This window comes from Brachyhypopomus gauderio, chromosome 12 (assembly GCF_052324685.1).
Source record: "Brachyhypopomus gauderio isolate BG-103 chromosome 12, BGAUD_0.2, whole genome shotgun sequence".
Classification (NCBI taxonomy): Eukaryota; Metazoa; Chordata; class Actinopteri; order Gymnotiformes; family Hypopomidae; genus Brachyhypopomus; species Brachyhypopomus gauderio.
This window is the reverse complement of record NC_135222.1, coordinates 20,290,099-20,434,277: the sequence shown is the minus strand read 5'-3', so window position 1 is coordinate 20,434,277 and position 144,179 is coordinate 20,290,099. Positions and strand designations below refer to the sequence as shown.

At 45.1% G+C, this 144,179-nt stretch overlaps 4 protein-coding genes and 2 long non-coding RNA genes across 13 annotated transcripts in view; 1 reads left to right on the top strand and 5 right to left on the bottom strand.

Annotated features, from left to right (window-relative positions):
* Nucleotides 1-7,611: 7,611 nt before the first annotated feature.
* On the bottom strand, nucleotides 7,612-9,818 carry LOC143528364 (uncharacterized). Its single transcript, XR_013134441.1, has 3 exons — nucleotides 9,747-9,818; nucleotides 9,373-9,536; nucleotides 7,612-7,877 (listed from the first exon to the last, which is right to left on the bottom strand). It is a non-coding gene; the product is annotated as an uncharacterized LOC143528364 (long non-coding RNA).
* Nucleotides 9,819-28,521: 18,703 nt separating this feature from the next.
* LOC143528459 (uncharacterized) lies at nucleotides 28,522-35,095 on the bottom strand. 3 transcript variants are annotated; one of them, XR_013134460.1, is made up of 3 exons: nucleotides 34,780-35,095; nucleotides 29,361-30,576; nucleotides 28,522-29,280 (listed from the first exon to the last, which is right to left on the bottom strand). It is a non-coding gene; the product is annotated as an uncharacterized LOC143528459 (long non-coding RNA). The 3 variants fall into 3 exon arrangements; XR_013134459.1 differs by having other exon boundaries at nucleotides 29,376-30,576; XR_013134458.1 differs by having other exon boundaries at nucleotides 28,522-30,353; nucleotides 30,483-30,576.
* A 22,392-nt stretch (nucleotides 35,096-57,487) lies between these two features.
* On the bottom strand, nucleotides 57,488-81,116 carry tpcn2 (two pore segment channel 2). Its single transcript, XM_077023701.1, has 25 exons — nucleotides 80,663-81,116; nucleotides 76,826-76,881; nucleotides 76,651-76,727; nucleotides 76,072-76,249; nucleotides 75,818-75,934; nucleotides 75,155-75,261; nucleotides 74,832-74,904; nucleotides 74,465-74,564; nucleotides 74,084-74,149; nucleotides 73,921-73,985; nucleotides 73,726-73,832; nucleotides 72,291-72,372; nucleotides 72,073-72,159; nucleotides 71,792-71,911; nucleotides 71,242-71,301; nucleotides 70,985-71,113; nucleotides 70,816-70,865; nucleotides 70,585-70,684; nucleotides 70,295-70,366; nucleotides 70,119-70,192; nucleotides 69,765-69,852; nucleotides 69,232-69,314; nucleotides 67,162-67,243; nucleotides 66,895-66,986; nucleotides 57,488-59,236 (listed from the first exon to the last, which is right to left on the bottom strand). The coding sequence occupies exons 1-25, from the start codon at nucleotides 80,802-80,804 to the stop codon at nucleotides 59,158-59,160; spliced, it is 2,286 nt and encodes a 761-aa protein (XP_076879816.1). The 5' UTR covers nucleotides 80,805-81,116; the 3' UTR covers nucleotides 57,488-59,157.
* Nucleotides 81,117-81,820: 704 nt separating this feature from the next.
* nadsyn1 (NAD synthetase 1) lies at nucleotides 81,821-89,249 on the bottom strand. Of its 4 annotated transcripts, XM_077023697.1 has the most exons (21): nucleotides 89,071-89,249; nucleotides 88,838-88,898; nucleotides 88,304-88,420; nucleotides 88,134-88,187; nucleotides 87,894-87,983; nucleotides 87,705-87,756; nucleotides 87,336-87,424; nucleotides 86,714-86,831; nucleotides 86,404-86,535; nucleotides 86,024-86,095; nucleotides 85,803-85,927; nucleotides 85,257-85,305; nucleotides 85,068-85,170; nucleotides 84,762-84,930; nucleotides 84,335-84,470; nucleotides 83,362-83,468; nucleotides 83,138-83,269; nucleotides 82,931-83,000; nucleotides 82,598-82,726; nucleotides 82,234-82,410; nucleotides 81,821-82,115 (listed from the first exon to the last, which is right to left on the bottom strand). In XM_077023697.1, the coding sequence occupies exons 1-21, from the start codon at nucleotides 89,153-89,155 to the stop codon at nucleotides 82,077-82,079; spliced, it is 2,106 nt and encodes a 701-aa protein (XP_076879812.1). In that variant the 5' UTR covers nucleotides 89,156-89,249; the 3' UTR covers nucleotides 81,821-82,076. The 4 variants fall into 4 exon arrangements, with proteins under 4 accessions (XP_076879812.1, XP_076879813.1, XP_076879814.1 ...); XM_077023698.1 differs by lacking the exons at nucleotides 88,838-88,898; nucleotides 89,071-89,249 and having other exon boundaries at nucleotides 87,705-87,799; nucleotides 88,304-88,389; XM_077023699.1 differs by lacking the exons at nucleotides 88,838-88,898; nucleotides 89,071-89,249 and having other exon boundaries at nucleotides 87,705-87,799; nucleotides 88,123-88,187; nucleotides 88,304-88,378.
* A 542-nt stretch (nucleotides 89,250-89,791) lies between these two features.
* On the top strand, nucleotides 89,792-93,772 carry dhcr7 (7-dehydrocholesterol reductase). 2 transcript variants are annotated; one of them, XM_077023695.1, is made up of 8 exons: nucleotides 89,792-89,868; nucleotides 90,693-90,805; nucleotides 91,066-91,288; nucleotides 91,386-91,476; nucleotides 91,736-91,949; nucleotides 92,044-92,248; nucleotides 92,431-92,562; nucleotides 92,662-93,772. In XM_077023695.1, the coding sequence occupies exons 2-8, from the start codon at nucleotides 90,699-90,701 to the stop codon at nucleotides 93,124-93,126; spliced, it is 1,437 nt and encodes a 478-aa protein (XP_076879810.1). In that variant the 5' UTR covers nucleotides 89,792-89,868; nucleotides 90,693-90,698; the 3' UTR covers nucleotides 93,127-93,772. The 2 variants fall into 2 exon arrangements, with proteins under 2 accessions (XP_076879810.1, XP_076879811.1); XM_077023696.1 differs by having other exon boundaries at nucleotides 89,850-89,868; nucleotides 91,163-91,288.
* Nucleotides 93,773-125,894: 32,122 nt separating this feature from the next.
* mmp15b (matrix metallopeptidase 15b) overlaps nucleotides 125,895-144,179 on the bottom strand; it is a 19,441-nt gene continuing 1,156 nt past the window's right edge. For both annotated transcript variants that reach the window (XM_077023694.1, XM_077023693.1), the window contains 9 exons: nucleotides 137,712-137,860; nucleotides 137,246-137,368; nucleotides 136,847-137,154; nucleotides 134,152-134,313; nucleotides 133,130-133,332; nucleotides 130,946-131,084; nucleotides 129,322-129,472; nucleotides 129,057-129,175; nucleotides 125,895-128,575 (listed from right to left, as the gene is read on the bottom strand). In XM_077023694.1, coding sequence (XP_076879809.1) covers nucleotides 128,103-128,575; nucleotides 129,057-129,175; nucleotides 129,322-129,472; nucleotides 130,946-131,084; nucleotides 133,130-133,332; nucleotides 134,152-134,313; nucleotides 136,847-137,154; nucleotides 137,246-137,368; nucleotides 137,712-137,860 — 1,827 coding nt within the window. In that variant the 3' untranslated portion in view covers nucleotides 125,895-128,102. The remainder of the gene's footprint in view (nucleotides 128,576-129,056; nucleotides 129,176-129,321; nucleotides 129,473-130,945; nucleotides 131,085-133,129; nucleotides 133,333-134,151; nucleotides 134,314-136,846; nucleotides 137,155-137,245; nucleotides 137,369-137,711; nucleotides 137,861-144,179) is intronic.

Below are 144,179 nucleotides of genomic sequence, written 5' to 3'. Positions count from 1 at the left end.
GGTGGACCTTCTGCAGTCGGTGCTGGATGATCCAGAGCTGACGTAGGAGCAGGGCTCGGGCCAGCGTGCTGCCCAGGGCCGTTTGTGTGGAGCTCAGCAGCTGGGCCCCATGTTCTTGGGGTTTCATTCCCTCACTGCTGCAGACGGTCACAGAGAGAAGGAACTCGCTGTCCAGTTGGCTTATGCGCCCAGGACACCCAGCGTCGCACCGATGAGCTGATGCGCACCCTGACACGCTCCCGTTCTTCATCTCGTCATCGTCATCATTTCCGTCCAACCGTCACACCGCCCAACGACTTTACAGGTTGCTTTTTAATGCAGTGTAGCTTCTTTCTTCTTAAATCCTCAAAGCACATGCTGGTGCGTTCGTCTCCTCGTTCCGACATGATTCGGGAACTTTTTCATTCATTTGTCAATTTGTGTGTGTCAGTTTGTCTTTGGCTACAGCGATCTTTCATGCTCTGTCAGTTGGTTCTCCTGCTAACCACACCAGGGTGTTCTTGTCTTCATGTTTTGTGCTTGACGATCATTTTCTGACATTTGAGTCTTATTACAGCCTTCTCCGTTCTTTACATTGAAAGACAATACATCCAGATGCATATGCCCCTTGCATATGCATATGTACAATCAACTACTGAGATTTGCTAGCTCTGTTATGCATTAGCTAATGATGCTTTAAGACACAACCATTCAAGAACTGAATGAGCAGCCAACTGTTACTGAGCAGTCCTGTTACTTATAACTTACTCCTAGTCTCCCTGAAACAGGGGCACTATAGATAAAAAGGCTTGTGATTCCAATATGGTCAACCCAATATAATTGTAAATACTCTTGAATTATTACAGTCATAGTTTAGTTTCAAACACTACTGAACAGATTCAAAACAAGAAAGTTGTATGTCGCTGCCTGATAACTTAAGCACTGCACTATTAATGATGGCTGAACAGTAAGGCACAATAGTGTATGGTTTGTTTGTCTTAGGATCGACTGCAGTGTTTAGCTTCTCAAAGTGAGACTACTTAAAACACCATTCATCCGTCATGTTTGAAAGGCACGCAGAGGGTGCATTATCAGATGTACGGTCTGATAATGACCTCTGACACACCTTGTGGAAACATGCACTTCCTTCCCTTTCTCTCCCCATGGCAATGTTTAAAAAATCAACAAAGCAAAATATGTATTTTGACCAAATATGGTCTTCCTGGAGCTGAGTATGTGGAATACTGAAGCTGTGTGTGAAACGTTGATGAGTAACAGGGTTGCTTTAATAAACCCAGATCCTAGTGTGTCAGACAGGGAGGGGAAAATGTACAAACTGGGAAATCTTCATGCTTTAACTTTCACTTTTGGAGCATGCTGCTTTGAGATCTAGCAGATCAGATTATGACAACAATACGTACAAGATAAATCAGTTACATATTTGCCCGATTTATATATGAGGCCATTGGAAGAACAGGTGTAAAATCTCTTGATATGATAAGATAATTTTTTTTTCATTGTTAGATCAATATCCCAAACAGCCACACCGTAGCTGCTCTGTTCTCCACCTTCAGTCTAGCATTTAGGCGTGGGCCGTTTTGGACAGCTCGGAACGCGAGCGCGGTGGCGTGCGTACATCGAGATCGGCCCTTGCACCGTTTACCCAATCAGTGCGAGCTAGGCCGTAATGGCCTCCAGATGCAGAAGCCACCCACAGGGTGGTGGCGTCCTCTGAACCGCAGGCCCGCCGACTTCTCATGAGCCGCTGGGCTCGACGCTCCTGCGAACCCCGCACAGGGCATTGTGGGACATGTGGTTCTCTTTCCTCTCCTGTCACGTGACCAGTCAGGCAGTTAAGCATCTGAAAAGCCCCAGTTAATGTAATCAATACCCAGAGTGGAAGTGCGTCCCAAAATTGGCTGGTACGATGCGGGAGAGGCTCAGAACACGTGAATAAAGGAATCGGACCCTCAGCTCACAAGAAAGCTGTAACAGACTGCAAAACGTACAGACGTTATCTACTTCACGTAATGTTGCCATTAGGATCCCAGTGACATGGTGCGGGTCCATGTTGAATGACACCAACTCAGTCACAGGGCCGGCACCGACACCCTTGCTGCGACACAAGAAAGGCAAGCTAGTGTTATGTGGAGAATGTCAGAATCAAATAAGTACAGGAGTGGTTCTGTGGGTCTTGTGGTTCTGCTGGTATCTCCTGCACATTTGCACTGGGAGCTCAGCACATTCATCCCGAAGGAATGTCACCAAAAACTGAAAACACACTGAGTCAGTTTCCTTTAGGAGAGCGTTTTGGTGCCACTGTACTGGATGTAGCTGCAGACCGACTCTGGACGCCGCCCGTTTTGGGTCGAGGAAGAGATGAATACTAAGGAAGTAATGCTATCTCAGACGTGCTTCTAGCTTAGTCACAGGGGGAGTTTTGTCTTTCCTGTGTGTCTCTAAACAGAAGCATGATTCAATCAATCAGAGCGCCATCGGGGGGTCATGGCACGGTTGCTCGGAGGGCACTGTGGTCCAAGGAACTGAGCTGATGAGCGCAGAGGTAGGCAAACGCGAGTGCTCAAAAAAGAGGCCAACCCCCCCCCCCCCCCCCCCCCCCCCCAATCCGCGGAGGGCTCCTTCGAGAAGAAAGCGGGCCCCAGCCGAGGGTGAGATCCCAGCCTGGCTTGCCGTGTTTGTTTCTGGGCTTTGTCTGCAGAGGCCCCGGAGCGAGCGGTGTTGCGTAAGAGGCCCGTGTGGTCTGCTCTGGCATGCGGGCGACTGAATTACCGCGGCAGATGGTAGAGGCGCTTCTGCGGGGGCCCACCGTGTCGTGCCAATGTTCCGGGTCGGGTGCCCCCTTTCCACACCCCCCCCCCCCCCCCACGTCACCCCCACGAACCCAGGCCTCCCCCGACTCCCTTTCCTCTCCTGCTCCCCTGGCCTTGCAGGCGCACAAAGGCCCCAGGAAGTGGGGATGAATGCGCGGCCGGCACGGCGTGCCGAGGCGCGGGCCACAATTGGAGCTTTCAATCAGTGAGCGCTCGTTAAAGAGGAGCTGAGCTACTGCCCCTGCCTGCCTGCCTGTGTGTGCCAGGCCCACATGGCCCTCGCACCCATTCCCCCTTTGTCCCGGAGAGCGCCAAAGTGTGGGGCCCGGATCGCCCGATTATTTAGAAACCAGTGTTGGCTGGCGGTGTTGTGCCCGTGTTGCTTTGAATTGGTCATTGTGTAGTCAAGGATCAAGCTCGTTTGCTGGTTAAGGATCCCTCTCCTTTTTATAGTGCTTGCTGCTTTGTGTGCATGTGTGCGTGTGTCCGTGTGTGTGTGTGTGTGTGTGTGAATGTGTGTGTTGGAAGCTAGAAAGCTGCTTTTACTGATCACAAGTTAAGATGTTTTTTGGCCGACAAATTAGGTGTCTGTCCAAGTCTGTGTAAAAGCTGAACATTCGCTGTTCTTGCCTCTGTAGTTCAGGCCAGAAACATGATAGCAATGAAAGGTGAATCTGGCTTCCCTGATCCTAAGGGATGTGCCCAATAAATTCTTTTTGGATGACGTGTAAACTTTCGAAACACTCTAAATTATGCTCGCAAGCTTCCAAATCTCAATTTTTCCATGTTTTCCGTAATCCAGACTCCAGCTGCATTCTGCCTTTGTTTGCGTTTCGTCATCTGGTAGCCTGTCTTTGCAAGCGAGGTATTCAACGTGGCTTGTGCTAGCAAGACACCAACACCAGTGTATCGGAATGGCATACCAAGTATTGCAAGCATCCGAACGGGGAGTTCTCAGGGCTTCCCCAGAAGGGAAAGACGGTGCCACAGCAAGTCCAAAGACGCCGAACCTCCTCTGCCCTCTGCTGCATCACCGACACCACGTGTGCACGGGCAGGAGAGGCCAGTGCGAACGGACCATCATTTTTATCGTGATGTTATAATGCTGTTAACTACGTTTATGGATGACAAACAGATGTTTTTACTGGGACCTACCAAGGGGCCCGAAATGGCCTCCAGACAAACACGAGGCAGCACAACTTAAAGTGCAGTATAATGGGTCTGATTTGATATGACTGGCTTTTTTAAACAGTCATAATCCCTTTTGCAGGCACAGGAGTCGCCCCACTAAAAAGCCCCATTGTGGCGGTGCAGAGCTGGTGGGGGTGATTTACATAGCCAAAGGAAGGTAATCAACTAGCTCAAGCCACGGCTGAAGGCTTCAAAGAGGGGCCTGATTGAAGCCCCATCGAGGGGGGGGGGGGGCTAACTGGATTGACAGTGGGGCCACCCCAATCAGACTCCCACACCGGCTCTGCGCAGAGCGTGGGGTCAGGGGTCATATTTTAAAAGGGGAAAGGGGAAACGGGCCCAGGTTAGCAAACTGTGTCCGCTTTGTGTGTCTAGCGTCGGCATGCTGGCCGTGTGTGCACGGAACAATGTGAGCTATAATCTAAGAACGCTTGCAGGCGTGCGCATCCTAACCAGGGCTGAGCGATAAACTGGTATTAAAGTGAATAGGCTACCGGTAGCCTCGCGATATATTTTGCCATACCGTGGATTCAGTAATAAATCTAACAAAATTATTAGTATTTTTTAACCTCAGTCATACGTTACATTTTACTACGTGAGTGGTAAAATCAGCGCGCGCCCTTTGCTAAATCATTTGATCATTTGCTGTGCTGCAAAACTGCGCTCGTCAGTCATTTTTACGAACTGCATGATGTTTACATACTTTTTAAAAACCGGTAAAAAAAATCACCCTAGGTCGTTTTAATCCGGAACAAATTGCCATGCGACTTTATATTCCTCATATCCTGCGGGCTGCAGCAAATGAATTTACATGCGTTAGATACTTTGGCATTTACTTACCGAAGGCCTGCTCAGAGGAGCTACATTTCCGCCATCGATAGGTACATTTTACATGTCTGTAGCCCGCAGATGTTCAGACACAAATAATTACGACAAGCGTTTTATATAATATCAGCAGGCAGTTCTCATTTTGGTGATGGTTCATAATAGCAAGAGACAAGTCGTTTTTAATGTTTAATGCAGAGATTTATTATCCATGCTGATTTCTTTATGGATATCTATACATATAAATTTTCCAAGTGCTTGAATTTCTTTAACATATTTGGCTAATTTAAATATATAAATATTTGCTAAACATCCATTTGCACAAAAATTAAAGCAAAATGTTTCTACTGCAATTCACTCACTCAAGTTTTGGCTTTATATTTTTGATTTATGAGTTATTATTTCTGAATGGCATATAATGCATATTACAGCGCCCTGCCTACTTCTCAGCATAAGTTTTACACAGCCATGCACAAGTATTAATTAATTTATCAACATGAAATCTGTTAAGTTGAATATAATGGTTATGCATGAGTTTAATATGTGTGAAAGTGATAAAGATTCTCTGACTCATTCAAAGAGTCAAAGAGCTGCTAACAGCATTTCAGACACATAACCAACTGAAACTACTTGCAAATTGAGCACTCAAACACCAAACATGAACCAGACACATTGCACACGCTCAGATTGTTGTTTGCCTTTTAATTAATTTTATTTACAGAGCGATGCGGAAAGAAAAAAAAAATGAACCAGCCTTAACCAGGCCATTCCTGGTATGGCTGCTTTGACCACAGACCAATCAGCCGTCTGAGTGTCTGTCATTCCATTCATTGTTTTCACTTACAGGGAGGATCATGGCTTTTATGATAGCAGTTGGTGGAGGGCTGGGTGTTTTACCGTTTTACAGCTCCTGCTTTATGACGAATTTCCTCACTCCCATCATAACCATGAGTCACTCATTGCAGTGAGGGGAGAGATAGAGGCACTTCAGATAAATGATCCACACATCAAAGCCAAACGCTGCCACCCCCCACCTCGCCGGAGTATATATCATTACAACCTGCACCTCTAATCTAGCTGTGATAGGCAGGACGGTTCTGATCTGCTCGAATCAGAAGCCGTCCGGCTGGATCTCTTTGAGTTTAACGCTGGGACAGGAAGTACCACAGAGGGATGGATCAGCAGGTCAAGCTGGGCGATCAGTCTACCAGCGCTCCACTAATGGAGCACTCCGACTCCAAAGGTCGTTCTGGCAGGAGCGTCCCTTCACTGGGCTCCTCTCAGGAGGGAGAGCCGTGGTTGGAGGTGCTGTGTCGTCTAATGACAGATGCACACCTGTACGTCTTCTGCGGTGCGAGTCCTGTGCTGCTTATACTGAGATTTATGCACAGCACACACATGTACACATCAAGCAGACACACACAAAAGACACACACTCGTGCTGACAAAGGAACTCAGCATGACATAATGCCCTTGTGTGTGTGTTTTTTTTTTTCTTTTTCTTTTCTGGACAAGCATGGACAGATACATGTGCACACCTCCCAGACACACGCACACACACACACACACACACACACACACACACACACACACACACGCACGCACACACACACAGAGTCTCTATGCAGCTGTCGGACTTCACAAAGCCCAGCCTGTTAGGCTAGGAACAGCCAGCTGGACACAGCACACCCACTATTCCCTTTCCAAAACAAAACTGCACCCCCTCACAGTGCCCTCTACCACCCTTACACTAATTACTGCATGCCAAGGCATTTGCCAAGCGGGCAGCTGTCGGCATGGGTGGCAGAGAGTGGATGAGAGAGGGACCGAGAAGCGAGGCACACAGAACGACCGAGACACAGAAAGATGGAGAGAAAAACAGAGAGGCAGACAGCAAAGAAAGAAAGAAGATTGAGAGAGAGAGAAGAGAGAGAGTAAGGGAGGGAGTTACTGCTCTATGGTGAAACTGTTGAGGAAAGTGCCTGAATGAGTGAGACAAGCGGAAAAAGGAAGAGAAAAAGAGATTGAGAGAGGGAGAGAAAGAGAGAGAGAGAGGCCACCACTTCCCAGCCTCTCCTCGTTTTCTTTCCTGCAGCGTGGGCAGGATACACTAATCGGCACAGCGCCATCATAATTGCAGACTTGATGAGCACGTCTGAGGGGCCCTGCCACACAGCGTGCCCCCTGCGGCCAGTGCCCTCCTCGCCCGCGGCCGCCTCATGGCTGGGCGCCCGTCCTCTGGGGGCTATTAGCCCACATTAGGTGTAATTGGGAGCGGTGACTGAGGTCCTTCAAAAGGCCCCGTGGTGGGCTGCACTCTGCTCCACTGTCTAGATGGCACTTAAATGACCAATGGAAAATATGAAAACCTTTTTTTCCCTGCTCATAATTAATGGCAGGGAAGCTTATCTGTCCAACTCTTGACCTCAGTGTTAGGTTGTAGTACCTGTAACCGTCATTGCATTACAGTGGAAACTATATCTGCAGGTTGGAAAAGACACCGTCACCCGGTCATGTCGGCACTCTCCCCGCCATTACGCTGCCTTATCTTTCATTCTCCAGGCAAATTCTCCCACCCACCCTTGTCACGTTCCTCTGCTCCCCTCAGCCCAGGGTGCTATCGGGCGGCCGAGAGGGACGTTATCAGATGTTGGAGGCTAAGGGTGGATCCAGCTGCTCCTTAGTGTGTGTGTGTGTGTGTGTGTATGTGTATTTGTGTGTCTGTGTAAACCCAACTGTTTGCCAGCACTGATAGATTCTCTGGTATCCCTATATCTGTGTTGCAAAATCCTGCTGTGTGTGTGTGTGTGTGTGTGTTGTGAGATGGGGTGTGTGGAGGAGGTACTTCATGCTGCACTGCTGCATGGCATGAGGGCTCCAGTACGTGATCAGGGGTGGCCCGGTTTGATTAAGGGGTGGAGCTGTATCAGAGTCAGAGCTGTCTCCACTCACGTGTGGCAGGTAAAGGCCACCACTGGCCTATGGCCTGTCTCATCTGTGGAGGGCAAAGTGTATGCAGCCCTCAGAAAACAATTAGCAGCTCCTTCATCGCTGTAGGAGACAAAACAACACAATCAGTCATAACACACGTCAGTGAAATCACAGTTCTCCTGCTGTCCAATAAATCAAAAACACAATAAATAGGGAAAAATGTCTGCCATTTGAAGATTTCAACCGCTCTCCCCAAGTAAATGACTTCAAATGAGTCCTCTATGATTTATTATATTCACTGCTCTCAAATTTGTCCAGATAAAAAAAAAAAAAAACAAGGACTTAATTTACAATTGTGGCTGGATATCCACCTTTGTGAATGGAATGTAAATACCTTCTGCCTCGAGCCTTTTCATGTCCCTTCACGTTCCCTCATCCCACCCTCAACCACTCCTGCCTCAAACATGTGTAGCAGGGGGCGGTCAGCTGGAAACAGCTGATTCAGGCACAGTGCTCATGTCTGGTGGGGGGCCGGCTCTGGCTGGGGAGCAGTGTGGGTCATGTGACCACAGCGTTCAAAGCAAGAGGTGGCACGGAGGGTTTTCGATGGCCCGCAAAACTGTTGCCTAAATATTTAGACAGCGGCCCCTGTAATCGGCCAAACCAGGACGGGGACGAGGGCTCGGCAAATTAGAAAGCAAAGAAGCCTCCCGCAAGACTGTGCATACGCATGTGTTTGCATGTGCGCACATGTGTCTACATCAATATGCACATTAGTGGGGGAGGCGGAGTCAAGCCCACCAAAGCTGCACTTTGGGGGGCACTGACAATTCATCCAGACTGGGAGACGCAGGCGCTGTGTGGTGACGTTTGGTAATCGGGACACCATCTCTGATTTATAGTGAGCCAAATATATTGTAACCAGCGAGCTGGGTCACATTCCATCTCTGGCCATGCTGTAGGAGACAGGGCTATGGCCCTCACCACAGTTCTATATACGTACCGGGTTGTAAAAGGTAATTAGCTGTGATTACTACAAACTCATCCTGCCGTACGTCTCCCAGCACACATTCTGAAAGGGATCTCTCTAACTCTCTCCTTCTCTCCCTATCTCTGTCTTCCTTTCTTTACTCTCTTTATTTCTCTCTCTCTCTCTCTCTCTCTCTTTCTCTCTCTCTCTCTCTCTCTCTCTCTCTCTCTCTCTCTCTCTCTCTCTCTCTCTCTCTCTCTGTGTCTAGACTAAAGCCTCTAAGATTTTCGAGCAATCTGTAAAACAGACCAAAAAAACCTGTTTGATGCTGAAACTTCAGAGCGAGAGTATTTCCGCAGCAGAGCGTCAGACACGCGGGACATCCTCTGGTCCCGTGGTCAGTGCCAGCGTGCCCTGCAGGACGCGGCGAAAGCCTAAATAACAGCCACCGCTCCGCCCTTCCGCCAGTGAAAATAGCTCCCCCCTTTTCCCTCTCTGACCATTAGGACACAGAAACAACAGAACAAAGACGGAGACCGAGAGGGGATGTTCCTCCCCAGGGGCCAGAGGTTCGACGATCTGCAGAATGCGATGGAGGAGATAGCTGACCTCTAAGGCCATGATTAAAGCACGCGCTGTACTGACCTAGCGCATGCCCTGGTCAAAGCCGGAGTTTGAAAACGATGTTTTCACGCCACGCTTCCTGCTTCCTGTCATGCTGTGCTGGTAAGCTGGGATGGAGTCAGCACCTTCCTTTGAGGCTGTATGTCACCACGCAGGATATTTCTTAACGTTTGTGGTGCAAAAGCCTGCACAGAACGATCACACAGTTATGTGTAATGCTTTATCCGAACTCATGTATTACCCTAATTTAGTTCTTATAACAAACATAACAATTGTAACAATGAATGTTTTCAAGCATAAATAGTATTCTAGTTGAACTCATGAAATAGAGTCCTTTAGAAAGAGCTGAAAAGACCCTCTTTTAAAGCATAGCCTTAAGGGTTTGTTATAAATACCATTAGTACAGCAGATGTTCAGACAACCATTCAGGTTAATGCTCAGTCAAGTAGATGGCAACTGTCATTGCCGGACAGGTCGACCTCCCACACTGGTTTGCAAAACACCGGAAATACAGCCAGCCAACCACAATGCTCACCTCATTCTGGCCATGAAACATAGCTGGCATTGTGGAATGTGATTTTCATAGATTTGCATGTTTTGCATAAAGTTTGAATGCACTCCTTTACTTCGCTAGCTGTTGTGTAACTTTTGCCGACAGGCGAAGACGGCATTCAGTTACGCACCTCTGCAAGCGCCTCATTTAACTGTCTACAAACAAAGGTCTCAAGATGAGAGGATCAGGTGGGTTGACAGGACCACAGGACCACCTTTCTGGGATCTGTGCGTTCCCCACAGGTGCTAAACACACCGAGTTCACTCTTGTCTGAGCGAGTCCACCAGACTAGACCTCCATAGAGAAGCTCTGGCAGGAGAGAAAGGTTACAGAGTCCTTTGAAAGCACAGTTCCCCTTTAAAAGGCGTTGGAGCAAACAGAGCATCTATCACGGGCTTTCCACGGCCATTTTCCACTGACTCACCTTCAGCTCAGTTTGGGGCAGGGGCATTTATAAACAAAGCAACTTTTCACACATTAACAAGATGCTTTAAAGATCTCTCGAGGATTTGGCACACGCACACTTCTGACTGGCAGAGCTCTGAGTGCCAGCTACTCTCAGACAGCCCCTGCAAATGAGTACAGTATATACATTAAAGCATCTTTCCTTGTAAAGTGTCATGCACTGACGGACACCAGTGCTCCTAAAATCCTGGAGGGAGAGTTTGAGTAAACAGTGGACTCTCACCTCTCCATCAGGTTCTCTGGTATTAAAGCCGGCGATGACTTTGGGAAATGGCCACCAAGTGTTAAATGGGTGTCTGCATTGAACTTGCACATAAATATTTAGTAACTGGGGAGGGAAGCATGGGGAAGTAAAGGGAAATCTTTAAAATCCCACACACAAAAGTAATTTTTGACGTGTCCTCAAACAGTGGCCTAGACGTAGCTGGTCTCTAGCCTTTGTCAAAATGCTGCTTTCTTCCTGGAAGAAGCAGGTGTTCCCTGGCCTGCGATCACGACTTCAGATAGACAGGACAGCTTTATGGACTACGGAAAGAAATAGACAGAAATAATAGTATAGACCTGAAATGGTGATTCACAAGTCATTGCGCAATAGGTGAGCATAAATTATTAACAAAACTTGAACTTTTGGTTTCAGTATGACTGAAATGATGCGATTAAAGTGAGTGAAGCCATGGCCACATCAGTGAGAGGTCATTCTGCTCTGGGTCTCCCCTCTGCAGGGTCACATTCTGTCACGTGTGCTGCGGTGACTATACCTGTTTGTCGTCTGTTTCAGAAGTAGTATGTATGGTTTGTGCAACATTTCTTTTGCTGTGATCCAGTGATCGTGTTTTCTATTTGTTTGGGTGGTATAATGAATCCTTTAGCAAATTAACAGCCGGAAGTCTGTTCTGCTGAGGTAGAATTTAAGAGTTCACGACTTCTGCCTAGACCTGTGGGGTCTGTTCCACTCCCAAGAACTAACATGAACATTTTTCTCGATGTATCTGTGCTCTGGCCACACGTGTGCATTTGAAGAAGACTAGTTTGGTGATTGTGACTAACTTGCCCCTAACATTTTCTTAGGGGGTCAGGGAGAGGGCATTGGGCCTGGCTGCGTTATAGCACAACCTGCAGCTGCAGAAAAAAAAAAAAACAGCAAGTTCTGGGAGAAAAGCACTTTTTTGGCACCAAATCTGATTTAGGCTAATGAATACACGGGTGACACTTTTTAGCAGCATGTAACTATTTCAGGAATGTGGTCCACAGTGTAGTTCTTTGAACTGAAATAAGTACCCCCCCCCTCCCCCGCTTCAAATGGTACAGTCCGATCCACAGCATCACAGCCTGGTCCAGGAGATGAAAGACTGCATTGCGACTCTTATTAAAGAAACACTGTAAATTGACATGCCGATTCCCCATATCGTGCATAACATGGTCACGGGGTGCCTTGCCTCCGAGTAGACTTGCGAAGGAGAGTGAATGTGTGTATTGTCTGGGAGTTCCAAAGCACAAAACAAAATTGCTAATAAGGATTACAAAGAAACCAAGCACTGCTAATAGGCAAATCGCAATAAAGAGACACCAGCTACGGCTGGCCGAGTTAGTGGAATTCACTCCTTAAAGCGCTCAGCCAGGGCGCTGTGGCACAGGGCTAACGGAGTGTTGATGGGTGTGAAGCAGGAGACAAGCTTGGACACAGATGAAGTGACTTCCTGCCTCGGGTGGATGAGCAGCAGGTCACACATGAGATATCTTGGAGATGGGAACCACGGGCCTGGAGACGGGCGACGGGTAGGGGTGGGATCGAGCAGAGTGGGCGGGCTGGGAGCTTGTCGTGTCAGTGTTGGCTGCTTCTCTCTGTGCTCTCGGTTACATATTTCCTAAGGGGTTTGCAGGGTGTGCTTTGATTTGCCTTTAGGGATGACTGCCTGCCTGCCCAAACATAGGAAATAATCTCCGCTGTGTTTTTCGCCACTCGAGCGGCTTCTGATGCCTTGGACTGGGGTCAAAGTGTCAGAGGCCGAACGGGGGCAGCGCCACCTCTGGGCCGGAGGAGGCAGGACCGGCGCGTCAGAGGGACTCGTCACTGAGCGCATGTTGTTCGACCTGCTTCAGGGCCCCTCGGGACCCGAGACAGTGCCAAAAGCCTGTGTGTGGAGTCCTGCTTGGGCAAGATGCGTTCGCCTGCCGCGATTTCACACAGCGCGGGTCTGACAGTGCCTGGGAGCTTAGCGACCGGCTCGGTTTAATTACAGGCCTGTGCGCAGAGTGGAGTCTGGCTGTCATGCTCAGAAAAGGGAGAGATTTACTGTCAGAAACAAGTGCTCAAGGTCTTTTGTTTTAAATTACCTGAGATATCCGGTCTGAAAGGCTGCGGCTCATCCTCTCTTATTTCACTCCTCTGTTCTTTCACAAGCGTCTCTGCTGCGGAGATCACATGCTGTGTGTGCTGGAGATCTAGGTTACATTGTTGTCCTACTCACACTTGTTCTGACACTCACTGTGCGCTCCATTGTAGACTATGCCTCTGATAAATCACTCTACACTACCGCCATTGTCGTGAGTCCATTGAAGCTAGCAAGGTAGCTAACTCGCTCCAGATGCCTAATGGTCAATATTGTGTTAATGCAGCTCAATGCTTAATACCATCTACTGCTTTCCTTCTCTTATGTCTCCAGGCTCCCTGGAGCTATTCAGTTTCCTCGCCGCACAAACGATCAGCCTCTAATGCTACCACGTTCATATAACTGTGCATACCTCCACGCGATTAGCCCACTCTTTCTAATGCCTATTGTAGTTAAACAACACCATATCCCAAACGCTATTATTGAGCCCCGAACCTGCCCTATACCAGCATTTTCTGCCGTAAATCAACCATTTAAACATGAAAAACCGGCAGCATAAAATTACAAAGGCCACAGGGTTTCCTTGAGAAAGCGGCCCAGTCTCAGTAACCGAGGGGAGGCATCCTCTAAACTCCAAAACAGGATTTAAGATAAGACACAGAAACCCTAAATGACCTAATCCTTTCATGAGCAAAGGAGGGCAGCTTTCATTCACAAAACCGGATGGTGAGAAGCCAGTCACGGCGGCTTTCTGTCCAACACCGCCACCCCAACCCCGGGGTGACCCTCCCCCCTCCGCAGGTTCATCTTGTCAGCATGTCTGTCATTGGTTCCCATTTAAGCTTTCATGTGATTTCCTATCAAGTCCTAACGACATTTGGCTATTTTTGTCAATGGCTGCTTGCCTATTGTCCGTTCTAACCTCAAGTTTCTGGCTCCGTAGCAGAATGAAACACAGCACGGTAGTTTAGCTGTAGAGGCAGAAGTTAAACCCGTCAGCTGACATGAGGTGCCATAATGAATGTGCGTTAATGAAGAGCGCTGCTCTCTAAAAAGAGAAGTGCAAAACTGGATTTGCATTTGCAAAGGACCCATAGAGACGGACAAGTGCAAAAGCTGATACACATTTTCTTAACTCAGTCAGACAAATATATTTTAAGTCACTGACTTGCATCCTAATCTAGCAACACAGGATCTGATCTTGTTAAACTTCCTGTTAGCAAATCCAGTTAAAATCACCAGCACTACCACCTGCTCAAGCCCCGACAGGCCGCGTCTGACTCTTCCAGAATATTTTTCCCACCATCTTTCTGATCCTTGTGTTTGCCTGTCTAAAAACTAATATAACTTTGTCTTTTTTTTCTCTTGTCTTTTCTTTTTTGACACAGCAAGCCAAACGAGTTCTATTTGGAAACAAGCTTTCAAGGCTTCCCTGGGAGTGGCAAAGCCCAGTGGCAAAACAACCATGTTCCAACTTGTCACTCTACTGTCACAGAGTAAATGTAAACTGTTCACAGCTATGATTGAATCCCAGAGAGAAGGGCTGTGCCTTCCGCAGAGCAGCAGAGTGATTGAGAGTGCTATTTGCTGTTTGAGTCATGCGTGGCTTCTTTCAGTGCCTCTGGAAGATACTCCAGGCTGACTGGTATCGTATCTAAGAGCATTTTCGCACAGGTTGACTGTCTCTGGGTCAACCCAAGATTAAGTTACAGTCATTAGTATATTGTGTCTGCTTAGGTTATACATCTAATACTTATTGGTCAAAACGCTACAAGAGGATATCTTGATGCTTTTGCCATGGTAACCATAATGCATCAATTAAGTACATTAACAGTGATTATTATTATTATTATTTAATTGTAGGAATAGAGTGATCCACACATCAAACTGTTACTGAATACATTCTCATAAATATTAATGCATTTTATCAAGATGATGAGCACTGCTTATGGATTCATTAAGGTGTATGATATTATATGTGAGTCATTTCTTAAAACAGCGAAGGCACACACTGGTTGCTTGAGTGCCTGTAGTCTGTACCAGGGAGTGTGCAAGATGTAGTGATCCCTTCAGAACGTCAGTCCATGTGAGTCGAACAAACGCTGTGAGGAAAGGATGTGAATGTGCAAGAAAAACTGCAAAGTAAGGATGCGTTAAGGTCACTAGAAACCTGCGTCCAGTACCTGCACGTCCTTCAGCCTTAAACCATTAAACAGCAGCACTCGCGCCATAAAGGACAAAAGGAAACGGCTGATGGCAAGCAGCGACGATGAACAAAAATGATAAGACCAGATTAAACAAACACAAACAAAAGATGGCATTCCTGGAGGTAAGAGCAGGGGCTGGTGGAGCAACCACTCCCCCCAGGTCATCGTCTTTCACAGGGATGTGCCGCATTGCAGGGGCCTCAGCTGGAAATCAGATCCAATCAGATGTTCCCAAGGCTTTGAGAGGGCCGGTAGAAGAGTCCCCCATTTGATATTTGATCAGATTGGCCAGCCTCTCTAACCCCCAGCCCCTCTCGCCGGCTCCCTCTCCCCTGCCTAATGGGGAGTAGAAGATCAGAAAGCCTTGTGGAATTCAGGACTCCTGTTACATGTACATGTGCTTGCCGTCTGGACAGGGGCCTGTTTGCTCTCTCTCTCTCTCTCTCTCTCTCTCTCTCTCTCTCTCTCTCTCTCTCTCTCTCTCTTCCTCTCCCCCCTCCTCTTGTCTGCTCTCCCTTGCCCGTTTTTCCTCATCTATACATCGACACACTCAGACCAAATGTCATTCCACGTTCCACAAAATGCACGTCTCGAGAAAACTCGGTTCCTCTTTGTAGCAGCCATGTCTGCCTTTGGCAAGATGTCGCAGCTTCAAGTGCCCACGAGAACGTGACCCTAGCTCGCAGAAGGTCCGTGTGTCATGGCCTAAGTATCTTTCTGAAAAAGATTACATACCAAAGGAGTTTTCCTCCACATCATCATCTGTGCCAAGACAGAAAAAGGACAGGTCTTTCCCATTATACAGGTCAGCTTAACATCAACAGAAGGCTCCAACGTCTCTCAGCTAGGGTCATTATAAAGCTGCCCAAGTAAACATTGCATAATTTTTATACAGAGGATGATCGCACATTGTATCAAACGCTCAAGTTCAATACAGTGCATTCATCAGCTGTGTTTACAGAGAGGCCCGCAGCCCGGAAAAGTTTTGATTTTCCGTGAATGGCACAAAGACACTTCTAATATGGTAACGAATCTTTTCCGTAGGCCAGCAAATGAGAATTCCCAGCTGTTTGTGAAATGCTGTGGCCTTTTTTTTCTCAAAACGATAGCATGGAACAGAATGCAGGAAGACAGGGACAGCCGACATGAGGCTTTGTGGCGGCTCCAGGAACATCAGGACAAAGTTCTCGAACGACGGCTGAGGAAAAGCGCCCCCTCCCCCGCTGCCGTCGTATCGTGGACGTGCAGCTGATCTGGATCTTGCAGAGCAGCGCCGTGTGGGCCAGACTGTTAGACACAGCCCTGCTGCAGGCCCTCGTCTTCCCTCTGCATGTGTCGCCGATTAGCGAGGCCTTTCCACAGAAGAGCCGCTTGTGCTCCTCCAGCATCTCCACCCTTTTTACGGCCGAGGACAACGTGGAGTTCATGTGGCCTGGCGCTGACGGACGCATGACGTCAAATCCAGCCCTGGCGAGCCACGTGTAATGTGGAGCTTGAGTTTCCTTTAGGCCCGTGGCCATTGATAGGACCTGTGGTCATGTGAGGTATCTTTCATGGAGTCACATGCTCACCGACAGGTCACCGAATCAGTGGGATCACTGGTCTGAGGTGACCCCTGCGTCCTCCAAACTGAGGAATTAATCATACTGTAACCCAAATTGCTCTAACCATCATGCAAAAAAAAAATGCATGTGTGGGGAGGCAAGAAAGGGTTTTAGCCACAGATACTTTGATGAACGGCCCAAGAAGAAACCCATCCACAAACCCCAAACAGCAAGCTTCTCCCTGTGAGGCCATCCCTAGCAGCCTGTGGGCATGAAGCATATTATAGTGCAGACACACACACACACACACACACACACACACACTCGTGCTTCTTCCTACAGCACTGTTCCACTCATTTGCAGTCACTCGACTGTTTCACTGAGGCATGCCTGGAGTGAACCCCTCACCGCACAATCTGAATAACGTCCAGTCACTTCAACACGGAGCCTAAGGCCCAGAGGTGAAGGGTCACGGTAACCTAGGCTCCTTGAAAACGGCACCAGCACACTTCACAAGGGCAAACTCTTGACAAGCTGATCACCACGCAAACCAACCAACTGTACAGGTGTGTGCAAACATTTATGCAACGCATCAGCGTAAAACATGACAAGATACACTTGTTGGGTATCACACCCGAGACAACATTTCTAATATCCACTGAGACATTATTAGTGCACATGTGTGCGCTGGAAGGTTATACTGTGCTGGTAAACTAAAATTTGGAAACAACACATACACGTATGCACTCTTGTGTTGCAGATTTCGGTTTTAATGACAGAGCAGAAAACCCAGAATACCTTAGGAGGTCAATAGGAAACGCTTGATCATGAAATTCCCCAAGAGCTGTATGGGGGATTGCTTGTCTAGCGATTCTTGTCACGGCTGCCTTGACACATTAGTGGGGAGTGAAGAGTAGAGGGTTGTGCTTGAAGTGTTGCATGAGAAAGTCTGGACCAGCAAAGATCCTGATTCATAAACCCAAAGGACAGAGGAAGGAAGCACAACCACCACGGCTAAGCACACTTCCCTTTTCTCTCCTCTCACTGCTAGAAACTCACAGTGGAAGTGGAAAATAACCATAGAGTTCCCTTGGTTTACTGACAGGAGAATGTTTTTGCTTTGTGGTTTTGAACCAATGTCTGGCCCAGTGACAGATACAGTAAAATAATCTTGCTCTTTCACACACTCCCTCTCTCTCTTTCTCTCTCTCTCTCTCTCTCTCTCTCTCTCTCTCTCTCTCTCTAACACACACACACACACACACACACACACACACATGCACAAACACACAGAGACATAGCAACACTGTTAGGGCAGGGACTTCTGTCATTGAGCCAATGAAAGAACAGAACAAGCAGCTTGGTTACATCACTTCCTCTCATCCACCAATCGCTGCGATGTCACCCCCCACACCATTCACAAAAAGCTCCGGGCACCTTTCTTATGACTCAGTTGTTCTTCACTGAAACTATTGTGCAATCTTTTTAAGGGAATCAGAAATCAGGAACCGAGAGAAGCTAAAATTGTGCATGCGCCCTAGAATGATTTTATACTAATTTAACCAATTAAAATAAGTCAACTGTCTGCTCAACAACTGCGTTCTTTCTCTTTAGGCCACAGTTTAAAATATCAAATATTGACTTTATTTCTGTCAATATGCAGAGGAAGTTGTCTTTGCACAGCACAATAACTTTGCACTTAGCATAGGGTGCATCATCTTTACTTTAGATTAGCTTGGTGATTTATTATTATTTATATTATACATATTATTAGACGTTATTCTGGGGACATTGCATTAGAATGCATTGCATTAGCATTCCATAGTATGTTTAATGCTGAGTTGCAAAAACTTTGCAGAAAGTGCATTTAATTTTATTTGTTTCCAGAGGAAAGCCTTTCTAAAAATAAAAATAAAAAAAAACATTCAACATCAGAATGCAATGAATAAAGCATGTTTCTGGGCCTCTCTGAGCAGCGGGTGGAAATTCACGTGGTCTTTACAGGATCCGATCTCTTTGCTGGGTTTCAATCAAAATGGGAAGCCTCTCCCATAGCTCTGTCTGGCCTGCTTATGCAACACATCCTCCCCCTTAAAATGGGCGGGGTGTAACCAGCAGGGCAGCACGGAGAGTCCGGAATCCATAGGCCCGACGTGGGCTGAGGCTCGAAAAACCAGAACAGCCTTGGTGGGGTCTGATCTTCACACACTTGGCCACTCTGGAGGCAACGTGTGCAGACACACACTCGAAAACAGACAGATTGACTGATAATCGTTCCACTGAGTGAAAACTGATGGTCTTATAGCATCACTGCTGCGCAGTGCTGTGGAACACAGAAATATTATATCTCCTCCAATCAGTATGTAAACCTCCAGTAAGGAAGAAGACATGGAGGAGGCAAAGAAAATATACGGGCAAAAAAAAAATAGATTAACAAAAACAAGCTGCAAAACGTTGGTGTTGTTAGGAGCTCTGGGTGCAGCGCTCAAGGGTGCTCCAGCCATCCGCTTCCATCTCCTATCAGTGTGTCTTTATTCTCTGCATTTCAGAAGGCAACCACCCCAATCAAGAATGCTCTCCACCTAACTTATCTGGAATTCACTGGAATGTGTGCAACTTTGAATCAGTCTGGAACTGTGTGGGAGTTTTGGAATGATCGCGGCGAGAGGGAAAGTGTGTTTGACTCACGGGAAAAGCTCCGGCACCTCTCCACTAGCGCTCGGGCGCGCGGAAGTGGCCGAAGATGCGAGCTACAGGTCGCAGTGCGCCGAGCTGGGCCTAGGAGCACATGGCTCGAGGGAGAGCTTACGTGGGAGCCTTACCCTGCCTAGTGTGTGGGCTGGGAAGCCTTTGTTGTAGATTACCGTCCCATGAGAACTCAGAGCCACAAGCAGGCGGGGTGAGTAGACTGCATGAGGGAGGGCTGTATGGTGACACACATGCATCAGTCAAGGTATGCATGCCGCCCCCAATACACACACACACACACACACACACACACACACATCCACACCCACAAACACAAACACACACAAACACACACACACCCATACCCACAAACACAAACACACACAAACACACACACACCCATACCCACAAACACAAACACACACACACACACACACACATACACACACACACACACACACACACAAACACAAACACACACACACAAACACACACACATACACACAAGCACGAACACACAAACACACACACACCCATACCCACAAACACACACACACACACATACACAAACACACACCCCCATACCCACAAACACAAACACACACACACAACCACATGCACATACACACAAAAAAAAACCAAGATGTGCAGAGATACACACAAACACCCACACACACACCACAGCCAGAGTACTCCAGTACTGTACAGTAAACAATACTGATGAGAGAATAACATCAGACGATGCCTCTGGTGTGAACAAAGGCAGCGGTGGGTCGTGTGTGAGAGGGACTACAGGACAGGTAGGCAGCCGGGGCAGCAGGATAATTGTACAGTTCTTGCCTGATGAAAGATCAATGCTTGAAATTCCACCGGATTTGGACCTGCTTAAGGTAGAGTGTGGGGTTGGGCTGTGGGGAGGGTGAGTGTGGGGTTGGATTGTGTGGAGGGTGAGTGTGGGGTTGGGCTGTGGGGAGGGTGAGTGTGGGGTTGGGCTGTGGGGAGGGTGAGTGTGGGGTTGGGCTGTGGGGAGGGTGAGTGTGGGGTTGGGTTGTGGAGAGGGTGAGTGTGGGGTTGGGCTGTGGGGAGGGTGAGTGTGGGGTTGGGTTGTGGGGAGGGTGAGTGTGGGGTTGGGCTGTGGGGAGGGTGAGTGTGGGGTTGGGTTGTGGAGAGGGTGAGTGTGGGGTTGGGCTGTGGGGAGGGTGAGTGTGGGGTTGGGCTGTGGGGAGGGTGAGTGTGGGGTTGGGTTGTGGAGAGGGTGAGTGTGGGGTTGGGCTGTGGGGAGGGTGAGTGTGGGGTTGGGCTGTGGGGAGGGTGAGCGTGTGGTTGTCTATTAGTGTATTTATGTGAAGAGAGACAACACGCCTGTTCGGAGCTCACCGTGTTCACTTACTAATGTTTGCATGTTTGCACTGCAGGAAAATAGCCTCGTTCTTCTGCTCATTATAATGCATACCAGGCATCAAACGTTGGTTCGAGTTCCCCCCCCCCCCCCCCCCCCCCCCCAAAAAAAAGCCGCTCTGGAGGGTTCATGGGGCGCTACAAGCTCAGTCCCACTGAGGCCAAACAGAAGCTCTTGACCTCCCCTGAATGCCCTTGCCACCACTATTGCATGTTGGACACGCCAGCATGTCGTGTGTGGATCAAGCGCAGGGCCTTGTTGCATCCGATGACTCATAAAAGCCTCTTACATACAGTGCTGCATTATTAACAACCATGTAAAACTGTGCCTGCATGTTGAATCTTGATTGCCCGAGTGCTACACAATACGAACCTGCTCACTGTAATGCTAATGCTAGCAATAGGAAGCTAACCTAGAGACAGGAGGAGAGGAGCTGTCATTTAGGTCTGGAAAGAGTCCCATCTCCTACGAATTCACTCAGCATAACCACCCTCCCCCTCTGCTTCACTAGTGCCACTGGAATACAAGCACCACCTTGAGGAACTTTGCTGAACTGCAAGTCTTTAGTGATTGATTTAGGACACTACAGTCCAAGTTCATTCAATTAAACAGCTTGATTTTTATTTTATTCTTTTGTGGGTGCTGTGAGATGTTACATGCAATATTAAGGGTTGCCCCCCTCCTTCAGAAATAGGTCCCCTAAACAGTCGCAAGATGTTAAAAGGAGTAAAGTAAACTAGCTTAAAGTGTGCTCCTTAATATTTCCTATAGATCTCAAATCATCTGGGGTTCCTTCTCGTGAATTGCCTTTTCAGGCATCGGTGATGTGGCAGATTGTTATCACTTTACACAGAAAACAACTGAAATCCTCTTAATGCATGATTTTGAACCAAGCACATACAATGAATACCAAGAAAGTTATGATGAAATATTCATATTGAAATTAGATCTAAGAAAGTCACAATAAACGTACAAAAAATGTGAATAGAAGATAAAATGTGTAAAATATCAGAAAAAAATATGGCATACTGGACAGCATCATGTCGATGTATTCCCAAGTCAGTCCTCTGCTTGCAGCGAAGTTCTCCATCTGTTAACACTACCAGTGTAGTCTACGTTTACTAGCAACATGCCATGAGGAGAAATACTTATTTTTTACTCATACCAAAGATTTTTCTTTTTGTGGGAATCGCAGGTTTGATTGCACTCAGAGCTTTCTTCATTATCATGGTTTCCAAGTTGTCAAATCAAATTTCCATCAGAGCTGATTGAAAGTGACATGACCGAGGCTGTGGACTCATGGGCCTTTGTGGGGGGAGACGGACGGGTAGACAAGAACACCGTGGTCCCCCCACATACTGCATAGCCCAAAAGATTTTAAGGAACTTCTTGATAAACGCTGCTGATGGTATTGCTGTGCCTGATGGAATGTTCATTTATTTAGTCAGGTGTCATTAACAACATTCCTCCATTTTGTACAGAATAAAATACATTCCCAATTGTGTAACAGAATCTACATTTCTGAAAATGTACAGTTTGATAGTCTGTTCCAATTTCAGCAAAGAAATACTAAACCCCCAAATTGATAAGACTTACAGTAATACTTGCAGGTGGTGAACAGCTAGCATAAGCGTATTTGAATTATGCTATCTGTTCCCTGCTAGTTTGTATTCATTATTAGCCACATTAGCACTTCTGGGTAAAAAAAATTCCTTTGACTCAAAAGACTCCTTTCACAAAAAAAAAATGCCCACCATTTTAAACTGTAACATCTGTTAACCTTGTAGCGCCCTATAGGGAGAGGTCTAAGAGGTGGTTGTTTTAGGGTCAGCTGTTAAAGGTGAGACACGAGAAACATCTCACTGACCTTGAAGAGACGTGTGGGAGCAAGGAAGCAGTATAGGTGGGTCAGGGTATGGGGCGGAGGGGGGTGGGGTGGCCATGGTCACCACGCTCGATTTGCCCCACCTCGGGGCCGTGTCCTAGGGGCCTGTGAACAGGCAGTGTGTGTGTGTGTGTGGGGGGGGGGGGGGGGGGTGTGCGAGAAGCTTTAAGAATCCCCACCAGCAAACCAGGTGCTATCAGTCAAGCAGGAGGCCACGAAGGACAACCTGGGTTGGGGCCCTTGTTTGCTTTAGCACGAAACCGGACTCATTTGTCAAAGGGCCATGGCCGGAGCCTACAAAGCCGCCGGTTCTGTTTAGGCTGGCCTTGTCCTCCGTTTACGTGTAGCTGCGTTAACCGTCCAGACGATCGCTCAGCCTCCGAGAGAATAAAAGAAGGTGAAGTGAACCGGAGGTGATGAGAGACAGCTCCATCATTACCGAGGTGCGTAAATATGACAGGCCTTTTCTTTTCTCGCAAGAACAACTCGTTTCTGGCTCCCATGCGTTAATAAAAGGTGTGGACACGCCCCGAAGTAAAACACTCTTCAACAGACACAGAGAAGAGAGCTTTGTTCTCAATAAACAGGCATTCAACTTCATAAAATAGATGCCTCCCTTTGATAGTTTTTCTTAACTACATTTTATGACTCTGATATAATGCAATCGAACGATAAGTACTATCGACAATTAACATTCTGCTGAATACTGAGAATTCCTTTTTGATCTCCAACACTAAAGCAGCTTAAAAAAATTAACCACCTAACACGGTGTAAGTCAGTCTACAGCAGAGCTATGCTGCATGCAACACCAGAGAGCTTCTCGCGAATATCCTGCCAGGCAGCGCATGGAGACACTGAACTGTTTACATATATTCCATTGCACTTCTCAGACACCTTCAGAGGTAAACACTGATAACAGCTCTATGGCTAAAGGGTTATGTTCTGTGATCTTGGCATCCACCTCTGTTTGAACAGTGTAGGTCAGATGACTAACGGCATAAAGAAGTTGTGAATGAAGGAGTTCGCTTCTGAGACGAAGAGGGCACCATTCATGCATTCCAGCCCCTTAGGGTAACATGAGCTGAGGATTGGGGTGGGGGGGCTCTTAAGTTCCTTCTGCATGGCCCATGAAGAATGATCCTGTCAGTCATTCTGGGTAATCTAAAGATTCTGTGGGCAAAGGAAGGCCAGACAAATGAACAAACGAATGAATGAATGAATGAATGAATGAATGAATGAATGAATGAACGAACGAACAGCCAAACAAAAAATCAATGAACAAATGAATGAATGAATGAATGAATGAATGAATGAATGAATGAGTGAATGGACGAACAAACGAACAAATGAATGAACCAATAAACGAACAAATGAATGAATGAATGAACAAATGAACAAACAAACAAATGAATGAACCAATAAATGAACAAATGAATGAATGAATGAATGAACAAATGAACAAACAAATAAATGAATGAACGAATTAGTGAATTAATGAATGAATGGATGACTGGACAAACGATTGAACGAATGAATGAATGAACGAACAAACCAATGAATGAATGAATGGGAGGATAAATAAGCATGGACAAATGAACAGAGGGAGCACAACACCACAATAATATTACCTTGTTGCTAGAAGTCACATGGCATTACAGTTTGGAGAGATGCCCTCAGAACGCTGAGTTCACTCAGTGTTGTCATAAATAAACATTTTATGTTCCTGCAGTCCAAGACTGAAGAATAACTCTGTTTATGACACGAACATCTGTTTGCATATGGTTGACAGCGCTGCCTATTGTACAGTGTGAAGGAGGTAACCCAATTCCAAAGCCAGCTGTTACCCAATGGGTGTTCTAAGGCTTGGAGAACGTTACTCTTCTCTCGGGCCCCTTCTGTGAGCAGTTCTGAGGGACAGTTTATAAAAACTGAGGCACCGTTTCTACAAACCAGCTCATTCCAGCACTCCTGCCTGACCTCCCCAAATTTAACCTTTGACCCGGAAGGCCAATATTAACTCTCGGCCAATTGTCTGGGGGCTCCCGACTTCCCCTGCGCAGTCCGTGAGAACATTCCAGAAGTGGTTGCCAGGCAAGGCTGGGTGTTAGAGCGTTGACCTCCAATATGTCCTGGGTTACCCTTGATCTCCTCTTGCCTCCCCCGGCCCACTGCGGCCCCCCCGCGGCCCCCCGCGGCCCCCTGTGGCCCTTGGGCCCATGTACCCGTTCTGCTCGGAGGGGCCACCACTCATTCTCAGACACAACACTTCCAGTCCTCTCAGCCTTGCACCCCGCTCATCCAATTACCACTACACACCTGTGGCCATTTAGGCCTTCAGCATGCACACACACACACACACACACACACACACACACACACATGCAAATGTAGAAAGATGTACACTAGATTTGATTTTCTGCATCAAAAATTGCAATCCTAATGCCTAAGGGAAGGTTTCTGGTGCCCAACAAGTGCCTCGTGTTGAACTCTAGGTCTGCTACATCTTAGGTGATCTCTTAAACCCGTTGTTAGTTAACACACACAATAACAGATAACACAGGGGTGGCTGATGCACTGCAGTCATCTCATATTCACTGAGATGGAGGTAAAATGTTCTTTTCTGTGTGTGTGTGTGTGTGTGTGTGTGTGTGTGTGTGTGTGTGTGCGCATGTGTGTGTGTGTGTGTGTGCGCATGTGTGTGTGTGTGTGTGTGTGTGTGTGTGTGTGTGTGTGTGTGTGTGTGTGTGGAGCGTTTCTGTCGAGTCACTCACAACGCCTGGGACTGGGAACGACCTCGGAGAACAAAGGGCACCGGCGGTGTATCGCCGCGTGGGCAGATGAAAGACCCGTCGCTATCAGGGCTGAGCTAAGGGCAGCTGCGGCGGGCCAGCCCTGCCAGAGCAGAGAATGCTGGGACGAGAGGAGCAGGGTGACATGGCGTGAGCACCCTGGCCCCCAGCCAGGGGTCAGAGGGCACAGATCTGCACACAGGGCCAAAGGAGCACGGCCCGCCCTCCGTAGGACGGCAGGTTGCGCTCGAGGTGACAGGCCTGCTAACAAACGATCAGGGACGCATTTACACCCAGCCACTAATCAGGTTTCCCTCGCCCAAGCAGGGTGGCTGGTATCAGAGGTAAACAATGCAGCATTGATAAATTAAGGACACTAAATAATCGTTAGTCAGGCAGTTAATCAATGATGTCAGGGTAAAGATTAATGGTGGGAAGGCAACGGAAGGCATGGTTCCGCTCTGGATTCAACCAGGCAGGTGAAGGTGTAAGGACCCATTCTCTCTCTCTCCCATTTGCAAGTTAAAATGATGCAAACCAGAAGTGTTTGCTTTAGGACAACAACAAAACGCTGAGGACAAATCAGGAGTCTGATCAGCCTCCAACCTGAAAATACTAATTTTATTTCTCCTGTCAGCAGTCAGGTGTATATATTTTTTTACTGATTTACTGAATTACTTCTCAGAGGTCATATCAATATTTCAAAAGTTGCTATTTAAAATGCAATACAATAAGTAGATGATACTGAATGAAACCATAAATGAGTCCTTTTGTGACTGGTGAAGTCTTCATGAAGCACATTTATCTGGAGAGGGCTCAATACTACTGAAGCAGGACTGACTGAAGCAGGACTGACTGAGGCAGGACTGACTAAATGAGTACTGACTGAAGCAGGACTGACTGAATGAGTATTGACTGAAGCAGGACTGACTAAATGAGTACTTACTGAAGCAGGACTGACTGAAGCAGGACTGACTGAATGAGTACTGACTGAAGCAGGACTGACTAAATGAGTACTTACTGAAGCAGGACTGACTAAATGAGTACTGACTGAAGCAGGACTGACTGAAGCAGGACTGACTAAATGAGTACTGACTGAAGCATGACTGACTAAATGAGTACTGACTGAAGCAGGACTGACTGAAGCAGGACTGACTAAATGAGTACTGACTGAAGCAGGACTGACTGAGGCAGGACTGACTGAAGCAGGACTGACTGAGGCAGGACTGACTAAATGAGTACTGACTGAAGCAGGACTGACTAAATGAGTACTGACTGAAGCAGGACTGACTGAGGCAGGACTGACTGAATGAGTACTGACTGAAGCAGGACTGACTGAGTGAGTACTGACTGAAGTGGGACTGACTAAACGAGTACTGACTGAGTGAGTACTGACTGAAGCAGGACTGACTAAACGAGTACTGACTGAATGAGTACTGACTGAAGCAGGACTGACTAAACGAGTACTGACTGAAGCAGGACTGACTAAAGCAGGACTGACTGAAGCAGAAATGACTGAAGCAAGACTGACTACAGCAGGAATGACTAAAGCAGAACTGACTGAACGAGGACTGACTGAACGAGGACTAACCGAAGCTGGACTGACTGAATGAGTACTGACTGAAGCAGGACTGACTGAAGCAGGACTGACTAAATGAGTACTGACTGAAGCAGGACTGACTGAACGAGGACTAACCGAAGCTGGACTGACTGAATAAGTACTGACTGAAGCAGGACTGACTGAAGCAGGACTGACTAAATGAGTACTGACTGAAGCAGAGCTGACTGAGGCAGGACTGACTGAACGAGGACTAACCGAAGCTGGACTGACTGAATGAGTACTGACTGAAGCAGGACTGACTGAAGCAGGACTGACTAAATGAGTACTGACTGAAGCAGGACTGACTGAGGCAGGACTGACTGAAGCAGGACTGACTGAGGCAGGACTGACTAAATGAGTACTGACTGAAGAAGGACTGACTGAATGAGTACTGACTGAAGCAGGACTGACTGAAGCAGGACTGACTAAATGAGTACTGACTGAAGCAGGACTGACTGAAGCAGGACTGACTAAATGAGTACTGACTGAAGCAGGACTGACTAAATGAGTACTGACTGAAGCAGGACTGACTGAGGCAGGACTGACTGAATGAGTACTGACTGAAGCAGGACTGACTAAACGAGTACTGACTGAAGCGGGACTGACTAAACGAGTACTGACTGAGTGAGTACTGACTGAAGCAGGACTGACTAAACGAGTACTGACTGAATGAGTACTGACTGAAGCAGGACTGACTAAACGAGTACTGACTGAAGCAGGACTGACTAAAGCAGGACTGACTGAAGCAGAAATGACTGAAGCAAGACTGACTACAGCAGGAATGACTAAAGCAGAACTGACTGAACGAGGACTGACTGAACGAGGACTGACTGAACGAGGACTAACCGAAGCTGGACTGACTGAATGAGTACTGACTGAAGCAGGACTACAGCAGGACTGACTGAAGCAGGAATGACTACAGCAGGACTGACTACAGCAGGACGCAGTACTGACTGAAGCCATGGCCACGAGGTTTGAACCTGATGACTGGTCAATAAATGACTTTCTTCCCACGGCGGTACGCAGGCAGCGCGTGGTGTGTTGGGCTGCGACCTCTGCTGCTGTACGCTGTGAAAGCACTCGGACACTTTTGCAGGGGTTAGTTAATGATCAGTGGTAGGGGGCACAGGGGGAAAAAGCCCTGGATCTCACTCTCACGGCTTAACCCGCATCTCGGGTGCAAAGTATGCCACGTGAAATAGCGAAACTAAAAACATAATGTGACCAGTGCAGCTTGCATAACAGCATATTCACTGATCTGCTGATAGAGTACATAGAAAAGATCCCAGAATTACATTAGAGCGCAGTTCAATTTACCCCATAGTCAAAAACTTGTCTGCATTGTTGTGAGACTGTTCTATTGTACACGATACATAAGTTCACAGTGGGAGAATAAAGCGATATAAATAAGTTTGCATTGAAATCCTACAAATAGAACAACTTCTGAGTCATGGATCAGAACTTTCTGTACCCAAATACAACCCTTGTGAACAACTCCCTGTTACAAAACATTACTGAGTAACCTTGGTGGTCTCTTTGAAAGAATCAAAGGTATGACTCATGTTTCGCTCCTTAATAGCAAAACTCAAACTCCCTCGTTCACACTTTCCTTTATGAGTCACACAGGAATTCCAACAATGGAACAGACGGGTTCCACAAAACAATGCCTCAAAAACATCAGCTCAGATTATTTCATAAAGCTTTTTATTTGGTCTGGTCATAGAAAAGTCCCCCCGTGCACTCCGGTGATATAGCCTGCTATTTTTGATGGCTGAGGGTCACTTAGGCAAGCCGGAGTGCTGAGATCATGAGGGGCCCTCCACCCCGCACCACGCCTGGTGGTCCCAGCGATCCGCTCCCCACCGGGGAGGGCTGTGTTGGCTTCTCAAGGCTCTCCGGTCAGCGCCGCTCGATGACAGGGGGACGGCCGGCAGGCTGTGAGAAGCTGCAGCACCTCTGACTGACTGCGTTATGAGGAGAACGCTGAGGTAGCACATTTGGTGCCGGAGGGCCACGTGAGTCGTCACTGTCACTGTCACAGAGAGCGGAGCTCCGATCCCTGAGGCAGAAGGCGGAAGGGTAGGCGTGGTCTCGGCAGGGGCGGGGCATAGGTGTGGTGTCAGTAGGAGCCGGTGGTCTGGGCCTCTGGCGAACGTCTGTTCGTCTGATGTCTGAGCAGGTGAGACAGCGTTTTCAGATCGCCATGTCAACAAGGCCACAGCATGGCCGATCACGTTTCAGGAAAGCATTTTTAAAGCATACTGTATACTCTATTTTGTAGTGTCATTTTTTCACTACATACATATTTAGTGCAGATCATGGCGTTGTAGTGGCACGGCAGGTTTTATTTTTCTGAAAGCAATCTGGATATTCAGCTGTATGACTACATGCAGGTTTGTGCGCAGACACCAAGCAGGCAAACAGCAAATTCTCAAACAGACCCAGCTTGTACAAATTTGTCTTCCTGTCCTGTAAACATAATGGGACAGAAATAGAGTGAGTGAGGGAGTAAGGAGAAATACAGAAGCGGGCGTTTAAAGAGCAAACACCTCCGTTGGCCGTACGGGAGAGAGAAGGTCCCTCGTTGTTCCTCGGCCCAGGAATTCGCTGGCCAGGTGAGAGAAGGAGAGCGTGAGGAAGCTCTGAGAGGACTCGGGCAGCTTGGACATTCCTGTGGGTGAATGATTGAAAGAAGGATCAGACACTGCGGTTTCACGGCCTTTCACGCGACTTCGGCCCGTCGCCATGGCTTCAGAGTGCCCTTAGCCAAACCTGTGACATTCATTCCCCCTCTGACTCTGTTCCCTCACTCAGATGGTTAATGTACACAGGCCACTTTAATCAGATTTTATAGATACAGTTGTAACCTGATTTTCCGAGCTTGAAAATTAACCTGTGAATGACTGGGCAAGGCACCTGACTGACGGATGGGCAAAGTCAAGTTTTGTTTTGAAGGGGAGGCGCATCTTGGCACTGGCTCGTTAACACTCCACTAGACTGACCAACTCCACAGGGATACACACAGCCTCACAAGACACAGCCTCCAAATTCAGAACCTATCTGGGGCAGCATTAACTCCACCGGGGCAAGAGCCAAGGTATCTCTGGAGGTCAAAGCTTGGGCGATCTCTCTTTTAAGTTTTTAAAAGATAGATAAAGCATGACAGACAGACATCCATGGGAACCCTTTAAAACACTTGACTTACTTGTTTGGTGTATTGTATTAACTAATACCTCCCCATTTCTATGTTATATCCTTCCCATTGCCCAATCATAAAGGCAGGGCAACTTGAAAAGGGAGTAATTGAGAGGGTGGTAATATTCCACCCCTCTCATGTTCGGAGAAGCAGGTTACAGATGGCCAGCTGTTAGTGTGTAGAACCTGATAATCAAGGGCCTCCTCCTCGATCGCCTTGGCCAGGGCTGGGGGAGAGTTATCAGAGATGAACTCCCTGTGGGCTCACACCACGGGTGGAGGTGGAGGCCCTCATACCTCACAATGTGCCTCGGTGATAACAGCCTTATCAGCCAACCACATCAGCACTCCACAGGGTGAAGAGGATATCCAGCAAGCAGACAAAAGGGCAGTGAGATCAAAACGTTACTTTACAAATAATAACACCAATACCAATATTACCATAATGAGAGAGCAGAACAGAACAGCAGCTGCACCTTGGAGAGCCGGGAGCCCGTGGTCAAGTGTCCGTCTGCCTTTCAGTCCGGAGCAGGTGCAAGGACTGGCTGCCAGGAGTATCACGAGGAAGTTCTGTGGAGAAGGCAGAAAGGAGAAACATTCTCACTGTCCATACATTCACGGTTCTCCCTGAATCAACTCGAGCGCCGGTCACAGACGCCCTGCCTGATGGACTCAAGACAGGTTACAGAACCAGAGCTGAAGACACAGCAGTTTGGTCTGGGAGGTTCTTCTCCCCCTCACGCAGACGACCCGTCTGAAACAGCCAACGCTGATCTCGGTTCATTATATCCCCAGTCTTTCATTTCTAGATCACTTCTTCCCTCGGTGATTCAGCATGCTGACTAATGTCTCCTACACGAGTGACAAAAGTTGTGAATTGCTTGTCTACTGTAAATTTGCCTGGACATGAAGTAGATGTCTTAGTTATGCTTCCTTGAAACCCCCGAGGGCTGGTGTGTCCACCACCTGGCCTTGCAGACAGAGGCCGTGTAATGGCTGTCTCTTTAGGAGCTCGTAGTGCCAGCTGGTCACGTGATCATGAATAGGGAAGAACAGAATAACCTCTACATTCTACAAGGCCACACAACAGAGCGTAAAGCACACCGTCTGCTCCTAGCACCCTCAAAGATACGCCGCATGACCAGTGGTGTGATACAGTCCGAATAATACACATCGTTAACATATTAGGCAAAAGAGCACAAACAGTTATAGCACCTTAAGATGTCTGCCACTAAGACGTGTCATGTCACTAAGCTGTAACTCGGTGATGAGTAAGCAAAGATTAGATCTAAATGTCCTCTCGTCCTAGCAAAGACAGAAATGCATCAGTAAATCAAAGAAATGTGTGTCAGCATCTGAGCAAAGATTATCACAGGGACTAGTGACCCTGAGAAGGCAAGGTTTAGGTCAGAGGTCATGACCTAAGCTCACTCCCAGTATACAGGTAAAGCCAGGCAGAGCCAATATCATTGTTATATCCAGGTATTCATGATCTCCAAGATGTCACTGCAGCATTGACAGACAGACAGACAGACACACACACACACACACACACACACACACACACACACACACACACACACACTCACGCAAACACACACACACATACTTATATATTCTGTGTGTTGAAGTTACTTCTAAACACTTCATGAATCCTGGCCAAGAAGGCTTATCCATTTTCATACAGTTTTGTTTTCCAAATACCTTTTATATAGTGCCACTCTAAAATGTAACTGCAAATCCTTTTGACTGTTTAAATGGCATATCTACCTGCAAACCTTTATTTGCTTAACAAATTCTCAAAACTTCCCCTGACCGCGGTACACCCAAAGGGACAGGTGGTGAGTGCCGGAGGAGAATGAAATAGTAGATAGTAGAAACATATTGACATTTACAACGTAAACTCTTCCTTTATGGATGGCGGTGGGGGCTACCTGGGCACACACCTGCACATCCATTCACAAGCTGTGGGTTACTCTTTGTGTGTGTGAGGCTATGAGGAAGTTTACCACCATGAGAGGATGTTACATCACAGCTGAGTCAATATGTCTCTACACATCACAGGAAATTTCTGAGCTCCTTTAAACATGGAGATTTGGGGACAAAAAAAGGTATTAATAAAACCTTTAGAATTGTTTCATTTGTTAACTGCAGCTTCAGTATCATGCAAGAAATAAAATTGAATGGTGTAATAAAACTGAACAGCATTAGGTGAGTAGATGATCATTTTAAAGCCAGAAATATCTAGAATTACCAGTGGTAATCTAGTGTTTAAAGCCTGGAAATGCCTTTCGTGTGTTAAGGAATAATGTTTAGTTTTCTGCATGGTCAATGCAATAACTGTTACATCCATTTACACTTTTGAGAAATTATACAGTTACAGAATGACATATTACAGATTTTATAAATATGGCATTCATACAAATGTGAAAAGGTTTAATCATTGAATGGACACCTTTTCTAGGGCAAACTACTCATTCCATCCTTTTGTTTGGCTGGCATCTATGTAAACATGATTAAAAGAGTCCCTGCATATTAATTCTTATTAACACGTCCTGGCTTTCAGTCTAAGCCTAGGCCATACACTTCACCCAGCAGTCATGCCCCCCTTTCAGTGATACTGCTAACAGCTCATTTGATGAGTTTTAATCCTGTTATATAAACGACAGTAGACGGTCCTGCAATCGCGGCTTCAATATGTCCAGGCCTCCCCGCCACCCCCTGCGAGAGACAGAAGAGGACAGTCCAAGTGGCAAAGCTTCCCGCTTTCTCGTCCACAATCCAAACTGTCATTCTGATTCCCAGAGCCACGCGATAGCGGATTACTTCTAGTCCAGTAGCTCCAGTCAAAGTGGGTCCTAGCTCACGGGTGGTTCTCCTCACCCCCCCCCCCCCCCCCCCCCCCCCCACCACCGACCAAGAGGACGGTCCCTGCTTGCTCACACACGCACGCACACACATATGTGATGTCAGAGAGGGACGTGCGCTCCCTCCCACCGAGGGCGCCTTTTCTGGGCAGCTGTCCCCGTGCTGGGCTCGTGAGTGTGTGTTTGTATATGTGGCTGGATTCTGCAATTGGGAGCCGCATGCCACTCACATGTCAGGGGACAATGTGCCGGCCAGGGCAGATATTGGCAAACAATGGTCATCTGTCTACTCGCCCAGAGCCAATGCAGCAATAATAAGAAGCTGTCAAAATGATTCAAACTGGCCCCGTGGTCAGACGAGTCTTTGTTTCTGTGAATGGACAAGGTTGAAAAGAAAGAAATGTTGCCCTCATTTCCAAAATTAAATGAGGACCATGGCACAGTCGTACATTTACAGTTTGCAAGTCAGTCTTTGGTGCAGGTGCAACATGTCAGGACACATTTTGTTTTTTAACCACATCTTGAATGACACAAACCCTAACCACAGTCTGATCACAAACCCTAACCACAGTCTGATCACAAGTCTGAGTGTTCTGCTCAAAGAACAACATATGGGTTGGGTATAAGTCAAAACAAATAAAATACATAATGCATTTGCATACTTTCAAATATAAAACGTCTCAAATCCAGAGGAACCAAAAAAGACACTCATCCCAGCATGCTTTGCACAGTAGGCCTTTGTTAATGAATACGATGACACGAGCATTGATATTACAGTATGAAGTAGTATCTCTACCACTAAGAACAGTAGCCAGTACGTCTGGGCTTTTTTCACTGAGTTTGGTCACAATATTTTATTTTGACTACTGACGTAGAGAAGAAGGCCAGTGGAACTTTACAGACTGACCTTTTGACATGCAACAGGAATGGAGGATATGGCTTTCTGCAAAAGACATGAACACTTTGTCCATTGTTCACCACAAATATGTTTTATCTAAGGGAGAGAAGATACTGCAAAGGGAGAGAAGGTTCCCCCGATTGTGCAATATTCACAAGCCACAGACAAGTGGATACTATCGGCTGATGATCCCTGCCACTGTCTGCCACTGTGGCAGTGGGGCTGTGGTGGGAATCATTCCTCACCTGGGAACCTGATCCCTGAGGAATGTTTGCTTCCACGACCGGATGCATCCGTGGCCTCTGAACCTGGGGAAGCAGTCAAGTGAAGCTGCCGGATTGAATTTAGCCCTGATTCGCAACACAGATCCCTCTATTGTCCAAACATCTCTACTTCTGGAGAGCAGTCATGAGGAAAGGAGCTGGGAAGATTGCAAGTATCTCAGATTTGAAAACCTAGCATGGGATAAATGTTTACTATGCCTGTTTTCAATTGCCCTAAACATCTATGTGTTCAATCACGCAGCACAATCAAGCAAACTGAATAATGTTAGCGAAAGCAAATGATAAACAGGTGATAAGAGTCTCCACCCAGCTAATCAAGCTTGTTATTTGGTCAAAAGAGATTTTATACCCCATTTCCATCCAGTGCATCCATCATTACAAAGTCCAGAGTCCAGCATTATGGACAAATCTGGTCCAATTAGGGCTAAATCTGGGGTGCCATTGAGTGGACAGAAGGACCTTACTTCCAACTAATTGAACACCTACAAAGTTCCCTGATGTTGTTGTCTGAACGTTCCCGGACATGAAGTGAGGCCAGCGTGTGCCTGTCATTAATTCTGCAGATCCTACCAAGCATCTGCTCAACTGCCACCAGCCAAGCCATGCCTCTTTTCAGGGCCTCTTCCACGCAATCGTCACGACGCGTACACCATGCGTACGGAAAAGCGTTTGGCCACTGACCACACCGTACCCGTGTCCCTCCCCTGGTCCAACCTGGCCTTACCCTCCGTGCCCTTCCGCCGACGAGAGGTGCTTGGCGGGCCTGGTGTCTGTGGCACCAGCCTCTCATCTTCCATCTGCTTCTGGCTGCGGCCACGCTCTCCAGCAGCCGGCCGACCGTGCCAGGACCTTGCGACCATTCATGCACACCAGCTTTGATTCCCTTTGTCGCTGCTAACTGTACTGAGGAGTCCACATTTGTTCGGGAATAAAGGAGGTCCTTGTATCTTTGCTCAAGGGTGGGGCCAGGCCGCCACAGAGGAAGGGAGATTCAGGATGGGCGTTTGCTTTATGTGTGTTTACCCACACTTCAGTGTAGTGTGCATCCCCCACCCCTTGTTTCCTGACACTCACAGACAATGTCTTCACGGTGTTCATGCAATGGCCTCCTCGCCAAAGATGCACTTCATCAATTATGCTATTCAAGGGTGGTTCAAAGGTTGCCACCGCGGTAAACAAGGCTGTCGGACACGATGACTAGATATCATGCGTTTCATCCCTTTATTGCTGACTGTAATGGCCATTAGCACACAAAGGGCAGTCCAGGGCATATCTCTGTATGGCCTGGTGGTTGTCTGCATGCCCAAACAAACACTGGGCACGAAGCTCATTAGCATATAGAATGAGCTGCTAAGTGCATGTGGGAACGCTAACCTTAGCATGTGGGAGACCTAAACATAAACAGAGACTATGGAGTTGCCAGCGCTGAACCCACTCTCAAGGTATCCTGGCCCTCATCATGAAATGCAGAAACTGCTGATGACAACGACAACACTGTCAGACAGGCATCTGTCCAAATTGCCAGACTCCTTTAGGAACGCTGTCTATAACATACATGCTTAATAGACCAACCCAGACGCGATTTAGGAATAATTGAAGTATTTATCACAGCCAGATAAAATAAAAGATTACTGTGATCCAGTAGCTTTCATCTTTACAATATTCCCAGAGTCTCAGAAGGGCACATGCAGAATGACTACATGTGGTCCAAATTGTCTCCAATGTGCTCCAACATATGAGGCCCACAAAAAGCTGGTACCAAAGTCCAACTGTACCACCCTCTGACAATGGCTGTCAGATGCTACACCCACACCCCAACCCAGATCTTCTAGGAGGTAAACATGAGCTCTGACCGCAAGACCAAAGAACAAGCTCTCTAGGACAGCAGACAGAACACACGTTCACCTTCAGCATCAGAATACTGTGTCTTGCAGGGGGTTACGATCACACTGTTACCCTATAAGGGAACGTTCTCCTGCACATACCTTCCATATGTGCCTCATTCATCCACTCCATCCCCTCACAACGGGGGGTCAGGGTGGTGTCCCTTAATCATGGGGCCACTATCCACTATCCACTTCATGATTCCACTTCTAACACCATTTTGGCAAAGGCTGAGGCCAGTGACCACACCCAGTCTCATAACCAGGTCTTCCAGGTGACACTTCCAGGTGACCACCAAACCAAAGGAGCCAGCACCTTGGAATAGCAGTCACAGCAAGCATTCGATTTCTTCACTGTCTATGTCACACTAACCTTTCCTTCATGGTGCTTCCTGAGTGATACAAATCCCCCCCACCCCCACTTCCCCCATCCCAACCTCCATCCAAAAAAAAAAAGAAGATCCAAATGTCATTTGCTTTCCCCCTTCTCCATCTCCCCATGAAACGAAGCATTTCATTTTTGTATAGCTGTGGACCCAGGGATGGTGTGGGCACCTGGAATCTGGACTAACGAGAGCTTACAATGATAAGGGAGAAACCAGGGGAATGAGGTCAGCATGAGGTCCCCCCCAACATTAGCAAGCAATGACCGGCCACCATCTTGATCAAACACACTCCATAACCCCCAACTGGGCTCTGTCGCATCTGCTGAAGAGAAAACTTGTCATCTGTCATACTGGGGCTGAGAAAGTGGAGTTGGGTTATAAAGTGGATAAAAGAGGGTCAGTGTGGGTGACTTCCCCAGAGATTGAAAGACAGAGAAATATGATGATGATGATGATGATGATGATGATGATGATGATGATGATGATATTAATGTTTTATTTTTTGTAAATATATTATATTAGTGTTTATAGATTATGAACTGAAAAGTACCATATCAAAATCCATCAGTATCAGAATAACCCAGTCCCCATCACATATGTGAACGACATGAGGGTAAGATCCTGTGGCATTAGCGGTCAGTCAGTAATGCATTCAGTCTATGTGTTTCCCAATAAGATTAATTCCCTCTGTTAAATTTATATATGACCTCTTAACTTCTCTTGCCCGGTTTGCCTAAAGCTTCTGATAGCTATGTTAGTGAGTTCGCTAACAAGGTCTGGGCCATTGTCTGCAAACATTGCCCACAAGACAAAGAGACACCTGCCAGATTAGTTTCCCGATGGTCCATCAGCAAGAGGCAGTGCTGCCCCCGCGCCGGCCGGCCATGCGCCGGACACAAGGCCCTCATTGTTAGTCCAGCAGCTCAGCTCCTCACTTCAACACAAGTCCCCATGGGACTCGGCACAGTATGACACGCCTCGGGGTCAACTTGGCGGGGCAGTACAGTACGCTTCACGTTGGCTTTATGTTGGCGTTCCTGCACCTGGAAGGCGAACGCCTCGGGCGGCGCTGACCCGCTGGGGTTTGTGGAACACGTGTAGCCATCCCTCCACAGCAGGCAATAAAGGGTCGCATTATGAGAGCGTCCAGCTACTGTAAAAGAGGCCAAGCTGTCCAGGCACTGCCTTGCACTGTGTCCAGGCACAGGACCGCCATGTGCAGGTGTCATTCTCTCGGGTCGGTGCCAGGAATGACGGCATGGGCAGAGGGACATGTGGTGCAGGATTTGGGAAAGCCCGCCTAAAGGAAGCTGTGTGAGCCACTTGTTGCACATCTGTCTTCTAGAGCAGAGCTCCATTCTGCTGAAATGCTTCACTTTCAAAGGGTCTCTCTCATTGCAAGTGCTGCACTCACTCACCCTGGGTGACATGTTAATCATCAGAACCGTAAAAAGCCAAAGTCTCTGTGCACAATCCGCCCATACCTTCCAGTAATATGTGCGGTAGATTTAAGGTTTGCCATGTAATGTTTCAAAAGACTGCAAATCGTTAAAAATTGCCACCGTAAAAGTGAGCCCAAATCCTCCGGATGTGTATGGGGGCGAATGCATAAATCAGACTGCACATCTGTGGGGAACGTAAATGCATAACCATAACTTTTCTCTTTCGCTTGTGAAAAATCAAAAGCACAACCATTTTCAACTGGTCTTTAATAGGCTGAAACCATACCTTACATTGCCTGAATGCCTCTTTCATCCCCTGCAGGAGGGCTGGAGCATTCCAGCCTAATCTGATTGTGATGTGCTCGTGGTGGCGATTAGCAGGGAGAGGTAGCAGGCACTCATAAACAGAAACAAAGCTTTCAAACAAAAAGCAACCTAGGCATCGCTGTCATCCAGAGAAAGGGGCCTAAATCATGTTCAAACAGAGATACCTCCTCTGCCCAAAGCTTCTTCCTCCAAAAGAACCTGCCTTTGTAAAAGACCACCGTGGCACAGCAGGCCGAGGCAGGAGAAGCACGCGGGTGCTTGGCTAGGTGCAGCGGGCCTTCGTGGCCTGCTGATAAGGCTCATGGGAACAGAGTGGGGTCAGGGTGGGGTCAGAGCGGGGTCAGGGTGCGCTGCAACTGACTCAGGTATATGTGCCATGGCTGGATTTCCTGGTTTCTGCCGCCCACGCTGCGATCACAGGTTAGAGGGTGCAGTCAGCGTGGAGCCTCCTCAGCAGACTGCTTGTTTGTTTTGGAGAGTAAACAGAGACCAATTACACCAAGCGGCAACTTTGATCAGCCCTCTGCGTTGTTTGGGGTAACAGAGACAAGAGTTACCATGTTCTACAGCCTTAGCTTGATACCTTATAGAGTTGCGGTCGAACTCCCAAAAATATTCTATAAAGATAATTCATAGAACATTAAGCAGAACTTCATAGGTGACTGGTCTTTATCTTTGGCTTTGTCCTCCATAAATCTCTTATATTTTAGAATACTTAATAGTGTAGTGTTTGGGCAAATATATACATTAGCTGAAAAGAAAAACACACTTACACTCTCAGTAATTTATACAAAAAACTGAATAGTCACATTCAAAGGTTTTTTCACAGTAGTCCGGGACAGCGGGATAAGCCTGCAACACAGACAAACCTTGAAAAACTCTAAAACACAAAACCATATGCTGCAGGTTTCCACAACCACCGCCGGCCATGTTCCTCTATCACAGAGCGCCACCCATTGGCCGCCAGTGTCTTAGCCCGAATTTTCGCAAATGAAGTGGGAGGCATCAGAGCTGGGCTGTGTACACCATGGCCAGCAGCATCCTTACACAAAGCTGCCTTCACTTGGAGGCGTGTTTAAAAGAAATAGAGGTCTCATCAGGACCTGAATGGAAGGAACAGCGCACAACACAAACGTGCTTTCATGCCACAGGGTTTGTGAACGCGCAAATCCTCCATGCTCTCTTTGATAGAGCCTGAATTCAGAGGCCGATCATGTAAAAACAACAAGCATGGGTAACCTCCGCTCCCCCTCTACCTCACCAAAAACACAAGACCACGCGATGGGCTTCAGACCGACCCAAAAAGAGTGCCGTCTTGAGATGCCCACACAATCGAATTACTCTAATGCAAGTGGACAGCCAATCTCCATACTATAGTCAGCGGGCACAATGCACTGTAATTACGTATTCACAAAATGCAAGCATTTAAAATGTGTAAGGTGTAAGAGAACTATAGGCTTGGAAAACAGAAAATAGGCCACAACTGACGTGCAAGTAAGCGATCTATCCTCAGAGCCCTCAAAGCATACTGGGCCTGGTGCCCTTCGTGAATAGCTGAGAGTTAGGCACGATACAAGGTTCAAATAAATAAACTGATTTGAAGTCTCTTACACCAAAAGGTCAGGCGTGCGAATTGAAAGAGGCCTAGAAGTTTACCATAGGCTGTGTAATGCGGTTGGTTGGACATTGTTGTGCTTTAGAAAGAGAAGTGCCCTGCTTTCAGTACTGGAGAGGGAAAGAAGGCAGAGGAAGTGAAGAGATAAGCAGGATTTCCGAGTAAGCAAAATGCCTACACACGCACATATATACATATATGTATATATATACATATACATATCTATATAGAATATATATATGGAGTATATATCTGAAATCTGAATATATATATATATATATATATATATATATATATATATATATATATATATATATATATATATATATATATATACACAAAGAGAGAGAGAGAGAGAGAGAGAAAATCTATATATATATATATGAATATATATAGAATATATATGTATATATATTCTATATATATTCATTATCCACTTTACTACAAATTTGTTTATCTTACTCTATATATAGAGAGGCAATAAAACATTCCAGAGGTATTTATGTACCAACACCTTTACATTTGGACATTTAGAAGGTACTGCTCTGGTTAGCTTTCAGCCACACTCAGAAAGCACCATGCCATTTAGAAGATCAGATTCCAGACGTTTTCCCTGAGTTGTTTAAACAAAGGACTCCAGACATCACCAGAGAACAATATGGAGGCAGAAGAGAGTTTCTTAGAGCTCCTTCTGCTCTTTCTCCCGGCCTCCTCCCAGAACTGAAGATTGAGAGCTGCAGAGGGTCTATATTTTCTTAACAGATGGGTGCTCTGCGATGCTAAGCTGTAAGGGTGTAGCCCGTGTGGTGCATACGTTCAGAGATGCAAATGGAGGCTGGCGGCAGATGTGGCTTTAAATAGCCTCACACAGAGAATGCCACTGCTGGAGCTCACAGGGCTCGGGCCCAGGCAGCACTAGGTGGGGGCTCGGGCCCAGGCAGCACTAGGTGGGGGCTCGGGCCCAGGCAGCACTAGGTGGGGGCGCCTCCCCCACATGGAAATAAATGGATCTTTGGGTTAAAGCTAGTTTTAAAGTGTTAAGGCCTCTCAGGCAAAGACAGAGGGCTCAGTGGAGAGGAAGGGAAGAGTGAAAATGTGCATTTAACCCCACTGACAGGTTCAGGGTGGTATGGTGAGGTGGGGGGAGACAGATGCTTCCATAAGAAATAAAAAAAGCCAAAAAGCAAGACAGATAAAAAATATGTGGAGTTGAGAAACTTTTCGAGCTTTGCTATTGGCTAACTAAGTCTGTTTCCAGATTAAACCAAGCAGGAAACGTGATGCCTTGTGACAGTCCTAAAAGGGTTTTGCAGAGTGTTCATCAGATGTGTTGATGTCATTTAAGCTAATTTGGAAAAAACTGGAAGAAAATTAAACATTTAGGGTTGACCAAAAGCACAAGCCTGACACTGCTCTTAGGTAAATGTATAGCCGCAGGAGGAAGTGGTGAAAGTTAAATAAACACTTCTCTCCCTCGCAGTGGTCAAACAGAGGCCTCCCAGATGCAGCTTCAATGGGCCGGAAGAGTTTTTTCTTGCCCTTCTGGAAGGAATTCCCATTCACAAAAAGATGAAGTGTTTTAAAAACACGGCTAACTCCCCCACGCTTCAGAGAGTGATGAGGCAACAGCTCACTGAAAGATCAAGCCATACATCATTAAATAATAGGTAAGCCATAAATAAATGACATGTGACAAAGCAATTTATCACATTATGCTGTTAAACTGTCTGGAGTCCTCATCTGTGTCTCTATGTCCCTACTGTAATAAACTCATTTGTTTGTAAACATTATGCAAACATCCTCACTTTTTTTTCTTACAATGCCAGGGTCAAAGGGTCAGAGATTGCTTGGGTAAGCTGAGACTCAAGAAGCCCCATTTTGCAGCCCTGAAACAAACAAACAATACAAAGATAAATAAATAAACAAAGGTAGTTTCTTATTTGAAAAGCTACAACTAGTCAGCTAGGAGCCAATTTAGGGAAGAAAATGTCTACTTTATCTGAATGAATCAATGAATTAGCATTCAACACGAGTTCAATTACTTTATATTGATTTGAAAAGGAGCATTGATCATCTGAAGGAATCTGAATCTGAATCACTCTGAATGACCAGGGTCTTCTGGGTCTTGAATAAGTGCCTAGTGAAGTGAAAAATCTGAATGTTTGAAGTGTTCTGAGGATCCCTGAATGACCCTCCCTCATGCATGCACAAATGACCAACCATCTCTCATGGTTGTCCGTTGAATGCAAAACCTGATAAATAATGCTCTCCTTAGCGTCAACTTCTTTTCAAATGATCATGGCCAAACCGTTAGGTCATCTGGGTTTGAGGACTGACAAGGTGACTAGGGTTAGGGTTAGGGTTAGGGTTAGGGTTAGAATGCTTCACGCTCAGGCAAAGTCACAGAGACTCCGTTCCACGTGTCATATTCTAATGAGGATCACCTGGATGAGGTGGTTTTACACTGGTCCCACTGAGCCAGGCCATCAAATTTAAAAGCTAAACAAAACAACTAATGAATAGTAGCCTATGCCATTGAAATGTGAGGCCACTGGAGGCCCTGAATTTGGGGAAAATGCCAGAGGTGTTTTTCAAATGGTAAGTGGAGGAGCTTAAATATGCAGTAAAGGTAAGAGGCCTCTTGGAGAGGTGTGAATCCTCGCTTCCCTGAAAAAAGAGCACAGTGCTCCATTTATAAACTCATTTCATTCACATAGGCATTGTTAGGATGGGTTAGGTGTTCCTGCTGTTACAGAAAAGAGGAAGTGCTGGGCACGTTTATATGCTAACTTTGCCACCGGCAACGGTCGTCTCTGGTGGTCCCATTAGGGGCTATTAGTTTTACTGACATTTTTTAAAGGGCTGGACATCCAGTTTGACCCAGAGCCTAACTCCAGGTCTGGACACGGCCGTCAGCGGGGCGTCCTATAAACACGTCTGTGAAGACATTCCGCTGGGTGAGGACACAACTCTGCTCCATCAAAGCACTGGGGAGTGTCCCCTCCGACACGGCTTGGGTCTGGCATCCCAGGAATCCTTTTTAGACATTTATTACCGGCTGAGGTGACAAAGACATCAAAAAAGCATTTGCGGAAGTGAGAGTGACCAGATGGTAGACGGTAAAAACATTTACCGTAGGTCAGCAGATTGCTGGTGGTGAAACCCATCCTAATGTTTTATCAGTTAGATATTTTAATCTGTAAAACACTGGGAAGGGCCTAGAAGCTTATGTAGAACATACAAATCTATAATAGGTTTATCTAATGACTAAAGGTTTTAAAGCCATAAACTATGGCTATACCCCCAGTCATGCCAGTATAAGACAAATTGTGTGTTGTGTTGGTCTTATCTATTCACTGAATCAATCTGAAGTCTATTAGTCATGTCTTTCTGCTAGGAACATTTTGGATGTCTTTATTTCACCATTTCAAGAAGATGAAGGAGAAGAACAGACATTAACAAGCTCCATCTACTTTCCTAACTAGGGTTACTCTCTAGGGTCACTCTGTTGGGTCACTCTCTAGGATCACTCTCTAGGACCCTGCCCTTTGCTCTCAACCAGGAGACATGGTGCTCTGTAACCAGCATGTACCACTTTGATGAGGGTGTATTTTTCCAAAGGCTGTGTGTGTGCTCTGAGTAGGAAAGTTTTCATTATGTCCAACATAGGGCGGCATGGTGGTGTGGTGGTTAGCACTGTCGCCTCACAGCAAGGTGGTCTGGGTTCGATTCTCGGTCTGGGCTGCTCTGTGTGGAGTTTGCATGTTCTCCCTGTGCCTGCGTCGGTTTCCTCCCACAGTCCAAAGACATGTGTGTTAGGTTGATTGATCATGCTAAATTGCTCGTAGGTGTGAGTGCGTGCGTGCGTGTGTGTTGGCCATGCGGTGGACTGGCGACCTGCCCATGGTGTACCCTGCCTTCGCCCGGAGATACTGGGATTGGCTCCAGCCCCCCCGTGACCCCGACTAGCGAGATTAAGCGGTTCAGATAATGGATGGATGGATGGATGTCCAACATAACACTACCTTATATATATCAGAGGAAGATATTTTTGTCATTTTTGTCTTTGATAACATAATAATAGGGGTTTTTCCTGGCTGAAAAACATTCATCCATCCATTCATCCATTCATCCATCCATCTGCAGGTCTCCACAAGTACAATATTTGAAGCTTTGGGTGGTGAGACACAAAACAGATCCTTGACTTTGGGGGTCCAATAAAACAATAAAAGAACCCTAAATCCTACCAACAAGAATCCGTTTGAGGGTTACAGTCACACTACGCATGTCGCAAAGACAGGCGCCTCCGTGTTGAGCATTGTTGGACAGTTGAGGAGCAGCGTCACCATATAAAAATAAGAAAGCAAAAAAGGCGGCCATAAACAGCAGCCTCACAATGCCCCTATTCTCAGCTCAAATGAGATATAAACGCTCCAAAAAGCCATTTGAAGGAGAGGAACTTTCCCATAAAAAATAAACACATTCTTGCCTCGCCATTGCCTCGTAAATGTGCTGGCTGCCTTTGTGTGACTTATAGTACCTCAACCCCCGGTCCATCAAGTTCAGCTCCTGCCTCATGGTGTGTGAACAATCGGCAAGTTCCATCGTCAAGAAATGAGGAGCATTTTTATGTGTTAGTGCCACAAATACTTAAAGAGCACATGTAAGTTACAACACAACTTTTTGTTAATGTGCTTTTGTGGAATAAATAGAAACACCATAGTGCTTCAATTTTCCCTCTATAAGGGACTAGTAGACCATGGATTCAACACCAATCAATCAGCGAGACCAGTCAGAGTCAAAGTGAAAAGAGAATTCTTCAGCTCTCTCCCATGACAGAACCAACAATCCATTAAAAGTTAATAGAAACATCTATATTACTCCTGAGAAAAGAACACCTTTTTAACATCACGTTTCATGGGGCAATACTTTTATTGTGCCTTTTGAAAACATGCTGATATGTCCACTGGGCTTAAATAACCCAACAAGGCTGATAAACAGAACGGAGCAGGATAGCTCTGTTCCATAGTCAATTAAGGCAAATATTCACTGTACTCAGATTACTCAGTGACAGATTTCATTAATCCCATTACACACAGGTAAATTTAGCTGTTGTAAAATGTTAATCCACAAGACATACTAACATTGAAAGATGAATCCAGTATACAGATTGAATTGAAATATCTTAGCAGTTTAATAGTCATGCTGAAGCAATCTGTTCAATTCTATTTGAACTCTCACTTTGTCTCTTGATTCTGGGCTTTTCCCTGAGCAACTTGGCACCAATGAAAATACAGACAACATCCCATATGACCCGGCGGAACAGCAGAAGTAGAACCAGAGAAACCATAAGAACACCAGAGAACATTTTGGAACGAGAGTATAAGGTGATGATGCTAATGATGTTTTAAAGTGCCAACGGTCCTTTTTCAACGGCCACCAGCGTACGCGGAACAGAGAAGTACGGAGAAGTACTGATTCCAGAGGAGGAAGTGTGCACCGTGCAGCGTGCACCTCAGGCAGTGCGATCGTAGCTGCGTGCCATCTTCACGAGCAGACAGCTCGCAGGGCAAAGTTGGTTGTCAGGATGTGTTGGCGGAGGGGTGGGGGGGGGGGGGGGGCACAGTAGCAGTGGTGAGTTGGTGGGGGTGTGGGGGGGGAGGTATTCGGTCCTGCAGCACTATTCAGCCTTGGCTTTACCCACTTCAACCTGCTAACAATGACAGCTCTGTCCAGCCCCCCCAACACACACACACACACACACACACACGCACACACACACACACACACACACACACACACACACACACACACACACCAAGAGGCCTGATTTGTGGAGTGTGCCCCACTCCCTGCTCCCTGCTCTCTCTTTTCTGTCCTTCGTTGGCTCTTTTCTTCATGCGGCACTGATGTAATCCAAAAACTTCCACGGGAGCAGCTGCACAGCGAAAACGTTCCTCTCACTCCCTTGCTCGCTCTCTCTTTCTCTCAGACCGCTTTCTTTCCTTTCTTTCTCCAGTGGCCTGCGAGGCTGTTTCTGGGAGGGAGAGGTGGGGAGCCCAGACAATTGGGACCTTTCTCTGCGCTAAAATGGGCTATCGCTTCAAATCTCCTTTGCCATCTACCTCTGTATCCTGTTTGAAGAGCCTTCGGCGTCTGGGTCGAAGAAGAAGAAGGGGGGAAAAAAAGAAAAAGAAATCCCCCACAGTTTGGAGATGTGCCTTTAGACAACAGAGGTTCAGACACGACCACAAAAATAACAGCAGTGGAATCTGGAAAGTTCTGCTGGCAGTTAAACCTTGAAATGCTGTAATGCTGTATCACGTGAAATGCTCACTTCATGTTCAGCTGCTAAGAACTGACAGTCACGGACTCCGACAGAGCCCATAACTGCTGGACTCTGATTACGTCACAGGCTAGACCCTTATCATAGCCACAAAGCAAACTTCACGTGTATGGTCTTAAGATCTTAATGCGACGTTTTCTGATACAGAAACAGCAGTACTCAAGCTTTGACTGATAAGGCATTATTTTGTGATAGTGATACGTTTGGCAACCTTCAAATCACCTTAAAACAGGTGTCAACGAGCTATGAATCTCTGAAGGTGAACTAGTGGGACTCTGGTTGCACTAGTAGTGAGGCTTTGCCATACTGCTGCATGCTTTGGTTGTGGCCCTGAGAACTGTTATCTGTGGGATACCTTGATCTGTATCATCTCCTCAATGCAATAAAGATGGAAGAGCAGAGAGCAGTCTTCTAAAGTACAAGGTAGCCCATGCAGAAGGCCTGCATAAAAAGCACTCCAAAAACAACAATCAGGCACTATATAAACATATGATGCAATATATATATATATATATATATATATATATATATATATATATATATATATATATATATATATATATATATATATATATATATATATGTGTGTGTGTGCTCAGTGGTCTGGAAACAGGCAACAACAAACATGCAAAACTGACTCCACTTAGCGTCCATGATATCACCATCCAGATCTGAGAAATACCTTGAGCTCTGACATTCTGCTTGACCCCTTCTGGCCTCTCAGAAATGTGATGTGGGGCAAATGTGTGCAGAGCTTCTCAGCAAACCACCGGTAATGGCAGCCAGAAGGGCCGTGGCTGTGAAGCCGTGAACAGGGGAGCAGGTTAGGCCGCTCGGGGCAGGAGCGGGGGGTCAGAAACAGGACTCTGTGTAGCCGCGGGCCAGGAAGTAGTCTGTTTGAGCCAAGCAGGAGGGCACACGGATGGTAAATAAACAGTGCTGAATACACTCAATGCGGCCTTCGTTCAGCCTGGAACATCTCTGGGGGGCGGAAGCAGGAGGTAGAACAGACAGGGGAAATGATTGATTGGGACACACTTCAAGTGTAAAACATCAGTCATTACTGTTCTTGACATGACCAAACTCCACAATGTTTAAAACCTGACTAATATTCAAAGGCACATTAGACTATACACTAAGATGTCTGTTCTATATAACTATATAAAATGAGATTTGTGCTAACTGATAACTGCAGAAAAAGGTCCATTTTCTGCATTTAAAATCACCTTAGCCCAAATCTCAGTACAAGAAAAAACTGATCATGCATTCAGTCACAGAACATTTAGCTAGCAAAACAACAGTTAGGTAGTTTTACCTTCTTAATATTGTAAGCAGCTACATTAATAAAGCTATATAAATATATAAACATATAAATAATTATAATTGTACTGTGTATGGAGCCCTGGATTCCTGGAGTAGGTACCTTGTAGCAATACATTCAGAAGAGGCCTGGGTCATCTTGCCTGCACTTGTTCACCTATTGTTGACTGATCTTCACATGCCCCCTTTCATTTCTAGAGTTCCTCGATCCATCCATGATGTACTTGTAAATGGCCACCTGAATGTTTCACACGTGCCAGTAGTATTTAAATGAACTGTAACAGATGTCCAAGCAATTAAATCATATTCAAATCACTGTACAAAGGGGCGGGGCTGTGGTGGAGGGGGTGTGGCCTAATACAGGAGGAACTGTGGAGGAACAGAACTTTCTCAGAGAGGAGAAGTGGACCAAACAGAGGAGGAAGTATCACACAAAACCCTGAGTTCAACTGGCAGGACTTGACAGGCTAAAGGGGCACTGCATTGGAGGCGACAGCCATTTTGGTTCTCATCCAAGCCACATCGAGTGCCAAATGACGAGGACCCAGGACCCAGGATGTGGGCAGACTGCAGTGTGGGTGGGCTGACCCCACCTCTCTGTGTGCCTGGGCCCCCGTTGATAAAATGGGCATGAAGGAAGTGCCTCTTCTATCCCCATTTAACCTACATTGTGAGCTGTCGCTAGTTAAATGGGCGTCAATTGAATTGTTTCCATCACTTTATGCCAAGGTTCATGCCTTATTACTTTTACCGCATACAAGCAAATTGGTTAAGTGTGCATCTCAAGGGCCATAAAGACAGAGAACTAATGTATGCGATTCTGTGTTGTGATGTCATAATATAGGTGTTTTCATGGCATTACAAGAACAGAGAACCTTCCACAATACTTTCCACAAAGTAACAAAAACCACATTTAACTGGTAAAAAATGAGCAAATTCCAAAAAGTGTGTCACACGTTGCTGTCCTAGTGGCATTGAACAGCATGCTGTGTACTCACAGAGACGCGTATGCTAGCAGACACCAGTGTCACAGTCTGACTAAAAGCAGCAAGGTTAAAAACAGAGAGTAAAGAAGGCCAGACTACGAACACTAATGCTCAGCTCAGTTCACCTGGACCTTTATTTTATGACCAAGAAATTCACACATTCTGAATTACCTCCTTAGTTTCAGTTTGTCCACTCAGGCAAAAGAAACATGTCAGCAAGATATAAAAACCACAAATGGAAAACTACAGTTTAAATCTAAAGCACATCATGATTGAAAAAAAAAACAAGGATTTTGGCATCGAACAAAACTGACAGGAAAATATCACTGGACACATGACTTGGCATCACTACAGTGCACTTACAACAAAGTGAACTTGATGTGAAGTTTAACGGCAGCATTATTTCCTGTATAGAGCAAGCTGACAGTTCGGATTTCCCCCATTTTGTGCAGATACAGGAATGCAAGCTTATCACCAGTCATCAGCTGCCGTTGCTTCATGCAAATGATTCATTTGTCTGTAAGTTTACAGTAAACTTCTATTACCACTGTCTCCCAGTCTGCTATCCTGGCAGGCATAAGAAAGGAACAGATGCCTTCCCTGTGACTGACTATTAAAATGCCCCCCCTCCAAAAAAATAGCATGTATTGTGAGGTCCCAGCTAGCTCTGAGATTGGAACAATATGCTAAAAAGGGCTAAAATCCCATAGCCATATTGCAGTGGCCAATGGTCAATGCAAGAATCACCAGGATCATGCTTTTTTTCTTAGAAAGGTGACCACAAACAACCTTTCTAGCATTTTTTTGTGTTTTTTCGAATCTTGATTACTAAGTTAAAAGTATATATATGAATTAATGTTGCACGGTACAGAATATTTGTCAGTCAACAATATGAATATAAAATACAAACCCATAGTGTCACGAACGTACTAGCAAACCCAGTTAGAGCCTTCATGAGTATCGTTCCTGCAGAAAAACAACAGCCTTTCCCAACCCTCACCCCAAACCTTAATGTGGTTTCATACACTCTTGATAACATTCATCAGGCCTTGTGTGGTTATGTATTTGGATCAGGTAAACTGTACTGTATTTTGTCAATACTTCTGTGAAAGTGGTGGCCTGACACAGAAGAGTGGGGGGGGGGGGGCTGGAGAGAAAGCAGGTTTGAGCTGGGGGCGGGGAGCGGTGTTCCAGGAAAGCAAGGAAGCGAGGGTTATCGACGGGCAGGGCGCAACGAATGCCTGGCGCCACAGCAGCTCCACAAGCCTGGAGAAGATTTAGCACCAAAGAGAGTGGAGTGTTGGAGCGAGGGCGTGTGTGTTTGGGAGTGTGTGTGAGAGGGTCAGCCTCTGAATGCCGAGCTGTTCAGGGCAGATTTCACGGCTGGCTGATCACAGGCGTCCGTGGCCCGACCCTCGCGACAGCTGCAAGGCCCTGCCGGCATGCCCGCTCCCCCCGCTGCCCCGCACGCCTCCTCCTCCTCCTCCTCCTTCTCCTCCTCCTCCTCCTCCTCCCTGCCCCGGCACAAAGGGGGCCCAGCCTGGCCCGGCACAGGCCAGCCCAACGTCGCAGCGCCTGACAGGCCGCAGTCGCCGCTAACGATGGCAACTGTGTGAGGTATGCATGAAAGGGAGAGTGGGGTAGGTGGGGGTGGGAAGAGGGGGGGGCATCATGCTAATGGAGGGGGAGACAGACCCTGCAGTCCTGCAGCTCAGTGAGGGGCTCCCGTCTCTGTGAGATTATTTCTTTCTTCTCTGTTTGCTTTGCCCCATTTGTTTCACTAGTGTAATTTTTTCCCCCGCCTTCTCGTGCCTTTTATTAGAGACTTTATGCCCATCTGCATCGCACCGATCTCGGCCCGAGTGGCGGGCCGCTCCCTGCGCACAATGCAACGACGCCGTGGCCTTCGCGCGGGAGGCCAAAGTGGGTCAAAGTTCAGCAGAGACAGACTGGCATCGCGTGCGGCCGGGCCTCGCTGTGCCCGATGGACGACACCCACCGCAAACGCGTGACAGGATGATAATGACGGGCATGAATGGCTGAGAACGCTGACAAATAATCAATGATGAATCAATGCTAGGATGAACAAAAAATATGCTGACCACAAATTTTGAGTTACTCCCTAAGCATTATTCCTAAAAATGACTTCCTATACCTTTTTATAAAAGTCATGTCGCAATAAGGTTTGGGAATAAATAAGTCCTAGGCTGACTAAACTATTTAAGACATGAAATTACATTGGTGATATAGATTTGTGTTACATCGAAGCATCAACTGTAATGCAGGTTAAAACAGCAAAAAATTAATCATGATATTTACTTTAATCAGTAGTGAATACCTCTGCCAAATGGCCACAGTTCAAACCACATAAAGGTAGCATTTCATTTGGAGAAGGTTCTACCAGAACAGAAATATCGCAGTCAAAAAAGAACATCATTCAGAGTAGTTAGCAATGTCATGCGCCAATTAGCCAACAAGCTAATGACCCGGAGCTGAGTTAGAATCAAGGGATAATAGTGTGGATCACAGGGACTTAAACACACCCGCCACTACATAAACTGTTTGAAAACGTGTAGGCCATTCAGTAGAAATTCTCCAACACCTCTATGAACTACCATGGCTGGAAATAACCTTACAATCACCATATACCAGAATATCAAACATGACAACATATATTCCCACCACCTTAGTCTCATACACAACCTCAGAATGGATGGGAACTTGTGTCTAAAGGTTTATCTGTGCATCTACATAAAGGTCAGTATCACGTATCATGTCATGTGTCAGTTAGACATCGTGTTCTACATTTGTGGTTATATTCCAGGATCTTTCCTTGACCACCCATACACCCCCCATGAGATTTCCATCTTGCTCTGAGTATAAAGATCATATTCCAGGTTCCATCATGTTCCTCTTGAACTCCACTGCCATCTCCGTGGCTGGATGGTGAGGTTCTCCGACACATGGTCTCCCCAGTATGGCAGGAGGCCTGGTCATCCTCTAATGCCCCACATTCATCACTGCTGCGAGGTCTTGCCCTCGCCCAATCACGATGACCCCCCGACCCCACAGGGTCACCTCGGTTGACCACCGGCTGCCACTATGAGCCCCAAACCACTGGAATGAGCTTAGACAGGCCGGATGACCACTGGGAGAGTTTATTTGAGTGCAACAAAACCACGAACAGCCTTAAATCTGTGATGACACGGACTTAACATGCAATAATCGTTTTTCTTAGCAGGACGGACTCTGACGTTCTCCCAAGACACGTACGCCCAACACGGTTCGTGGAGAGACGTAGAGAATGTCACAGATAATTATTTTAGTACTTGCTAAGTTGCTCGGTCCACGTGAGGTGAACCACATAAAAAATTCAGTTTAGTACAGGGGATGACATCATTCCTCAGAAATAAATACAAATGCCTTTAACGGGAACAGAATTCAACAGAAATTACCTCAGAATTCGATACGTTTCCAACTGAATATTCTGGATGGCCATTCTGTTTAGAGAAACCACCGAGTGTTATAACTGAGAGAAGGACAACAAATAAAGTTGAGATTCCAGTCCTTCACCACTGGTTTGGCTGGCACAGACACACACAATGAAAATTTGACTCAAAGGTTTCACGCACCTCCTGTGACAGTGAGAACAGTTGAGTGCCTGCTGGCCGTGAGCTGATGTATGCATTCCACGCTGGGATCGGCCCGGCGGAGAAAGCCAGAGCAGGTAGCAGCGTTTCACTGTCCAATACTGGCCTCATTGTCCTGTCCCTGTGGGAAACTCGCAATACTTCCTTCACGAGCAATTACCAGGAAACTTAAGATTCTGTATCAATGACCCTTCTCACGTTTGTGGCGAGAACACACGTATGTCTCTCATATCTCCCAAAATGCAAGCGTGCACCCCCCCCCCCCCCCCCCCCCCCCCCACACACACACACACACACACAAACACACACGGAGGGTCCCTGTCCTTTACTGCCTCACCACTTGAACCTGCTGTGGGTTCTGCTGTGGGTGACCTGCCAGGGGGTCAAGGTGTGAAGGTTTAATCCAATCCCTCAGCGTAGTTTACACACATCCTCGGCAGAGAGGAAGATAAGCTTGTTCTGATCAGGTGATAGAGGGAGCCCCCGGAAGCATGTGGTCTGTATTATCATGACTAGGCAGTGGGAGATAACCAAGACCTGCATCTTTATCAACCAAACAAGCTCACAACTCCAGGATGGCGCGATTAAACACTGGATCTGGCTCGTGAAAACCCGAACTAAGAACAAAGCAAGTTGACCGAGAGCACCGCTGGGCACACACATATGAAACACCGGGAGTGTTCGGAAATGGTTTGGAGACTTTTTTGGGGAGGAGAAGTCAAGGAGTTCTTCCAAGGTCTTTGGACATGTAAACCTTGCTCAATTAACCAGTTGTACACACTAAGGCCTTCTGTTTCTCTGCAACAAAAAGACCATGAGAAGCTATCGCGCTGGTCGCCTCTAGAATGGCCCCTAGCGACATCTAGTGGCAGCCCGAGTCATAGCTCTGCCATGCATCTGGGAGACTCACCAAGAGTGGTGATGACAAGGACTAATGGCTCCTTTTCGCAGCTAATGATGGAGCAATGTGGACAGCTGCTGGCCTCTCCCATCAAATGCCAACACTGACCCTGGGCTTCAAGGAAGACAGTGAACGCAGGGTGGGTGGTGGTGTTTGGGGGGTTCACTTTACCTCCCCAACTCTCCATTCCTTCAACTAGAAAGTATCCCTCTTTTGCCATTCAAAGCGCATCACCCCAGTCCCTCTCTTCTTTCTATAGGCCTGGTTCTTTTGGGGTTTTTTTTTCCTCTGTCTCACCTGTATGCAAATGGCCAGGCATTCTGGTTCATTAATGTGGGAGAGGTATGGTGAGGCAGAGGCAGATTGCTTCCGCTACGGCTGCGTGTTCGACGCACTTTGGCCACAAGTTAATTTATTACTGGAGGGTTTGGAGGGCCAGACGCACAGGGGATGTTTGTTAAAGATCCTTTTCAGTGCATTCACTTGGCCGGAGTACGGCGCTTTGAAACCCAGCTATTTTCCCCCGCAAAGAGTGGCCATTCACAGAGAATACAGGCAACCTGCGGGTAGAAGTGGAGGGGCAATTCTAGAAAGGGGGGGATAAGCAAGGGAGACTAAGAATGGGTGTGTGTGTGTGTGTGTGTGTGTGTGTGTGTGTGTGTGTGTGGGTTTGTCAGACGAAAAAGAGACAGACAGAGACAGACAAAATTAATGTCTTTATGTGATTAGAGCATTTCTGTTAGAGATAAAGACCTTTTAGACACACTGGAAAGAAAAGCTATTAGATGTGAGATTTGAGTTACAATTCAACGAATCAACCAAACTGGTTTAGGCTTTGCGATTCCAGTTGTCAGTACAGAAACATGATCTATTTTGAGTTCTTGGAAAGTCCCTGATGATACCTCAAAATCCTAATGTCCTCATTCACACTCCAGAAGAGTCCTTATCAGTATTCCAGCACACACACACAAACACACTCTCTCACACACACACACACACACACACCTCAGCAGCTGCTGCTTACAAAGAGCTACGCAGAAAGAGAAAGGTGTGGGCAGTGCGGAGCTGTAGAGAGCTGAACTTTCCCTCAGTGTCTCTCATTATTGACCGCCCTCCTCATTCCTGGAACAAAACAGGGCCGGCCCAGCCAGAGCAGGGCACGGTGGCCTGCTCCAACGGCACCTGGCCGACAGGTGTTTGAGCAAACCTGCCAGGGGTGACAGGATTAACAGCCCCGCTCACCTGAGCAGAGAGGAGGGGGGGGGGGGGGGGGTGCAGAAGAAGAGACAGGTGCTCCTGCTACGTCTGGGTTTGCGGACACATGCAAACCGGTGCGGCGCGCATGGGGCCAGCCGGGTAATTAAAGCCAGGGAGGCATGTGGAGGGGCTTCAGATTGCAGTGGAGGAGGTGGAGGTGGAGAGCGGAGCGAAAGGTGGAGGGTCCAGTTTCCACACGTCAAACCGGCGGGACTCCCCCCTCCGTCCCCGGGCCAGGCTGCGTTGCGTGGGCGCTGCGACTGCCTACCCGCCTGGGCCGCGCCCCCCACCAGAGGGTCCACGGAGGTGTCCGTCTCACGCCTTCTTTAATTACAGCCCGGCCAGGGGTGATGGTTTGAGCCCCCACTTTGCGCAGGAGGAGCAGGACTTAGGGATCAACGCCAGGTGCACGGGCTTCAAAGAGTGCACTCGAGCAGACAGAGAGGGCGGTGAGAGCAGGAGGTATCATTAGTGCTTAAAAAGGCAGTTAGCTCACACCCACCACCCACGCACCCCCTCGCAGTCCAGGGTCCCGTAGCAGCTGTTTTGGGATCAGTTTCCACCCACAGAGTTTTTTGGGATCGGTACTTCGAGGGGTCAGGAGGTCACGCTGACTGAACCTAAACTTTTCAAAGAGCGTTCGACAGAAATGCTACAAGGATAAGGGGTTATCTGATAAAGGCTGGGTGATGGCAGACAAAACGTCGGTCTGCGCAGAGAGAGTAAATCACTAGCACACCGGGGACGATAACGTAAAGGCAGTTATCGTGGGAAAGAGGGGCATTCGGACGCAGATAGAGCGAGAGGCAGGTAAAGGTGACGCGGGTGAGCAGTTACTGCAGGAAGGAAGGAAGCCCAAATAAGGACGTGGGTTCAGTGAGATAAGCACCCGCAAGGAGCAGGTGAGGCTCAGGAATTTCACAGCCCTGCCACCTGTCAACTTGGGTTTCATCGCTGCAGCCTGTGGATCAACAGTAAACACAGGTAGACACACACACACACACACACACACAAACACACACACAAGTCAGTTAGAATGACTGGTTTAGGAAGGTTCTTTCTGATTACCCATCACAAATGTGTAAACATTTTAGCAGGTATTTTACACCCTTCGTTATCTTTAACGTGACACAACACAGCATGCAGCATGTCCTTAGCAGCTGAGCAGGTTTCCCAGGCCCCATATGGAGCATGTGAAAAATATCAACATACATGGTCCATAAGTGATTGTACAGTGACAATGTTGTGGACTCCAGCACACCACGTTGAAAGCAACACAGTGGCTCTTAGGTTAAAGGTCGGAATGTCAGCTACAATGCAAGAGCAATGAGAAAACGGTACATGAATCAGAGACCATTTTCAATAGCCTGCAATTTGTCAAGACAGACTCTGTCAGGGTCGCCATGTGAAATGGCTCAGTCCTCAAAGAACTGTACTGAGGGACAATATGCACTGAAGAACCATCATCCGGATAACTACCATAACCCAGGACCTGTCACCAGCCACCACAGCCCTTGTCGAACAAGCATAACCTACATTCCTGCCTGCGACCGCATTACACAGGCTGATGACATGTTTCTGGCTGACAGGTACAGAAAGGCCAAAATCTACCTTGATGTCAGTCCAACGCCACACAGATCTTAGCACCCGAGGAACACGTTACAGGCTGTGGACCAGCCTGTTGGGTGACTGGTGGGAATAATCTGCAGTAGCTTATCTGCAATACATGGTGCTCTGGAAGGCCAGGGGGTTTAACTTCAGCTCGTGGGATAATTCTCCTCACTGCCAGTGTGTGCATCTCTGCTCAGCTCTACTCAGGAGGTCCAGGTCCAGACGTGACACAGACTTCAAGCACAGGGGAATTGCATGTACAGTATAATGGTCCTTTTGGAAAAGGTTCAACTCAATAATTCCTGAGAACCCTGTTTGGTGAAGGTCATATAATCCATAAATTAGCAATTTATTGGGGGGGGTTGACATGGGTGAATACCAAACTGAGTAAAAGTCAAAATAAGCAGGCACAGTTGCATTATCTATTCTCATTTTTAATGTATGTAATTTATTAGAAGTATATATTATAAGTGGAAATGACATTGTAGCATTTTTGTAATGACTAATGTTGTGACTAATATTTTTTATTAGAATGGTTTCCTTTATCCATCACCTCATACAGTTCTGGCCCACTCTGTAACCTGCACCTAACTGAATTACTTCTAATTTTCCCTGTTACCATCAAAGAAAGTCTAGGGTGCTCATCGTCCATGTAGTACGGAGCCCTGTGAACATGTGACTATCTGCTGCTGTGTTAAACTGATGTTCAAACTAACATTATCAGTGAAGCATTCGTAGGATCATCTTAGCCCACTGATACCGCAACAGAGAAAAAAATGCAGGTATGTAAAATATAAAAACAGCCATTTACATTACTTTAACTGTTAACATCATTTTTTTACAGTCCAATTTCACGTAATATGGGATTCTTATTTATTTATTTTTCCAGCTAAGCTACAGTCCTGACACTCAAAGTTCACGAAAACATCCGAATGGGTGGAGTGAAGCCACGATGATTTGAGCCATAGCATGTCAAAGCAGCCAGGAGGTAACACAAACAAACACGGGAGTAGGAGAGGCGTGTTTGTGGTTGTGTGCGGAGGGGAATGACTGCATGAGTGCAGGGCCCTCACTTTGATGTGCCCCCCTCGGGAGGTCGGGCTGTCAGACACAGGGTGTTTTGGGTAAACATGCCCCATACCCGAGGGTCTGTTTGTGTTCAGCCCTCTAAATCAACTGTGTTGAAAAAGCAGAAAGCAAAACAGAGAGGGGTAGGAGAAGGCAGGCAGATTACTACCTTTTGTCAGGGAGGGGGAGTTCACCTCCATTAAGATAAACTACCAAAAAAAAACTTTTAAAAGAAGTGTGAAGTTCAGAAGAGTGGGCCACTATAGGTGCCGTTATCACAAAATCTGTTACTGCCACATTGTTTTGCAATCATAAAATCACATTCTCTACATTACTGGTGCAAATGCATATTTCAGCATACACAATGCACAATCACATTTGTGTACTTCTCATGAAAAAGACTCCTTAGACTGTGACAAAGTATATCACTACTGACTATAGGCTGTAGATGGGTACAGAGGAAATAACATCAGATAGAAAAATATTATATTTTATATTAAAATGTTGTCAGAAAAACTTTAATCCTCATTTGATTGTAACAGAGGTTCACACTAGTACAGTTATATTACAGTTTTCCTACCTCACGATTATTTAAAACATTTCTGTCAAATCTCTTTATCCTCTAAGCTTATACAATATATTCTTTACACACACACACACACACACACACACACACACACACACACACACACACACACACACACACACACACACTCCCTTTTGAGTGAGATTTAAGGTATGAACATCACCGTGGAGATATAAATTTCTCCATCTTGAAGGCCAGGCTGTTCACCAGCATTACTGAACTCAATGGGATCGAGTTGCTAAGACGGTCTAGTTCGCAAATACAATTCTGAGTTATTAATTTTGAAACAATCCATAGAACAATGTAGGATCACCAAACTCCACCTGTCTTCCTTTACAAGGGCTGTTCAAACTCAGTCGGGTTTCACAGGAATGGCTTGGCAGTGCTGGGGAGAAACAATTTCTATCGTAATGAGATTTTGCCCACATAATCTGCCTGTTAGACACTTAAAATGTGTAAATGGCTACAAGCAAATTCACTAACTCTTCAAAATCTACCATGAGTCCAGTGTATTCCTGAAGTCACAAATCTATCCCTGGTAAACACCTTCAAAGTAACAATGAACAATGAACAAACAATGAAATTCTCATGAACACCACTAATGTCGTATTAAAGTAATGAGGACTAGTATTAAACTAATGCCTTCTTATCTTTGCTGTTTTCACAGTAGCCAAGCTGAATCTTGCCCTGGCTGAATTGTTTGTTTGTTTGTTTGTCTGTTGCTGGTGTCAGCTAATGGAATGGCCCTTACATCCTGCACCCTTCGTAGAGGCGGGAGATGTAAGGACAGGCAGCTCGAGCCGCATGGTCTGATCTTCTGATCGTCTGCTCCCTGCTAGCAGCACAGAGCACCGGAGACATCCAGACGTGGGAATCCCGTCCTTTTATAGGGAGGCTCCGTCGCAGAGCTGCTGGGAGGGGCCGAGGGTGGTGCGTGTACCACAGAGCCAGTGGCACTGGTCCAGAGCCCAGCGTGATGCTGCTGTCTCCGTGAGGTGTGCTGGCCGCCGAGCGGCAGGCCATGGAGCAGCTTGGCTTCCAGCATTCAGCCCCGTAAAGCTCCAGCCGACCACGTAACGAAGCCCTTCCGGCCTCGGGAGAGATGCTTGGGGCGGAGGCACACAGAAACGACACTTCACACAACGGACGTGACGAGGTTCATTTAGACTGCGACTTTTTCAGATAACTTGGACCTCCACAGGGTCATAGTGTCCGTTACGGGCTGAAGTACAGAAGGATTTCAGGTTCTTCAGGTTGTTGATAAGCAGGACACGCTGGAAGGATTTGTTCCAGCACTAAACCCCAGATCTGGTCACATCACTGTGAACAGCACCGATCCAAAAGGTAATATTTTCTGTACTAAAAGCTTAATAAAATAAATAAAAACACAGATACACTATGTATAATACAGGGATTTGGGATTAAAATCTTGCATGACATTAGCACCTTTCGTGAATCCAGTCCTGTGATTTCAACGCGTGGAAACATTGCAGCACGTGAGATCATCTGTCGGGCTAATGCCGCTTAAAACCAAAGTGAGAAAAAGGCTCTCCAAAAGGACACGTGAGCTGGCGTCTGAATGCAGCAGCAGCAGGTCCTCCACCCACCGACGTGCCAGGTGGGACACGTGTGCCTAACGCAGACGTGCGCACAGTAACTGCCGTGAGAGCAGAGCGGGGAGCAGGCGTGCCGGGTCTGGTGGTCAAGGCCCGGGTGGGGTGCGTTCACCGGGACAGGTGGAGGTGGCGGTGCTGCCGCAGCTGGATCGCGATCTCCTCCTCCGTCGGCTCTCGGACGTGGTCTCTGAAGAAGAAGTGGGAGATGCAAGAGTGTGAAGATTGACGCACGAGGTGTGAGGGATGAGGAATGTGTGAGGTGTGAATGAGGTATAAATGAGGTTTCAATTAGATATGTATGAGGTATGTATGAAGTAGGTATGAGGTATGAATGAAGTAGGTCTGAAGTGTGTATGAAGGAGGTATGAGGGATGTATAAAGTAGGTATGAGGTATGAATGAAGTAGGTATGAGGTATGTATAAAGTAGGTATGAAGTATGTATAAAGTAGGTATGAAGTATGTATGAAGTAGGTATGAGGTATGAATGAAGGAGGTATGAGGTATGAATGAAGTAGGTATGAGGTATGAATGAAGGAGGTATGAAGTATGTATGAAGTAGGTATGAGGTATGAATGAAGTAGGTATGAGGTATGAATGAAGTAGGTATGAGGTATGTATAAAGTAGGTATGAAGTATGTATGATGTAGGTATGAGGTATGAATGAAGTAGGTATGAGGTATGAATGAAGTAGGTATGAAGTAGGTATGAGGTATGAATGAAGTAGGTATGAGGGATGTATAAAATAGATATGAGGTATGTATGAAGTAGGTATGAGGGATGTATAAAGTAGGTATGAGGTATGTATAAAGTAGGTATGAGGTATGAAGTAGGTATGAGGTATGAATGAAGGAGGTATGAGGTATGTATAAAGTAGGTATGAGGTATGTATAAAGTAGGTATGAAGTATGTATGAAGTAGGTATGAGGTATGAATGAAGGAGGTATGAGGTATGTATAAAGTAGGTATGAGGTATGTATAAAGTAGGTATGAAGTATGTATGAAGTAGGTATGAGGTATGAATGAAGTAGGTATGAGGTATGAATGAAGTAGGTATGAGGTATGTATAAAGTAGGTATGAGGTATGAATGAAGTAGGTATGAGGTATGTATAAAGTAGGTATGAGGTATGAATGAAGGAGGTATGAGGTATGAATGAAGCAGGTATGAGGTATGTATAAAGTAGGTATGAAGTATGTATGATGTAGGTATGAGGTATGAATGAAGTAGGTATAAAGTAGGTATGAGGTATGAATGAAGTAGGTATGAGGGATGTATAAAGTAGGTATGAGGTATGTATGATGTAGGTATGAGGTATGTATAAAGTAGGTATGAAGTATGTATGATGTAGGTATGAGGTATGAATGAAGTAGGTATAAAGTAGGTATGAGGTATGAATGAAGTAGGTATGAGGGATGTATAAAGTAGGTATGAGGTATGAATGATGTAGGTATGAGGTATGAATGAAGTAGGTATGAGGGATGTATAAAGTAGGTATGAGGTATGTATGAAGTAGGTATGAAGTATGAATGAAGTAGGTATGAGGTATGTATGAAGTAGGTATGAGGTATGAATGAAGTAGGTATGAGGTATGAATGAAGTAGGTATGAGGGATGAATGAAGTAGGTATGAGGGATGAATGAAGTAGGTATGAGGTATGAATGAAGTAGGTATGAGGTATGTATGAAGTAGGTATGAGGTATGAATGAAGTAGGTATGAGGGATGAATGAAGTAGGTATGAGGGATGAATGAAGTAGGTATGAGGGATGAATGAAGTAGGTATGAGGTATGTATGAAGTAGGTATGAGGTATGAATGAAGTAGGTATGAGGTATGAATGAAGTAGGTATGAGGTATGAATGAAGTAGGTATGAGGTATGAATGAAGTAGGTATGAAGTATGAATGAAGTAGGTATGAGGGATGAATGAAGTAGGTATGAGGGATGAATGAAGTAGGTATGAGGGATGTATAAAGTAGGTATGAGGTATGAATGATGTAGGTATGAGGTATGAATGAAGTAGGTATGAAGTATGAATGAAGTAGGTATGAGGTATGTATGAAGTAGGTATGAGGTATGAATGAAGTAGGTATGAGGGATGAATGAAGTAGGTATGAGGGATGAATGAAGTAGGTATGAGGTATGAATGAAGTAGGTATGAAGTATGAATGAAGTAGGTATGAGGTATGAATGAAGTAGGTATGAAGTATGAATGAAGTAGGTATGAGGGATGTATAAAGTAGGTATGAGGTATGAATGAAGTAGGTATGAGGTATGAATGAAGTAGGTATGAGGGATGAATGAAGTAGGTATGAGGGATGAATGAAGTAGGTATGAGGTATGAATGAAGTAGGTATGAAGTATGAATGAAGTAGGTATGAGGTATGAATGAAGTAGGTATGAGGTATGAATGAAGTAGGTATGAGGGATGTATAAAGTAGGTATGAGGTATGAATGAAGTAGGTATGAGGGATGTATAAAGTAGGTATGAAGTATGAATGAAGTAGGTATGAGGTATGAATGAAGTAGGTATGAGGTATGTATAAAGTAGGTATGAGGTATGAATGAAGTAGGTATGAGGTATGAATGAAGTAGGTATGAGGGATGTATAAAGTAGGTATGAGGTATGAATGAAGTAGGTATGAGGGATGAATGAAGTAGGTATGAGGTATGAATGAAGTAGGTATGAGGGATGTATAAAGTAGGTATGAGGTATGAATGAAGTAGGTATGAAGTATGAATGAAGTAGGTATGAGGGATGAATGAAGTAGGTATGAAGTATGTATGATGTAGGTATGAAGTATGTATGATGTAGGTATGAGGTATGAATGAAGTAGGTATGAGGGATGTATAAAGTAGGTATGAGGTATGTATGAAGTAGGTATGAAGTATGAATGAAGTAGGTATGAGGTATGTATAAAGTAGGTATGAGGGATGAATGAAGTAGGTATGAGGTATGAATGAAGTAGGTATGAGGGATGAATGAAGTAGGTATGAGGGATGTATAAAGTAGGTATAAAGTAGGTATGAGGTATGAATGAAGTAGGTATGAAGTATGTATGATGTAGGTATGAAGTATGAATGAAGTAGGTATGAGGTATGAATGAAGTAGGTATGAAGTATGAATGAAGTAGGTATGAGGGATGAATGAAGTAGGTATGAGGGATGTATAAAGTAGGTATGAGGTATGTATGAAGTAGGTATGAGGGATGAATGAAGTAGGTATGAGGGATGTATAAAGTAGGTATGAGGTATGTATGAAGTAGGTATGAAGTATGTATGAAGTAGGTATGAGGGATGTATAAAGTAGGTATAAAGTAGGTATGAGGGATGTATAAAGTAGGTATAAAGTAGGTATGAGGTATGAATGAAGTAGGTATGAGGTATGAATGAAGTAGGTATGAGGGATGAATGAAGTAGGTATGAAGTATGAATGAAGTAGGTATGAGGTATGTATGAAGTAGGTATGAGGTATGAATGAAGTAGGTATGAAGTATGAATGAAGTAGGTATGAGGGATGAATGAAGTAGGTATGAGGGATGTATGAAGTAGGTATGAGGGATGTATAAAGTAGGTATGAGGTATGTATGAAGTAGGTATGAAGTATGTATGAAGTAGGTATGAGGGATGTATAAAGTAGGTATAAAGTAGGTATGAGGGATGTATAAAGTAGGTATAAAGTAGGTATGAGGTATGAATGAAGTAGGTATGAGGTATGAATGAAGTAGGTATGAGGTATGAATGAAGTAGGTATGAGGTATGAATGAAGTAGGTATGAGGTATGTATGATGTAGGTATGAGGTATGAATGAAGTAGGTATGAGGGATGAATGAAGTAGGTATGAGGGATGAATGAAGTAGGTATGAGGTATGAATGAAGTAGGTATGAAGTATGAATGAAGTAGGTATGAGGTATGAATGAAGTAGGTATGAAGTATGAATGAAGTAGGTATGAGGGATGTATAAAGTAGGTATGAGGTATGAATGAAGTAGGTATGAGGTATGAATGAAGTAGGTATGAGGGATGAATGAAGTAGGTATGAGGGATGAATGAAGTAGGTATGAGGTATGAATGAAGTAGGTATGAAGTATGAATGAAGTAGGTATGAGGTATGAATGAAGTAGGTATGAGGTATGAATGAAGTAGGTATGAGGGATGTATAAAGTAGGTATGAGGTATGAATGAAGTAGGTATGAGGGATGTATAAAGTAGGTATGAAGTATGAATGAAGTAGGTATGAGGTATGAATGAAGTAGGTATGAGGTATGTATAAAGTAGGTATGAGGTATGAATGAAGTAGGTATGAGGTATGAATGAAGTAGGTATGAGGGATGTATAAAGTAGGTATGAGGTATGAATGAAGTAGGTATGAGGGATGAATGAAGTAGGTATGAGGTATGAATGAAGTAGGTATGAGGGATGTATAAAGTAGGTATGAGGTATGAATGAAGTAGGTATGAAGTATGAATGAAGTAGGTATGAGGGATGAATGAAGTAGGTATGAAGTATGTATGATGTAGGTATGAAGTATGTATGATGTAGGTATGAGGTATGAATGAAGTAGGTATGAGGGATGTATAAAGTAGGTATGAGGTATGTATGAAGTAGGTATGAAGTATGAATGAAGTAGGTATGAGGTATGTATAAAGTAGGTATGAGGGATGAATGAAGTAGGTATGAGGTATGAATGAAGTAGGTATGAGGGATGAATGAAGTAGGTATGAGGGATGTATAAAGTAGGTATAAAGTAGGTATGAGGTATGAATGAAGTAGGTATGAAGTATGTATGATGTAGGTATGAAGTATGAATGAAGTAGGTATGAGGTATGAATGAAGTAGGTATGAAGTATGAATGAAGTAGGTATGAGGGATGAATGAAGTAGGTATGAGGGATGTATAAAGTAGGTATGAGGTATGTATGAAGTAGGTATGAGGGATGAATGAAGTAGGTATGAGGGATGTATAAAGTAGGTATGAGGTATGTATGAAGTAGGTATGAAGTATGTATGAAGTAGGTATGAGGGATGTATAAAGTAGGTATAAAGTAGGTATGAGGGATGTATAAAGTAGGTATAAAGTAGGTATGAGGTATGAATGAAGTAGGTATGAGGTATGAATGAAGTAGGTATGAGGGATGAATGAAGTAGGTATGAAGTATGAATGAAGTAGGTATGAGGTATGTATGAAGTAGGTATGAGGTATGAATGAAGTAGGTATGAAGTATGAATGAAGTAGGTATGAGGGATGAATGAAGTAGGTATGAGGGATGTATGAAGTAGGTATGAGGGATGTATAAAGTAGGTATGAGGTATGTATGAAGTAGGTATGAAGTATGTATGAAGTAGGTATGAGGGATGTATAAAGTAGGTATAAAGTAGGTATGAGGGATGTATAAAGTAGGTATAAAGTAGGTATGAGGTATGAATGAAGTAGGTATGAGGGATGAATGAAGTAGGTATGAGGTATGAATGATGTAGGTATGAGGTATGAATGAAGTAGGTATGAGGTATGAATGAAGGAGGTATGAGGTATGTATAAAGTAGGTATGAGGGATGTATAAAGTAGGTATGAAGTATGTATGAAGTAGGTATGAGGTATGTATAAAGTAGGTATGAAGTATGTATAAAGTAGGTATGAAGTATGTATGAAGTAGGTATGAGGTATGTATAAAGTAGGTATGAAGTATGTATAAAGTAGGTATGAAGTATGTATGAAGTAGGTATGAGGTATGTATAAAGTAGGTATGAAGTATGTATAAAGTAGGTATGAAGTATGTATGAAGTAGGTATGAGGTATGTATAAAGTAGGTATGAGGGATGTATGAAGTAGGTATGAGGGATGTATGAAGTAGGTATGAGGTATGTATAAAGTAGGTATGAGGGATGTATAAAGTAGGTATGAGGTATGTATAAAGTAGGTATGAGGTATGTATAAAGTAGGTATGAGGTATGTATAAAGTAGGTATGAAGTATGTATGAAGTAGGTATGAGGTATGTATAAAGTAGGTATGAGGGATGTATGAAGTAGGTATGAGGTATGTATAAAGTAGGTATGAGGGATGTATAAAGTAGGTATGAGGTATGTATAAAGTAGGTATGAGGTATGTATAAAGTAGGTATGAAGTATGTATAAAGTAGGTATGAGGTATGTATAAAGTAGGTATGAAGTATGTATGATGTAGGTATGAAGTATGTATAAAGTAGGTATGAAGTATGTATAAAGTAGGTATGAGGGATGTATAAAGTAGGTATGAGGTATGTATAAAGTAGGTATGAGGTATGTATAAAGTAGGTATGAAGTATGTATAAAGTAGGTATGAGGTATGTATAAAGTAGGTATGAGGTATGTATAAAGTAGGTATGAGGTATGTATAAAGTAGGTATGAGGTATGAATGAAGTAGGTATGAGGGATGTATAAAGTAGGTATGAAGTATGTATAAAGTAGGTATGAGGGATGTATAAAGTAGGTATGAAGTATGTATAAAGTAGGTATGAGGGATGTATAAAGTAGGTATGAGGTATGTATAAAGTAGGTATGAGGTATGTATAAAGTAGGTATGAGGGATGTATAAAGTAGGTATGAGGTATGTATAAAGTAGGTATGAGGTATGTATAAAGTAGGTATGAAGTATGTATAAAGTAGGTATGAGGTATGTATAAAGTAGGTATGAGGTATGAATGAAGTAGGTATGAGGGATGAATGAAGTAGGTATGAGGTATGAATGAAGTAGGTATGAGGGATGAATGAAGTAGGTATGAGGGATGTATAAAGTAGGTATGAAGTATGTATGATGTAGGTATGAAGTATGTATAAAGTAGGTATGAGGTATGAATGAAGTAGGTATGAAGTATGTATAAAGTAGGTATGAGGTATGAATGAAGTAGGTATGAAGTATGTATAAAGTAGGTATGAGGTATGAATGAACGCTGTAAGAACAAAGTTTTAATATGATCACAGTGAACAATGAAGCAGTAACCGTTAGTATTGGAGAGCAGAACTAGAACTAGAAAAAAAGAGCAAAGCCCAAATGCAAAATAATAATAATAATAATCAAGGTCCTTATTCAGGAGGGCAGCACAGTGATGAATGAAGTGTCAAGGAGGAAACTGGAACACGGAAACAACTTTAGATCACTGGGGTTTTTGCATATGCAAATGTACAATGACTACAAAATAAAAGCCCATTTTAATTCCAAAGTAAGCCGTTTTGTTTTGAGATCAGACTTTAACGCAAGTTTCCTTACAGTTATTTATAAATATCCTTACTGTTATTTGTGAATGTAAGTTCTCTCAACTTCTCTTATTGACCTTTTCTTGTCTGGTCTAAAACAGGGATGCACAACTTGAAGGAGGAGCCGGGCCAAAAATAAATGTAAAGCTGTTTGAAGGGCGCGAGTTTAAATTGTTGAGCGGTGGAGTGGGGGTGGTGAGTAAAATGGAGACAAATTATGTATTATGTCGCGATCGATTCTTAATGTTTACTTACTCCTGCGGAATAAAGTAAAGCCCAAATCGTCGGGGAAATTCAGGCACAAAGCCAGAAGGCAGGCCAAATTATTTATCAGCTGGCGGGCCGCAACGGAGGCGCCCGCGGGCCGCATGTTGTGCACCCCTGGTCTAAAACAACCACAGCATAAAGACATTTCCAAACCCACAGTGACTCTCTCATCAGGCGAAGCGTGTGCAAGGAACCGCCCGGAGCCCAGAGCCAAACTCCTCTTGGAAAGAAGCCACAAGCAAAGCCTTCAGACAGTGCGAGTCGAGATGCGAGCGCACATCCCAATCAGGCCGTAGAAAGGCAGAGCGGAGCGCATGCAGCGGAACAGCGATGAGAGTCTCAGGGACCGACCTGAACATCAGCTGTACTGTGGTCTCGTAGTGCATCTTCTCCACCTCCGACATGCTCAGGGCGTGACTTTTGTCCCATTTGTAGGTGAAGTTCTACAGCGTTAGCACAGACGCAGTCAGAAGCCCGATCGTTTCATGACCTGCCACATCGGACTTTGAGTCCTCTTTGAGAAACTGTCTACAGCCACGCACTTGCTTCGGCAAACAACGCAACAGGTGATTCTGCAAAAATCCATTGTAGAATGACGGCGATAACATTTCATCTTACCTCCAGAATGAGGGCCACGAACAGATTCACCCACATGACGGAAGAGGTGAGCCACCAGGACACAAAGTACACCTTCGACCACCTACACACAGCGGGAGTGACAGTGTTATGCACTTCAGTTACACAGTGACAAAAGGGGGCTAGCCGAGACTGTAATGACCAAAGGTTTGGGAACACGTTCCCTTACTCAGTGGTGTATCTAGTGTAGGAACACTGAGCCTTACTCAGTGGTGTATCTAGTGTAGGAACACTGAGCCTTACTCAGTGGTGTATCTAGTGTGGGAACACTGTGCCTTACTCAGTGGTGTATCTAGTGTAGGAACACTGCCTTACTCAATGGTGTATCTAGTGTGGGAACACGTTCCCTTACTCAGTGGTGTATCTAGTGTAGGAACACTGAGCCTTACTCAGTGGTGTATCTAGTGTAGGAACACTGTGCCTTACTCAATGGTGTATCTAGTGTGGGAACACGTTCCCTTACTCAGTGGTGTATCTAGTGTAGAAACACTGTGCCTTACTCAGTGGTGTATCTAGTGTAGGAACACTGAGCCTTACTCAGTGGTGTATCTAGTGTAGGAACACTGCCTTACTCAATGGTGTATCTAGTGTGGGAACACGTTCCCTTACTCAGTGGTGTATCTAGTGTAGAAACACTGTGCCTTACTCAGTGGTGTATCTAGTGTAGGAACACTGAGCCTTACTCAGTGGTGTATCTAGTGTAGGAACGCTGTGCCTTACTCAGTGGAGTATCTAGTGTAGAAACACTGTGCCTTACTCAGTGGTGTATCTAGTGTAGGAACACTGAGCCTTACTCAGTGGTGTATCTAGTGTAGAAACACTGTGCCTTATTCAGTGGTGTATTTAGTGTGGGAACACGTTCCCTTACTCAGTGGTGTATCTAGTGTAGAAACACTGTGCCTTATTCAGTGGTGTATTTAGTGTGGGAACACGTTCCCTTACTCTGTGGTGTATCTAGTGTAGGAACGCTGTGCCTTACTCAGTGGTGTATCTAGTGTGGGAACACGTTCCCTTACTCAGTGGTGTATCTAGTGTAGAAACACTGTGCCTTACTCAGTGGTGTATCTAGTGTAGGAACGCTGTGCCTTACTCAGTGGTGTATCTAGTGTAGGAACGCTGAGCCTTACTCAGTGGTGTATCTAGTGTAGGAACGCTGTGCCTTACTCAGTGGTGTATCTAGTGTAGGAACGCTGTGCCTTACTCAGTGGTGTATTTAGTGTAGGAACACTGAGCCTTACTCAGTGGTGTATCTAGTGTAGGGACACTGTGCCTTACTCAGTGGTGTATCTAGTGTAGGAACACTGAGCCTTACTCAGTGGTGTATCTAGTGTAGGAACACTGTGCCTTACTCAGTGGAGTATCTAGTGTAGAAACACTGTGCCTTACTCAGTGGTGTATCTAGTGTAGGAACACTGTACCTTACTCAGTGGTGTATCTAGTGTAGGGACACTGTGCCTTACTCAGTGGTGTATCTAGTGTAGGGACACTGTGCCTTACTCAGTGGTGTATCTAGTGTAGGAACACTGAGCCTTACTCAGTGGTGTATCTAGTGTAGGAACACTGAGCCTTACTCAGTGGTGTATCTAGTGTAGGAACACTGAGCCTTACTCAGTGGTGTATCTAGTATAGGAACACTGTGCCTTACTCAGTGGTGTATCTAGTGTAGGAACACTGTGCCTTACTCAGTGGTGTATCTAGTGTAGGAACACTGTGCCTTACTCAGTGGTGTATCTAGTGTAGGAACACTGTGCCTTACTCAGTGGTGTATCTAGTGTAGGAACACTGAGCCTTACTCAGTGGTGTATCTAGTGTAGGAACGCTGTGCCTTACTCAGTGGTGTATCTAGTGTAGGGACACTGTGCCTTACTCAGTGGTGTATCTAGTGTAGGGACACTGTGCCTTACTCAGTGGTGTATCTAGTGTAGGAACGCTGTGCCTTACTCAGTGGTGTATCTAGTGTAGGGACACTGTGCCTTACTCAGTGGTGTATCTAGTGTAGGAACGCTGTGCCTTACTCAGTGGTGTATCTAGTGTAGGAACGCTGTGCCTTACTCAGTGGTGTATCTAGTGTAGGCGTCCATGAAGACCTGCCAGTTGTTCACCACCATAACATCGTAAAGCAGGACTAGAGACGACTGGAGGAAGAAAACAAATAGAACAATGGATAGTTATAAAGGATGAAAGCTTCTGTCATTTCTTTCCTTAAAACCCGACGCATCCTCCTGTCTTCACTACATGAATGAGTATCGGTTTATCAGCCCAATAACCCCATGATCAAACAGAATCTAGAACTCCCGTCCGCTGTGGTGATGTCCTGAACATGAAAACGTCTTGGCTAGTCCGAATCCAGCTGGCATGGGTCAGGGCTTCAATAAACATGTCTTGATATGTCCGCCACAACAGAGTACGACAGACCGAGAGTCACAATTCAGCGACGTCAGAAATGTAGCCGCACCGTTACAGCACTGCTCTCGTGCAAGTGGAAGTGTGAGCGGCGAACCGCTATCTCACCACCGAGTACAAAAACTGATGAACGCAAACGTGAACAACGCGGAGTCTGTGTTCAGAGCTCCCGTGCCACTCACAGCAAAGTCGTCAAAGTTGTTTGGCCAGTACTCCAGCTGTTCGTAGGAGCCACATTCCATGGTGAAGTTGGATGTGCTGTTCTCTGTGCTGCGAGCCGGACGATGAGAGAAAAATCCAGGATTATTTCCACACATCCAGACCAAAACCATCTGCTGCAGTGGTAGTTAAAGGCTGAGTTGACAAACACTACAGTCTGTTTTGTTTTGCTGTTTGCTATCAACACCACTGAAATGTAAAATATATACCTTTACCGTACTTTTCACCACTGCTCTCTAAAGTCGTCCCTTCAGGAAAAACGGTAAACAATATTCTTTGTGCATATGCCGCCATCATTGTGCACTACTGCCCCCTACCTTGAGCCTGCTGGAGCAGGAATAGCCCCGTGGAAGAGCCACATGCCAAGAATAGCATACACGTAGTACACCACCTGCAGCAGAGAGCAGAGGTGAAGCACATCCAACACACCTCACGTGGCCACGGGGCAAAAAAAACACCACAGCTCTGTTTACACTAGCTGAGGTTCACTCACCACCAGAATGCCTGCAAAAGCCCGCAAGTTCTTCACAAGATCCACAAGAGTGCTTGCTACCAGCGCCATCAACTACAAGTAAGATGAAATATATCGTTCACTAAAGGCACACGTGCTATACCATTAACTTTAACGTGAAGGAATCACACCCACATCAAGAAGCAGAAAATCCAGCCTCGGAAAGGCTTTCAGCAGCTATTTCACTTGCAGTATGACATTTTAGCCACAAGGGGGCGACTCAAGTTCGCCAATGGTGAAATCATCATACACTGGAGGGCTGAGGTGCTCACCTTGATTTCAGGGATGATCCTGAGGAAGCGGAAGACGATGAACATGTTCACCAGCCGCACCATCTCCCACATGGACACCACACCCTTCTGAGCCGGAGTCCTAAAAACAACACATATACAAGATTAAAATAAAGACTGACTGACTTTCCTGTTCTGGTTTAATATGCACTGTGCATACACTATTTTTTAAGAAACACACACACACACACACACACACACACACACACTCACGGTTGTTCATATGGAATCTTGTATGTGACAAAAATGGCGATCTGGAGAGCCTGAATCATTAAACAAATGAAACAAATTAATTTCTTGTCATAGTCCCAAAGTCGATGGCAGGAGGGACAATAACAATAAAAAATGACAACAAATGACAGTGTTAAAAGTGAAGCAATACCAGCAGAAGGATAGTGAAGACCCCATCAAAGACATTGTTCCTGTACGAGAGGTAACCTTTCCAGCCAAAGCCAATGAGCTTCAGCAACATCTCTATCAGGTAGTAGAGGATGAAGGCACAATTGATGACCTAGAAATGGAAAATCGATGATTTTCCCACTCACAGATGCATGAAGATGAATTCCTAATTAATGTTCTGCCTATTAAATAATACACGGCAGTACCCAGTAAGCCATGATTTACAATGCAGCCAGATACCTCCATGTAGTAGTCGTCCCTCTGGGACACAATTTTTTCTGAATCCAGCACCAAGATGGTCTAGAAGACATAACCGTGTTGTTCAAGAAGAACCTTCCACTTTCACAACAATACAACTGTGCAAAACCAAGCATGTGATTCATATGATGTCATGTTTAGGGATAACTGCTCATTTATGCATAAATGCTAGGGCAAGGGTTACTTTAAACAACCAGTTAGAATAGTTCACTTCCCTGTATATTCTAAATATGGTTAGAATTAATAGCTTCATAACCAGTGTCCATAAAGCTCTCAGTAAAATGTCTCTCATTATATAGAAATATAAGTGTCAATTACAAAGATTGATTACTATTCTGTCATACAAGATTTTAGGAGCGTTAGATAATAAAGTTTGTAGTTTTACAATATATCCACAAGGTGTCACTACAGACAAGTACACCTAAAATCAGGGTTTACTGTCACTGACTCTCTTATTTTTAAAGGTTTGTAATAATAGTAAAGGCTCACCACCATCACCTTGGTGTTTTTGTTCTAAAATGGTAATACTTACAGAGATACACATGACATTGGCCATGGCTACTACATTTCCCACCACAGTGAGATAGAAATGGCTTCCAATATTCTGGATCCAGCGTAGAAGTGGAGAGCTGTACTCTGGCTTCGGTGGGTGCTGATGAATGAAGAACACATTTTCAGTCATTTTCAGCCAGGCAACCATCGCCTGCACAAATGGAACTAACACAAGCACAAGCCGTCTCTGGTGGTAACCAGATACAGGCACACAAACAATCTGTCCACATCAGGCAGGGCTTGGGAGCAGGGAACCCTTACCTCTTTAATGATGTCTTTGTCCAGTTCATTAAACAACTCCTGAAATTTCTCACCAGTAATAAAGCCATCCGAGTTCTGCTCAGCAGTCTGTCAAACAACAGATTTCATGAGATAAAAACACTGAATTGCAAAAAAAAACTTTCTTTCATGGCTTCACATAGCAGTGCAAAGACTGGGAAGCCCTCACAAGCAGCCTGGGGCAGACGTCTGGGACCCACCTTAATAATCGCAAGTCTATAGTAAGACTTCATCTTCACCATCCTCATGACCTCAAGCAGGGTAGACACGTGCACCCTTTCTCTGAGCAGAGATGAACAAACAGAGATCAAACATGTCACTACGTGGGGTAGAAGACCCACTTCTGGATGGCTGCAACAGACAACAAACAACGATCAGGACGAAATCAATCCGTATTCCCTAGGGGTGACCTGCAATAGTCGCTGATTCGACTATAGTCGACTATACCCCCTAGTCGACTATGAATGTCATGGTCGAATGTACCATTCTAACTGCATGTGGGTGCCCAAGGACGCTGCTAAGCATTAGTTGTTACATTAAATGTCTTTTTTTCATTATATATAGCCTTTTGTCAAATAAAATCATCCTAATTTCTGTTAATAAATATTTTTAAATGATGTGTGCGCACTAACAATAGGCATCTTCCTTACTACACATAAATCACACCCTGCAGTTGCACAATCCAAATGAGTGGAGCTGAACACGCTACAGATTATAACGGCTACTAAAAAAACTTCAAAAGTATTTTGAAAAAGATAAAGATGAAGCAAACAAAGTAAAGTGCAAGTTATGTCATCAACGTCTTTCATTTCGCACGTCAACAACCAACATGGCATACCATTTAAAACGCGTAAGGCGAAAAAAAAAACAGTTCAGCCGTTTGTCATTTCGGTGTAGGCTATCGTCTCGTCGCGGTGCGTCTCGGCAAGTAAGCCTATAAACATTTTTTGTTGTTGTTTGCTTTTTAAACCCCATTACATTTTGCACAGCGCCTGTCTGACAGTTCGATATGCGCACTGACGGTTAATGTTCTCTAACGTTTCATTAAAAAATAAATAAGTAATAAATAAAAGCTGAATAAAGCAAACCTACCATGTTTATTCATTTATCTGAGTGTTGTAGGTTTTTACTTTGAAGTGGAAAAAAGTCCTGAATGAGAACGAGATCCCGTTTAAGGTGCTCTTAAAAAAAAACCCTGATTCGACTATTAGTCGACTAAATGGAAAATCTGACGAATCAGATTCGACTATGAAAATCCTTAGTTGAATACACCGCTAGTATTCCCCATTTACTTCCTATCCAGTTATGAATTTGAACTTGGACAAGAGCATTGAGGCTCCTGACTGCTCGTCCAGCACAAGAAACATCCTGGTTTTTAGGGGAAAGGGGAATGAAAAGGTTTTGGCACCAGTTTGTGGTTAGAAAAGGCCATTCGTGATTGTGTGTGATCACATACCTCGGCTCACCAATGCGCATTCTTGCAGAAAATTACTTTTGCAAGGAATTTCTCCTACAAATTTTTATTAATTGGGAGCCACAATGAAATTGCTTTTAGATTTTGCAATTATATATTAATTCCTGGCCTTGTTCATCACATTGAAAACTTGAAACAAATTGAAAACAAGGAGAACTCACACATGGTTCTCGGAGCTGGAGCTGTTTCCAGGTTTCTGGAAGCACATCACTTCAAACGCAGCTCGGATGCCCAGGCGTCTCCGTATGAGGGAGGTCTGCACTGACAGCTGAGAGGGCGAACAGAGAGGGAGACATTCGTGAAGAGCATCAAAGGAGCGGCAGATGAAGACCCCTTCAACACCACCCTGCACTCACCAGAAGATACCCCCTGAACTGGTTGTAGATAATAGCAGTGAGCAAATTCATCAGGATGTAGGTCCCTGAGCAAAAAACCAACAAACCACCCTCAGTCTCACACACCGTCAAACACATGATTATCAAAACAGAATGATGAGGTAGAAGATGCAGTGGAACGTACCGCACACACTGAAAAGAATAAAAAACACAGCATAGCCTCTGTGTAAAGAGTACGCAGGAACCATCACTGTGGACAGACAGGAAGGGAACATCAGGAGGGAATGTTTACTTTGAAAAGTAGGAACACTGAGATGATGTCCCCAACAAGTACACTGTCAGCGGTGGGTTAATTTCCCAACACGGGTTGACTTTGTGAAACTAGCAGTCTTGGAACATGTCCAACATGACTTTTCACTTTGTACAGTTGTCTTTGTTACAAACGTAACCTAGCACCTCACAACTACGGTACATTTTCTGAATCACCATGACCTATGTGCAGTCTGAAATCATCTCCAGAGAGCTAAGAGAAGCCTAACCCACAGCCGAAACGTTCGGATCTTACCGTCAGGGTTGTTGGCCGTGGTGAGTAGCACCAGGAGAGAGGAGAGGGCACGGGGCAGGTTTTTGAAGTACGCCTCCCATTCCCCATTCTTCTCTTTGTGCTATTAACACACACATTAAGGACAACAGACACCACCCATGTATAAATCATTATCCATCGCTACCTATACCAGCCAAATCAACTAATAACCTGACTCTCAAAGGGATAGAAACAGCGACAGTCAGACTGTTAAAGACTGCCTGATCTGGGCATTCGCATTTGCAAAGAGAGTTTGATCTTTACAGTGAAGAAAAATCTCTGGTTTGCAGTGGTGTCTACGTCAGGAGCAGGAGGAGGGACAAATAAAGACATCTTGATGCCTTGTTACCTCAGACCTGGGGAAGATCAACATGCCAATCATGGTGAACAGGCATAGGTGGAGTGCTAAGAGCAGGATCACACTATGGAGAGAGAAGAGAGGTGTAAAGAAAGAGGTCTGGATTTACATTGGTACGTACAACATGAGCAGGACAAGGACTCCAGTCAGCTGATGTCAACAGTCGGTGGTGGTCTCAGGACTGGTGGACTTACAAGTTACAAGTGACAGTAAAATGTATTTCTAAACACATGTACGGCGAATTAAAAATAAAACATGTAAAACGTGTCTTATTTGATTTAATTGAGCCTCTTCCCTCTGAATAACGCGGTTACCTTGCTATCTCTGGGAGAGTTCTCTTAATACACTTTAGAGTTTTCTTCATTAGGGAGGAATTTTGCAAGAGGAAGAAAGGTCGCAGTAGTCTTCGGACTCGTATGGTCTGCAGGAGAAAATGAGGTGAGGAACATTTCATATCATCCACCAAGATCCACCAGGACACTGGGCATTCAGATGGATTGGGTGATGCAGACAAAAATTATACTAGTCATAATCTTACTGCATAACGCTATGACTGCAATATGACCGTTGACAAACACATGATAAAACAAACTTTATATTTCCTGGTGACCTGGTTAAAGATAAGGCTATACCCTTCTGACACATGTTTCAAAGTGCTCTTCTGTAGACGTTTACACAACAAATCATGACATATTAATAGCAAAGTACAAATATAATCATTTTAATTCCCAAAACACAAAATGCTAGCTTTCTGAATCAATAATTTAAGTTCTACAACATTTTTTATCACGATCCCCACAAGTGTTTTACAGCACTTAGCTTTGATAAGCTTTGAGTAACAGCCTGTCAACGCATAAAAAAAAAAAAACTTTTCTGAATGTAAAATTCTGTTTTAAACTTAAACATCTGAAGAAATGAATGTTAGCTGTGTTTGTTGGAGATGGCCGAGATTTGAAAGTGCATTCTGTTGAACTCACCTCATGACACAGCATAGACACAGTTATTGCCCAGTCAACTACTGATGCCGTGATTATCAGCACATAGCCAATCAGCCATTTATTAGTGCAAAACTCATCCCATCCAATCAGATAACTCTGAAAAACACAAATTGGCCATACATATTGCACATGAGCAAGGTGAGACTAATATATGTAAGTAAGTCCACTACTGTATGTAAGTCTACTACTGTGGACAGTATATTGAAGAAATCATTCCATTTTGACAGGGATACCTTCACAGCAACATCTAGGGTGAAGACGCAGAGGCAGACTATCTCTATAGCCTCGGTTAGGCCACACGGGGGCTCCCACGGGTCAGGTCTGAAGCGGGGGTCTGACGTGTAAGTGACGGAGGAGGGTTTCTCTATGAAGGCCAGAGCCAGAACTACAGCAATAATGACACCAAGAGCCCTTCATCACACACACACACACACACACACACACACACACACACACACACACACACACACACACACACACACACACACACACACACACACACACACACACACAGTGTGGATTAATACAGTCTGCTACTAACCTTAAATAAAGTTCCCCCCAAAGCCAGTGAAACCATTGGGTCATTTAAAACCGGAAACTATCATTAATAATCTTAAAAATGAAAAGTTTGCTTAGAGATAATTTATATTTATTGATTGAGATTGAGATAATACGAGAGTACAACATTAGCCAACAAATCAATGGCTTTAAGACTTAGCAGGGTAATGTCTGCAGGTGCAGAGGGAGAAAGCTCAACAACAAACACAGTTTAAAAAAAAGTTCATTTAATTCTCTATGTGTTGCTTACTTACCATTGACAGATTCTGGAGTAGTACCATCTGTACAACCGTAAGGATCCAGAGTCGACTTTGTGATTAATGGAACGATACTGTGGAGGACAATGTACGTTCAACACAATGTGAACAAACTACAAGAAAGGATAAAGGATTCAATAGAAAATGACCCTTTATTATCCTTTATTATTACCTGAATGGCATCCTCAATGAATACAACTGCTTGCTGGATGTAGAGGCCTTCGTCATCTTTTCAAAAATTAAATAAGACAGCAAGGTCAGCTCATAAATAAGAGCTTGGCAATTTTAGGAAAAATAACCACTGTGATACAGAGTTCTTAACACCAAGAACATGGGAAATAATCAGTAGTATTTTCACCTGTCACAGAATTGTAACACAAAGACAGAAAACTTGAAAAGGTACCTGGAACTTTCCGGATACTGGTTTCACAACAGCACAACAACGCTTCTTTGTCAGGTGTATTGTCAAATTGGCTGTATCACTCAATGGTTCTATTTTAAGGACAGTCTAATGGGATACAATCAGCCATCTGTCCCAACATAATTTCAGTGCTATATTTTATTAGTTGGGCATAACTTTGTTGTAGTTACCTGAGCCACAGTCTAATAAAGACAAACAGGGGGAAGGTCACATGCCTCACTAAGAAATAAACATTAGTTTACATTTACCTGCCTTTAGCAGTTACCGGGCTTTAAAATGAGCGTGTTGCCTGTCATTAAGGCTGTATGTATGTAAACACTAGATCAACTTTGATTGTCCTTATTTTCTCATTCATTACATACCTTTACCCACAGCTGTGTGGCAGTCCCATGAAGCGTTTTACTTCTTTGAACTTATGGACTGTTTGTCCTTACTTAAGCTTTAGAACCTGAGCTCTGGAGTAACATTCAGACCACACATGCATAATCACACAATTCACCCAGAAATGCACGTTTCCTAGGCAGCTGAGGACACTACGTGTCTTGTTTCTGAAAACTATTGAAACTATTTTGTGATGACAGTAAAACACCTCCGCTGGACATGACGTCCCCCTCAGTGGGGTTGGCGGCCCCCTTGCAGGTCGGCTTGCAGTGGACACGCAGAGGACGGCTGTGCTGATGGCTGTATTTGATTTAGGGCTGTCGCGATAACCGCAGTATAGCAATACCGCGCTATTGACGAGAAAATCGCAACGTACGGGAATTAACCGCAACAACCGCAATATTTGTGTTTTTTCCCATGCGAGGGGAAAGTGCCTGTGCAAGAGTTAAAGTCATTTTCCCATCAACCCCCTGTTATCATCCGGCGCGGCTGATCAACAATCCGTCTCCTTTTTTCAAAGATGGAAACTACGGCAGATGCTCTGGTCAAAAAACAAAACGCGACTTCGCCGGTTTGGGAGCATTTCGGGTTCAAGTCAAATCCACGCAGATCCACTCGCCTGGTGGCGCGTCAATGAGGCTAGATTTCCTCTGCTCTGCAAACTTGCCCGCAAGTACATGTGCATTTGTGCAACAAGCACACCATCAGAGCGAGTTTTTAGTACTGCCGGGAATATTGTTAGCCCTTTCCGCTCCTCACTGAAACCACATAAGGTGAATATGTTGGTTTTCTTAGCGCGCAGCAGGGACGTGACAACTCCGGTTTAAGCTGAGACGTTATTCTTCTGGTTAAGGAAAGATTTCGTTTTATTGATTTATTTATTAAATTATCTTTTTGTGTTTAAAATCTCGTTTAAAATATTTACCCTACACTTTTAAGAAAGCGAAAGAGCATGGGTTCTTACTGCATCTCATTTGACTTCTGTGTTCTCTATTTGACAATAAACACATATTTAACTGCTCTTAAAACTGTGTCTTCTTTGCAATTTAAAAACAATAAGAACCCCTTTACAATAAAAACAATAAAACAATTATATAGCTCTAAAATTAAGATTTTAGACGACAAATGACGCATATCGCGTCATACCGCATATCGCGGTGTTGAGCCACCATAAATAACCGCAGGGGAAATTCTTTCACCGCGACAGCCCTAATTTGATTTATTTTATTTGGTCTTGCATGCAGAAGTCAAGATTCCCAATGTTTTAGTGACATTGATGTCCAGTTGTCCCCATCAAGACGACTTCTCTCATCACTGTGTCATTATAAGCTAAGTAGATCTGCAAAACTGAATGTAAGTTTGCTTGCATACTGGGCAGTTTACTTTGCTATACACTTAAATGCTATACACCTTTATTTTTTTGAGCAGTATATATATATATATATATATATATATATATATATATATATATATATATATATATATATATATATATATATATATATATATACACTGCTCAAAAAAATAAAGGGAACACTTAAACAACACAATGTAACTCCAAGTCATCCACACTTTGTGTTCAGATAGGAAGCAACACTGATTGTGAATCAATTTCAACTGCTCTTGTGCAAATGGAACAGACAATGGAACCAGGATTTTGATTGTTTATATTGCTTGGATATAATTGCCCAATGACTGCTCTTATTACTGTGCATAATTTAATTTTAAAGCCTAACTCAAACCATCAGCCTTGAAATAGCATCACTTGCTTTGTAAAAGGTTACAGGATTATAAACGTCTAGGCATCTCATTGTCGTCACCAGTCAGCGGGTCCAGAATCTCCTAGTGAACACATGATCCCATCCTTAAAACAGGACACGGGTCTCAGAACTACCAAAATGGTCTTCTTGTAATAATCATAAATCACACCAGCCACACTGTGATCTAACACAAACATAGACCTACTCACAATTCACATGTATACTAGGATGCTTCTGAGGTGCCAAAGTTCAGGAGCTTCACTACTGAGACGTATCAGAGCCCATGTGAACTCTGCTTCCCAAAGGGCTTCAAGCACGGAGCTCACTGAAAGCCGGTGAAGCCAGTAGTAACACTCCTGAAGGTCTTCTCTATCTGCCTACCATGCATCTCTCCACGACAGACACCGAGACAACATGGCGAGCCCTAAAAACTATAGAAGCGTAATGGAAAATGTTAACAGAGTCAAAACGAATTACCTTGGGAGGGAGTGTGTCTCTGTCTGTTACAACAAAAAGGTTTTTCTGTCGGACAGGGCAGAGTCAGAATTCTCAAAACACAGCATGTGAGCCTCAATGCTATGGATACCAGAAACATTGTTTTCGACTGTAAAGTTTCATTTGCATGACAGAGGCACAGCTAACACTCTGACACAGGACATCATCCCCTTAAAAGCCTCTCTGGCTGTTACACACAGTATCACACTCTGGTGTGCTAGCTGCTAGAGAAACTATTGTGGTTCTACAAGGGGCTTGACCTTTTCTTCTTAAGATGTGATACTAAGCTGTGTGAGTCACTGTTTTCCACCACTGCACACTGGAAGCATTACTGATGACTAAACAGGGGGAAGTTGGCGTTTCCCAAAGGACACCTCTTTTACCTAAAGACATGTCTATGCCAGTGGCACCACAACATAACTAACCGTCATCTCGTCTCCGTTTTACACAGAAGTCTTATCTGTTGTACTACATGACCCATACACATCAAACTTACATAAAGCAAGAAAGCAATGCAGTAGATCGTGTAATAAATATATTTGTTTGATGCAACAATATATTTGGGGGGGTTTTAATCTTATTTAGACAGTTGTTTTTAAGATATCGGTTAGTGTTCCCATTTTCCAAATAATGACAATGTGTCGTCATGAATTACGGGTGCAGCGAACATTTTGTTCCCTGTTTTCACAAATAACCGAAAACGTGCCCTGACTTGTATGAGTAAACTGTGTGAGTGTCTAATAGAAGTTAGAGTAAACGGGATCATGCAGGCTTTGACCACATCCTGCACATGACCGTTTGATTACAGAAGGTCCAGGAGAAGAGAAAGAGGAAAACGTTGTGTTGGGGTAATTTGCCAAACTAAATCTAATAAAGTTGTGGAACAGTGAGTAAACTGTGTCGGGTACATGTCCAAAACAACTGCTCGTACGTGTGGTCTCTGATCACTTACGATCTTCAAGGCGGCAGGAGTCTTCCGTCGCCGAGTAGGACAATGTTCTCCTTCTTGGAGAGTCCGAACCAGAATCATCTCCAGTCCCATAATCTGTCGAGGCCCGGTTTATACTCCCAGTTATCAGCGGTTCTGACTCCATCCAGACTAACCAATTCAAGGTCTAAACGATGAAAATGTCACTCAAACGAACGTAGGTTCCGAACTACAAGGAGACCGTCATGTCCGTGTATATAGCTATAGCGTGAAACGGCAGCGGCTGTCAAACCCAGTTTGGGCTCCTCGGGGAAGGCTCGAAAAGTTTCACTCCTACCTTGCTGACATAGTTACTCAAGTTTTTTTCTTTTTTTTCAAGGCAAGAGGGCTGGGTTTAGACTACTCCGCCCATGTCCTGGTCTTATATGTCACAGTTTGCCTGCTTGTGTATGGGTGTTTTCAGCCTCGAGCCTGCAGTGCTCCAGCGTGCGCGCGGTATTGGGAAATGTGTCCGCTGTGCACCGCGCGAACGTCTCGTGACTAAATATCAGTCGCGCGACCCATTTTTCTGTTCGCGCAACATAATACGCTCACATCACCGAGGCTATCTCCACACAAAACCTTCTCACAATTTACCACAAAACTAAGTAGGGTCGTTATTATTACAAGATTTATTACAAGATTAAAAAAAACATTATATATAAGATCTCTATGAATGTTACAGTACAATCCAAACGTGGTCTATTTAAAATGAACTAAATCGAAAATGAGAATGAAATGGCTATCACCCACTCGCCCCCACCCCACCCCAAAGCTCAAGCACAAAGCTTCTGGTTAATCGTGGGCACTGCTCGAAGTTCAAAGCCTGAACGAAAGGGACCGTTTCACACTTTTGCGACAAGGAAGTTCATTTTAAAACCGCAATACGTCCACATGCCGAGCATGTGCATACCGCAAGAGCTTAAACACAAACCATTCATCAGAGAACTTTGTAAAATCTTTACCTACACTTTCTTCTACTGACGGTAATGCAGACGTAAGGAGGGATACACTGCTAGACCCAGTACAACTATATTCAAGTGCTGTTGTTTGGAGACGGTGAAATCAAAATATTCACAGATGGTGTAACATTTTGAATAACATATTTAACAGTTTGCACACTAAACCACATATAAATCAAACTGAAATGTTTGGTGTTTATTTTACCAAATCTTCAAAGAAACATCATGGTCATTTTTCGTTTTTTTCTAATATCCACTGTCCACAATGTACAAAATATTAATAAAAATGTAGTGTAAAGATACAGAAATGAAAATAGTCTAAGAGCCACTACATGACTGAGTAGAGTTACTGCTGATTTGCCACAGGGTGAATGAGTCAACAGGGAAAATAGACAAAATAGATCTCTTAGATTCCCCTAGTACCCCAGAGAAGGGCATTAAATGTATTCTGCATATCCACCTTCCATCATGGAAATCTGCAAAATGAGAATAATTAGGGTTATTTCCAATACATGCAAATCATCGTCATCGTCAGGTTTACATAAGATTGTAGAATCATCTTATGCTTGGGCCGAGCTGCAGAAGTAGACTCACCTCATGGTCTATGCAGCGGAACTGCCAAGACCAGCGTGTGTTGTAGAGAAAGGGGCGAAGGTCAAAGCGGTTGTCATCCGGCCCGTAGCTCTCAGCGTGGTAAGACGGCGTCACTGTGGTCATCTTGTGCCTGTTGACTGAGTACATCCTGAAGAAGCGTTTCACTTTCGTAGCCACCTAATCAACCCAGGAATGAAAATCACAATGTCAATCAAAATTCAGAATAAAATAAGTTACAGTTACCTCTAAATGGCATTGTGAGAACAAGGATTGGGTTGCATTTATTATATATGGAAAAGCCAAAGCAGTGTGAAGAAGGTCAGCTGCTTGACAGGACCATCCAGAAGCACACTGCAGACCTGACCTGTGAGGGGGAGTAGGTCTCTCTCCAGGAGTGAAGGAGCTTGCAGAAAAGGCTGTAGGGACCACATTTGGCGATCTTCCTGAGCTTGCCGATCATGGAGAGCTCTGAATAGGTCATCCCCATGTCAGCCTGCGAGAGAGAGGGACGGAGAGGAAGAGAAAACCAGAGACTGTGGGGAAGGTAAATTAGGAAGAGGTTGCATGTTACATCATTACGTTTAATACACCACCACACATGTAACCTCTTTTTGCACACATGAAAAAGAACGAGGAAGTGGGAGAAGGTGTAGGAAAATCAAAAGACCCAAGTAAATAAACAGTGACTCATCGTTACCTCGTCGGTCTGAGACACCTGACCATCAGTGAGAGGCTCAAGCTCGGCGGTGGGCGGCGCAGTGATGATGCTGTGGAACACGGAGACAGAGTTTGGCATCTCTGATGGAAGTGACTAGTGAGTGTGTGATCCCGCTGCTGAAACACTGGTGGCCAAAAGGAAACACTGCTGTACCTCCGGACCCCCGTATGGTGGACGTTCACGCACCTCGTGAGAGCAGGGAGCTGAAAGTGTTCTGTGCAGTACTGAAGGAAGCGCTTCAGGTCAATCTTACTAATCCCTCCAATGGGATTGATGTCAGCACTGGAGCAGTCGTATTTTGTGAAGTATCCAGTCAAACTGGGGAAGCAGATCGTTTCATGAATCCACTTCCTCATCACCGTGGCTAAACTGGCATCTTAAATGAGATAGTTGGCCCCTCTAACACAAACCTCTCGTCCACATTGGCCGAGCCAAGCACCAACAGACCACCGGGCCTCCCCTGAGCCCACAGAGAGAGCTGGGCAAACAGATATGCCAGAACCATCCGGACACGAGCCTGTGAGGATAAAACCAGCACATATGCTGAGTGTGGCAGATTTGGACATGCAACCTGTGGGCTCAATATGCATGTACTCAATATATCCATAAGTACTCATAAGGTCTCCATTAAAAGCTATTCACAATCCATAGTGGAGTACATTTAAGTAATGAATTAGCCAGGTGGGACAAACAGGTTACGTTATGATACGGCCAAACATTGTTCTGAACAGTTAGGCTATGTGCTGTGCTGGTTCCTCTACTCAGAAGAACATCGTGGGTGTCAAACAGTACATTATTCCGTGAACAATGTGGTCAAGCTGTGTTGCACTGCAAGCAAATGTTCTGAGCTGCAACACCAAGTCAGCACCATTTGCCCGGGCTTTTCAGATGGATTGTGTTGCAAAAGAGATAAGCTTTTCCCACAGCAAACAGCTCAGAAGCACTAAGTACCACTTATTAAACAAAGTGAACTTTAATATTGGTCTAATGGATTTTTTCATTACGATGTTATACAGGTGATTAGTTGAGGGTGGGGGGCTCAAGGAGACTCGGTGGTCTACAATAACAGTAATTTAAATACGTCACCTATTCAAGATAGTTTATCAAACACAGATTAAGCCCAATCCTAGACAGTGACAGTGTAATGATTAATCCCTGTATAGCAAAAACCCAAGCAATGTTTAATGAAGCAAGTATTATATGAGTATTACATATTCTAACTGTTTAATGGTAGGAACAATACATCTTTGTAAAGTCAGACATCCATCTTCTGACATCCAAGTCCTATAGTACGAAATGTAAGTGCTTGAAATGAGTCACTAGTAAAGAGATATGGTTTTAATAAAGTGCTATCTGAGTTTTGGGAGGAAAGACGAGACCCACCTGCACGTTCTGCAGGGCGAGGTTCTCCCTGTTGCTCCCGCCACTCGCTCTGAACTTTGGCCACTTCCCCGTCACTATGGAGAAGATTCCCAGCACGCCTTTTACTGCCATATCAATGTTTATGTTCAGATGATTGCTATCAGAAAAAAGAAAAGTGTACATATTTAGCATATAGAGTGCGTTTTAAAAACAAGCTGTTCCTCAACCACAGTTTGTCTATGTTCACCAACTGATGAGCTGATGGCCTCATGAAGGCCCTGAGAAATACCATACAATTTGAATTTGGTACACTGAAGGGAATACGCCATGTGAAGTGAACATCTGGGTTAAACCGACATCCACAATTAGGTGATGTCTCATATTTACAGGCATCAACACGATCTCGTAATGTAGGGACTCGGCGAAGGAGCGTGTCACCCTGCCAGACCTGCCAATCTGGGTTGCCAGATCCCGGGCTCGGTCCCGGGTGCCCTCAGAAGAGTTCTCACTAGCCATGTAGCAGGTGGTGAAGAGCCGCCCACACAACTCCCGTGGGTCCTCCGGCCTGTAGAAGCTATCGCTCAACACCCGCTGAACATCCTCCAACACCTGGCCGTCTGTGGTGAAGCGGTGCAATTAGGGCTAATGCTGCCAAAATAAAAGTCTTAGTAGCCCATGCTTTCCCAATGACACATTCTCTTGGCGGGAGAGACCGTCTGTGGGTGCGTATGCAAACTGTCTGAGTAAGACTTACTGCCGTCTTGGACAGCCTTGCACAGCAGTTCACACATTGAGTAGACGATACAGGCAGACGAGGCGCTGTCTACTCCACCACTGAGAGGCAGGAGGAAACCAGCCTAACACCACAGACAGATACAGGCTTAGTAAAAGTCACTGCTGAGGCCCTGCGTCCCCCCACACATCTACACATAAAGATCCTCACCTGACCACTCCTCCTTAAATAGTCCCATAACCAGCATGCAGGACCAAGACTGTGGGGGGAAATGCACATAAAACTGAATGTAAACATGAAAGCAATACAGACAATGATGCTTGTACAAGACTGCATTTGTGTTATCAGACAAATATATACACTCCACTTCTGTCTCGTGATTCACTAAATAAGAGTGAAATGTAGTCAGTTAGCTCAGATGGGTGGAAAACCATCAGTGGGAGTTGCTCATCTGAACAGTGAGAAATTCTAGCGGCAGACACACCCTCCAGGGGCAACAATAATAACCAAGTGCACCCATTGATCCAATCAGGGAAAAGTATATTATACACTTAACCCACACCAAAGATGCAACCACAAACACATATCCACATATGACTCAATAAATAAATACATTTCAGCAAACCGTAATTTGTTTAAGAAATAACCAGCTGTGCCCATTAAGAAGCTCTGTATTACCAGAAGGTGTCTGAGTGTATTGGTCATTTATAGCAGTAGAGGACATTTCTGAACACCCCAAACACCCTTAATGCTTACCTGATTTCCTCTTCAGGAGAGTGAAAAACCCAGTCCATGGGCTGGTGTGTGGGCAAGTATATATCTTTGCAGGCGGAAAGGGAGAAATCAACTTTTATCCTTTGATATGGTTTGTGTTCATACTCCTGCAGAGAGAGAAAGAGGAAACAGGTAAACACTTTAACATCAAGACCTGGTGGCCATGTTTGAACTTTTACATAACGTTTCTCACAGCATCTCACCATGTGGGGGTGACATCTCTCTCCTCGATAGCTGCGCACATCCTCGAGGTCAAGAGTAGCCGTGACAACCTCCTTAAAAATGAATAATAAAAAAACAAAAACCAGTCATTAACAACGTTTTATGCCAAAATTATTACTTTATTACATTATTACTCTCCCATAATAACATCTTAGTAATAATTTGTTAAAATGTTACATTAAATACTAATTACTATACAAATGCTAAAATACTTAAATGCTAGCCAACATTAATGTTAAATTTCTACATATGAGTATTTGCAAACAAGGTGTTCCATGACAAACAACGGCGTTCTTGTTTGTGGTCTCTACCACGCATTTACTACACCTATCAACTTTGATGAAAACAGAAAGGTTCTTACCACATCTTCAAGAGAGAACTGTGCTCCCTGGGCCACAATGTCTCCATTAATGGCAATCATAGAGCATCCATCATAGTACAAACGGTCTCCATCACACCCTTTCTGATTTGCAAAGAGATATATCCCTCCACTCTGTAACACACAATATAAGCCATCCCAAAAAGGTAGGAAACTTGAGTCGATTTCGAAATCTAATGAAAGCTTATTCCATGAAGAATGCTTTGTGTGTTCTGATAGTGCCGGCTAGTGGTAAGTGAAAGAAAGCTTCCATTGTCTTGGCTTGGAACAGAATAAACCATGTGTGACTGACCTTAGTGGTGGCTGATTTGACTAGGTTGACCCTCTGGTCAGCCTTGCGTAGCTCATGATAGCTTGCAGAAGAGTTTGTAAAGATCTCAACGCCATCCAAACCCATGTCAACATGTGGACTGAAAAACCAAGAATGAAAAACAGCTGTATAAACTAATACTAATGTGTTATGACATCTACTGTCCCTACAACTTAAATAGGCTCTCACTTGTAATGTGCAAGCCTGTAGTTTAAAAATGATCCCCCTATTTATAAAAACTGTGGAAGGAGGAGTCAGTTCTCAATGTACTGTAAGAACTCAGAATAGCTTCTGCAAATGTTTATTGAATCTTGTTTTCATAGTTTTTAAGGTTAAAACATATTTTTAAAAATTGACAACCACTCACATCATAATTTTAGAGTTCAAAAGAATTGGTGGGAGATATGGGAAAGTTGTTACTAGTGTATCTGACTGTCTTATACAATTTGTCCATCGTCTGTTATATTTGTATGGCTAAATACAAACAATGAACTGTATGACACCACTAATAAACAAAAAAACAAAAAAGAAAACCAAGATTTGTTATGGGAGGTCATCAGAGGGTATGGTGAGATAGTAACTGAGTGGGTGTTCAGTGCAATACCTCCTGGGGTTCCACAGCTCAGCACAGATCTCACTCCCTATACAGGTGTCCTTTGTGGAGAGGACTGCGTCTCCAAAAGGCACAGTCGCCTATGGAGGAGTATTAGTGGACATAACACCACATGCATCAGTAAAGGCGATAACATTATTTCATAGGACCATGAAATTAATCCCTCATCTTTTCTCTGATGTTTAAGTAGAGGCCATTAACTGAAAGTCAGTATACTTCAAGTCATTAGCTGTATATTTGACACCAAGATGCAGACTATTCCCACATGCACTTTTACTTTGAAAGTTTGAAAGAGTAACTTTTGCCAGATAATGTACCACATGCTAATTGTTTATCTTAGGGAGGAGCAGCATTCTTTACCTGTCCTGTCACATCCTGGATCATTCTGGGTAAAAAGTACTCCTCTACATGTCTTAAAGAGAAGCAGAGGCAGACGGCTGAGGCTGCATAATTATCTAAGAGTCACATGTATTTTGGTTTAAGAAATGTAATGAAAAGTTGCCCTGAAGTATCATTGCAGAAATGAAATTTGAGCATAACGCAAGATACCTGGGCTGACTCCAAGGTGAATACCAACGAAATTCCCTGTTATTGCCATGATTTGCCAAAAGCATTTTAGGCCGGATCAGTAATATCTTCCTATGACAAAAGAAAAAAAATCAATTGTGCTAAATCTTACCTGTAGACAAAAGTAATGTTATCTAAGAAACACGCGAAACCAGAAAGTGTCTGATGCTGAACAAATACAGGAAGGTTTTTCTCATTAGATTTTCAATACCAAAGACTAACTTGTTCAGGAAAAGGACTCTACAGTTGTAGCGAACATTGTGGTGCATCACAGGCCTGTGAAGAGAAGACACAAGAGATGACTTTGCATGACTTTAAAACCACTGCATTGCTGCATTAATTTGTGGTATATTTGAGTGCTGGGAGCAGTATGAAACCCTGCTGACACTCACATGCCAACATCACAGATAATGTCCTGGGTCACAGGAGACTCCAGCAGGTCCTTCAGGACTTGAAAACAGTGGAGCAGTGTATCTGATTCGTAGAAGTGATCAGCACATCCATATCCACTGTTGGCCAAAAAAGGATCAGAGCCAAGAAAACGAGAGAACACAACGTGTTATTTATCCTCATCAGATCAACTGGATCTGACTGGTGTCTTGTGCATGTACATTCAGACTATTTATAAATGAGACTCTGTAATCAACATAAACTGCTTAGAATGTGACCAGAAAATCAGGTTTATGGACAATCTGCATGTTCACATGTGTACTTGTTGGGGCAGTTACAAAGACCCAGATTGGTCATTTTAGTCTATCCTTAGTTAATGTCTAAAACTAGACTAAAATAATTTGCAATGGTGATTCACCATTGGCACTGCAATTTGGTCCTAATCCATACTTAATCATGTCCGTTATGGAGTCATTAATGGTGTACCCACAAATCCCCTAAACAACATAGAGTGATGTACACAAAAAGGCAATTACCAGATTTCCAGCTCTGGTCCCAGTCTGTACTTGGCCCCTTTCGACTTGGCTATCTCAACACCTGTTTCGGAGAGTAAGGTGACATTTACAGTGGTAAGAATTACAAACCAAAACTGGGAAATGTTTCTCGTGCATACTGTAACAACATGCATAACAGGACAAGTGTAGTAGTGCATTATGCACAATTATTAACTTTTTTGCAACGCAGTTGCAGGTTTTTACGCAAAACTTACTTTTCAGTATTCTTAGTAAATTTCCGTCAAAATCTAAAGCCCATTGATTCAGGGAGCAAGTCGCTACGATAACCTTCCGACCCATGACGTCAAGCTAAGAAACGAGTTTAGAACGATGAGCGCGAGGCAGGCGAAGGTGATCTTCGGTTCACCGCGAAAAGCTTTTTACATTTACCAGCAACTTGGGTATATCTGAACTTCCGGTATGCACACGTCAAAGTAAAAGTCGCTTGTTTCAAATACAATTACACTTTGTGCAATGTGTTTTGTGTACTTACATATTACATAACAAAAATGTTTTATGTAATGTCAAGAAATATTTAAACTTGATAGTGTGTCAATACTCAAACAAGGTAACTAAACAATGACTGGCTTTTTTTCAAGTTTTATTTATACAGAATTAAACGATCAGCCATCAATTATTCTTTGCTAAAGATTTTATTATATTATTATAGAATTATTTAGCAGTAATGAACTCATTTGTTAAGAATAATAGAATAATTTAGTAAATACAATCTACAGAATAATTACTTTATATATTTATTGTTAATGTTCTGCTTAAATCTATGGCAGGTAGACGCTCTTGACAAAGGAGCCTCACAGCCTGATCAGGTGCTTATGGGTTCAGGCATTTATTGTCCAATCACAGATGTACAGGTCCGTTTTACTTTATCCTGATTGGGCAGAATTCCCTTCAGAACGTATGGGGAGGAATATATATCCAATATCGTCGCATCTTCAACATCTGGGCAGCGCAATCATAGGAAGCCGTACATCACAGGATTTACGACATATTAAGTATGTTATCAATTTAATATGTTTATCATAATATTTATGTAATCGTGTTATTGCCCTTCACATTGATGACAGTTGTGACAGTTCTCTTTTCCGAGTGTTTACGTTCCGATCATTACATACAGCAGAACTGCGTAAATGTCATGCTTTTTAACAGTCACGCGCATGCTAGAAAATGCAGACAGTCCTTAGTTAGTCCTTTTCCTAAACCAGGTTGAAATAATTGCACTTCTGCTTATGAGTAGACCGGTTGAAGGGCACTGGTCTAGCTAGTTTATAGACTTTCGTTTTGCTTGCATGCACAGATGTCTCTGATCTGCACAGCTACAGCACGTCACAAATAGATGTAGGTGTAAATTCACCGCAGACAGTCATAAGTCATAAGCTTGCACAAAAGTATAGTGAAGAACGCCGTATGTGTTTTTATGGTTCTGGATACGTGTCATAAACATAGCACAATGTACAAGGGTATGTCACTTTGTGTACTCGCATGAAAAGTGTCAAATGTCTCTAAAGATTTTTATTTTATTTTATTTGGTGTCTGAGGCTCATATTGCTTGCACTAGCTGTCACAAGTATTTTTATTGTGTATTACATTCTCAATTAAAATACATGTTTAGATACATTGCATTTTCATATATTGGTCTCTTAAGCTTACGTACCACTGCGTGTTATCTTCGGTTCTTAAGTCCAACCAGTGCCCTTTGAACCAGTGCCCAACCAGTGCCCTTTGAACCAGTGCCTGATACAGCTGGGTGTGTTATGAAAGGTTAGCCTACACAAATCACTGCACCCCCTCTGAGAGTCTCTCATTCTTTCTTGGTCAGAGCCTCATGGATAAAGCAAAGGGTCTCAGGAGGCGTAATAAAGGCCGGATGAGTGGGGCAGAGACGGGGCAGAAGGACCAGAGGCAGGAGCTGGGCAAGTGGGGAAGAGCATGGTGAGTGATGGCTCGAGCGCTCCAACAGACCAAACCAGGAGCTGGCACGAGTGAGCATTATTAACCTGCTTGCTCTCTTAGAGAGTTCATTTAGAGCACACACACTCATTGTGTGTGTTGGAGCAGCATTGTGGGACATGTAGTTCATAATAGACACACAAAGATAAGCTGGATGAGATGCGCGTCTTTTGTTTTACTTTGTTGCATACCGTGTTCTGGATTTTAAGCTTCTCAACCTTCACCGTCTGCTAATGTGCCAGGGAGGTGGACTGGCTTTCACTCTGTGGAGTGATTCTGCTTCTGTGTTTGGCTCCCTTCATCGTCTTCTTCTTCGTCATGGCCTGTGATCGGTACCAGTGCTCCGTCAGCCTAGTCCTGCTTGACTTGTACAACGGAGACGCCAGCCCACTGAGCATCTGGAAGCAAGCCCCTTCCATCACATGGACCGCTGCCAAGCTCTATGCCTTCTGGGTGACCTTCCAGGTACGGGTCAAATCCTGGCACATATCAGCAGGATGGCACTAATGAAAAATACCACTTGTGTTCTGCGATTTTGAACTTTGGTGCCTCTCTCCACTAGGTGGTGCTGTACATGTGCGTTCCAGACATTACCCACAAACTCCTGCCAGGTTACGTGGGAGGGGTCCAGGAGGGAGCACGCACACCAGCAGGTAAAGGACAGACCCGCCTCTGTTGGTCCAATCAGCCATGCCGTAACATCCGAGCTTGTCAGGGAACGCTTAAGTCCCGCCCCTCTCTTCCATGGCAGACAGTCATTCGCTTGGTAGTCCTGAGGTTTGTTGTTTACATTCTTTGACTGAGACTGTTACTTCTGTGCACCTGACGGAATTCAGACAACATGTTCAAGACTGATCAGTCCACATTTTTGCAAATCCTGTAGAGATGACACTACCTGTGCTGTTCTTTTAGGCCTGATTAACAAGTATGAGATCAACGGTCTGCAGTGCTGGATTATAACCCATGCCTTGTGGGTGGCCAGCACGCACTATTATCACTGGTTTTCCCCAACCATCATCTTTGATAACTGGATCCCTCTGCTGTGGTGCACCAACATCCTCGGCTACATGGTGGCCACTTTCGCTTTTGTCAAGGCCTACTGGTTTCCCACCAATCCAGAAGACTGGTGAGAGTCCAAGAGCTGTAGCTGCTGTATCTTGTCCCCACCCTTTAACCCGGTTAGGCACGGACTAATCTAGTTTTCTGTGAACCTTTCAAAGCAAATTCACAGGAAACATCTTCTACAACTACATGATGGGCATTGAGTTCAATCCCCGCATTGGAAAGTGGTTTGACTTCAAGCTCTTCTTCAATGGTCGGCCTGGAATTATAGCCTGGACGCTAATTAATCTGTCTTATGCAGCCAAACAGCAGGAGCTTTATGGCTATGTGACCAACTCCATGATCCTGGTCAATATACTGCAGGTAGGTCTTTCTGCCACTAGATGGCTCTCTCTAGCTTTACCTAAAGTGTATGTTGATTCTTTGCTTTCATTAAACAGCATTATTTTGTGCAAAAGTGATTTATTAATGCTAATGTTACTGTGATGATCCCGAAATGCTTACTGGTTTTACTTTACCACAATGAATCGATGTTATGCTCTCAGGCAGTCTATGTTTTGGATTTCTTTTGGAATGAAGCTTGGTACTTGAAGACTATTGATATCTGCCACGACCACTTTGGCTGGTATCTGGGCTGGGGCGACTGTGTCTGGCTGCCTTTCCTTTACACACTACAGGTATTCCTGTGCTGTCCAGCATTTGCATTGTAACCGCTCGCTTATAAAAGAAACGACCCGTTCGTTTTTACGCTCTCTTATTGGTTGTTTGTGTGGCAGGGCCTGTACTTGGTCTACAACCCGATCCAACTCTCCAACCCTCACGCCGCGGCCGTCCTAGCGCTTGGCCTGGTGGGCTACTTCATCTTCCGCTCCGCCAACCACCAGAAGGACCTGTTCCGCCGCTCGGACGGCAAGTGCACCATCTGGGGTCGCGCGCCCACCTACATCGAGTGCTCGTATCGCTCGGCGGACGGTGGGCTCCACCGGAGCAAGCTGATGACCTCGGGCTTCTGGGGCATGGCTCGCCACATGAACTACACGGGGGACCTGATGGGGGCGCTGGCCTACTGTCTGGCCTGCGGGGGTGGGCACCTGCTGCCGTATTTCTACATCGTCTACATGACCATCCTGCTGGTGCACCGCTGCATTCGAGATGAGCACCGATGCAGCAACAAGTACGGCAAGGACTGGAGCCGCTACACGGACGCGGTGCCCCGCCGCCTGCTGCCTGGGGTGTTCTAGCATGGGGGGGGGTGGCGCGGGCAGGGGGAGGGGCCTGTGAACATGGACCTTTTGTTTGCTCTCGCGGTCGGGTGCCGCTCGCGAGCAATCACAGCGTCTTTAATGAGCCGTTTGGGTTTTGACGCAGGTTTGTTTAACCCTGTCTACCTCATTTAATTGGCTTCTCCTCATGTGAGAAGTGTGATGTGTGTATGGATACTGTTTGGTTGACTTTGTTTTATGGCCATTTTGTTGTGTGAGTGTGTGTGCGTGTGTTTTATTACTTTTAGAAACAACCACCTAAATACAGAACACCATTGTATACAAATGACTTACACACATACAGTAAAATGCACATGTAAACACCTTTTTATTTCCCTGAAACTGCTTTGAAAAATTCAATTCTGAGTCCCTGCGACTTCTATTAGATAATTTCTACTGTGCATCTGATCATCTTTGATTATTCTGTTTGAATGAGGAGCTACGGGGTAGACTTACTTTATATACACTATACTATATTTTTATATATTGTGTAGTTGCTATTTTAAACTCCTGAATAAACAGCTGTCCAGGAATGTTAAGACTGCTCATTTGGAATTGTGCAGTATCTACACCTTTTTTTGTCTTTCTAGGGATTAAAATGCAAACACAAGAAACAAAAGCTGATTCCTGGGTGTTAAAAATAAATATGACTATTTATTTTCCATTTGAGTCCCTTTCTCTGTTTGGCAGCCCTGTTTGTAGGCTGTAAGAGCATTATTAACATTGCCAGCAGATGACTTAACAGTCCTGAACTTAAAATATGATTGCTACAAATGATCTCAGAATTTTCTGGAGGAGACAAGATCACACACGTTCACAAGTTATAATAATAATTTTGCTATCTGGGATGGATCTCATTTACTAATATCTTCTAAAGTGCTTTCTTAAATTTGTTCATGATGTGTTCTTAAATCAGAATTGTTTGCATCCTCCGAGACTGCGGGGCTGTGCGCACACGCAGCAATCTATGGAAACTCGACTCTCACAATTGACCAGGGGCGTGGCTAGGCTCCAGCGCCAGATGTTTGCATAGAGACTGGTTTTACAAGAAGAAGAAAGCGTTTGCTTTTTGTTTAAAACATTTTTTTAGTAATGTTATCGAAAAGGAGCGGAGGAGAAGATATGAGGGCTAACATTGAGCGATTACATTTAGCTAAGGCTGAGAGCGAACAGCATCAAAATAGCACGTGTCCACGGTCACTAACTCTCATTTTAACCAAGTTACCTAACAATATATCAATAGCTTTGATTGCCATTCAATAACATGAACTGTGTAAAATCTTCAGCACAACCTCCTCTTTACTTTCGGAAGAAGGTTCTCTCTTCGTACGCCTTCGTATACCATTATGCATATTCAGAAGGGGGTCTAAGGCACGCGTGTCAAACTCATTTTCACCACGGGCCACATCAGCATAATCATTGCCCACAGTTATAAATGTAACTACTCCTTAATGTTAAATAACTCCATATATAACTGCAAATATGCATATATTTGCATAGATGTAAAAAAAAATCTGTTTTGCTTGTTGCTCTGTTATAACATAAATCCTTTACATTTCTTAGGTTATGAAAAACATTACTTCATCAATCAACGATCAAACTATGTGAGGTGTTGGTGTAGTGTTGATCTTAAAAATACCATAATGCTATCACAATAATGGAAATAATCCTTAAAAAAATATTTAAATTATTAATGAAAAATATTATTTGTAATTATAATCCTATAGTCCATTATCTCAGTAGTGAATGTCAGAAGCTTCATGACAATTGTACAAGTTTCTTCATTTATTTGGTTGGTGATTGAGGGCCTGTGAATGCTAACATGTGCTCATGCAGGTCCTCACTCTGCACGCGTGATGCATGGTTCCCTCATCACACATAAACACACCCTCCCTCACACACATCTTTCCTCCATCTCATAAATAAACATGTGGGTGCTCACTACAAACGCATGACCGATTGGCCCATAAATTCACGTCTTGCAATTCCATGGTGGCTCTTAGTCTGGGCCAATGTGAAAGCACTTACAGCAGGCCCGGGATGTGCTTTGGAGTTCTATCAGATGAACAGCACTAACTAGACAAATCAGTGGGACTGTTGGGATGGCTCTTAACTATAAATGCACACAAACAACTGAATTCACACGTTCTGAAGACAGCAGGACTAAGTACTAATAAGAAAACAAGCCTGAATGCCCCATTATGGCCACGTGAGGGCATCTGACCATACTCAGTCACTGTTAAGATGCTTCCCAGTGACTATAATGGACATAAGTGGGTTATGGTATATGGATCGACTACCATCCCCAACCCCCAACCCCTTTTTTCAAAGCTAATGCAAAGTGCAGTGAATCCATTTCACTGCATTGCTGTACATTAAATGATTGTCAGTGGGACGAAGAAAAAGTCTTTGGTGATGTGTATCTTCATTTGAGACAGCAATCTTTCAAAGTCTGGGTCAACTATAAAATCCAAATATTAAAATATTAAAATCCAGATTCAGAAATTCAACACTGTTGAATTCTAAACTAATAGTATTATTGTTATGTAAATATTTGTAGATTTCAGACTGAACTCCAGACTGTGAATATATACATGGTTTGTCACAACTCTGTTATGATATACCCATTAGATTTGAAGGCTGCTGTGCATGGCGGTAGCTCTGAGATGCCAGTGTGAGTAACTCATTAACTGTGGTTTTTGAGGTTTCAATGCCAGTTACTCATTAACTGAAATCCTAAAACACACTACTGTAGAAAGAGCACAGAGGTCAGTTGTTTTTCTTTTTCTCCAGCCTTTGTAAACATGATACTGGCACAAGAGAAAGAGATCAACAAGTTTGTTTAATGCGTGTGAAAGTGCACAAATTCTCTTTGGCGAGAAAAAAATGACAGTACAAGAGAAAAAACAAGCAACTCGACACCTTTTTACTGGAATCTTCTATCCGAAGGCATTCTGCATGTGGCAGCATGGACCAGGTGTGGGAGAGGCAGGTGAGGGCCTGGTGTTCTCCAGGGATTCAGGTGGTGTGGATGTGTCAGCATACACCCTGGAATTCCCTGCCCACCACATTAACCCAAGACCCACACTGTGTGGGAGGATGGAACAATCACTGGCTCAACAGCTGAAAATGAGACATTTTCAGTACTCTGTCTTTTCATCATCTCTGTATGTTACTCTATTTCTTTCTCTCCTTCCCTCTCAGCACCCCTCCCTCTCTTACTCTCTCTCTCCATACCTCTCTCTCTCCCTTGCCTCAGGGGAAGGGGCTTTCCTCTCTTTCTCTATATCAAGGGTGAATTGAGCAAAACACACCAAACACACCTGACACTGTGACCCCAGAGGCTGCTGGACTATTTCTCCACACCCTCCATAGAACAATACTACACACATACGCTCAGAGGACTGACACCACTGACATCAGAAGATTCCTGGACTTGATGTGGAAAAATGCTTAGTTTGTAAGGGAGTGGAAAAGATTGAGTAAACCACTTGTCAAGCACACAAAGTGTGTGGAATGCCGGTGGATCGGTCAGCCGGCGGGGGGGAGTATTAACAAATACCTGGCGGGGGCTGGTGAATGTGATGGGAAGAATGGGGCCTTGATTGGCTCACTGGCCTTGAGGTCTTTGTTTCCTGATCTCACCCCAGCTCAGACGATTACTGATAACAATCACATAAACAGGTATATGTTTATTAGGAGATTTAAAGGTGTTACGGTTAAGGTTAGGGTCATGTCACATAGACATGTAATTCTCAAATATGCAAATGCTCAAAAGCACATTTTAATAGATTTAATTATTTTTATTTTATTTTGGTTTTCTCCTGAGCATTCACACACACACACACACACACACACACACACACACAGACACACACACACACACACACACACACACACACACACACACACACACACTCACACACAGACACACACACACACACACACACACACACACACACACACACACACACACACACTCACACACACACACACACACACACACACCAGCACACACACACACACACCAGCACACATTCCTATACACACGTCTGTATTTAACCCTTCATAAGGAAGCACAAGCTGTCTCAAGCAACACATTTCATTTTGATATATGTGTGGGTGTGTGTGTGTTGGTGGGGGATGTCTGGAGGTCAGGGAAGTTTGTTCACGTTGTTGCAAAGGGTCATGCATAGGGTGTGTTCACATGCAAAGCCCAATTATTTCTGTCTTTTTCCATCTCTCCTGTTTTTTTTTTTAATCACTCGCCCTTTTTGTCTCTGTCCCTCTCTTTCCATCTCTCTGGGACAGGTGGAGGGGTCCCTGGGGGAAGCAGAGGACTCAAACATGTCTGGCAGTTGCTGTAGCGACTGATGGACGTATTAGTCCTGGAATGGGAGGGGGCGGGTGGGGCAGGGTGTGATAACGCTTCAGCCAGCTGTCAGCGGGACCGGTGACGGAGAGCCGGGTGCAAACACAGCCAGGCCGCCCATCACACTTGGCAGAGGAAGTGGGCAGAAAGGTCAGTGAGGCCCATGCCAGCACAACTCGCAGCCCAGAATAGCAATGGGGCAAGCAGGATCGCAGTCCGTCTCACTGGCAGATCACAGCTATGTGGAGAGGTCTTTAACTGGGAGATCACAGCTAAAGAAGCAGTGTTTAACTGGGAGATCACAGCTAAAGGAGAGGTCTTTAACTGGGAGATCACAGCTAAAGGAGAGGTCTTTAACTGGGAGAACACAGCTAATGGAGAGGTCTTTAACTGGGAGATCACAGCTAATGGAGAGGTCTTTAACTGGGAGATCACAGCTAAAGGAGCAGTGCTTAACTGGGAGATCACTGCTAATGGAGAGGTCTTTAACTGGGAGAACACAGCTAATGGAGAGGTCTTTAACTGGGAGATCACATCTAATGGAGAGGTATTTAACTGGGAGATCACATCTAATGGAGAGGTATTTAACTGGGAGATCACAGCTAATGGAGAGGTATTTAACTGGGAGATCACAGCTAAAGGAGCAGTGCTTAACTGGGAGATCACAGCTAATGTAGAGGTCTTTAACTGGGAGATCACAGCTAAAGGAGCAGTGCTTAACTGGGAGATCACTGTTAATGGAGAGGTCTTTAACTGGGAGAACACAGCAAATGAAGAGGTCTTTAACTGGGAGATCACATCTAATGGAGAGGTATTTAACTGGGAGATCACATCTAATGGTGAGGTATTTAACTGGGAGATCACAGCTAATGGTGAGGTATTTAACTGGGAGATCACAGCTAATGGAGAGGTATTTAACTGGGAGATCACAGCTAATGGAGAGGTATTTAACTGGGAGATCACAGCTAATGGTGAGGTATTTAACTGGGAGATCACAGCTAATGGAGAGGTATTTAACTGGGAGATCACAGCTAATGGAGAGGTATTTAACTGGGAGATCACAGCTAATGGAGAGGTATTTATCTGGGAGATCAAAACTAACATAGCAGGTCTAGTGAGGTGTTCCTAAATTGTCTTAAAATGTGCTTAAAAGTTCTTAAAATGTCTTGAGTAATCTTTTCCATAAACAGTAGATGTTTCATATATTATATATTTAACTTTTTCTCTAAGCGCATAGACACACACACACACACACACACACACACACACACACACAAACACATATCCCTGAGACATAATGGGTAAAGAAATAAACTTGTATACAGAAACCATTTCCACCATTAGAAATAACCCTAAAAATCCCAGAATCCTCATTAAAACAATGACCTTTCCATGCCGTACTCCCACACATGCCACACCTCTGCAGTGTGGGCCAAGCATGTTTCATGCTATGAAACCATTACACATCCATAACAACAGAAACCTTGGCAATTCCCATCATGCCCTAAAGGCAGTGTTTCCCTAATGCAGCCTTTACATTGGCATTCCTCACTCCTCCACCATCATCATCCTCACTCCTGTTGAACCTCTTCAAGTCCTGTGTGTGTGTGTGTGTGTGTGTGTGTGTGTGTGTGTGTGTGTGTGTGTGTGTGTGTGTGTGTGTGTGTGTGTGTGTGTGCGTGCATGTGTGCATGCATGTGTGTGTGTGCGTGGTGCTTGTAAATTGGACTAGGTCATCTAGGGGGGTGTTTGGTTTGCAAAGAAAAATTAAAAAGAAATACCAGAGGGAAAAAATAAATTGCTAGCCCTTTATCACACTATGAAACCATTACACATCCATAGCAACAGTAGGTCTGGCAATCCCCCTGGTCTCCAATGGCAGTGTTTCTCCTGACTCAGCCTTTGAGGGTTTACATGGGCACCCTACACCCTACACCCACCATTAGTCTCTCTCCTGCGGTACCTCTACAGGTCCTTGCTGGTTTTATCTGCGCTGTCTAGAGGAATTCTGTCTTGTAAGCACCTTATGAGAAACCTGGGGTTATTTGGGGGTGGGGGCTATATTTATTTGCCCTACAGAAAAATTCTCCATACAGCTATTTTGTTTCATAAGAAAACAAAAGAGAAATAGGAGAAAAACATATTGGAATAAAAATGTGAATGGTAGACAGGACACCTGCATTATGGGTGGAGAGGAGAGGGGGCAGGACACAGGGGAGACGTCTTTCATAACATCTCTCTGTTTGGTTGGAAAGTCTCGTTTACTGGGGGTGTTTCATGATCTGGGTTCACTTCTCATTTCTCTCGGAGTCTCTTTCAGTCACCAGTGCTGCTTGTCACAGAAGCACAATGCATGAAGATACACAAACAAATGGTTACACTCAGTTTTAACACAAGCACACAAGCATGTCTTACTAGGGATTAATTATAGCACATATGAAGTAATACGCATTACAGTAATATGCAGGAGAAAAGCAGTGGAGAAAATGGTTTGATTACCACCGATGTGCATTACATTTTGGAACTTGTGAAATAATGGATGATTTCAGCATAGGATGTTATCATTGCATAGAAGATATGGGTGTAGTGGGGAAGTAATGGGGGTAGTGGGGAAGATCTAGGTGTAGTGGGGAAGATCTAGGGGTAGTGGAGAAGATCTAGGGATAGTGGAGAAGATCTAGGTGTAGTGGGGAAGATCTAGGTGTAGCAGCCACCTACAGACTATGGCTGGATTCTCCGCTGAAGGGAACAGAAGAGGTAAGTGCAGTAGTGGACTGTGTGGATGTGTAGGTGTCTGTGATTTCATCCAACAGCTGCAGCCCTAAGATTGTTCCAAGAACATGATTATTCTGAGTTTATTGTTAATCCTTCAAAAGTAAAGTGTGTTGAGGTTAGATCTCAAAGGCTGAAAGGATGAACTTTATGAGCTTCCTTTCATTTGCCATAATTCCACATTGAAGATGAAGTGTGTCTTAGAAAGTTGGCAAGGCAGCTTGAAGTATTAACAGTTCTGTGGGATTTGTTTAACCGTTTTCTGGCGCAATAAACGAAGTTTACAGCATGAACCAACGAGTATGCAGGGACCAAAGTAAGATGGCCGCCCTGGTCAGGGCCATCTTGAAACCTGTCCTGGCGGCTGTGGACAAACACGGCACATGGTACCCACAGTAACGTTAGACGCCGTGACTTCAGTGCTGAGGCATCTTGCCCCCACCAAGCCCAGTGGAGAGCTGCAAGCTGATCCTCTCTTGCTTTAGCCTCGCATGCTTGCCTGTCCTGCCGGTTCTGACCCGCCCCAGTGCCAGCAGCTGTGAATGGACTGGTGCCCAGCACCTGATGCCTCAGTCCCAGCAAGGCCACATGGAGCAACCATGATGTCGCAAAAAGCAATGAAGTGAATGAATGTGTAAGGAACCTTCCTCCCGGTAGTGGCACTCAGACTGGCGTTATAGTGGTACTTTGCAGGGAACATTTTGAGAAGCGCTCTCTACAGTATATCACAATGATCCCATTTAGCCTTCACTGAATTGTACTCTTATAAAGTTGGATTTACTTCAGCTGAAGAATGCAATGTCTATTTTTGAAACTGGTGATTTCACACTGCCGATCCCGGTTGTGAGCCAGGTCCGGTATGACCTCGCTGAGTTAGAGGCAGGGACGCTGTGACAGTTACCCAAACAGACGTCCCAGACACGGGGACCCCAGACATGGATCACTAGACACGGTGACCCCAGACACCTTGACCCCAGACTCTGGGTATCCATACACAGGGACCCCAGAAATGGGAACCCCAGACTCCAGGACCCCAGACACAGGGACCACAAACACAGGGAGCGCAGGCTGGATCATTCCACAGTGCAGTTCCTCTCCTGCTACATCGTCCACTCATGCTGCTACTGCTGTCTTGGAATTCATCATGGTGTCTGCATCTGACTGTGAAAATCCTTTGAATGTCTGTATGTGTGTGTCTTTGTGTATGTGTGTGTGAGTGAGAGAAGGAGTGATTCCTTTCTTTGTAAGCGTTTCTTTGTTGGAGATCTAAATGGACAGTGAACAGAATTCCCCTGCAGCTCCTTTCAAGTTTACCTTCACAGAATTACAGAGCATTACAGAGAACGACACCATAAACAACAGTGACCAAGGCCAGTAATGACCACACATGATGAGGTGGAGAAGACCAGGCTCAAACCAACAAAGCGGATTCACCGGTCTGTTATGTGAGCTCGGTCAGGGCAATCAGCACCACGTCTCCAGATAAAACCCCAGTTTTGTACTGACACTCAACGAGTGACGTGAGCCTGGAAACAAAGGCGCTATTATTCGAGAACACAAAGCTAACGCTGACAAGCGCCTTTTAGCAAAAAGGTGCCATTCTATATCTCTGCCTTTTAAAGGGTGACATTCGTAGGTCAATTTAAGGTCTGTTAGGATCTTTCATGCCTGCGTGGAAGGAAACCTCAGCTTGCAGTTTTAGGCCCAGGTGGTAGAAGCATCACTTTTGCATCCTCGGCCACCCCTGTGTGCACGGAGGTGGTCCGATTTATCGGCATTCATAATCAGTGTTAGCGCACACCGAAAGACCAACGACATTCACTTATGGATGCGTGCGGGTGTCCTTGGTGAGAGTGGGAGTGCTGGCAGAGTAGTGGAGCACACTGACTGCTTCCAGACACCTTTGGCATCCGGTCCTAGTGCATGATAGTGTGTCTGTCTAAGGGTGTCCAAGAACGCAGGCCTGTGGGATCGACTCCGTACCGTCGGACAGAGTAACTTACCCTGTGTGCTATGTGGATCCCTTTGATAATCCCCAGGAGCCTTTATGATGTATTGCATTATCATGTGTGCATATTATACACATTATATTCAAGGAGCTCACATCAGGTGCTATCTGTACAATGGGAAATAAATCACAGACATCATAGATGCCATACTGTGTCATTGCTGAATTATCCATCACTGGTGAGGGCAAACTGACACTTCTTACCTTGAGACACTGTCCCTCTCTTCTCTCTGCATCCTTGTCCTCTCCGCAAATACAGCCTAATATATCTCTCTATCTTTTCATCAGCGAGGAGGAAGCTTCATGTGTTTTATGCTCCCTGAGTTCAAATGGAGAAATGTTCTCTCTGCCAGATGGTATGCTGTCCTCATGTGACTCTGTGGGTTGCTATTTCCATGCCCCTCTGTTTGTCTGCTGGGATCAACATTGCCATTATTACAGTAACAATAGTAACCTAGTCGCAAATAACAGAGTGAGATACTTGTAGTACACAAGGTATCTAGAGAAACAGGATGTGTCTAACAGTCCGTTTCTCAGCTGTGCAATAAACAAAGTGCTTGTGAAGCTCAAAAGGGTGAAATCAGTTTATATGCATTTATAAATCTGTATAAATCTGAAGCAGAATCTAGTAGATTTACTGCAGTGTACTGTAATAAGAGAGGTAGAAATATTGTAGTGATGTACACAGAGAAACACTGAGTAACACAGAGTTTCCAGAGAAACAGTTTCGGACAGAGATACTTTATAGGGACATAGAGCGATGGTGTGTTACCAGGGTGACCCGTGGCCAAAGATATCTGGCAGAGAACATTTCCACAGCTTTTCCCAAAGAGCAGGACAGCTGGTGAAAATCCAACACGTGACATTGCCCAGACGTCTCCGCAGCACAGCAGTGCGAAGCACATAGAGGTTGAGAGAGTGAGCAGGAGTCCCGCCTCCTGTTGATCAGGCTCGATCTGTCACCTCCGTCTCCAGGAGCCTGTGGTCTCCATTCACTTCCTCCTCAAGCCCCCTAAACACTGACCTCGGGTGTCCCACAATGCAGCAGGAGTTCCGTGAGGACCTGCGTTCAGGTCTAGCTGCTGTAACCCACCAGTGTGCATCCTGAAGCTTGAGTTTCTGACTCTGTCTTTGTTTTGAGTTTACGTGGTTGTTGGTCGTTTCGGAAATAATGGCTTCAGTAAAGCTTTTATCAGGCCTAAAGAGCCGATCAAAAATAGGAAAGTTCCAAAAATAAGAAGCGTTCCCAGGACCGGCCCAGCACTGTACTTGTGCTCATTTAGCTGGTTAGCACAGTCCCTTTACAGCCAAGGAAAACAAGAAAAGGAAAAAAGGCTTTCAAGAATAGCCATAATGCCCCGAACACTTCCACATCTCAGTGGAAGGAGCACTAGGTCTGCTGTGCATATTCACACGTCCAAAGGGACAGATTATCTGACACACAAGGGCTTCCTGCTCTCAGTGACGCAACCACACGCCGGATCCCGGCACACTGCATCATTAACACAGACCACTTAAAGTCTAATAGTGAGTGATCCAGTCCTCAGCAATCAGTACTCTCTACGGACTATCCATTACGTACCGGCAACTACCGGGTGTATTAGAGGGACAGGCGACAGGAATTTATTTGTATGGGACCAAATGATGAATGCTAAGGAGAGGAAGGAAGTCAGAAGTGAGATAGAGGTTCCTTCAGGCTGATCCAGACCGTGTCAGTCAGCCAGTGCAGAAGGGGCCAGATACGCAGAGGTCGAGGTACGGAAACACAGGAAGAAGGAAAAGTGTTTCTGCTCCGGGTCACATCCTGCTGGTACACATGTGCAGACTTCCACACTTCCTCTCGCCGTGGAGATGGCCACTACCACCAATCAGGAGCCAGTCTGTGACTCTGTGTGTGTGTGTGTGTGTGTGTGTGTGTGTGTGTGTGTGTGTGTGTGTGTGTGTGTGTGTGTGTGTGTGTGTGTGTGTGTGTGTGAGAGAGAAGTGACAGAGATTACATGATGCTGGAGGCATAGTCAGGGAAGAAGCACTTATTGCTTGACTCCATGATTTAATTTTAGAGCACATCTTCTTAGCACTCCTGCAGATATGCCTTCCTCTCTGTTCTTCCTCCTCCTCTTCCTCCTCTCCTTGCCTTCCTGTCCTCCGTTTCCCCCTTTGGCACGCCATGCCAGAGGAGCTGGGTGCACATGCTGATGAATGTCAATAGGTTCCCATGGCGCTCCAGGAGAGTGGATTGGAGGGGGGGGGGGGGGGGGGGGGGGGGCGTGGGAGGAGGGGCTTTAGCAGGATGGTCAGTCCACATGCACCGGTTCCATTAGGCTGATGGGGTTTTTATTAAATTAGCCAAAGGCAGTCTATGGATGACTGCTCCTTCACCAGGGGGAGAAGGAGGGAGAGAGAAGGAAAGAGAAAGAGAGATACTCAATCACATTTGTCCTTATCTCATTGCTAAAGGCAGGCCATTGGAAGGGTCATTATCCTTTACCATCAGGAAAAGACAGAGACTCATGAATGGAGACATACCGGAAATGTGAGGACAGGCATCTAGAGGACAGGGACAGGGGGTAGGAACGGGGACAGGGACGGGGGCAGATGGGAAGGGTGGCAATTTGTCGCCACGTGATTCAGTGACAGCATGCCATATGTACTCTGCCAAAAGAAATGTCTAAATTGGTTGCATGTGTCCTGAACTGGTAGGCTTGTGAGTGGGTGTGTGTTATTCAGGGCACATAGGTGGGGGAGACATAGGAGAGACAGCCGCCGTGACAGGCTAGTTCGGGAAGGAGACAAGCGGGTTAATGAAAGCCAGAGGAAGCAGTCCACAAGTCGGAGACACAAGACATCCGATAGTTAACGGGGCTGTCCAGGACAGAGGCTCCTGATGCAGTAAAGAACATTACTGTCATTATTTCACAACACACGGCTAGGTGGGTAGGGGAGAGAGAGATGGAGAGCAAGATAGAGTGAGAGACAAACAGAGACCAAGAGAGAGACAGTACCAGAGACAGGGAGAAGCCACGAATAACAATTCTGCTGGAATGTATCATTATCAGTGTAGACAATAGCCGCATGTATGTAATTTGAAGAGCCAAGCAAGCATCTCTGAGCCAAAGTGAACAGCACTGCCTCACTCAATTAAGACAGGGACAAACAACAGAGAGAGTAGAGAGGGGGTGATACAGCGGGCAGTAATGACAGCCTCGCTGGGACAAACAGCACAAGGCTGGCGTCTGTGGCCTGCACCAAGCTCTGGGGGGCTTGTCTGAACCCTGCATTCCTCCTTAGAAGAGGCGAACGAGGAACAAAACAGTGATGCTCGACTCACACGACCAGTTTACTCAGTTCACAGTGAATTACATACACAACAGTGATGCTCACTGTACACTACCAGTTCACTCAGTTCACAATAAATTATTTAGCAAATACGTAGCAAACAGGCTGAACACTGAAAGTAATGTGACTTTATTTATGTATGTATACATGTATTATTAAAAATAGGTTTTTGTGGATTACAATGCACCGCAAACTTTGAATAATTTTAATTCTAAGGTCTTTTCTTTTTTTCCAAGGTACATCATTCAGCCTCTAATGCGATATATTTAGTAACCAGGACTGAGAGTCTGAATTGAGAGACTGATCCTTGGTGTGTAAGGGGTTAAGAGTGTTAAAAACAAATCATAATTATCATATTATCACAGTGTTCCTCTTGTTTTGCAGGGAGATGCCCCTTGGGTCTTCTGTTCTCACGCTCAGGCACACTGTTTGCAGGTTAGGACACACATATCACCCACTTAGTCTCATCCCTATCTAAGATCAAATCTGAAGGCCAGGGCAGAAGAGGAAGAAGTGTCGCCATGTGTTAGTGCTCGGTCTAAACATACATGACTGAGTCGTGCGTAGTCTTATTAGGTAACAGTGTAATTTATGTGGGGCCCATGTTTAAAAGCTCTTTTCTTCCTCCTATGCACTATCCCACCTTTCAGATCCTCTTTTACACGGCCCTTTGTTCTGTACACAATAACGTGGGGTCACCAAGGTATGGTCCAAATACAGGAGACATGAAGCCACTCAGTCTGTAAATACCGCTTGGCATCATGGGAAAGGAAACCAAGGTCAATAATCATATGGCAGTTAGACTTTTGCAATTCTGCACGGTGTCTCTCCATTTTTCGTGTTTTTTTTTTATGGCAGGTGGGGAGGGCTGGCTTCTTTGAAGGCAGGATCAGAGAGAAGAGGGTGCGGTGGGCTTCAGCAGACGCATTAAGCTCCAGAACGCTGGCCGTGACCTCACAGGCAAAGCATGGCATCTGCGTTACTGCTCCATTAGATGGAGCTAGGACTCATATATGGGCTGTTATTGTAAGCGGGTCAGAGGTCAAATGCGTGCACTTCAAAAGGATTCTTCCCACCTCTGTCTGTACTGCTCACCACTTCTCCTGAGAGAAAATGTATGCACATGCACGCTTGTGTTTGAGTGTGCATGTGGAAGTGTATAGACACAGCACACCTTTTCCTTCAAGTCCTCTACTAGACGCCTGGGAACGTGAAGGTGCTGCACTCTTAGCTAAATATATATCGAGAGAGAGAGAGAGAGAGAGAGAGAGAGAGAGAGAGAGAGAGAGAGAGAGAGAGAGATTAAAAATTGTTGTGAAGTACACAAGGTACTTGCAAGGTGATATATATATATATATATATATATATATATATATATATATATATATATATATATATATATATATATATATATACAGACAACACAAACTGTTTTAGACAGAGAGCAAATAAAACCTGACACCTTAACCGTGTTTTTCTCAGAACAGGCCTATGTACGTCAGCTCTTTTTTGACCTCTGCTTGCCTCCACCAATTCAAAATCACAAATTGAGAAACCTTTTAATGACCTAAAAGCACTACATGAGACATATTCCAAAGCAAACAGTTTAATGCATGAATAAGACTGAGCACAAATATTTTAACCATGTGCTTACATATGTTGGACCGGATCCTAATTGCAGTTTTATTGGCAGGAACGCCGTGGGCGTGGGTCAGCTGCAACATCACCACTGCTGGACCTTGTGTTCCTCCTCGTGCGAATCCATGCACTTGGGAGTGTGATTTGGGGTGGTGGGGTGTTTTGATACCACAGAATTTATGGCACGCCATTGATCCTTAGCCCCGCCCCCTTGAGTCCCACCCACGCCTGAAATGATGTCATCCGTGACCCTCTTCTGACAGGAAGCTCAGATCTGCTTAGTATGAACTCCTCCCCCCTCCCCCGCCTGGCTGCCTGCCTTGGGGGCATTAGAGGAGAGACTGCTCGAACAGGAACAGGAAGCCCATTGTTCTCGGGACTTTTGGTCTTGCTCCTACTTCACACGCTGACCCCCCCCCCCCCCAAAACCCCACGCCTCACCCTACCCCGGCCACGCCATCCTGGTCCAGAACACTGATGGAGCTAAATCAGACAGAAAGACAAGATATATATATATACATACATACAAGGAGCCTGTAGGGAGCCTGTAGGGAGTTTGTACGGAGCCTGTAGGGAGCCTGTAGGGAGTCTGTAGGGAGTCTGTAGGGAGTCTGTACGGAGCCTATACGGAGTCTATATGGAGCCTGTAGGGAGCCTGTAGGGAGTCTGTAGGGAGTCTGTAGGGAGCCTGTAGGGAGTTTGTACGGAGCCTGTAGGGAGCCTGTGGGAGTCTGTAGGGAGTCTAGGGAGCCTGTAGGGAGCCTGTAGGGAGTTTGTACGGAGCCTGTAGGGAGCCTGTGGGAGTCTGTAGGGAGTCTAGGGAGCCTGTAGGGAGCCTGTAGGGACTGTTCACAGTACTGTTCACTCACAGCTCTTAGCTCAGACCAAAGGCACCAAGACGCCTGGCCTGGCCTCATCATATATGTCAGGAAAGAGATCAGATAGCCTTTACTGGCCCACAGGCCAGACATTAATCTGCTAAGCAAACATGGCTGCTTGACCAATGGCACCTGCTGCCTTTACAGCTCTTCCATTTGCCAAAAAAAAGTGTTTCCAAACAGCTCACCAGCAGAGCGGTCCAGAGGCCTGAAGCCTGTGTATCAGCCTTGCTCATCTCCTGCGCTTTGGTCAGACGGCTGTGCCTCACTGCCAGTGCCCGGGAGTGAAAGGACAAGCGTCTCTATTATAACCCTGGTGACGACCTCTGGCCCCCATGCAGGCTATGGCTCTGATGAATTCCACTGATTGGTCAGTTACTCCCACATATAATTTGGCAACTCAAAGCAACCACACACTTCATCATGAGAGCATATGTCTTTAGTATATTCGCAACCACACTGCAGTGTAGTTTTAGGTAATATAATATATTTCTCACCACATGCCAGTTGAAGCTGAGCTTTGACACTGGCCTAGTAGCACAGATGGACTGTCTGGACCACACAGAGCTTATGTGAGCCTGTGCATAATCACACATGACAATACGTAAACACAAAAAAGAAACACAAAACCCCAACAACATTCATCGTGATCAGCTACTCTGAATTACAGAGTCCCAGAACAGGGAAGAGGACACCGCAGGCTCTTTTGAGTGCTGAGAGGACAACCGTGTGACACACACAGCACTTCTACAGACCGTGGAAGGACAGAGTCAGTGTCACACAGAAATATGAGCCAGAACCAAACTGGACGCCTTCCTTGGCCCGGCCCTGTGTATCCTGCCATCATTGACACACACTGGGGAAACTGTGTCTTTTCATGCTACAAATGAGGTCACAGGCACTGTCATAATTGTATGCCATCACTGAATTGGCCTAGAAGTAGAAGAGAATTTAACAGGATCCGCTGCCCCTTTAATCCACGAGGGACGTCCGACTGAGTGAGAACAGTGACAGAATATGGCGCGGTTCTTGTCACAGGGTATAAAAGGCGTGTGTACGCTGTGAACTCTCTGTGAACTAAAGTTTCATCCACGCTAGCGGCCCACAGGGCGAGCTTATCTGCTGGAGCTGTACTCCTCTGCAGGGCAACGGCACGGGTGCCCTCGGCGGTAATGGTAGAGGCTGCTTGTTTGCAGACCAACACGGCAGCAGGATTGGGCTTTTGCTTAAAATGTCTGCGATCCAAACTGTCTTCCAAACGAGTCTTCACTCGTCATCCGCTCCCTCTCATTTCAACTGGTAGCAATTTCCATGATTGGTGGAGTTCAGGTTGAATATGAGAGACTTTGCTTGTATCTTGTTTCAGAGGAGTCTTTAGATATTATCGAGGATAATTGCAGGAAGTCCACCCCACAGTGTGGATGATACAGAGGTCAGCAGGGACTGGGGAAAATGTGTGTGTGTGTGTGTGTGTGTGTGTGTGTGTGTGTGTGTGTGTGTGTGTGTGTTTGTGTGTGTGTGTGTGTGTGTGTGTGTGTGTGTGTGTATGTGTGTGTGTGTGTGCGCCTGTGTGTGTGTGTGCTTGTGTTTGTATTTGCATGCAAGTGTGTCTGTCTATGTGTGTGTATCCGTGTGTCTTTCTGAATGTGTGTGTATATGTGTGTGTGTGTGTGTTTTGGTGTACACGTGTCTATGCATAACGTGTTGTAATGCACCAGCATGGCTGTATGTTAACAACACATGACAGAGTGTTGCTGGCACAGGCGTGCTGTCCCTCAGCTGCTTTACTGGACCTCTGGTGGCCGCCATGCCCCATACCCCCCCCTTAGCAGGCAGCGTGCCCAGCTCACCCGGCTGGCTGGGGTCTGGGTCTGGCTGTAGGCTCCACAGCCTCCTTTTCAAAACAGAGGGATACTGGTCCACGCTTCCGAATTCTGGAAAATCAATAGCAGTCAGGGTAATGGTAATGATGATGTCGGGGATGATGGTAATAGGCTATTTCAGAGAGGAGGTCAGAACAGTGTCATTTACTTTTCCCATCATCCTCCGAGTGTGTGTTTGTGCGAGTGAACATGCGCATGCTTGATTATACTGATTCAGCACTCATCATCTACGCCAGCACCCTGGCAACCTTAGTATCAGGTTGCCATGTCAATACTGACGCAATCCCTTTATGCTAAAACCTGAAATGGAGCAATTGCTTCTTCTGGGATTCAAATAATAAAGCCCGTCTCCACACACATGGGCACGGCTCTCCATGTGAGCTCACTGATGGCTGGGAAGTGTAGTCTTTGTAATAGGGGTTTGCACTAGCGTCTGGCCATCATGGTTTGCTTGTCGCCTTGCTCTAGGGGTCACTCGCTTGTGTGTAGCGTTTTGGCGCTGTATAGCCAGATCACTGTGCGAAGATTCTCTGAGCATCTCTGAACATTCCTCTCCCTCATGTTAACAACAGCAAGTTCTACTTTGTGTAAAGGAGTCTATACAAAGTGTGCTGGCTATACAGACAGACCAGAGCATAAACGAACTTTCAGGTTTTTTCCCTTCACAATACATTACACACCGACAGCGTGTGTGTTTAGACTGCATGCATATGCATGTGTACATTTGCTGTACTGTACATGCTAGTCTTGTGAATTGTGCTTTTCCACTGTGTGTGTGTGTGTGTGTGTGTGTGTGTGTGTGTGTGTGTGTGTGTGTGTGTGTGTGTTTGTGTGTGTGCGTGGTTCCTGACATGGATCTGGCAAACATTATCATCAATATTGTCATCACCGCTATAATTACTGTAATTACGGTGTCTGCATGTCCTGCATATATTATATGCATAAATCATTTTCTTCTTTGCACAGGTGTGCATGCTGTATGAAGAACATTAGCAGTGCTGTATGGACTCAGTAATGGACAGAGCAGGACGTTTGTCCTCACTATTTCCCGTCCCACCTCGTCTCTTTATTGCTAACACTTCCCTCCTATTACTTGCACAGAGAGAGAGGGAGAGGTAGAGAAAGAGGTAGAGAGAGAGAGAGAGAGAGAGAGAGAGACAGTATAAAGTGTCGGGACAGTATATTGCCAGACGTCCCCAGGTTAATGAGGCTTTTAATGGAAGAGTTGCTGTTCTGTAACCTCCTCCCCTCCTCTTTGATGTGTCTGTGCGTTTGCGGCGCACAGACACTCCATTGTCTCCTCAGATTCGGTCCCGTCTCTTCTGATTAAAAGTGGAAGCTGGATCAGGATCACAGCGCACAATAGCCCCGTTACCCGCAGCCACGGTGGAAGTCCCGCTGCACAGAAACTGTAGCAGGGTGGAGACGGAGAAGTTACCTCCCTGGCCTCCTGTTTTCAGCTTCTTCTGCTGTGATAGCAAAGCCCTTTGAGCTTTCTGTGGTATCTGACATAATGGAGAGAGAGGAAAACAGAGATAAAAGAGAGTTTTTCGAGACGTTCTCATGTCTCTGCGCGGGGTGATTTAGCTCGGTAGCTCTGCGCTGACCTGAAGGATTGTCAGGTCAGCAGATTCACAGATGTATGAGTCGGCTCGTGTGACAGAGGCTCTGTCTCACACGGGGGTTCCACCAGCTCCAGCTCTGCGTATCAGATACTGCAACAATGAACACGAGACGGCTCGAGCGTGTTCCTCCAGGCACGCAACGGGACCGAACGTTCGTTTTACGGCAGCCGTGATGGATTCCTGCCATCAGTGAGCCTTTTGATGTCAGCACCTGTTGATGAGTCCTCCAGAGGGAAGAAAAAATTAACAGCCCTGTGAAAGAAGAAAGAGGCAAGCAGCACCTGTGTGCGTGTGTGTGCGGTGTGTGTGTGCATCTAAGTGCATGTCACTCATCCAAAAGAGAGGTGCATTTATTTTGGGGGTGGGAGCGGGGGGGTGGGGTGTGTGTGTGTGTGTGTGTTTGGGTGTAAAACACACTCATTCGGGGGGGGGGGGGGGGGTGTCTGAGTGCAGTGCATTAGTGCAGAACTGCTGTCAAACTTAGAAACTTAACAACCTTTATTGGTAAAGTGACTAAAGTGATTCTAAAACAGCAGCTCATGTCCAGGTGTTGTTGGCAGACCCAGAGTCCAGTAGTAGTACTAACAGGAACGTACGGGTATACAAATCCCCTCTGTTACTACTCACTCCCTCCAGTCAACACTCTGGGCTCGACTGGTCAGGCCTGCTCACCCTGCTGTCTAACTCACACAAAGTCACTTAACCAGAAAATGCTGGGCAATCTGTAGTCTTCTCAATTCACAGACAACTATTGGTATATTGCTTCACATTTAATTCCACAGTAAATCTTACAAATAAATATACACAGCAGGCACATTAAGCCACCACCCCCCCCCCTAAAAATTGCAAACAATAGCCATAAACTACCACAAACAAAATAACTTTTCAATCCGCCCCCACACCAAGTAATTGTACAAGACCTAAAAGCCTCCTGCCAGAGTACACAAAACAGCATCGTTGGCAGGTTCTACAGTCAGCTTAAAAATGCAGAAAGTAAAGGAAAACTGTTCCTTTAGTGTAGTGAGAGAGTGTACTTAGCTCTAGGGAGGGTGAGTGTTCTTACCCTTTTCTTCTCCCAGTGGTTTCAGCGCTAGTATATGTAACCTCAGCAGAACCGGAGTCCTTCACTCTCTCAGCCAACGAGTTGGAGCCTCATTACCCAAGTTTGCCTTATTTAGCATATTTAGCATAAGCGCACCTTTCGCTAAGCCACTGTGCTGAGGCTCATTAGTACCCTATTGTGACGGAGTCCATTAACTCCACCAGCCCTGCCACGCCCACCTACTCTACCGTCACATTCGATCAAGTTCCCCCAAATACTAATGAGGTACACCTGATCCCTGTTCCTGCTCCAACTCAGGGTCCATTTTTGAACCTCCTCTTCTGCATAGCAACTTTGCAAAGTATTGCCATTATCATGTTGCGTACCTTTTGTCTGCTAGCCTTCCTGGTTACCAAACTCTAGATGCCTTTCAAACCCAGTTCTTTGCCTGTCCCTCAGACACCACCTTGACTCTGCGTCTTGTTACCGACCCTGGACTGGACTGACTTAGAATATGAATTTGCCCACAATCATTTTTAACTCTGAGGGCAATGACTGTTTTTTTCCCAACCTGTTCCAATATCACAATAAAACCTCCTCTAATTAGATCCACTTTCTCTCTGGTTTTCAGTGTTGTTACAGTGGTGTCTTCACTCTTCTCTTCACTCCAGTCTCCCCTTTGTCCCTCTTCACATTTCCAAACCACGTGCCTTTCGGTAATTACCCCCACATGAAAAGGGACCCAGTTGCTCCTGAATCCATATAATTCCATTCAGAATTGCTCTCGTTCTCCCTCGTCGTATTCTAGCTTGTGTCCAACAACTCAAGGCCCTCCTACCCCCCCCCCCCCCCCCCACACACACACACATTTTAGTTCTCCTCATGCATCCTCAACCCTTCGTGACTCAACTCCAACAACTCCAGAACATCGGTTCTGTTTGGACTCTTAGTGGGCGTCAGGTCACCCCACAGGGACTTCGATTTGTCCTGCTCCACACCAGGGTTTCCTGCTGGCCTAACAGTGTAAATGTCCTGATTTGCATGGTGACGTCTCACAACCACACAAAAGCCCTTCGTTTCATTGTATTCAAATGCACCAAGTGTTTATTTTCAGCAAACCGACTTTAGCACCCCGCAACTTTGAACTTTTCCATCACAGTCCATTTCATGGCATGAACCTCCACTTTAACTGGAGTCATTTCATTCAGTTGGAAGTAAACTTCTGCATATATAATAATGCTTTCGATACTCCCTTGCTCTTATGCCAACAGTGCCTCTGACCCAGTGCTTACTGGCATCTGTATAAACTGTAAATGGGTGTAAAAGGCCATTGGAAGAGCCTTTGGAAACAGCAAAGAATCTGGGTGCAGACGATATGAGGGAAACCCGGTTTTATAATTTTAGAAAAGCCTTTAATAAATCAGCTATAACACCCTATAAATCCTAGAAATGCTCCTGTCTGACAGTGTTCGGGGGAGTCAACTCCTGGACAGCTGAAATCTGTCTGAAACACTCTAACTGCTGACACTGTGTTGCAGAAACTTGACTTCTGATGAAACGTCTGGCACTTTTTTTTTTCTGATAGTGCTTCGATCCATACTTCTCCAGGGACTGGACAACTGCTTCCAAATGACCCAAATGAGCTGCGAAATCCATAGAAGAAATAATGACTTCGTTCAACACGAGGACCAGTTTCCATTTTGGTTTGCACATCATTCTGGTTCATGCCCCTGAGAACCTTGGTGTTCCCCAAGAACCAGCCTGCATGTGCACCATGTCTTGCAGGACACATGGATGCATAAGCAGTGTGTGACAGCAGAAGCAGTCTCCAACAGAAGCAAACAGCTGTAACACGATGGTGGAGCACATGGCTTATGGCTTACCTGCAAGCATTTGTGCTGTTGTTACAGATGTTTGCGTGAATCTAAAGAGCAAGTATATATCATCTATTGGCGATAAAATTATGGAAAATAATACTAATAATAACAGATAATGAAATAAGAACAATGAACAATGTTAATGCTGTGGCCCTGCAACAGCTCAGACTCTATAACCCACACTGAGGCAATTGTCTCAGCCAGTGGCATGAGCATCAAATTCTGGCTGTGTGGTCTTGGAGAAAATGAAGAATACTAAACCCTGATGACTGTTGGGGTCATCAGAGGTTATGACTCACCTGTCCCTCCTAGTTTTAGAGAGGACACTGCAGATGAGACTGCTTGCCATCAGTTATTAATGGAGACAAATCATCTGAACGGTAATGCCTGTCAAAATGAGAGTGTTTAAAATGCACACACTGTAAAAAAAAAAAGTGTAAAAAAACGGTAATTTTCTGGAAATGGGGGCGCCAGAAAATTACTGTAAAAAAACAGATAAGTACTGTAAATTTAAAAACATACATAAACTGTAAAAAAAACGGCAATTTTCTGGCGCCCCCGTTTCCAGAAAATTACCGTTTTTTTACAGTTTATGTAAAAAAACAGATAAGTACTGTAAATTTTAAAACATACATAAACTGTAAAAAAACGGTGATTATAACACTTAACATGCAACACTGTCATTTTAAAGGAAATATTCCTAAAATTGAATGTGGTCTTTACTCTAGTTCACATTCAATTATAACAATATTGCAGTGTGGTGTAGGAAGGAGAGGTAGCAAACAGATCCACCGCAGCACAAGGCTTTTTAAATTCAAACTGCCTCAACAACATAATCACGCCAGACCCCACGATCACGCAGAAGAGACTTAATTTAGACACAAAACATGAGAGAACGGCAATAACACGACAACACTACACAAACATGGCATAGAATAATTCACACAGTACAACTACATAAATTGATGAAGGGGGACTTAAACCAAGAAATGCACATAATCAAGTACACAATTAATCAACACATGCATAGACATCACATTAACAGATAACGATACCGGAGTCGCAGAGACTCATGGGAAGTAGCGCCGTCCCCCATTGGACCGACGCTTCAATATAAAAATATATATAACATTAATAGTTAAAATGAGCCATAAACTCCGAACCGTCAGAACACACATTTCAACGCTACGGTTATAGTTAAACTATGATCGGACAGGAATGCCAGACACATGTTCTAGCGCTATATGAACCGATAAGAATATATTACGCGTTAACTAAATAAGTTACATGCACTGAAAGCTGACGTTGCAAATACTCATTTGAAGAAACACTGATTTCAAAACTCATGCATTTGGGCTGCAGCGGGGTGATAACGAAAGGTTCTTCAAACAATATGCACAACCAGAACAACTCTTCATGCACACTGTGCAGTGGTCCGATTCAAACAGGCCCCACCCCTACCAATCATAAACTTAACATATTCAGTTATCTTTACTTAACATGATCATTGCAATGCCTATTTCAGCTCAATAATGATAACAACTAGTTTTATTTAGTAATGGCAATATTTTTTATGAAACATGAAATAATAATTAATGATTACTAAAATAATTTATTAAAACCTAATCCGGGTTTACAGTGTAGATACAGTGATACAGATACAGTGCATATTTAATAGTGGATTGAAAATGAGATGGATCTGGAACGCCTTAACTCTTTATGTATGTTATAAATATAAAAATAAATCACAGTCAAGAACATTTTACTTTTTACTCACTTTTATAACATGAAAATCACATATTTAACATGTCAAAACTTAAATTAAAACATGCATCAATGTTGTCTTGTAATATTTCCTTGAAATTAATTCCAGAAGATTCTATTACTTTGTCTCATTAAGATTAATCAATATTACTTTCCTTTTACAGTTTGTTTAGTTAAAATTATTATCTAAGAATTGTTAAAAAACAGATTTATAATGTATTTAATTTATACAGATTTTTCTTGTTAAATCACATGACATTTTTAAATAAACAGTTTGTTCTGGTAATTGTAATACACTTTCCCTGTCATTTTAAAATACAGGAAAAAACTGTAAAATTTATTGGGAAAAACCTGTAAAAAAAACTGTTTTTTTTTACAGTGCACAACCATAATTTAAATAAACTGGCAATATTTATTGGTACCCAGTTTTCGCAACTTCCACAGCGGTACTTTCTTTGAATCCCAGAGCAACTTACTTAAACAAAAATATGCAAATTATGCAAAATGTTAATATCATGTTTAATGTGATGTCTGTTCATTTTCCCTGGAGCCTGCTTTGATGGTGTCATAACTTCCTGAAGTCAATTCAACATCACACAACCCTGGACATACGGATGGTTTTTGGGGAGACTTTGCTTACCCTGTGCTGGGTCCAAGATTCAGCATCACCAACACTGTGCATGACAAGAGGGTATTAGCAGGCTTCACGAAAACAAACAGGACCATAAAATGGGCAGGAATCCGGGGGCCGATGGGGAATTTGCAGGGTATTCAGCTTCTTAGTGGTGTCAGCAGTGGCACAGATTGCCTCTTTGTACATTTGCGTGTGTGCGTGTGCTAAGAGGTGCTTCCTGGTACTTAAATATGCATTCCTGAGTGGCACAAACAACACATTCCATGCCAGCGGGCATAGGGACGGGGGAAGCGGGCACAGCACTAAAGATGCCACCTGGCTAGCCCACAGGAATGTCATCATTCAATGTCTCTCTTTATGAGTGCGTATGACAGGGCCAACTCTTCACTCTTCAGCAAGGCTCTGGGGTTGTACAGACAGAAGGATATGTGCCCAAAATGCCAACAGACAATTGAGATAAGAATAGGAAATGGAGGAGGAGCCGTCTGAACAGACCCAACCACTGGCACTTGCCAAACAGGAACTGCAGAGACTTGGGACATACACCACTTCCATTACGGTGATAAGCTCCGCTGTGTCGGAAAGTCAAAAGAGGACAGTGGAACCTGCAGAGTGTGACCTCAAATGTGACCTTTTTTAAAAGAGTATGGAGTCAAGTGAGCATGGAATAATGATGGCAGATAACGCGGCCACAGTCGGAGGTCAGCTGAGGGCATTCAGAACCTCACAAAACGAATCATAAATTCACATTCTTTCATTAACTCATTCTCATGCTATTTGAAAGTAAGGGTGGATGATCTGAGAGGAACAGCCCACCACTTTATCTAATCAGTTTCTCTCCTCCGTCTATTATCAGCCGAGTGAGGGATGGTGTAATGCTCATATCTGACATCCTAAAGCCCCTTTCATCTTTCTGTCCCCTTTCTGCACTCATTCAGATCTTAATAAGCATTTCCTCTCTTCTTTTTTTGTAGGGGGGGGGGGGGGGGGACCTTGACTTAAAAGATAAAATTTAAAAAATGCCCTAATTCACAGTTAACCGGCTTTACTGTTCTTCATGAATAATTGAAAAAACTGGGATGTATATTTTTAACTAATAATGTAGTGCTGCTGCTGCAAACATTTTATTTGTGTGTGTGCGTGTGTGTGTGTGTGTGTGTGTGTGTGTGTGTGTGTTGCATGATATGAGTGAACTGACAGCAATAAAGAGATGAAGAGGCACCAGACACAGTGGTGGAGACAAGGACAAACGTCCACGCCCATGTCCTTCACCCAGCTGTATAAGGATGCTGGATTACATATGGCTTCCCTTTGTTGAAATGGATTGGGGGAAAAACAGATCAAAATATAGATAAATATAGATAAAAATATAAGGAAGCTCAACATAACCGTGTAATAGTTTCGATTAATGTCCCAAAAGGACACACCCTCCTGCTCCCACTGGAAGACAATGATACCATTCAGCCTTCGTGACTGGGCCAGAATGGGAAGAGGAATGCCTGTTAGGGTGAGAACAGGACCAGAACCAGCCGGATAAAGGCCTTTATTATTCAGAAGTAACACGCTAAGAGTCAAGCATCCGTGCTGCGGTGGTGACGATGACATCTCCCTGACAGAATGAAGCCCCACTGCTGCAGTGTGCGCTGTTGCGTGTGCTTACTCGAAACCGGCTCAGCTGCAAACTCATGTCCACTCCCCTGATGACTGATGTCTGCGTGGTGCTAGGAAACTGTAACCTGGCTTGGTGGTAACGCCAATATGCAGATCCGAGATCTTGACAAATGGAGTTAAGATAACCTGGATAAATTTTCAGCATGCTGCCATTTTAAGGAACAATTATGTAAGCATTGGCTATTTTGTATCTATCTAACGCACAGGTTTAGGAAGAAGAAGGCAGTAAATCTTAAGCTGCACCCTTTGGTTTGCCAGGTGTCTGAACGCTCATCTCAGATGACCAGGAGGTAAGTGTTTGGCCTGCTGCAGAGTGCATTCATCAACACAACCACTCAGAAATGTGCACAACTGGACCAAATAATGTCTGATTAATGGCCTGTGTGGTATTAGCTACCACATTCTCATTAAAGGATGGGTAAAGGGAGGAGCAGTTATTAGCAAAGTGAGAATTCATAAAAATGTCTCGCTCAGCTTTAATCTTTAACGATTGGCTATCACATTAGCAGCCTCACGTTTTCTCTTCAGTAAGTGTTCTGTTCTGTCTACTCACTCATTTGTAGAGGTGATCAGTGATAATGTTCTTGTGCAGAACATTTCTTCTGTCTTTCAGCTAGGCCTGTGCGAATCTTCCTGAACTTCAAGTCAGAAGGAAAGAGTGGCTGTGGAGAGGAGAGTGTGGAGAGGCGTGGCAGAAAGATGGAGGAGACTGAAGAGCAGGGAGAAGAGGAGAGACAGAACAGTCCTATGGACACATCCCAGTGAACAGCAAAGATGAAACAAAGCTGCCCATTTGGGTCGTCGATAAGGCAAGGCTGTTCACTTCAGATCTGAGCTGATCACATCATCTACAGCATCCAGTTGCATCTAGACGGGAAACGCTGACAGGTTTCATTTACAGTGGGGAGTGCAGTCCCAGGACTTGCTTTACAGTCTGACCCACAGTTATACCCTGGAACGGGACCCTGGGGGCCAGACGCAGAGCCCCGTGGTGAGGGTCTCCTCTGTCTTACAGCTGCACATCCACATCACATCATATGCAGGGAATGTCTGAGTAATCACCTCAACAGGAGCATGAGCAGATGTTCTGAGTCCATAATGCAGTGCACATATGCACACTTATAAGGCAGGACACAGAAGATGAACGCTAGCCCCCCCCCTCCTGCCTGTAAGAGCTTTTGTCACATTTCACAGTCCAGACCATGGAATCTGTTGCCATAGTTCCTTCTTGCAACACTATAAAACATAGAATGCCTGAATTACAAAAAAAACTCCCCGAACAACTGACCAGCTGACTCGGTCATGGAGAATTGTAGCGATGGCTAGTCTACACGACTGGCTGCGTTATCCTGCTATCCGTCACTGTCTTGTGCATCATCAAGTTCTGCCTCGACCCATTTCTTGATGGCAAGCCACACTGTGATGTCAAACAGCATGACTCCAGGTGAAATCACTCCTTTCTCTAGTTATTGCAATTATGACCAGCTATTTTACAACCGCTTCTAATTATGGTAATGGGTTTAGCATCCGCAGGTTCAGCATAGCCTGACGCTGCAGTGCAAAGGGGAAACCTGTAGCATTTATGGCCAGCCTGGGGCTCGCCAAGCAGACCCAAACACAAAACGCAAACAAAACATCCTGCCATACACTTCGAGTGCTTACAAAGTGCAGCTGCTCCCTCAAATAAATCCCTAAGCGAAATTTCATATATCGTCACCCACGCAAACAAAGATGCGTTTCCATGATCCAGGATCAGTGTGAGCTTGTGTGCTCACGGGAATCCTGTACTGTATCGGTAATGCGTCGCTCCGAGGTCCAGGCCGCAGACGGCAGTGCAGCTCTGTGACCCGGAGCTGTGAGCGCACGTTTACATTTGTCACACTCCGCTCACAGCTTTGTATGCAGAGTGTTTCATAATGGCAAAGAGGGCTGTTATAATAAACACACACACTTGCACGCACACTTTTCCCTCCATGTGTATCTGGATCTTCACACCCATGCCCCCCGAGCCTAATTCACACAATATGGCATTTTTAGCTGACGTGGGACTATAGAAAGATAAGGGGGTCTGCCAAAACCATTGGTGTTCATATTCTCCATGCTTAAAAACATCTGATCAAAAGATTCTATAAGACATTTAAGCTGCTCTATACCATGGTCGTAAAGTCCGAAATGTCAGAGTTGCAGGAATATGAGATCTCCAGAGTGGCTGTGTAACTACTTCCTGGGAAAGAGAGTCTGTATTCTGTATATACTGAGTGAGTTATAGTGTAAAGAGAGTCTATATCTGTATATAATGAGTTAGATTGTAAAGAGAGTCTAAATCTGTACACTGCACAAGTTTCACTGTTGAAGGCAGTCTATATCTGTATATACTGAGTGTGTTTCGGTATAGTTCAGAGGTGACAGGCAGAACAACACTGCGATGTTGGTGCAGCGGTAGAGAGGAACAGGCACAAGCAGAATAGGAAAGGTGAAATTATTTATGTGTTCAGTGACATAATGGAAGTAAGAGTATGATAAGGATGTGGCACAGCAGATTGTGGCTGTGTGCCTGTACGCATATCTCCAGGGTTTTGAGGTTTGATCCGCCTGACTGGAGGGGGTTATGAGAACCATCCGCGTCACTCCTGTGAAAAAGTCAAGACTTTCTCTCAGGAAACAGACTGACCCGGAAACGCCAGCTGACCCTGACAAGTCCTTCCTGTGACCGCTGCTCCAACAGAGTGACAAACTCCACAGACCTCAGCAATAAGCTGTTCTTTTAGTGCGGGCATTCTTAGAGCCATGAGGTAATTTTCCTGTAATGGTGCCGTTGTTTACTATATGAGAATTCCCCTGCCTAAGACAAATTATAGACTTTTGAAGCTGGATTTTAATTAAAAACAAACTTTTTACTGAATAGTGGAAACCATCTACATAATAAGCAAAATCCATTTCCTGACCCCTTCAGTGATCTCAGCCAATTAGTGTCAGTTCATTAATGCATCGTAAATTGTTAAGGAATCAACAGGAACTGGCCTTGCTTAATTACACGCTGTGCTCCGTTAGCACAGTCAATGTTCTGCAAACGATCCGTCACAGAGCTGTTACCAGTTAGCATATGAGACCGTAATGGTCATTATAATCATGTTCTCTCTACTGATATTCCATATGGATGGTTTCAGTGTTTCCAGAGCAAAGCTAAGCTGCATAGTCAATGGATTAAGAAAAAGCCAAATGACAGTTTGCACACTGGTATCCTGCCCACACACACGCCTCAGTGGGTTTACTGCTAGTTATCCTGCTGTTCCAGATTAGCTTGGATTGAGAGCATTAACGATGAGGTATAAAGTTCATTGGAAAGGATTTGATTTACTGTTACTATACATGATGCAAGTTTCCCAACAGATGTCCTGTTTCACCATAACATGCCTCGTGTACTGAAGGAGGGCCTTTTTCTACCCAAAAAGCACTTACGTTTGGTAAATTCTCACTTGTGAAACTGACCTAAAGTTTCCTTTAACCTCCTCCTTCTTCTTCGTGTGGCTCTTTCCCATCTGTTTGTGTGAGCAGTTTCTGTATCAAGAGGTGATTCAGCGCCATCGAGATCCTCCTTAATAAACACTTGAAAGTATATGGGAAGGTTCTGTGGTACTGAAGTACTGATGTACTGGCTATACTGCCATTGTAATTCTGCATGTACCTGCTGATGGGCCAGAGATGTCCTTGAGCTGTCCTCGGTCCAACCCAAAAACACAGACTAAGCACTTTTAGTTGATTTGTGTGTGTGCGTGTGTGTGTGTGTGTGTGTGTGTGTGTGTGTGTGTGTGTGTGTGCGTGTGTGCATGTGTATATGTGTGTGTAATCCTGCCAGGATGCAGTGGTTGTTTCAGCTGCCACAGCCAGACCTGTGAATGAAGACCAGACGTGCTTTCTGAGGGTCTTATTGGAAATCCCACTGAGCTTCAGCAGAGGACACTGCAGGTGCAGCAGAGGTAGTATGCCTCATTCCTCTCTTCAACAGGTTGACTTCTTGACAGATTCCGCGCAAAGCAAATTCAACCACACAACATAACTCGTTTGAGGTTTGTAAATTGTGAGCGTAAACAGATAGAAAAGCACACAATAGACTCTGAGCACTCTGTTAGAACATTACCCACGTTTTATAGTGAAGGGTAATGGCGTGTTAGCAATGGGTGGTTGAAAACACATCCCCCTCCCCCCCACTGTCTCCCATTAATAGCCAAATAAACACTCCAGAGCCACATGTTTACGTTCTGTGCGGTGACCTCATTCTCTGGAGGAAAGCGAGGTAAAAAACCCCAAATGAGGCGCTGGAGGTGCGGCCCGTGCCCGCGAGGGAGCCAGATTCTGCAGGTGCTTGCCTTGCTGTGGTAAGTATTAGCAGTTAGCCAGCTGCCCCGGGACAGGCAGGTGCCAAGCGGGTTTCTTGCAGGCAGCCCAGACGGAGGTCAGGGAGTGATGGAAATGAAGCAGACCCGAAGCACAACCGGTGCCGAGAGGTGCCTTTCCATCCCAGAGAAATGGTACAGGACCCAGAGTAATGCTGTGGCCCAGGTGACTGACTGGCATCAGGCCTAAACAGACACCACCAACAGCTCTTTATTTGCACATGTTGCTGTCTGCCAAGAAAAATGTTTCATATAATGTGGACGGAAAAAGAGTCTCAGACGCTGCCACGAAGATGCAATACGTGTAATGTGAACCAAACGGTTGACCAAACCGTAATGTATTTATTGGAATTACAAGGGAGGATTTGATCAGCAGTGGACAGAACTGAAAGCTATGAACGCCTCCATCATAAAATATGATCAAACCTGCTCTGAAGTTTTAAGGCGTACTTGTGTTTACATTTGTGCAGCACGTGTCATCTGCTTGCTCGGGCTGGGCAGCACACTTCCCTTGGTGCGACCCTCCTTTGTCCTTCAGCGTGCCTCTATAAATACCCCGCCTAGTCTCCCATGGCCCACGTGGCCCGGCTCTTTCCTGAGGGAGAGGAAGTGTGGCTTGGGCCCGGGACCCTGGGATCCCTCCTGGGGGCGAGGCGAGACTGGGAATCACGGAAGCGGAGGTTGGTTTGCAGCAAAGCTTGCTTCAGCGCCATACTCAACAACGGCAAAAGTGATGGAAGAACACAGCAATGACGCTTGTCATCAGCGTAATCAGAGAGCAGAGCTGGGCGTAATCATCCCCACTCAACCACGTGTGAATGAAACAGAGAGCAAATCCACTGGGGATCAGCCACCTTTTGTTCTTGAAAATTATTATTTAGTTACTCTGTCGTTTCTTTTAAATCACTATACTGCAATAAACTAAAAAAAAAAACATTGATTAATCAGCATAATCCTAACATTATGTAGATGAGTTTATAAAACTGTAATGGAGGTGGGGAATGGAACCATCTGCAAACGGTCTGATACTAAATTCGGAATTCATTTTCTTAAAAATGCCTTTCATTTTAACTTAGTGTTTGCTTTATCATTCTGTTGTCATCATCTTCACACTTCTATATCATCATCATCATTTTATCTTTAGAGCATTTTTATTATTGTATACATGTCCAGCATGGATCGTTAAAGACACTCAACAGATGTGATCAACAAACACAAATGTATAAAATCTTCAGTTTCTACATCAGAAAACAATCAAAACACAAAAAACAGGAATGTTATTAACAAATGAAAAATCTAAAAATAACGTTTTAAAAAGTCCTACAATATTTACAATTTCAAAAACAACCAATTAAGATCAAATAAGATAATTATGAAATCAAATTAACAGTAACCACGGAAACACCAAACATTTAATCATTATTAATAAAGATGAGGTTTTTAGAAAGTGAGTGCAGCGCAACAGAAATTGCGTGCGAAGTTGTTGTAACATTGATTTTACAACCTTAGTGTTCCTTTACCTGACTTGGTACTTATTAAGTCTGAATGAACCGGCTGCATAATGTTAACAAGCGTGGCGTTTGGCTCACGGGATAAGGCTAGATGTCATCTGAGACAGGGACGTCCTGACCACGACAGGGACGTCCTGACCACGGCAGGGACGGAAAAGACTGTCCTCTGCCTCCGCTCTTGTAATACCATACGGTTGGAGGCAACACTACAAGATGGCACATTCACCACGTCAATATGAGACCCTTTGTTCATCTTGCTCATTGACTGCGTTTCTTGAACATGATGGGAAACACGTACTGGAGAGATTTACTCTGGGGAGGGAAGGAGGTACCTTGGGTTTCAGGTGTCAATCACAAAACATCTTGTGAGAAAGACAGAAACGAACGCAACTTTACATTAAAACAAGCCTGACGTCCCACGTCTTGAGTGGATGAACCTTGCACAACGACACGGCTGCTAAAGGCAGCACACAACAGAAGCGTATTGCTGAGCTGCTACTCTAGAGAATATTTTATTAGAACCCTGAATGGCACCTACACATAATGCCTTTACGATTGCTACGCTACAGGTCGAGAAACTGTGGAAGGGTGCTTCCTGGTTTTGACCAAAAGCCCCTTCTTCCTGTGAGAGGGGATGTTGCATTTCAAGCCAGTCCAGAACAGAGTTAGAAGATAGAAACTTGGACAGAAAATAAACTGAAACGATGGTGAACCATTAGATCCGTCCCAATACACCTCGCTGTGCGCAAAACGTGTGCAACTGTATTCATTTATCAGCAATCCACAAACATCTGCCTTCCTTTGCTCGTGTTTTATCTCAATCAGGGGCAATATTACATTAGTGAACAACTAGACACACTACATAGTCTTGCACTAGTCCTAGCGTAGGGGGAAATCTATGGTTTGCAAAAGGCAAGTCATTTCTTTGTGGACTGTTCACCAGAACAGAGGCGTGGCTAAGCACATTCTCTTCGAACGGCCTTGGTAGAGCATTTGGTTTCGATTGGATAAGCAAACACAAAGAGGACATCAATCAACCCGGACACCAAAACACCCAAGCAGTCTCTAAAAGCAAGGACAAAAAGGTGCAGGCTGGCTGAGGTCAAAGTCCGCGCACGCGTGCACTCACGGGACCGGAGCGGGACCCAGTTTCGCCGGCTGAGTCAACGAACACCTCCCTGCAGGTACCCTTCAGGACTGCTTGTATATTCTTCATTGATTTGGGTGGGGGTGGTGGGGTGGGGGGGGGGCAGAAGAGCTTTTATCTCTGATTAACTCTCCTCCACAGTGACGGCAGCGTGGTGTGAGGAGGTTGGGGAAGGGGGGGGGGGGGGGGGGGGGGTTTGGGGGGGGTGGGGGGGGTTGGGCATGGTCTGGCAAACGTGCCGAACAGCCTCCATCAGGGGTAGCATGCAGATCATGACTGTCCCCCTGTCACCTCTAGTCTCCCAATAATATTTATGAAAGTACCTCCGCCTCAACTTCGGCTGGCAAGGTAATATTTATAACACCACTCTCTTTCATTCTCTCCTCTTTGCCCTCCTCCCTGTCTTTGCAAACGGGAGCAGCTTTCTCCGCCGGAGAGGGTAAATAACTGGGATTTTTAGAGCTGGAGACGGTCTATTTCTCACTGCTTTCCTGGGCCAGCCAAAGCACGCGCCACTGTCTCTGTGCAGTGCTACGAGGTTACAATATAGACTAAGCAAAGCATCTCTGAGAGTGGCTGAACTCTAAACACAGCGGCCCGATCTCGCCAAGTCAGCCGGCGGGTCCAGGCGAAGCACAGTCGAGTTCGGTCCGGAGGTCCTGAGCGAAAGTGGGGCGGATGCCAGCCACAGATCCTGTTTCCGCTCTCGCTCAAAGAATGTGTGTTGAAAATAACCGGTGGCAGCTAGGCAGTCCCGAGCGCGTGTCCTAGGGCTCGCACAGAGGGACGCCGTTTCAACACCGCATGCATCAGTGTTGGCACTACACCCCTCTCTTCTCTTTCTTCTTCTCCTCTCGTCTCCCCCATCGTCAGATGATCCACACACAGGGACCCCCCCACCCACCCCACACCCTTCCCCCACACCCCAAATCAACCTCGTGTGCATAAAGTACCCCTGCCCAGCCTCAGGAATAACAGACTCTGAGGCTCTTCCAAACGGACTTAACAGATAAGGTTTCTGCAGCTGAACACCCGCCCCCCTCCCGCCACTTTGAACTTACACAGATGTCTTTCTGTCATTCTTTCGCATTCATCCCCCCCTTCCTTGCTCTGTCCCATCCCCCTCTCCACCTTTCAACAGAAGAGAGAGCGAGCAATCCTTTTTGGTGCAGAGGGATTTGCGTTGGGGTGATGGAGGTTAGTAATGTTTTCGCCCACCTGCTGTTTTTAAAATGAGAGGATTATCTAACAGCCAGTCTCTTAAGTGGAAGGAGAAAGAGGTTCTGTAATGCCTTTCTTTATGTATAGCTGAGCTTTATGAAGCAAGCTTTTTATTGACTTTTCTATTGGCACGCTCGAGTAATATGCTCCAGTGGATTTTTAACAGTTTTTCGATTGTATTGTTTTAATCAAGCCTATACTTGGCTAATGGTTCTTACATCAACATTTGTTCCAACCCCTCCCTCTGCATCCTGTACCTCCATGTTGCCTCGTGCCCCCTGCAGTGTGCGTTCACAGGACAAAGCCTTTGACCTGAATCAAAAGCGCCACGTGAACTATGCTCCTCTGACAATAAAAGATCATCGTCAACACAGTATCACAAGATCCTACAGAGAAAGCAACATGCCAGGCAGCATGGTGGGGGGATTACGGGACTTTAGGCATAGAACCACAGGAAGACTGCGGTATGGCAGGATCAACACACCACCGTTACAACAATAGTGTGAGTGGTTGGACTAAGGCAATAAAATGTAAGTGATTTTGTTCTTCATCACAGGCATGACTAGAGGCAGAGATCCGAAACAGACAAGGGGGGGGATTCACCATTCTGCATCAGGTCTTTCCTGTTGACCTTTGAACTGCTGGGTCAGTAGGTAGGTGGCAGCTAAGTACAGAGGAAAGGGACCAAATATATGTTTGCATCCTTTTATCCCTTTTCTGTACTACGCATGATTATCAATTTCGTTTCCTGCTGCCTTGTGTTCTCCATCATTCGGAGGATGACGGCTAAGCAACGTGACAGTATAACGCTCCCTGTTACAAAACACAGGCTAACTTCCTCGTTTAGAAGTAAAAAGAAATGTGCACACAATATGAACAGAAGAGGAAGTAAAACAATACCATGATGAAAGAAAGGAAAACAACAAAAACAATGTGCAAACTTCCTGATATAAATAGACTACAGTCAACTCATTGGGAGAGCACCATGGGAGAATAGAATATAAGGAGTGTGTGTGTGTGTGTGTGTGTGTGTGTGTGTGCGCGCGTGCATGTGCGCATGTGTGCTTATGAGTGTGCGTGTGTGTGTGTGTGTGCGCATGTGCATCCATAACAAAATACACTCGGAAGATGAAAAAGGACATGGCCTTGGGGCATGGAGGTCAGAGGGGTCAGAGGTCAGAGTTAAACCCAGTCCTGTAAGGAGCGTTTACAGTGTACCAGGTACTTGGGTGCTCCTTTCCTCTGCAGTGTGTTGATGATGGCGTAGATCAGTCCCAGAATGCACAGCACCAGGACCAGCGGCACGGTCACCATGATGATGTTCATGGTGCGCTCCGTCTCGTCTATCTTCAGGACCACGTCCACCTCATTCGTCTCCTCTTCCGCACCGTCCTTGTGGTCCATTTCGTCTGTGTCCTCTCGGCCCTTGTCCTCCTTGCCTCTCTCCTTGTCCGCGTCTCGCCCGGCGTCCGGGTTGAAGGGCGGCCTGTCCGGCCACTTGCGGCCGGGGTCCACGTCCGTGTCCCGGTCAGGATCTAGGTCCACGCTGCAGCCCATGAAGTCCCGCAGGATGGACTTAGGGTACCCAGGCTCACTCTTCATACGCTGGTTGTCGAATTTCCAGTACTTGGTGCCTTTGTAGAAGTATGTGTAGGCTGTAGGGAGACACGTGATCTTGAAGACAGGCATACGTACAGTGGGGAACACAAACCCGAACTCATGACAAACTTCCCTTTACCTCCCTTGCGTAATTTGCGCTACTAACGTGTCTGACAAAACGTAGAGATAAAGTAAAAAGCAGCCAGCTGAAACTTAATCATCCGTCATTCAATTACACCACAGTGTCAGCGACAAAGTCACCCATGGCCCTTTCTAATCGATTAGTCTCAGGTTAAGAGTGCAAACCTTCCTCGGGGCAAGCAGTTCATATAGAGCTGGAGAGACTAGCACAGCACAAAGGAAAGAAAAAAAAAACCACCTTCTCTCAGTGATGTCATTCTTTCCCCTACGCTCAGCTGAAATTCCCTGATCACATTTCTGCCCAGCTGCTTCCCCACACCCTCGCTGATTGACTGGTCCCGCCTCTCTCTTAGGTGGAATGAGGTTTCCGGGCTGCCCCCTGCCCCCCCAACTCACCTCCATCATCGCTGAGGAAGGCTCCCTTGGGAGAGGTGGGTACCGATGTGCCCCACACACTGATTGGCTTTGGGTAGTCCTGATCCACCGCTCGCGACTGTTCATTAAAGCGCCAGTACCTTTTGAAGAGGAAGGAACAAACACAATCCAACTGCTTACTAAGAATAAACTGCATAGATGACAGGTATAATAACAATGCAAAGACACCAAAGAGGCTACACTGGATATCCGTATAACATCTGTCAGGACAGGACAGTCTGCTTACCTGTCTCCCTTGAAGAAATAGGTATACCCTGATGGCTCCCACCATATCGCCGTCTCTATTTTGTCATAGGGGATGTCTCTGCCGTAGTCAACCAGGTCTTGAGGGTAGCCCGGCTCTAGATTGGCTTCCCGGAAAAGCCAGTACTGACTTCCTGCAAAGAGCAAGAGAGGAGCATGGGAAACATGATACAAGGGAATACAAGGGAAGAGGAAGAGCCCAGCAGAAAACAATGCTGAGGTAAGAGAGGAAAGACGGGGAGGGAGAATGGGAAGAGGGAGAGAAAACACACCTAACACACCTAACAGGCCTAACAGGCTTTTATAGTGCACGTACAGGACTACAGTGGGACTTTTTTTCCTGTATCTAAAGTAGTCATAGAAACACGCAAGTAAACCTTTCTTGCATAGCAGAATTGTCATCCTGCTCATTGGTGATACATAAATAACCACCACACGGTAACAAAGAGGTTGGGTTTGGTAAGGATCCCATGGCCTCGTGGTCACACCGATGAAAGAACACCGCATGACATCATAGCATATCCCAAGATAAAGCTGTAGTTTTTTTTTATTGCTCTTATGGTTTTACAGCGTAGCAGACACGGTGGCACCATCCGTAGGGTCCTGGTTTAATTACCCTTTCAACATTCTCATCGCTAAAAGTGCAGCCTCGGCAGCGTCAGGGTGGGGTAGCGTCAGGGTGGGGTAGCGTCAGGGTGGAGTAGGGGTAGGGGACCTATGGGCTCATTCAGCGGCCTCGCCTCAAATATAACAGATGTTGCCGTCCAAGACTGCCGGCCCTCCGAGTTTGTTCTGATGGCGAGTATCCAGGTTTGAGAAGACCTTGCCAATGACATCATTTGCCCTACAGATGTTTTCCAAATCTCTCAATAGAAAAAAGCATTTTAAGCTTTTTTTTCTCTCTCCCACTGTCGTTACGTATTTGTCTGAACTACACATCCTTTCATGTTAATAACAGCAAGCAGTGGGAGATTCCATGTACCAGAAACAGGTATGATCCTCTGTGGCATATTTATTAAAATAGAATTTTATTATCGTTTATCATTTAAGACGAGGATGACCTCAGCAAAATCATGCAGACAGCTAAGCTAAGCTCATTTCAAGCCAAAAAAGGAAAAAAAAAAAAAAACACACACACAAAACAATGCAAACGTAAGTCAGACCTTTTGGTTTTAATAGTCTTTTGCTTTGCTACCCAGGGGCCATTTGGGGAGACACAGAGGTTGGGAGGAACAGCTATAGCAGCCTCATAAGGATTTTAGTGGCAGCCTATAAGTCCTGCTCTGAGTTTGCCATAAAATCCTGACGTTTCTGCTAGGAGCTCCACAATTTAAGGACTCATGTCCTCTCACTAACTCTACCTGTAAAATTCATCATCTTAAACCCAACAGTTACCTAAGGGAAATTACACACCCTTCCTTTAGTAAATGACACAGATCAAAATCATAGATTAAAGTCAAATCATACTCTGGGCACGGCAAATTGACATAAATTGGTTTATGTAATGGTTTCTATGAACAGGTGAGTTTTTTCCAACTTAGAAATACATCTTTACGAGACAAATAAATATTCCATTCCATAGAGCGGACATAGATGGGGAAAATCACCTTTGAAAAACACAAATCTGCCATCGTGTCTCTCATACGCTGCGTCGATGTCTCCTGGCAGACCCCTCCAGAAGTGCCCTATAGGCATGGGGTAATTGTCCAGAACTCGGTTCCTCCTGACCCTCCAGAACCAGCGACCCTGCAGAGGCACAGAAAATTACTCTGTTAGAAAGAGCGGAGACCCTCTCAAGCTTAAAGCTCACAATGTTCTGATCCGTTACGGCCCCGTCTGGGCTTTCAGCCTGCAGACGTGTTTTAGGCACCAGCAGTTGTCTTATCTGTGTGTCTCAGAATTTGGAGGCTGCTAGTCCTCCTCTAGACCAAAGCCAGAACCAAAGCCATTTACTCAACCATCTGTGTCGAGCTACTGCGTTTGCTTGGCGGTCGGCACTCTGATCACCGTCAGAACCGGAATGCAAGATGTTTCTGCGCATCGGTGGATTAAAACCAAGCAAGTGAATGCATGCAAAAACGACCCGATCGTTGTGTCTTTAACCACGGGGTACAAACCAACAACCATGAGGATCTATGACCGTTACGAAGCTTTGAACCAAGACCTTGAGGTCACTTGAAAAATGACCCGAGTGTGATTTAGTGCCGACGCTGCAGACACACCGACCTGCTCCACTTGAGTAGTGACCCAGCACTTTCAGATCCTATCACACCCCATCTCCTCTCCCTCCACGAGCACAGCCAGTTGAATTCACATTAGAATAGGACAGTGCAAGATCCCCTGTTATAATATGGCACCACAACTTGCACTAGAGGAATTATTTTGCAAACCTAGAAGGGGTCATTGAAATCAAGCAGACACGGTAACAGCTGGGTGGTCCTTCTACCACGCTCATCTGGACTCGGAACAAAAACATATAGCTAAACCAAAACACTTGCTGAAAACCTGCTATAAATATCTGCTCATGGATTGTGTATTCAAGCAAATCATGTGACCAATTAGGTTTGGCTCGCCACAACATTCCAAATGCTCTTCTATTTGTGTTTGTACCATTAGAAAATAATGATTATGTGTGAGACGTGGCAAACAACTTAGCAAGTTAGCCACAAGAAATCACCCAAACCTTTATAGGAGACCTATCCTTTTGCCTTACGTGATACAAAACGAGAAAAACAAGATGCAAAAACAAAATACAAAAACTCACTAGGTTTTGCAGAATCCATTATGCAATCTGTAAAACCCCAAAAGACCTACTCAATGCATTAATCTTGAACTGTTGTTCAACACGTCTCAATTTCAAGAGGAAACGTTGAGACACTGTGCACAGACTGACTAATTGTCCCATAAATCAGTGCAGCGCAGTTAACTCTCGAGGCAAATGCACCTCCACCAGACCACACCTTCAACTCCGTATAAGGGATTCACATTTAATTCATTATGTGAGGTCTATTGCTTGTGCAACTTAAGGGAATACTGCAAAAAAAATGTCTTTGTGCTGCTTCATGCATGTCTCCTCGCCTCTCCCACAGTGAGACAGCAGGCAGGACAAAAAAGACGGAGAGCTCCTTTCATCAGATGAAAAGGGAGGATTATATGATCCAGCTCATGTCATTCCCATAAAAGCCAGGGGAAGGAGAGCGATACTGTGTAGACAAGTGGTCAAACAGTGGCATGACGCGGCTTGAGGACGTCTCGGTTCTTGATCAAAACACGGGGCGTTTCGGCTCGGCTGAGCACGAGGCCGCGGCCCGCCCCTGCGTCTCCTGATAACACTCTGGAGCCCGAGGACATGTCTCTGCCCTTCCGTGACCCAGCAAGGAGGCCAGCAGCAGGGGCTGACAGGCCACAGGCCCCTGCAGGGGCTGACTAAAAGAAGGCCTACAGCTACAGGCCTGAGGCCTCTGTGCTTGAGGTTCAGCACTGTTTCTGGTCCTTTAGTGGCTGAGCTGCTCAGAGCCACAGTGCAACAGGACCATCATTTACTCTGTGAGCCACATAGACAGCACAGGTGCCTCAAATTCCATCCCCTTCTTTAGTGTGCTCAAGTAATGACTTCCTGAATACTGGTTGGATCTGTGCAACTGTGTTGACAGTATGACTGAATACATCACTGCTTCTTACACGCAATGCAAAGTCACACACACACACACACACACACACACACACACACACACAGACAAATGCAAACACAAACGCAAAAGCGCAGAATGTGTGGAAACTCCAAAATTCACCTTAAAAACAAACATCTCTCCCCTGAGCATGGTGACTGTGTCGAAGTTGCCTTCGCAGATGTTGGGGCCGTACTGATCCGGGCGGTCCGTGGTGCGGGGTCTGTCTGGACGGCGGGGAGGGGCTCCTGGCGGATTCTTAGGGGCATTGGGGCGGCGTGGGGTCACAGTGGGGAGAGTCTGAGTTGGGGAACTGTCGGGAGCCCCTAAGAGAAACAATAAACAAAAATACAGTTAATTTAACACAACAATACATGACTTTAAAGTGTCAATATGGGAGGAAAGGCTAGGAGCTATCAGTCAATGTATAGAATCATGAGGAAATTTCTTTGAGTGCCTTCGGCATGCTACGGGCAGCAAGCCTGGAGCTCTTTGGGCAGGACGCCTGCTCACCCACAGTGGAAACTCCTCTCCTGCTGGCCCAAAAATAACACTAATGTAAACCGTCTCAACGGCCAACTAGACCAGTACTGTCCAAGGGCAAGTCACCCAGATGACAAACGACACCAAATTACCGCAAGACCTAAATACGATCACCTTTACATTCTGACTAAATACCACCAAGCTTAAGATAAAATCAAAGACAACTACAACTAAAAGCCCTAAAACATATACTGTATGCCGGGAATATCAGTGTCCTCGCAGAGGAGAATGGGCTCCCCCACTGAGTCTTGGTTCCTCTCAAGGTTTCATCCTCATTCTGTTAGGGAGTTTTTCCTTGCCACTGTCACCCTTGGCTTGCTCACTGGGGGCTTGGACTCGGTCACTTGTAAAGCTGCTTTGTGACAACAACTGTTGTAAAAAGTGCTATATAAATTAATTTTGACTGATTGATTGGATATATGGAATGATGCTGAATGGTAATTCCAAGTCACTAAAGCCTGGTATAGCGCCACCTGCGGACACAATTCCACAACGACCTACAATTCCCATTCAGCATTTTATTGTCACTGCCACGGCTTTCTACTGTAACATGTATAAACCATAGATTTGACACATCCACAGTATTAAAGGTTCCAGATTACCATAGATCTGCTGGATTCCTCTGAGATCATCCTCTGGAAGCTGGAAGTTGTCCGTGTCCATCCACTGGTAGAAAGGAGCCATGATGGCCGTGGGGTTATTGGAGTGCTCGAGACCCAGGGCGTGACCCAGCTCATGTACTGCCACTAGAAACAGATCGTTGCCTACAAAGAAGAATGAGAAAAGGAGGACAGATAGACAGAGAAACAGAGAGACAGCACGATCATTTCAAACAATAAGCTGGATGAAATTGGCAGTCGATAGGTAATTCAGCAGAAGCTAATCGTCAGCAATGGGGAAAGAATTGATTTATTGAGGTGGCACACAGGGTGGCTAGAATACATGCACTGCTTGTGGACACAAGAGTTCATTGTGCAACGATCTCTGCTCTATTCAAATCAGAGCAGAAAACATTCTCAGCATTCGGGTTCAGGACACATGACACACAGTGAAGGCAACGCACTGGGTGGTTTACATCGCAGCTGTATTGTTAGGGTGTGTTACAGATGCCAGTAGGACAGAGAGGCATTAACCCTACACTGGAGTCTTACTTGGAAATATGGATGGGGATTATAAATGGGGGAGCTGGGTAAACAAAGCAGACCAGAGAACGTGGGAGTGAGGGGTGGAGGGGGTTGTTTGGGGTGGTGGGGGTGGAGGTTGAGCTGGGGCCAGTGTTGCCTGTTAGTTCCGGCTCAGTGCTGAAAGCAGGTAGGTTCTCAATCTGCTCTTTGTTTGAAAACTCAGTCAAGCTGCTGACCTCAGGTCAACAGGCACCATGCTGGAGTGAACTGGAGAAGAGGAGGTAATGGACAGGAACACAGTATCCTCATTTCTTATTCAGTCGTGTCAGCACGTGTGTGTGCTCTCTGTGGGGGTTCGATGTTGACGCACTTATGACTTAAAAACACCGACACCGTAATGATGCTTGGAAGAGCTTGCAGTGACGATGCACATTTTAAACCAGGACTACCGTTCCGCTTGCTAGCCGTCCGGTTGATTCGTGGTTGTAAAGAAAAAGTCTCTTTGCGATTCCCCAGTAATGACATCAGCAAAAAATGATGACTGACTGCTTCCTGCATTGAGAATATCTTCTGTTCATCAGTTTGGACAACATTAACCATCTCCACAGGCCTTATGAGGTCATCAGAGAGTAACGTTGCTTGTTCAGGGTTTTGCAGAGACCCCACGATATCAGAGTTAATGGCTCTCAACAGATGGAGTGCTAAATGGGTGCTGTAATGGCCTCAGGCAGCTAAATCAATGACATCTTTCACAGGGTGAAGCCCCTATGGGTACAGACGTGTGTATTCTGCTTGCCAATGAAAGCTTGCCCTTGTCTGAGGGGCAGCGAATGACATCGATGTACGGCAACGGCAATATGGTGTCCATCGGCCCGCAGCCGTGACACAGTGAACGAGACCCCAACGACCAGCCACAAAAGAGACGCTGTCAGCGCCTCAGACGTCTAAGGCCAGACTTGGCATTAATCGAGGTTCCTACACAGCACATCCCCTTTGAAGATGTGTCAACATTTTATGACACAGCATTTCCCCATGAATGCTGCATTATGTCATGTCAACTCACATTTGTCCTGATAAGTTGCTCTCTTGCTAATACGAAGGTCTGACAGGCTTCAGTGTCTCTCGCTAATAGGCCCACTCTGTTCTGTATTTTCAACCCGCTGCCTTCTAAGGAGGAATGCCATGACATCATGACAGTTCAATGGACTGCTTGGGGGACTGAATTCAAAGTTTAAAAAGTATCGATGTCTTCTCCTGTCAGGCGCCCCAAGGCTCGCCTTTATCTTCTGCATGTAATGACTCCAAATACAAACGGAAGAAAGGGAAACGGTTTATGCTGTAACCACAACAACCATTTCAGACCAGACACTCATTCTCAAAATGACTGCCTTCCCTCATCTTACACAAAACAAATATTTTAACGGGAGAGTCGTCGAGTTTATATACATCTCAACGAGTACTGGACGTATAAATACTTTTGAGGATCTTTCATGGAAGCATTTAAAACAAACACTGAACAAGCACTGATTTAATGGGGCTATCCAACAGCTCTCCTTCCAATAATTTCAGCCTAAGTGGTAGGCCAAGCAGCATTTCAAATGAGACAATGTAATCCCAAAATGGACCAAATAAACCTCAAAGGTTTCTCTTGAATCATGGTACTAAAGTCTCAGGCTATGTTTACGTCTGCATCCTTCTCCTGTAAACATCAGTAAACCTTTTTGTGATCCTTAAACCTCCAGCTTGTTCCCACTGTATCCAACTTGCTTCTGATTAGTACGTCCCCAAGGTCTCGGACTATCGAGACATCTGGTCACCTGAGCTCTCGGAACAGCCCAGACAGACTGACCAAAGAGTGTACACCAACATATTAGGCAAAAAGAGGAAAGAGGGAGAAACTTTGGCTCAATAAGTGAAGCTTTTCTCTAAAAGCTAAACTAAACAGGGCGAGGAGCTGTGAAGTCATCCTTTTTTGTGATTTTATAGAGATGATCGTAGTAATGGGACAAGCTGAATCAAAACAGTTTGATACAGAATAAATAAACAGAGGACAAGAAGGTCTGTAAGTGCTTAAATGTGTTTGTATGATGACTTGTGTCAGACACCTTCATATTTCATACAGTGAAGGTGGGAATCAGCACACAACACTAAAATCTCAAACCTTTTAACTCACCTTGCAAATTCTGGTTGCCAATTGTCCATGGCTCATCGGAGTCAAAGTGCGTGTCTCCACCCATTCCTGGACCAGGGAAGTACGCGTGCGCCAGGAAGCCACCTTCTCCATCGAATGGCGAACTGTCGCCGTGGAAGCCAGAGGCGAAGAAGATCATGATGTCAGGCTCCTTACGGCGGCCGTATTTCACCTCCAGGTACGGAATTTCATCGAAGGTCAGTGGCGTTACCTTCTCCCACACTTTGAAGGCCTTTCGAATGGCCTCGTATGAATTGTACTCCCCGATCTTAGGAGTAAAGTTCTGTATGCTGTGAGAAAATGTGAAAGTGTGAAAATCCTTATCTATGAAAATGATCACATTAATGAGAGCTGTGTCAAATCTGGGTTGATCGTGTCCACCTGAAGGTCAAGTGAGTCTTGTCCCACTTGTGCCCAGTGAGAGCATAGCGTTTCCTGCGAACATTCATCTTGATTTGACCACCAAACTTATCAGGAACCCCACAGCGTGGTCTCTTCATGGCTCTGAAACAGGAAGTACAACAGAACAGTGAATGTTTACAGGGAGCCTAATAAGCATGTAAACAATGAAGAATCATAAAGGACCCGCCCCCTTCTCTGTCTGCAAGTTTAGACACCCTAAAAGGTGACTGGAATGCTGATATAATATGGGCTATAAATAGCAAGAAATATGCAAAGAGCTGCTTCAAGTTAGCTATGATCATTTCTCCATGATGGAGTTAATGGTTTAGCAGTGAGTCTGTTTTAAAAAGGCTGTGCTACTCAGCATGACTGGAATTAAAACTTTAGTCTGTAAATGTCGCTGAAACAGCACCGTAATTACTGTAACATTCAGCAAATGACCTACTTTATGGTTGATGGATCCATCTCTCCTGTGACCTCCAGGCCATAGAATCTCTGCATTTCACTGACGGCATTGGACAGGATTTGAGCGGAACGCATGGTGGACATGTGGCCGCTGGCCTGTGGGAGGTAGCCGTACGTTCGGAGCCAGGACTAAGCGACACAGAGGGAGAAAGACAGAAATGTAACACCACAGAGATTATCCAGATTGAGTGTCACAGCCATTTATAGCTTGGACAGCAGTACGGGAGAGTAGAGGAGACGACACCGTCAAACAGCATAGCACCTGTTATTCTGAGATACTTAATACAACCCCAGCCTGAATGACAAAGTATTGGCAGATGTGGCTGTATATTGAGCAGAGGCACCACCAGCTGGGATGGTCATGTTACAGGGCCCAGCCTGGTCGGGTTCCATATAGTGATCTACCAAATAACTATACTAAGATTTCTATGGAAACCAAAAATGTGTTAATTGATTCCATGAAGAAATCAAGTATGGTTCTTTAACCTCAGTTTTGGCTGTTAAGAGCATAGCACATTAGATCTTATCACTTAAAAGTCCATAATGGTCCTTTCTGGAATTAACCATAACAGAGATGCTATGGTAGACAGAGACACTATTATGATACAGTGGCAGTTTAATGTAACCATCTGGCTGTGTAGCACAGTGGCTTCCAAGGCCCGGAGGATCTCGTAACGAGGGGGGATTTAGGTTTGATTTGGCTCCGTAGTGCAATGTAGGTGGCTACACCCACTCCTTAGCATCTTTAATTGGACAATTAGACACAAATTATGTAATTAAGCTCCCACTTCATTACGCTTACCCTGTGGTTACAGTAAATCAGGCCTTCCGGTCCAGCCCCCACACAGTGTCTGGGCACATCACAGAGGCCAACAACTGCACCAACAACTAGCAGCACCCACAGCCTACAGAGTGTTTACACCACCCATATCTGGCTTTCATTATCTCCAACTAGGCAGCCGTATCGACAGTATTCTATAGGCAGCACAAAATACATCAAGACATGAACAAAGACATGAACATAAATTTCTAACCACAGATAACTTTTTATGCTACCGGAAAAATGACCTAAAAGGTATAGCATATATTTTCCCAAGTCATTGGAGTCACCAGTGTCTCCGATGTCCCCGATATTAAAAATTTTTTTAATTGCTCTCCTGGACATGAACTTTTTATCATTCCCATTTGTAAGATATAGGAGATGCTCTGTGGAGTCCAAAATGTACCATTTCATTTTTTTGAACCTATTTTTTATTTGTCAAATTACTCATAGGGTATAATACACAAAACTGCATCTATGCAACAACAGTTTCTCGGAAACACAATTCACAAGGAACACCGATGTATTTTGCAGAGGTCACTTAATTGCAGCATCAGAACAAAATATTTTCTATTGAGTCTAACCAGAGCAGCAACAAAGGTACATTGCTTGACGCAAAGTTTGTGATTCTACAGGGCCTCACCCCACCTCTGACTGAGCTGGCCTTAATTATCAGAGGGTTAATAGAGACGTCCCACTGGACTCATGAGGTTTCGGGGTCACTGCCTCTATAATGCCCCCTCTTTTCCTGCAGTGGGACCAGGGCTGCTGTACTGTTGTCTAGCCTAACCCCCCCCTTCACCCTGACTGCTTAAGAGGCGGGCCATTGTGTCCCCCTCCGTGTGCTGGGGAAGAGGCTGAATAGATGGGCCTGTGTCTGGGCACAGTCAGGAGGGGAAACCCCCCTGATGCCCCCCCCCCCCACCATTCTGCCACCATCTAGAGTACAGAGCCCCCCGGAATCCATTCTCTCACTGACCAGCAAGCAACACACAGCTGGACAGGGTGGAAGATGTACTGTCTGCTTAGCTATCTCTCCACGCTTTCACCCCAAGTGTCTAGATCTGACCATGTCCACTGTGTTTAATTTTGTTTACTCGTTGAAAAACTGTGCAAGTCCAATTTCAATTGGGGAGCAGTACAGCAGTACAGCTGCTCCCCTCCTCAAATGTCGACTAGATGCCACAAATCTTGTCTGTTCTCTTTTCATTCCTGTGGAATCTCTATAAAGCAGTGCATAAAGCCCTCCAGAGCTCAACAGAGATCTCCTCAAGTGTGCCCACTTGGAGTTCACGTAATGTAGCACTGGAAGCTGGGGAGGAGCAAAGAGAGTGCACAGGTAACGCCTGTGCTCCTGTCCTGCACAGGGGCACAGATGGAAATTCTGAAGTGAGGGGGACCAAGCTGTACAATATATATATATTTATGCTTGTAGATGCTAGATTTCAGATGGGGTCAATATAAATCTGGAGAGGACATGTCCCCCCGTCCCCAGTGCCATCTGCGCCCCTGGTCCTGCACAGATAACGCCTGTGCTCCTGTCCTGCACAGTTAACGCCTGCACTCCTGTCCTGCACAGTTAACGCCTGTGCTCCTGTCTTGCACAGATAATGCCTGTGCTCCTGTCCTGCACAGTTAACGCCTGTGCTCCTGTCCTGCACAGGTAATGCCTGTGCTCCTGCCCTGCACAGTTAACGCCTGTGCTCCTGCCCTGCACAGGTAATGCCTGTGCTCCTGCCCTGCACAGTTAACGCCTGTGCTCCTGTCCTGCACAGGTAATGCCTGTGCTCCTGCCCTGCACAGTTAACGCCTGTGCTCCTGTCCTGCACAGGTAATGCCTGTGCTCCTGCCCTGCACAGTTAACGCCTGTGCTCCTGTCTTGCACAGATAATGCCTGTGCTCCTGTCCTGCACAGTTAATGCCTGTGCTCCTGTCCTGCACAGGTAACACCTGTGCTCCTGTCCTGCACAGCACTGGGGGCTTTCAGCAGGACAAAATTGGTGGAGCTCCAGTGATCTCTGTGTGAGGCTGATGATATCACCTCTGAGCATTAAACCAGCTCCTTAAAAGGAAAGTATTCTGGAAATGATGTATATGAAGGTCCCCTTTAAAAACAGAAAGCATTTTGAATTGTATTTTGCCGTTACAGTGGCCTCTGCGATGCATACAAAGCAAAGCCAAGAGCCAAGCAATGCCAGCAACTCCTTCACAAGGACCTTGAGAGTCACTACCATCACGAGGTTCTCCAGGAACCCGCGATTCACAGGCTACTCTGATTCCGTGTGTGTGCGTGAGTCTGTGTGTGTGTCCGACACAATGTCAGCCAAGACTCTAACGACGGGGGAGTGCTTTTATTCCTGGGGCTTGGGTGCATGCCATCTTTCTGGTCATTAAGCACAAGGGGGAGGGAGTGGGAGCAATCAAGATCAAGTGGAAGGATGGCAAACCAAAGAAAGAGAGAGGGGGTGAGAGGAAGAAAGAGATCTCTAAAGCACACTTTGCTTTGACATCGCAATCAGTGTTGGGGCCTGGCTGAAGACCTGCTTATGGGTTCCTGCTCTGTCTGCGCTCAGCTCTGCTGGACCTCATCACCAACGGACCAGGCCAGAATGAGGCCGGGCGGCTCCACTGCTCCGTACCCGGACCCTCTAATCGTCTTGTGCCACTATTGGGAAATGGAAGGTGGCTGTTTGGTTAATTGAAAAGGGGGCCCTGCCGTTTGGTCAAAGGAACAAGCAGGGAGACAAGTGGATTTTTCCAGCAGTGAAAAATCAATGATGTCTGCCAAAGGGCTCAGAATTGTATTCATGTGTAGCATAAGTGAGAATGGCTACTCATGGGTTAAAGGCAAGACAGAGACTGGCCTTCAGGAAGTGATACAGTCAGCTCCCTGTGTACTGCACATCTCATAAACCACACCTACCCCACTCTAACACTCCTCTCTCTGCCTCTCTGGATACAGTCAGCTGAAGACAAAATCCGTCATTGTTGCTCCAAGAACTGCCTGGGAGCCCTACAGCCCAGACTCTCTCTCTTTCTCTCTCTCTCTCTCTCTCTCTCCTTCCCTTTCTCTTGCCCCATCCCATTGTGTTTCTGTTTGTGGCCCATTTGGAAAACAGCTGTTGCATGCACTAATCACATGCAGCACAAATGACCAGGCCAACAGCTCTATTTCTCCTTCTCTCCGTCAGTCACCTTCTGTTATCGTGAAGGTGTAGTAAGCCAAGAAAAAAACCCCTCAGAAACAAACCTTGAGTTAGCACCTCTCAGTGGACAGTAACAAGGAAAAAGAAATGCAGAATGTTAAAAGCCTAAAGGTTTCTTCATTTATTATCGTGAGGCAGTACAGAGTAGGAGAAGGGATTTCATTTGTGAATCGCAAAAGCCTCCTAAATTGAAAAGCAAACAAGCAAAGTTATATTTGTTATTTGTCTGACTGTTTTGTATGAACCTGTCAAGGTAGAAGAAAAGCTTGTCCGGCTGGGCTTGTCAGCTTTGTCAAGACAAGTCAGGCTCCATAGCCATGTATGTTTACTAAGCAGACCCAAATGTCCATTAATAGAGTAAACAGTAAGCAAGCCTTTCTTTAAGCCCCCCAGTCACAAGAGTAATCCTCCACTGCCTGATACACAAAGTTCAGGCCAGGTTAATGTTCCCAGCATCATTCACTAAGCTCGTTCACATACCAGCCCCCCAAGACTGAATGCATTAGCACTGTGGCATGCCCAAGCTCGTCTACTTATACGTCACGTACCGAGTTTTCTTGATCAGTTTCCGATATTTATAGCATCTTCATAACACCATCAAAGTATAGCCACACACACCGAAAATAGATGCCATGTAAAACTGTGTAATTACGGCCATCTAAAGGAACACCAGAGATGAGTGCAGGTCTAGTATGACTCAAGCATCACTTAAGAATAGTAGTAGGTAGACTGGGGAATTCAGTGAGGACTTCAAGTACAAGAACAACAAAGGTTTGTTTTGCAGGAATCTTCACTGAGAGATGATCCACCATGACATGATAGTACACTCCTGAACTTCTTCACTTCCTCCAGAACTAAAGTACAGCAGGAAACTGGAAAATTCTGTGGGGAAATTAACTACACATCGGGGAGCTCAAAATGACGCCAGTCAAAGTCAAAGTACTATTTAAGCCATCCTTCATCACATCAATGTGGAGAAGTGACAGACCACTAGCTCACTAAAGATTTGGCCTAAGTCATGAAGTACTGAAGTGGACACTTGACTAAAATACATGTTTGCTCACATGGTAAAGTGACAGACAAAACGTACCCATTTCTAAAAACACGAACATATCCTTGTAGCATCTGACCGGATCCACTTCCCAAGGGACGTGTGCTCTGCTATGTACCAGGCCACTAATGACAGGGAGTGAACCACAGCAGTGCTCTTATGTACAGGGTGGTATACCATGAACAAACCCACACTTCACACTCCCACACCGGAAGACCTAACAGACTTTGCAACTGTTCTAAAACGGAAAATTTCGCAAAACCACTGGAACTTTGAATTCTTCACTTAGCTGCAGGAAAAGTCATATGAAATCAATATTTATTTACAATATTTCATAGGGTAAACATTACCAGAGGCCCGTGTGTATAATCCTCTAGAACATGTGTCTACATATGTTGTGCTTGCATGGCAACACGTAGTGAACAGAGAATACAAGAGGCCTGTAAGGGGGTGAAGGAACAGTGACTGCAGGTATGACCTTCCATTTGACTTCAGAGCAATGAAAACATAACATGGCCCACATGAATCTGAGCTAGAATGACTAGCAGCAGACATGGCCTTTGAACCCGAAGCTCTGTGCTGAAAAGCACTGCGGGTAACAACACAGGGGCCCGACTTGTTGCAGCTGATGACAAAGTTCACTTATGCAGTCTGTCTTTCTCCCTCTTCCATTCTCTCAGACACACACATATACACCAGTCAAGGTCAATGTCACTTCAGAGAACCATTTTCTAGTTTCTTTTAATCTGCGGGACAAGAATCCATGCCATGTCCTGTTCTACACTGTATAATATCTGCACTTCTTTTACAGAAAGACTGCATAATATATAATATGCAAAATTATCAGTTTCTCTGTCTTTTGCGATTTGTAGGTATGTGCTTGAGCAAGATTTTTGCTCTGTATACCAAAATAGAGATAGTCATTTTGGGCATTTATTTGCATAAAGCAATAAATGGTCAAAGTAAAAAGAATGCAGTAATAAAGTAATTATTGCATTATAATATCATACATAATAATAATATAATTATAAAGCTGAAATAATGCAAAGAAAACAAGCTATTTTTAAATAACACCAACACTAATGTTTCAATGTAAATAATTCAGAAACAAAGATTTTGGTGGATTTTCAAGCACAGCCTTCACTATCTTGACAGTGTCAAGTGATGATTAAACAGACCGGCGTGAGACTTTGTTTGAATTCAGAAGACACTTGACTGGATGGTCCCACACACATACAGAGATGAACTTCTTTATGTTTTCCAGAGCCCTGTGTGTGTGTGTGTGTGTGTGTGTGTGTGTGTGTGTGTGTGTGTGTGTGTGTGTGTGTGTGTGTGTGTGTGTGTGTGTGTGTGTGTGTGTGTGTGTGTGTG

What these genes read in the sequence shown, in the direction of transcription:
- nadsyn1 (XM_077023697.1), bottom strand. Translation starts at nt 89,155, where the DNA reads ATGGGTCGGAAGGTTATCGTAGCGACTTGCTCCCTGAATCAATGGGCT. An exon ending in TCGCCCTGCAGAACGTGCAG is followed by an intron (nt 83,469 to 84,334) that starts GTGGGTCTCGTC and finishes TTATCCTCACAG; the next exon opens with GCTCGTGTCCGGATGGTTCT. An exon ending in TCGGCCAATGTGGACGAGAG is followed by an intron (nt 83,270 to 83,361) that starts GTTTGTGTTAGA and finishes CTGCTTCCCCAG; the next exon opens with TTTGACTGGATACTTCACAA.
- tpcn2 (XM_077023701.1), bottom strand. Translation starts at nt 80,804, where the DNA reads ATGGAGTCAGAACCGCTGATAACTGGGAGTATAAACCGGGCCTCGACA. An exon ending in GGGACGACTACTACATGGAG is followed by an intron (nt 71,114 to 71,241) that starts GTATCTGGCTGC and finishes TTCCATTTCTAG; the next exon opens with GTCATCAATTGTGCCTTCAT. An exon ending in CTTTTGCAGGCATTCTGGTG is followed by an intron (nt 70,193 to 70,294) that starts GTGAGTGAACCT and finishes TCTCTGCTGCAG; the next exon opens with GTGGTGTACTACGTGTATGC.
- dhcr7 (XM_077023695.1), top strand. Translation starts at nt 90,699, where the DNA reads ATGGATAAAGCAAAGGGTCTCAGGAGGCGTAATAAAGGCCGGATGAGT. An exon ending in CCTTCTGGGTGACCTTCCAG is followed by an intron (nt 91,289 to 91,385) that starts GTACGGGTCAAA and finishes TCTCTCCACTAG; the next exon opens with GTGGTGCTGTACATGTGCGT. An exon ending in GGGAGCACGCACACCAGCAG is followed by an intron (nt 91,477 to 91,735) that starts GTAAAGGACAGA and finishes CTGTTCTTTTAG; the next exon opens with GCCTGATTAACAAGTATGAG.